The 121,896-nt window shown below is 46.2% G+C and overlaps 4 protein-coding genes across 12 annotated transcripts; 2 read left to right on the plus strand and 2 right to left on the minus strand.

Moving 5' to 3' along the window:
- Positions 1-12,973: 12,973 nt before the first annotated feature.
- CUNH6orf52 (chromosome unknown C6orf52 homolog) lies at positions 12,974-27,877 on the minus strand. Of its 2 annotated transcripts, none has more exons than XM_063259870.1 (4): positions 22,543-27,877; positions 22,002-22,092; positions 18,545-18,602; positions 12,974-13,317 (listed from the first exon to the last, which is right to left on the minus strand). In XM_063259870.1, exons 1-4 carry the CDS (start codon positions 22,611-22,613, stop codon positions 13,175-13,177), a joined length of 363 nt encoding a protein of 120 aa, XP_063115940.1. In that variant the 5' UTR covers positions 22,614-27,877; the 3' UTR covers positions 12,974-13,174. The 2 variants fall into 2 exon arrangements, with proteins under 2 accessions (XP_063115940.1, XP_013006802.2); XM_013151348.3 differs by having other exon boundaries at positions 12,975-13,317; positions 22,002-22,176; positions 22,543-27,875.
- Positions 27,878-28,096: 219 nt separating this feature from the next.
- On the plus strand, positions 28,097-40,384 carry Pak1ip1 (PAK1 interacting protein 1). Of its 3 annotated transcripts, XR_001201032.3 has the most exons (11): positions 28,097-28,265; positions 30,474-30,639; positions 33,480-33,600; positions 33,672-33,746; positions 34,360-34,412; positions 34,739-34,884; positions 34,965-35,062; positions 36,350-36,449; positions 37,255-37,378; positions 37,539-37,890; positions 38,754-40,384. XR_001201032.3 is itself a non-coding variant. In XM_013151349.3 (10 exons), the coding sequence occupies exons 1-10, from the start codon at positions 28,182-28,184 to the stop codon at positions 37,736-37,738; spliced, it is 1,167 nt and encodes a 388-aa protein (XP_013006803.2). In that variant the 5' UTR covers positions 28,097-28,181; the 3' UTR covers positions 37,739-38,239. The 3 variants fall into 3 exon arrangements, 2 of the variants coding, with proteins under 2 accessions (XP_013006803.2, XP_003468779.2); XM_013151349.3 differs by lacking the exon at positions 38,754-40,384 and having other exon boundaries at positions 37,539-38,239; XM_003468731.5 differs by lacking the exon at positions 38,754-40,384 and having other exon boundaries at positions 28,103-28,265; positions 30,477-30,639; positions 37,539-38,239.
- Positions 40,385-42,457: 2,073 nt separating this feature from the next.
- LOC100714477 (transmembrane protein 14C) lies at positions 42,458-48,861 on the plus strand. Its single transcript, XM_003468732.5, has 6 exons — positions 42,458-42,647; positions 43,504-43,567; positions 43,907-43,983; positions 45,256-45,357; positions 47,256-47,343; positions 48,387-48,861. Exons 2-6 carry the CDS (start codon positions 43,545-43,547, stop codon positions 48,439-48,441), a joined length of 345 nt encoding a protein of 114 aa, XP_003468780.1. The 5' UTR covers positions 42,458-42,647; positions 43,504-43,544; the 3' UTR covers positions 48,442-48,861.
- A 13,281-nt stretch (positions 48,862-62,142) lies between these two features.
- On the minus strand, positions 62,143-119,105 carry Mak (male germ cell associated kinase). Of its 6 annotated transcripts, none has more exons than XM_063259872.1 (15): positions 118,995-119,105; positions 108,881-109,186; positions 100,651-100,705; positions 99,880-100,001; positions 98,095-98,174; positions 96,598-96,730; positions 92,765-92,936; positions 91,423-91,590; positions 89,764-90,069; positions 82,291-82,463; positions 80,805-80,953; positions 74,922-75,053; positions 72,951-73,025; positions 70,608-70,730; positions 62,143-63,474 (listed from the first exon to the last, which is right to left on the minus strand). In XM_063259872.1, exons 2-15 carry the CDS (start codon positions 108,979-108,981, stop codon positions 63,320-63,322), a joined length of 1,944 nt encoding a protein of 647 aa, XP_063115942.1. In that variant the 5' UTR covers positions 108,982-109,186; positions 118,995-119,105; the 3' UTR covers positions 62,143-63,319. The 6 variants fall into 6 exon arrangements, with proteins under 6 accessions (XP_063115942.1, XP_063115943.1, XP_003468783.1 ...); XM_063259873.1 differs by having other exon boundaries at positions 72,951-73,022; positions 118,830-119,015; XM_003468735.5 differs by having other exon boundaries at positions 118,830-119,015.
- Positions 119,106-121,896: the final 2,791 nt, after the last annotated feature.

Here is a 121,896-nt window from a genome sequence, read left to right on the forward strand (position 1 = left end):
CTCAGCTGCAGAGACCACAGACTGAGAACACAGCCCACAGGGCAGAGCACGGGAAATGCAGAGGGCTCTCCCGTGCCCGCCGGTGCTCCTGAAAGTCTGGGGAAACCAGAGCAGCCCTGCCATGCAGGTCACTAACGAGTTTCCTCTACCCCTGCTGTACTTTGGGGTGACTCAGGAGCTGAGCAGGGGCCACAGAATTTGATAAATGTCCGGTCTCCAGCAGGTGTGTGTGAGCGAGGGGCAGGCTGGTCTCCCCTGCCATTGTGGCGTCCCCTGCCCTCCGGGCTTCCAGGTCCTGCTCGGCTGCTACTGTAGGAAACAGGCTCAGCGAGAGGCGGGTTGACAAACCTAGATTCAGAGCTGACATGGTGGCCGTGTCTGTTCCACGTTGGCATGTCACAGGTGTGTCACACACCTTCCAGGGCCTCCGTTGTCACATCTGCAAAGCAACAAGGACCAGATGAGTTTAAAAGCATCTTAGAGTTGTCAAACTCACAATCTCTAAAATGAAAGAATTGCTGCAAATCTGCTAATCTGTATTCAAACGTATTCATTTCTTTCTTCCTGTCCTGGGAATTGAACCGAAGGTCCTTGCACTGAGCTTCAGCTCTAGCATTTCTTTTCTTTTCTTTCTTTTTTTTTTTTTTTTTTTTTTTTTGAGACAAGATCTCACTAGGACACCTAGGTTTTCTGAGTTGGGCTTGAACTGCAGTCCTTCTGCCTCATGATCCCAGAATGCTGGGATTATAGGTGTGTACCATCATGTCCAGCTCCAGAGCTGTTTGTTCTTTTTGTTAGTGTTAGGGTTGTTTTGAGACCGGGTCTTGCTCTGTAGTTCAGGCTGACCTCAAACTCACAGCGATTCTCCTGCGCTGCTGGGCCTCCCAAGTGCTGGGATTAGAGATGTGTGCTACCACACCCGACAGAGCTATTCATTCTCCATTGCTTTATACACACAATTGTTCCAGCCAGACGCTGCTGTTCTAAATGCTGTTCTTCCTTCTCGTTATCCCAGTGGCAGAAAGGCTGTTCCAAGGGTGGTGGGGTAGGGAGCCGAGGAGCATTACCATGGCAGCCTTCATGAATATTTTCCTGAGAACCCACCTTGCTTCTCTAAGACTTATAGCTGAGGTTCTTGGCCCATGGATCCAGAGGCACGTCAGAGTTCATACAGAGAAAGACAAAAGTGACTGAAATAAGTCGCCACCAGCTTTGATGTTCCCTGGACCAGGCACAGGCTTCAGGACCTCAGCAAACATACATGCATGTGTGTGTGTGCATGCATGAGCTCGTGTGCATGCATGCATGTACCTGTGTGAGCATGTGTGTGTGCATGCATGCGTGTGCATTCCCTTTGACGACAGCCCTATCATGGCCTCCTGTTCTTTAGAAAGCCAACCCTTCTGAAGAACCAGACACCTGATTGATCCAGCTCCACTCCTTTTTTACTTAACATACTGAAATTTAATGTTTGAAAGATTGACTGACTGATTGATTTTTTGAGACAAGCTCTCACCATTTAGTTCAGGCTGGCCTGGACTTCCATTTGCCCCAGGCTGGCCTCCAACTTGCAGCAATACTCCTGCTTCAGCCTCCCAAGTGCTGGGATTACAGGCATGTACCATCATGTCTACCTAAGATTAAATTTTAAAATTCAGTGTATGACAGTTATCATCCAGAATCCATGCAAGTTGATTCCAGGACACCCCAGATATAAACCATGACTGCTTAAGGCCCTTTTATGAAATCTCAGATGTTTGCATAGAACTCACACAGGATACTAGCAACCTCGTGTATACTATGATTCCCTAGGTGACTTAAGGCACTTAACACCATGCAAATGCTATGGAAATAACTATCACACTACTACTTAGAGAACATGACCGGAAAAATGTCCTTATGCTCAGTCAATGCCATTGTTTTCTCCTGAATACCTTCTATCTGCCTGTCTGCCAAGGTTGAATGTACTATAGGGAAGATACAGATAATGAAGGGCCAACTTATTAGCATCTTACTAGGATTTAATATCTATAATGACCTAAACATACAAACTATCTGAATTGCCATATATAATATATATATATTTATATATATGCTTTTCTCCATCTGAATGGTTCTCTAAGGTCAGTATGCATGAGAGCCACCTGCATGGCTTGGTAAACACAGGCTTCTCACCTGTTCTGCTGGTGTCAAAGGGGAGGAGTTTTCCTACCTCTGACTCTGTCCTCTGACCTTGGAGAAATCGGCTTTACTGGTGCGTTCTGAGATTTGTATCCCTGTCTGTCCCTTCCCATGTGTGCCACTGTTCCATCTTTGCTGATTTGAAGCCTTTCCACATATTTTGTGTTTTAGAATTTCAACTTACTCTCATCTGATCAAAATTAGACCCTCTATTTCTCACTCTCTCATGGCTTTTAGATATTAAAATTTGGAACCAGGAGCAGGGTCATGCTGTGACCATACAAAGCATCTTTTGAACAAATAAGTTTATCTTCAGACTAAAACATAACTTGGGGTGGAGTGCTGGGGATTGAACCTAGGACCTGGTGTATGATGAACATACACTTTTACCCCTCAGCTCCGTCCCCAGCCCCACAGTATGACCATCAATCAGCAGAACAGCCTTCACTGAACATAGGGTACGAGAGAGTCTTCATGAGCCACCTGTACCCCAGGGCTTCCATGCTGGGTTTCCTCAAGTCACATGAGTCCAGGCGTCACTTACAGACAGGTTTACCACACAGATGGGTTTACGGGATTCCTCAGGCCTTAAATCTACTGGATTCCAAAAACTTGGTAAATCTTGTTTTTTGTGGCCCTTGACATCCAGCAGCAAGCTTTTGCTGCAATGTGCTTGTTGAGATGCATTTGTTCACACTTGCCTTGGGCATGTCACAGGGCACATGCATTTCCTAGGTTTGAGAACACCACGCCCCTCTCCCACCAGGGTCCTCCTTTACTGAGATCCACAGAACACAGCAGGCCCTGTACGGTTTTGCTGTTGCTTGGGGAAAGGATTCCATTAGACACATTTCCATCTCACCCCACACACAGTGCCTTCTTCACCTATACAAGCCACACCTTTTGGCTGTAAATCAAGAATCCATTCACAGCCTGCAAAACCTTCCTTCCAGTTCCAGGTCCAGGCAGCCCGATGAGGAGCCATGCCGCCTTAGGGCTGCCTCCCTGTAACCCCTCTCTCCAGCCCAAGGCAGAGCACAGGTTGCCAGGGTGAGTGCTAAGTACCCTTTGCTGCTGGGGTACACACAGCTCACTAATTCTGAGAACTTGATCCCTGTCTGTAACCAGCCAATCTTTGACTCAGTACAGCATTTCAGTTCTAACAGTCTTCAGCAATTAGCAGAAACTGCCAAATACACACAGAAAGGAGGAGAAAGAGCCTAAGATAGGTGGGTGCCCATTTGCATTCCTGGTTTTCTGTGCAGAAACACGGGAAACCCAGTGCTCCTTCCCAAAATGCCCACTCAGCATGCACCCCAGGATGAGAAGCACTGGCCTTCGGTTAGAGGTCACAGGGCAGCAGAAACACTTCATGCACTGCAGGGTGAGGTAGGTACAGCACATGAAGACACAGGTCTACACGGGGACTTTCTGAAGGGCATAAGAAATGGTACCATGAAGCAACAAGAGGAATGATATCACGTAAAAAGCTTCTGTACAACAAAGAGAAAACCAACAGAGCAGAGACAATGCACAGACTGGGGAAGGGACGTGGTCAGCTGTGCCATGGAAAGAGGACTGACATCAACAGTATATTCAAAAGTCCTCCTCAAATAAAAGACCCAATCAAATAATTGGCAATGGAAATGAACAGATGCTTTTCAGAAGCACAGGGTTGGGGATATAGCTCAGTGGCATGGCATCAGCCTGGCAAGGGTGAGGTTGGGGGCTCCATTCCTGGGAACAAAACAAGAAGAATTACAGATGGTCAATAAATATTTGAGAAAAAACAAAGGTCCTATATCACTGGCCATTAGAGACATGCAAAGTAAAACAACGCTGAGATCCCATCTTCACAAGGAACGGCCATCAGATCTAATAATAACAAATGCTGGGGAGGCTTCGGAAAAAGGAACTCTGTACACTCTGGATGGGAGTGTAAACTCCTACAGCCACATCAGTGCGGAGACCCCTCACAACCCTGAACACTCCATTAGACCCAGCTGTTCTCCGCCTAGGATCTTCCTGAAAAAGCTAAAGACACCTTAACACAGTGATACCCCCACACCCGTGTTGATGGCGCTGCAATGCGTAGAGGCTAACTCTTGGAAGCAGCCTCTCTGTCCATCAACAGCTGCACGGCTAAAGAAAACGTGGCATTTACACTCAGTGGGGCACTGCGTCACACAGAGGGGTAAATGTGAGGTGTTCTGAGGTAAATGGGTGACCTTAAGGCCACAATGTTAAGTAAAATACATCAGACACAAAAGCTTACAGGTCATGTGGTTTCTCCTACCTGAGAAATCCACAATATAAATGTAGAGCAAAATAAAAGAGAAATCTGAAGTTCTTTAGATGGGAACGGGATGGAATGGAAAAGAGATTTTAAATAGAAAAGGGGAAGCAAAAATGGAAACATATTTTTACCTGTTGGAAGTCAAACAAGAGTTGGAGGCCAGGGGCAGGGGACAAAGAATTCACTTGTGTGGGAACTCCACACATCACAGGCAATCCTTCTCCACTGCAAACATGTACTGATAAAAATAAACCACTCAAAGAGGAGGAAATCTACAGGACGACACACAAACTGACTTCCAATTTACAGGGTCACTACTGTGGGAGGTGGCCAGAAAGGCGCCCCTACAGGGCCTCGGGCAGCACTGGGAATGTGGTTTCTTGTGCCAGCCATGCAGGTGAAAAGCAGCGTGAAAATCAAATAACGGGTTCAGTTCTGATCTGTCCAGTTTTCCAAATGCCATCTTTTAACAAAAAGCTTAAAAATATCATCGTGTATGCAATACATTTGTGAAATGTATTTACATACATTTGTGAAGTAAAACAGGAAACCACAGAAATGCCAGCCTTCCTTTCCTCCTCTGCACTGGGGTATGCAGGGCCTGCAGGTCCAGCCTGGGCGCCCAGGTTCAGGCGTTCCGGGATCCTGTTTAACGCTTGAATGCTGCCGTCTTCATGTGGGCAACACTCACTCCACTCACTCTCTCTTTTTTCCTTTTTGGTGGTGCTGGGGATCAAACCCAGGGCCATATGCACCCAGGGCAAGACCTCCAGCACTGAGCCACACGCCAGCCCCTCACTAGTTTTGAAACTCTCAGTTCCAGACATCTTCAGGGCAACACCAAGGACCAGGATACGCAATTTATAGCGGGGAAGGGGGACCCCTTGAGCCATCCACAAATCTAGACAGAGCCTCTCGGGTTTGCAGGTTTGTTGGGAGGTTGGTTTTTGAAGACAGTCTCCCTGTGTAGCCCAGGCTGGCCTTGAACTGGTGATCTCCTGCCTCAGCCTCCTCAGTGATGGAATTACGGGCCTGTGCCTCCATGCCAAGGTGGTTTCCTTAACGTCAGAGCATGATACCACCTTGCAACCTCAGCACAGAATCTGCCACCTCTTCACCAGATCATCTGCTCATTCTTAAATTAGCCTCTCTGTCTCTGTGTATCTTCTACTTAGGTCCAAATTTTTCGAAGAACCGTGTTTGGTGGGTGCCCTGTGCTGGGAAGCTGGCATTGGCTTCAGGGCTGAGGTATGGAGTTATTGGTTATTACCCACAGGGCTAAGGCTTTAGTTCTCATAGTCTCTCCCCTGTCCCTCTGTATCCTGCAGATGGAGTAGGATTTCACATTCATTGGTGGCAGAGCTGAGGGATTTGTCTGAGATGAAAAGTTAGAAGAAGTCCTAATTGGAGCCCCAACCCCTGGATGGGGTGCACCCTCTGCAGGCTACTGTGAATCTGAAGACTAATGAGGCAATGGTGCTTCACGTGACCCTCCTTCCTGTCCTTGCCCCCACTGGGACACACAGATGGAAGCTGGCAGGGTCGCAGGCAGGATGCTCCTCACTGCGATGAGCTGTTTTGACCTGGCCTACGTGCCCCTGATGGGGGTAGAAAGAACACTGGTAGTTTTGCTTTGTGTTGTTTTTCCAGGGCATAAAAAGGAGATTCAGGTGATTTAGGAACTGGAGGTGTCCTTTCTGGGGGTCAAGACATCAGCACTTGATGTAGGGTGGCTGCTGGCTGGGTAAAGGAATCTGAGTCTGTCTGCCTCTAAGACTTCTTTCTTTCACTATGTGCTCCAAGATCAAAGCGAAAATACTCAGCCAGTGTGTTGAGATCACCTAGCCCAGTGATGGTGAGCCTGTTAGAGACGAATGTCCAAACTGCAACCCATAACCCATCTAGTTTTTGCATAGTGCCAACCCTGCAGTTAAAACTGAATCCTTAGAGTTTCTTCAGTAACACCTTTTGTCTTCAAAGAAAACACAAGCATGCCATAGGTTCGCCACCACTAACCTAGCTGAAGCTCTCTGTATAGCAGATGACTGAGGCCCAGGGAACTTAAGGGCCATGTCCTAAACACCTAGTGAAGGACAGAGCTAGGACTCAGAAAATGAAGTTACAGCATGGTCGCAAGCCCCCTTACACAGCACAGGGGCTGGAGTTCGACACGTTTATTAAAAGAAAATAAAACTCACATGGCTTGTGTGTTTTAACAGGGCACTATGCTCCTCTTAGGCATACAGATGAAGGGTTTTACAAAGTGAAAGTTGGGAAGTGGAGCTCAGGGGCAGAGCACCTGCCTCAGACACGTGGGGCCCTGGGTTCCAGCTGCAGCTCCGCAAATGAGAAAAATTATGAAGTCAAAACTCACATCCTTAGAACCCCCAGAGATTATCCCTGAGAACTCAAATATCGGCACATCACAGTCATTGCCACAAGACTCGCTATTCTCCACACGTGTCCCAGGTACAGCTTAAAGGATGAAGTGGAATTCAAATGATTCTTTCCAATAAATTCTCAAACACCCCTCCAGCATTCTCTTATGCCTTCAAACCAGTTAATCAAGGACTCAGTCAGTGAAGTCATTTGTTCAGTGTCACACAAACTGTGAAACTAGCTGGGGATGAAAACAGAAGTTTCCTACTGCAGTCTCCACTTTCCTCCACACTGCCCTGCAGAAGCAAACCTCATGCAAAGAAACTGAACTTGATAACTGGGGCCTCTCGAATTAAGCTGCATATGTAAAAGTGCCCAAGAAGAGTGAACCCGGGATAGGAGAACAGGAGAGCATTTGGTAATAAAAAATGCACTGAGCTTTGACTGAATGCAAAATATCTTGGTATCAATTCCATATTCACACACAGGCTGGCTTTATAAACAAAGATGCTGATGGTCTGAAAAGGTGTGCTCAGCATCCCACTGGGTACAAAAATGGGGGGGGGGCAGTGGCCAGCTGGTGAGTATGTGCAGTTCTATTCTAGAGCCAGTGTGTACACACAGCAGTCAGATGATGCACTAGGGAAAGCCAAGCATCTGTAACAGATACACCTTAAAATGCCTATGGCCTGCTATAACAAAAATCTATGTCATGTTCAAGATAAGCAAGCAACAACAAAACAAATCCAACCCTATTGGGTTCATAGTGAGGATATCAATTATATTTTTTAGGGGATGTGGGATGTTCAGTATGGAGGGGAGATGAAAAATATGTACCCCTAGTACACCATCTGGCATAGCCTATCCCATCACCCAATCTCCTACTTAGTCCTGTGCTCCTCCCCTGTTACAGTCTGTGTCCAAATGTCCCTGAAAGCCTCATGCAGGCATGGAGGCAGCTGAATCTAACACTTGTGATTGGTTGTTTGTGTATTGCTGAGATTGTCAGTGTGAGTGCTGCATCCACTCAGGGGCCGAGCTGGAATACAATGTAAGGGATGGAGGGTGGTGTGCTGTTCCCTTTTGCCTTTTGCTCTTGTTGCCTTTGGTACCTCCTGCCAGCATGAATGGCTGCCCCTGTTCCGTGCCACTCTACCTTGGAGCCAGCTAATTATGGACTGAAACCTCCAGGACATGTGAGCTAAAAAAACCTCTTGTTCCTTAATTCTGGGTGTCCGATATTTTGTCCCAGCAATGAGAGAAAAGTAACCAAGACAACACCACTTTCTAAAACAAATACAAAGTTGACCACACGTATTAACCCACGTGCCCATCAGACTTCGGAGGTAGAGACCTTTGTGGAGGTACAATGAACTTCGGATCTGTGGTCCTGGCTGCACATCCCCTTCCCCCTCAGAGATCCTCTTAGTCTTTAAAAACAAATCTCAAGCCGGGGATTTAGCTCAATGGTTTAATCTCTTTCCTGTAAGTTTGAGGTCAGGAGTTCAATCCCTGGTACCAAAAATAAATAAATAAATAAGAACAGATCTTGTCTCAATAATTACAGGACTCCTGCTGGCCTGGGAAATCTGATGCCGAAGCCCAAACTGCTGTTCATTCAGGGGAGCCTAAGGTATGATATTGGATTTCAAATCATTCCAAAATAATCTACGTTTCCCACAGCAGTCCCAGCCCAGGGACCTTAGAATTTTATCCCTGATTTATCACAAGTAAAAGGACCAAATAGTCCTGCTGGCCCCCATGTCCCCAAGTTTATTCAGTCATAAGCAAAAGCCTGCTGACTACCGTCCCAAATTTGCCTCGTCAGCCACTGGGGATCCCATCCTACCTGCTTAATTTTCTCTGTCTTTATACAGCAAGACAGTATCAGCAGCAGAAATCATCACATGTTCCCAGGAAGCACTCAGCAGTCATGAGGTTAGTAAGGCTGCTTTTCTTATCTCTCTGCTGAGGCACCGAAACAATGCCTGTCCTTATGCTTTTTCGGCTCATTCCTGCAGAGGGGCCGGGACAAACAGGATTGTGGCATCTATGGTGGGTAACCTACATCCTCTACTGCTTCACAAGATAAGTCAAATGGGGGTTTATCGAGATCAGTGAGGTGACTCACTTTGAACAGAGAGGCTTAGAGGTCTAAAGGTTTGCTAGGACCCTGACAGTCATGTCTGATAAAGCCATGCTCAGCCAGAGTTTAATAGAGGCCTCACCCCTCCCTGACTACATCCCAGCCCTGATAGTTATAAATAATGTCAACACTAGGTAAGCATCCGAGCTCTTGTTAACCTCTCTCCTTTTTAAAATCACGGAGCATTGGGCACCTTTTCAACTGATTGGCAGGAGGGGTTACTTCTGGTGACTTCTGGTTCTCTTCCCCCACAGTCCATGAACGGTGCTGACTTGTGGGGAAAGGCTGGTGTCTGGCCTGAGAAAGGGTGTGGAGAGGCGAAGTCGGGGGAGGGGGCTACAAAAAGCACCATTCCTACGGGGAAGTTTCACCTATGTACAGACTTGGTGTCTTCCCCACTGGTTACAGCTCCTACTGATTGAGTCATCCTTCTCTTCCTGGTTCAAAGAGGACAGCACACTGATAAGCTGAGATTGCTAAACTAAGAAATCAGTGGGCGAACCCTACTACTCTAGAAGGCTAAGACAGGAGGAGTAAGCTTGAGCCCAGCCTTACTGATTTAGTGAGACCCTGTTTGAAAACAAAACAAAACAAAAAAAATAGGGATGTGCAAAGGTCTTGGATTCAACCCCTAATATCTTCAGGAAAGAAAAAAAATCAAAATTGAGTAGCATTGGTCTAGGGAGCTTAGAATGGGCTTGAGAGACCATCATTAACAAGATCTTGGCCACAGCTGAGCACCTGATTCAGCTGCAGACATGCCCGCCCCATGTGAATCCACCTTTGAATATCATTAATCTCTGCTGACCTTCTCTACAATGGACTCTTTGCCCTGGCTACCAGAGACCAAGACTCCACCTGGTCCCTTTCTTACAAGACAGCTTAACATTTGCCAGCACCCATCACAATTCCTAAGTTACCAATCTCCTTGTGGATCAGAAGGATCCCCCAGTCACCACCTGGTACCACCTAGGAGCACATTTTCAAGATGGTTTCAATCTGTTTCCCCATCTGCAGTCCCACTTACCTCCCCACGAATGTGATTTTCTTTGTTCTTGACTAGATTGATTTTATTTTTGCAATCATTTTGGGGGGATGAAGGGATGGGTTACAGGGAATCAAACTCAGGACCTCATGCTTTCCACATAAGTGCCGTGCCACTGAGCTATATGTCCCCAGCCCAATTTTATTCTTGATAACACAGATGCGAATGCTCCTCACAAAAGGTTTTTGGAGCTTCTCTATCTGTTGTTTAATCAGCTCAAAATAACCCCTATGCAAAAAAAAAAAAAAAAAAAAGGCATAACTTGGAGTGGCATTTTCTGCTCTTCTTGTTCCCAACATAACTTCGCTTCCATCTGTCAGCTGGTGCTGGCTGCCACCTCACCACTGCCCAGCCTCTTGTCCTGGCACTGGGCTGTCATTTTCACATGGTGGCAGGCAAGTTCCAGGAAAGCAAAGCCCATGTGAGTGTGTTGTGGCATCTCAGCGGCCATCACACCTGCTGATGACAGTGGTGACAGCCTGCCTGGTTGTCATGCCCAGCATTAATGCACAGGGATGCACAACAGCAGGGCCACTCAGAGGGCGTTCACACAGAGCCACTATGTACCCAGCCATCCCTTCCTCTGTGGGTAAATAGGGGTATCTCAGTTCGAGAGCTTAGACATCTCACTGTCATAAAAACCCATGTAGAGGAACAGACCATATTAACCATCACCTAAATTTTGGTGCCTTCACTTTGTGTTTCTTTTATATTAAAATATATATCCACCACACCACATTGGTGTTTTGAACTTGAAGAATAAAGGTGTGGGCTGGATACAGTAGCGATGGTCTCTTGCCCCAGTTACTTGAGGCTGAGGCAGGAGGGTTGTCTGAGTCCAGGAATTTGAGACCAAGCCTGGGCAAAATAGTGACACTGTCTCCAAGCAAAGGCACAAAGCCCGTCCTGCCATTTTTCAGCTTCTGCAGAGTTCTTTCTTCAGTTTGTTCCCTCTTAGAGAGGACGCTGGTTAACTAAGATGGGAATCAATCTGCTTTCATCCCGGGGTTCCTCTTCCCCTTTTCTCTGACTGTTCTCACTGTGCAGTGCTGGTCTGGGACAGAAATATTTTGTCACCTGTGCTGCCTAATTTGGCTCTGAAATCTTGAATGTGGCCAGTGCAAAGAGGGAAGCGATTTTTTATTTTAAAGTTAAGTTTACCTTCAGAGGAGGCCTCAGCTACCATACACCGCTGCTCGAGACAGGTCACTGGGTCCTGTTTTGGTGATGCCAGAAATGAACAGGCGAGTGCATTCCCACCAAGCCACAGCTCACCCCTTTTGATTTTGAGATAAGGTCTTGCTAAGTTGGTTTTTTGTTTTGTTTTTGGCACTGGTAATGGAACTCGGGACCTTGTGCTTGCCAGGTAGGCACTTGCGCCACTAAGCTGTATCCTCGGCCCAGGTCTTGCTAAATTGGGCGAACTGGCCTTGAACCTACGATCCTCCTACCTCAGCCTCCCAAACAGCTGAGATTTCAGAAACAGGAGGCATAGGCCTGCTTTGGATTCATGGACATCAACTCTGCCCTTCCCATTACCCATGCAAGTTAGGTTACCAGTGACAGAAATTCAGAGTGGCTTAAAAAGAAAATTCCCTAATTACAATGGTTGGACGAATGATTGCTGGGGTTTACAGTGGGGCAAAAGTGACAAACGGTCAGCTCTTTGGGTCCAAACAAGCTTCCAGAAGACAGGCACCCTCTGGGTCTGAAACGCATCGCCCTGCTCCTGCAGTTCTCAACCGGAGCAATTTTGCCAGCAGGGGACGTTGGGCAGTGTCTGCAGACATTCTGGTTCTCACAGCTGGGTGTGCAAGAGTGCCGTCGGCAGCGGCAGTCAGGACAGTGCCCAGATGGGCCCTGCGGCAGAGCTGCGTCCAGCCGAGATGGCACTAGGCCTGAGGCCGAGAAGCCCTGCCCCACACTTGGGGACACAGGACACTGCCTGATACCACCGCAGCCCACCACGCTTTGCCCAGGGCCTCAGGCTGAGCATAGGCAGTGCGAGGATCCGCACCTGGTCAGCACTTGGTGTCAAGTTCCCTTTATCTGTGGTTTGCTCAGTTTTGTTTCTGAGCGATGCCCTCTGGCCTGTGTTTCAGTGAGACTGGTCCCGGTGGCCCTCAGGTATCTGTCCAAGGTGAAGCCACACAGCAGGGCACAAAGCTCATTCTCCAGACCCTGCCCCCCAACACAGAAAAGACACTTGATGAGGAGCACAGTCAAGGTGCACGCTGAAAATCCCAGCACTCGGGAGGCTGAGGAAGGAGGATCATTGTGAGTTCAAGACCAGCGTGGGTTACAAAGTGAGCTTGAGGCCAGCCTGAACTGCATAGTGAGACCTTGTCTCAAAAACAAGCAAACAAAAAACATGCACACTGAGGTTCCAGAACTGGCTTTTATGTTTATCAAACTCCAATTCCTCTATCTTAGAAAATCAATAGGTCATCTGGGTAAAACAAACTTTTCCCATGCTTAATTAGGAATCTTCCTGTTCAGCTGAGACGGCAGAATCTCCACTGTCACTCACTTTTTTTTTTTTTTTTTTTTAAATCACCGGGCACTGAACCCAGGATCTTTGTGCTGAGCTAAATTCACAGCACTTTTTTGGCTGTGCTCAGGCTGGGCTCAAACTTGGGACCCTCCTGCCTCAGCCTTCCACAAGGCCAAAATTACAGGTATGTAACACTACAGCCTACTCCCTTATAGAGCAACAGATGGTCAACGTCGATAATCAGTATTTTCTAGACAAGCTGCAAGCAATCTGTGAATATGATTAAGGAGAGTCTAATACCCCAGGAAGCCAGCAAAAAATTGTCGCTAATACCACAATCAGCTGCGCTCAAGCCTGAGAGGCTGATCTTGAGTGTCTGACAGCATGGGCTCTACCAGGAGACTCTAGTGAGCTCTTTCTGCACTTTCTCAAAACACCACACTTCTAGGAATGCATGTGCTGGGAAAGTTTATTTATATCTTTCTACCATGCCAATCACATTTAAATCCCAGAAGTTTATATCCACAGCATCCAGTGCCATTTGGGGAGAATTTTTTCTTTTTTCTTTCTCCCTCCTAAACCAAAACAAGAAATGATGACCATGGCAGCTGGGTCGCTGAGTGGACAGCCTGCTCACTCTGAGGCCTGCTGTGAGATGCTGGAGTACACCGTGTCCAGGGGCTGCCAGTGACAATCCATGAGGGCGTCATAGAGCTCTTCACTTTTTGCCATAAACTCCTTGTTTAATTCTTCAATATCCAAAGGACGATTTGGATCTGCAGAAGGCAGTAATGGACACAAAGAAAACAGAGGTTTATAGAACACATACCGGGAGTGACTGAAAGCTAGAGTTTGCAAAACAAAACATCAGCAGGAATATGACAGGCATGGAACTCTAAACTCCTTTCGATAAGCCTTAAAAATATAAACTTAACGATTAAATAAGGGATAGGATCTGACTCTGCAAACACCTAGATGGTGAAAAATGGAGACCCAAGAGGCATTTTAGAGGTGAATGCCACAGAGGGGAGGGGAAGACAGGACACAGTGCCAGACGGGAGCCAGGACCAGGACTCCCAGCAAACAAACAGTGTGCAGTCCATGGCAACCCACATACACAAATGAATCTCCTCTAGCAGCTAACCCCGAAACACAGGCACAGCTGGCCTTCCATCTCTGCAGCCTGGGACCCTGTGACAGGACAGGATGATGTCACTGTGAAGGCTTCAGGACACCCCAAGTTGCCAGGTTTCCAGGATTTTCAAGGTCACTGACTGTCACTGTTGTTAACATGATCCATTCCATTCCCCCTTGTACTGAACGTACCTGAGGCTCCTCTCCTCTGTAATCCCTGCATGCCTGGATGCACAAAGAACCATAATTTGCTACTGGATACTCTCATGGCTTCAGGCTGATCATTTGGAGGCTTACTAGGGACTGAATGCTGGTGCTCGCTCCAAATTCATCCTGAAACCCCAACTCTCAAATAGGATGGCATTTAGAGATGGGGCTCTGGGGAGGTGATCAGTGTTAGGTGAGGTCACCAGGGTGGGACCCCGGTCTGATGGCATCAGTGCCCTTAGATGAAAACATACCAGAGAGCTGGGAAGAGCGCACTTGCCAGAGACCAGATCAGCTGGAACCTGGATCTTGAGCTTCTGGCCTCTAGACCTGCAGTCTAATCCACTGTGCACCTTGGCTACAGCGCTCCCAGTAGAAGCATGCAGGGCCCTTCCGGATCAATCCCTTCAGAACTGAGCACATCACATCATCTTTGGAGGCTGTGTTGTCGGATTCTTTTTTTTTTTTTTTTTTTTTTTTTTTGTCTTTTTCATTTTTATCGGTACCTGGGATCGAACTCATGACCGCCTGCTTGCAAGGCAGGTGCTTATGCCGCTGAGCTAAATCCCCAGCCCCTGTGTTGTCGGATTCTTGGTCTCTGGGCATCAAAACCTTTTGAGCAGTCCTTCTTTTGAGGGCTTCTCATTGTAAAATTACATGTCTCATTCTGACTCTGAACTTACTTGTTTTTTGAAACTCATGCCCAGTCAAGGTGTCTGTGGTGCATGCCTATAATGTCAGCACTCTGGGAGGCTGAAGCAGGAGGAACAGAAGTTTGAACACAGCCTGGGTAACTTGGTGACGTAGTGGGACCTTGTCTCAAAATGAAAAATAAAAATGGCTGGGGTTGTAGCTCAGTGTGAAGGCCTGGGTTCAATTCCAACCAGCACTACCACCACCAAAACAAATGAATGAAATGAATGAATGAATGGTCTGTCCTGCCCCAGCCTCCTTTCCTCTGTGGGAAGCTGTCTGCATGTCCTTTTGGCAGTGCAAGGTGTCAGGAAGTCACACCCTCCTGTGTTAGCTGTGGCTGTGAAGAAGAAACACACAGTGTGGTCAGCTCCAACCCTAGGGCCTGTGACCTACTGGCCACAGCTGTACACAAGGCTAAGAAAGAAACAGGGCCCGTGTTGTTCCTGAAACCCAGGGGCCTCCTGCTGTGAGGGAGTGGAAACTTCCCCCCTCCACCCGAGAGGGTGCTGTTTCAGTCTGACGTAAACATGCAGGAGGCAGATGAGGAGAAAAGGTGTGCCGCATGCCCAGGCAGCAGTGCATGAAAGAGAGTGAGTACGTGAGAATCCAGTGAGCTCCAGAAGCTTCCATCAGCCTTCCTGAGAGGAAACAAGTGCAGGTGGCATCTTGAGAGTGGGTTACTGGTTATTGGAAAGAGCCAGACCATGGATACACACACCTGTATCATCAGCACTCAGGAGGCTGGGATAGGAGGATTGCTGTGAGTTCAAGGCCAGCCTGACCTGCATAGCAAGACCTGCTCTCAAAAACAAAAACAAACCAGGCATGGAGGGTGTACGCTTGTAATCCCCAGCACTTAGGAGGCTGAGGCAGGAGGATCGATGCAAATTTGAGGCCAGGCTGGGTTACGAAGTAAGTTCAAGGCCAGCCTGAACCTCATAGTGAAACCCTGCCACAGAACGATAAAAAAACAAAAATAAAATTTAAAAGTGTCTGCAAAAATGAATGGGCCCCCAAGAGAGCAGAGCCTGATGGGGTGACACAGTTGATCCTTCCTGGTGGGTCAGACTCTGGGGTGGGGTGGATTCAACACAGCTGAGTCTCTGTGGGAGGCTATGGCCCTCGGCAGGGAATGGAAGCTCAGAAAAAGCCTCTCTCGGTTTCCCATTTCCCAAGTGCCCCTAGTGTGAAGCAATCAGCAACCAAGGGATCCAAAGGGAGCTATTTTCCCAGCCCTTAACCACCTGCTCCGAGATATGAGGGTGAATAAGGCCCCACATGTAAAGAGGAGGGCAGTGACCAGGACTGGGAAAGGAGGGGACAAGGACCACCTGTTTCATGGAAGTTTCAGTTTTCTAAGACAAAGCCGTGCAGGAGCGGGATGGTGGCAACATCCTTGTGCCAGAACGAATGTCACCGAGACAGGTGCTTCAACAGCGGGAAGGCAATGACAGCTCGTGTTCTGGGGACTTCACCAGAATAAAAACTGGAACGAGCACTGTGTTTGGAAGACCTGGTATAAACAGGTGAGAGTCTTGCTCATTTTTTATACTGAGTACATGTTGGAACAAGATTTTGTTATTGTCTTGTTTGGTTCAAGCTGTTATCAAAGTGCCACAGCCTGGACAGCTTAGAAACAGCTGTATATCTCACAGTTCAGGAAGTCAGAAGTCCAGGGCGAGGATGCCAGTGTGGTCAAGTTCCTGACAGCACCCTCTTCTCAGGGCCAGGCAGCACAGAGCAGACTCAGAGGGAAGAACCAAGCTCCCTCCTAAACCTGAAGGGCACCAACCCCTTTCTGAGGGCCCCCATCTCCATGGCCTCCTCCGTCCCATTGCTTTTAGGAAGCCACATTTCCTAAAACCATCACCTGGCCTCAGGTTTCAACATAAGAAATGGGCGGTCTTGTTAAAGGTCTTGTCTCTCCACATTCAGTTTGTGATCTACATATTAGGATAAGAATAGGAATTAAATTCATCTCACCTGTCCTTAGTTTTCCTCCTATCTTGGCTCCTGGAGAATTTACCAGGATCCAGATCCAGGAGGATGGAGTTTGTGTTTTGTGTCACATTTCTCCTGGCCCCAGGCTGCTCTAGCTGTGTGGTTAGCTAAGGCTGCACTTAGCTAGGAACACTTAAGATCTCACCAGAGAATCATTTGTCTGGAATGACAGGGCTCTAGGTGAGATTTGAGCCAGAGCTTTTCCTCGGGTGCTTTTCCAGATGGCACAGCTCACACTACAGCCACCTGCACCCCAGCTGAAATAAGCACCTATGCAAATCAGAGTACTGAGAAACTAGAACTGCAGGACAGCACAAGATTTCTTTGAAACACCAATCCCAAGTCAATTAAGCACTCAGCTCCTGCTAGCATGCACGCTCACATGTCCCCGTCCTTCACGGGGAGCAAGGAGGCTGAATGGAGCTCAGGAGGGCAAAGGGACCCAAAAGACAGGTGACAGGAACCAGGCACCCATGTTGTCTGTGTTTCTTCTCTACTTCTTTTCAAGTAAAAGCAAAACATTTTCTTTCCTTCTACAAACAAGACACTTTCAGAACCAGGAGGATTCCCCTGGCAGACGTACTTGGTTCTCTTCAGGACAGAGGGAGAACTACTGGAAGCACTGTCCCCAGAGAGTCGGCCACCAGGCAGGTCCCCAGGAAGCAGCAACCCAGAGCCACACAGGGAAGCCACTTCCACAGCCTCTTGTCCTGCCCCCAGCTCAAAACACAAAAAGTCAGGGGTGTAGTGGCCCACACTTGTAGTTCTAGCAGTCTGGGAGGCTGAGGCAGGAGTATTGAAAGTTTGACTCCAGCCTAGACTACTTAGCAACTTAGTTGAACCTGCTTCAAAATAAAAATTAAAAAGGGCTATGTTGTAACTCAGTGTGAAGGACCTGGGTTTCATCCCCAGTACTAAATAAGGAGTTGAGGTAGGAGGGTCACAAGTTCAAGGCTAAGCTAGGCAACTCAGCAAGCCCCAGTCTTAAATAAAGAGGAGGACATAGTGGTAGAGCACTGGCTGAGTCCCTGTAAACCGGTGGGTTCAATCGCCCATACATTAATCAAGCAATACAAATTAAAAAGAAATTAGGCTGGAGGCTCAACAGAACAGCACATGCATAGCTTGCACAAGGGCTCCTGATCAGTGCCAGCACCCAAAGGAAAGAAAACCTATTAGAGTGTCGGGAATCCTGCCTTAATCTGTTCCGTGCTGAGACTGGGTGATTCATGTATTTGGCACACTTTCTAGAGGCTGGGAGGCCCAAGCTTGAAGGGATCCGTGTGGTGAGGGCCTTCCTGCTGCCTCACCCCACAGCAGGGAGCAGAAAGGAGGGAGGGTAAAGGGTGCAAGGGCTGAGCTCCTCCTCTCATCCAGCACCCACTCCCGCCTCCATATCACCATCTATAATCACTTTCTGATGTCCCAGCTCCCAGCTAGGCCCAGGAGCGCACACCTGGAGACCCAGCACTCCAGAAAGCTGAAGGTGAAAGATGGCAAATTCAAGCTTAGCCTGGGCAACTTAGGCAGGCCCTGCCACAAGAAATAAAAATGGCTGGCCATGTAGTTCCAGGCAAAGGCCTTGGGTTCAACTTCCGGTGTGGGATCCCACCTCTCAACACTGTTACTCAGGGCTCTAAAGAAGAACTTCAGGGCACATGTTCAGACCTTAGCTAATCTTAAACTTAAGGTGGAAATGCATCTTCAAAACCACATAATCTCTTTTACTGTTTGAGAATGTTCCCATCTGCCTTCTTCAGAAAGGCCCTTAGAGTTACCTCAGCTGACACTGACTTCACCAGAACAATTTCATAGAAAACAACAAATGACTGAAGAGAATGGTTTCAACCACCTATACTGGAATGTTCCAGAAGGCCCTCAGTTCCTGGTATGTCGACTGAAGGAGGGAGGAACCTAGATGTGGGCTTTTGTTTCCAACCACTGGGGCGCAACATTTATGGTTACCTTTTAGTGAGTCTTCGTCTTGGCCTTCAGCTGGAAACTTGGTTTTCAGCTTGGTTTCCTACAGAAAAAAAATCAGTACCTTGAGGGGAAAAAAATCACTTTACTAACATTTACTACCAATAAATGCTTGCTTGGAGAAGAAAATCTAGCTCTCTAAAGTGCTAGACTCTCTTTAAAGTAGATTTACCTGAATTCTGATGAGAAGAATATATTATACAGCAACTATGAAGTGAAGAAACTGAGTCCCAAAAAAACAGTGACAAGGGAGGAACAAGCCTGCCACAGGCCAGCGGCCCCCCTGTACCCGGGCTGGAAGTGGACAGGAGCGCCCTGGCACCAAGACTTCCTATAGCAGACGCCCACTCACCACCTGGAGCTCTGCCCCTCCTTCCTGCAGACAACCTGGCAAAGGCTCCCTGAGCATTCACTCCTCCTGGCCCCAAACAATTGGGCTCTGCCAAGGGCGGAGGCCGTAAGTACCGGGAAATGCAGAAGAGCAAAGCAATCCATCTTGCTCTTGCCTAACAAGAGACGCAAATTCCAGAAGCGCCCGACACACATCTTGGTTGGTTAACTCAGACTCTGCCTCAAGAGCACACAGTGTCCAGGCTGCTGCTATCTCTACACCTGCAGGGAAGCTTCCTTTGTAAGTCTGTGCAGCTGTTCTAAGAAGCCACCAAGAATTCGTCTTATTCAGTTGTATTTGCTCTCTGCACCAGTGAACTTAATTAAGTCCCGCTCGCTAATAAGAATGAGATGATATGAAAGCCAAAGACCTTTCCTCTTAGTCAGTCTGGAAGTATGCTTCCCTTTTACTCTGAAATACATCCTGGTTTGGAAAATAAACCATGCAGACCATATATGTTATCACACCATCTATCTCTTTTTTATTTAGAAGTGGCTAAGACCATCAGAATCTGAGTAAAGAAGGTCTTTCTTATGTGTACTATAATATCCAAATAATCTCATACTTCTGCCTTTTTGCTATGAGCTTGGTAACTGGGAATCAATCCTGTGTCCAAAATTGGAGAAGCAGAAAATCTTTAGAAACTGCGTTTTCTCTGGCCAAGAGTCACCAGGCAGAGTCTGCTACAGGCTGTCTTTAAAGACATACATAAAAGACCTTCCTCTGCTACTGGTAGACCAAGGAAGTTGTGCTGATGGGCCCTAAAGACATGAGAATCATTCTAAAGACATCTGCTTCCCCTAAGGCAAGTCACAATGTGAAAGAGTAAAGAAAAGGGATGTTGGGGACCTCACCTTGGGAAGCCAAGGGCATGGAGGCATAGGTAAAGACAGGCATACAACAGTGGGGAACCAAGATATGGCATCTCAGAGAGGACACACTTCACTAAAGAAACCAAAATGAGGACATGGGAGTGAAAGACCCACTAGAGAGCTGCACCCTCCACAGTTTGGGGATCAGAGCACCCGCTGGGGTGGGAGGTGGACGGCACACCCCAGAAGCCACAGCCACAGAATGTATTTGTAATTCTTCAATTAACAGATGCATGTAATGATCTGCCTAGAGTATGGGGGTTAAAAATTCTGGAATATGCCAAGATAAATGGCCAGAAAAATGAGGTAACAGGGAAAAGGGATGTTAATTCTTTTTAACGTCCTCATGAGTGGAAACATTTTTAAAAATTTTGAAAGTTGATAATACACTCATAGCACTACTGCTGTAAGTAACCACTAAGCAAAAAGAGGGAAAAGTGGTGAGAGGAGCGTGCTGAGACCTCAGGCAACGGTTCGCGACCCGGGACCGCACTTTCAGCCCAACCGGGAAAACGCACGCTGAATTAAATGGAAAAAAGAAAAGGCAAGAACTCTAACAAGACTTTACACGCGAGGCAGACCTAAAACAGAGTTTAACAATTGAAAATGAAAGGCTGGGGAAAAACCCATCAGGCAAATGTTAGGCTTCACAAACCCAGGCTCTAAATGCCAAATTCGATCTGGTGTTCTGGGCCCGGTTATCAGAGAGCGGCCCTATGCATAGTAATAAAAAAGATGGCAGAGCAGGTCCCGCCCTTTGGACTGCAAAGCCTGCAAAGAACGGATTTCCGCAACACGTGAGTGCTGATGCAGCCAAGGCAAGGGGAAGCCGTGCAGCTGAAGACAGACACAAGTCAGGCCCGAGCCATGGCTCACACACCCAATGGACGTCCTAAAGGGTGGCCGCCCTTGGGAACAGACCACTGCCTCCCGCTTCCCTATGGGAGACAAGAGAAGCCCATGCAGGCCTTTTGGTAAGTAAATTCTAAGCGTTACATCCTTTAATCTAGCCCCTCCACATCTAGAAATGAATGCTCAGGAAAAAAGCAAAAACAGGACCAGGGATGTAGCTCAGCAGTGCAAGCGCCTTACTGGATAGCCCAAGGTCCTGAGTTCAATTCCAGTACCTCCAAATAAAGAAGAAAAAATAGAGGCTGGGGATATAACTCAGGGGCACAGCACCTGCCTGGCAGGAGTGAGGTCCTGAGTTCAACTCTCAACAACAACAACAACAAAAAACACGTTGAGGCAAACCTGGATAGCCAGACAAAAGGCAATTTATTAAAGCACTAAAACATTTCAAAAGGATTTCATTTCAGATAAAGGATGGGAGAAAATCCACCAGACACCTAAATAAACACTTTTGGATTTTTTCTGAATTACATCCCAGCCCCTAAAGGGGCTGTTGGGTCTTTAAACACAGCTCTCCTTAAAGCTGTAAATGTAAGCGAGCAGAAAACAGGCCAGTACCTGCTGCTGGGCCCATACTTAACAAAGCACCACTGCCTGTCCCTCAGACACAAAGCCCAACCACACAGGGTGTAGCCAAAGTTTCGGGGGAACCTAGGAGGCTTCCACCCACCCCCGAGGCTGGGGTGTGGCCGTTTTCCCTTACTCTGGGACATCTTAACATAGCTCAAAATATGGCTTTAGTAATCTAAGTCTTAAAGTGGCTTTCTAAAGTGTATTCACACTATGACCAAAGCCAGAAGCCGCTTCCTCTCCTAGTTAAATGTTAAAAAAACAAAAATCTAACGTTTAGGAGGCTAAGGATGTCCTCAGGGGCCTGGCACAGGCGAGGCAGACTTGCTGTGTGCCCCGCTGCCCTACCAGATCCACACTGGCTGAGCGCTGTGCCTGTAATCCGATAGGTGGGTGACACTTTGACACAACTGTGACTTTGCTGTGTAAGTTTCCCCCGACAAAAGGGCCTTGGTGGCCACCCACTTTCAGGATCCCTCCTGCCTCCCAGGAGATATTGCTCAAGAAGCCTTCCTATAGGGCACTTGAACTCAACACATCTGATGTCCAGCAGGCTGGGGGTTCTATTTCTCCTCTGCACGGAGCCGAACAGGTCGTGGGGATCTGACTGAGAGGGCACAGGTGTGGGTACAGGGAGGAAAACGCTGCTGGCATTACTGTGCACACATGTGTCAAGATTCACTCCAGCAAGGGTTACCTGGGGCGGCGCTGAAGTTCCAGCTGGGTGTCCAGTGACCTGGTACACAAGTTGAGGTCCATTTCCAGCCACCGCGCAGCTGAAGCCACCTCTGGGTAGAGTGTAAAAGCCCAGAGCCCGCTCATCACAGACGGCACAGTGATAGCCATGTCGGGGTGGGAGCTCGGGCTTCACTCTAAGGGCAAAGGGAAGAAGACAGCAGTGCCAACCACTGCCAGCCAGGGAGCAGTCTCACAGCCGCCCCCTTCTCTTTTTCTAGTTTTGGAGGGTTGCTTGAGACAAGGTCTCCATGTATCCAGGTTGGCCTGGAACTCACAGCCATCCTCCTGCTTCAGCATCCCCAGTGCTGGGATTACAGACTTGGGATTCCTCTCCCTTCCAACTCAACAACCCCCCCATCAGGAAATTTCAAGTAAGGGTGATTTTTACTTCATTTACTTAAAAACACTTGTGTTTTGAGCTGCCAAAAGGACTGTTGCTCAGAACACTGACAGCTTTCATTTTCATTATAGGGGGAATAGAGGGAAAAAAATCCACTCACCTTTGCCAGTAGTAGAAATAGTTATTTTCTTGAGCTACGCCAAAACCTGCGAAGTTCTCCCACCTGGCCATTTATGCAGAAACTTTCCCAAAGAACGCTGGAACTCACAACTTTTATACTTTCCTGCCCAAAACTGGGAGCTGGTGGAGACCCCTTCCCAAGACCTAAGGCAGCTATGGGGGGGGGGGGTGGAGCCAGGTCCTGGAGGCTCCTGCCAGCGAGCTCCCGGCTGGGTTTCCTGACAATGAGGCAAAGGTGTGGGCGGAGGCAGGGATGACCGGGGCCACCTGGGCACCTCTGCAGGGACTCCTCCCTCAAGCCTCGGGGTAGGATAATCCGCGCGCTCCTGTATGGACACGTCGGGGGTCAACTGGGAAGAACCCAAGCATCTCCCCTGCACCCCTGCAAGCACATGGAGACTTTAATAACTAAAGCCTAAGGACAAATGTCACAATCTGATGCTTCTTATTTACTAACAACTACTGGAACCAACACTTAGTGGTTTTCTTTAATCCACTGTAGGTTGAAATCTTTATTCCAATGAGTTGCAAAAGTATGGGGCTCAGAAGTGGTTTTCTCTCTGTTTCTCTCAACACATATGCACCTACATCAGTACATGTACAGGATAACATTTTTAAGAAATATTTCCATAGTTCTGACTTTGGTGTCTTGTTTTTTAATGATAGTAGGGGCTGAATCTAGGACCACTGCCCTACATCCCTACATCCATTGTTTAATTCTTGAAATTTGCCCAGGTGGTGCTTGAATGTGTGACCTCCCACTGTAGACAGCTAAGGTGGCTAGGAATATTCTAGGCAGCCAGGCAGGGCCAACCCCTGGACAGAGTGCAGAAGATGGGAGACATTGCATCTGGGCAAAGAGACCACAAGACAAGATGAAACAAACGCACTCACAGACTTCCTCTATGGATAAACAAGTGAGTGATATTATAAATAGGTATCGCCTTGGGGAAGCCAGGAAGAACCACTGGCCCACTCCTCCAGGAAAAGCTCGTTCTGTTCCATACCCACTACCTGACTAGCTTCCCTATTTGATCCGCATTTAATCAGTATTACCTGAGCAATTACGCTCCTAACTTCATTGGTTGACCATAGTTTTCTCCCACCCCATACCCATCTTGTGATTTCCCATTGGACCAATGTTACCAAAGCGGTAATCCTTGTAGTCTCACTGGTTGATTATAGCTTTCCCCACCTTGGACCTGCCTCACCTCATGGTTTTGCTCTGTAATACTGCCTTGAAATACGGGGTCTTGGACAACTCACTTGGGACCCCTTCTGTCTTAGAAGCTTTGTTCCTCCAATAACTAGATTCTGCTCTTATAACCCATTGTTCTAGAATTCATTCTTCAATTTTATTCTTTTTTGCTACTGGGAATCAAATTTAGGACCTAGCGCTTGCCAGGCAGGCGCTTGTGCTGCTGAGCTGTGTCCCTGGCCCTCATTCTTCAATTTTAGAGAACACAAACTCGTTGTGGACACCTAGCAGGTTGGGAGTTTTCTTTGCCTTGTCACTCCTGTCTCCCACTGCTGGGATAACAGGCGTGTACCACACCGGGCCTTTGTTGTTCAGTATTCTTTTAAAGGAAAATAAAGGTATGCGAAAGCCAGTGGTACTGCCAAACTTCAGTGTTGTAACATGAACACTGAGGTCCAGCCATGCATGGCAGTGCATCCCTTGTAATTCCAGTACTGGGAAACGGAAGCAGGAGGATCGCAAGTTGGGGCCAAGCGTAAGCAATTTAGGAACTTGGTAAGACCCTGTCTCAAAATAAAAAATGAGCTAGGGATGTAACTCAGTGCAAAAACACCCTGGGTTCAATCTCTAGTACTAGAAAAATAAAAACCAAACAGAATTCTGATTTTATTGAGGTAGTAATAGGCTGGATAAAGATTCTATTTCGTAGCTCTTGCTTGCAGCTAGAAGTGGTCAGATGTCCAGCCTGGCTAAAATATAAAAGAAGCCATTTGAAGAAAGCAGTATAGACAAAGGCTTTGCTCAGATGGAGCCCTTTTGCCCGCCCCCTGTTCCCAGGCCTGGAGCAGTGATCTAGGATGTGATGCCCCAGACTAACATCACTGCAGCGGTCATGGCCAGGACGTGAAATCAAGTGGGGAATCACACACAATACCTGTGTCCATGCTTAAAAAACCCAGTGTAGCCCAAAAACTCTGCTGTCAGTTTAGCCAGAACCCCTCATCTGGACATCTGATCATTCATGGTATTTCACACCTCAGTGATGTCTGATCACCCGGGCTTGACTTCAGCAAGAATCCTGCTAGGTTGGTTTAGCCAGAATCCCCCCCAACCCGCTGTTTTCTTGTAGTAATTTTCCATCCACTGACACCTTCCATTCCTGGGCTTTACAGTTTCCAGTTGCCTGTGTTGTTTGGAGATGAGTCTGCTCCACCATGAGACCCAACCACAGTGATCACGGTACCAAGGATATGGGCCTAGGCAAAGTCTTCCTGGTGTGCTCTGACGAGTCTCTCTGAGAGAATGAGCAAATAAAAGTACTCCAAGTAAAAGTCAAAAGACACTCCAGATAAAAGCAGTGATGTCTGGGTTCCTCACAACTGTAGACTTCCTCTGTCACCCTTAATCTGTTCTACTTTCTGGTTTAACTGTTTTATTTAAGTCACTGTTTTTTTTGTTTTTTCTTTTGGAATTCTGAGTTTATGTAGCCCAGGAAGGCCTTGGATTCACACTGACTTTCCTGCCTCAGCCTCTCAAGTGCTGGATTATAACCTGCTGGGATTACAGCTGTGGGCCACATTCCCAGTCCACTGTTATAAGCAGCTCAGACATCATCCAATAAAATGTACTGGTCATGGCCAGGGATATAGCTCAGTGGCACAAGTGCCTTTCTGGCAAGTGTGAAGTCATGAGCTTGATTTCTGGTATCAAAAAAAGTTATTGGTCAAGAATTCTGTTAAAATGTTACTTTTATTATAGGCAGCTAAATTAGAAATTAATGGAGAGAGGACCGGGCCAATGTGGAAATCACCACAAATAAAATAGACATCAGAAAATAGACATCAGAACTGGAGGTGAATCTGAAGACCAGGCCTAACGATAAAGGTGCAAGGACCACGCCAACACACCTTCCTGAGGGATAAGGAACTTGAGATTGCGCTGTGACCAATATCACCCAGCCCAGTGAATTCCACTTTGGCATCCGTGCCTACGTTGGTGACCAGAACCTCTGGACCCAAATACTGCAGCCTTCTCCCATGTACCCCATTACATAACCAGCTTCCCTAATGGAACAATATTAGCTAAGCAGCTGTCTTTGTAATTCTATAGGCTGATTGCAGTTTGATTCCTATGGTGAATTTGCTGTATTAATTACCCAACAAAGGGTTCACACCTGTTTGGCTCCTAAACCCCAAGTGCAAACCTCTAGTATTATTTCACCTGGAGTCCTCCTAGGAAGCAAGCTTCCATCAGGACAAAGTCCGAGTGTCTAAGGGCTGGGAAGCTCTATCCCCCTTTCCTTCAGCTCTGAAATATAAAGGGGAGCAAAGCCATCTGGGACTACAACACAGGAAGCTTAACAGAATTCAAAAGCTGCAAATTTGCATGTTAAAAATCAAGGGTGGGTACAAGAGTATCAGAGTTATGGTCTTTGTAACAGGGCTGATCTTTCTACACATCATCCTACTCCTGCTGCAGGACATTCACCTGACCACCACCAAAAACAGAAAGCTGGCTGTTTCTTCTCTGGCAAACCAAATCCAGGCACTCAGTAAGCATCTGTGGAAGGACTAAATGAATCAATGATGGCACAAGTGCAAAAATCAATCAATAATTTAAAAGCAAAACTAAAATTAAATCCTCTCATGTGCTAGTGATGATTAACTCAACAACTGGCTGTTTCTTGGCAACTGCAATTTTCAGAATGAGAGCAGATGGCTTTCCACATCCTGTGTTTGGAGAAAACAGGTTTTAGAGGAAGCAGGCTCAGTTCCAATCCAGGTGGACAGGTATACAGCCTTGTTTTTATTCAATGAATACTTACAGCCTAAGCAAGTTATGAAATTGCTGCCACGGCCATAAATGAAATGCTGCCTCTTTGTTCTCTGTGAAAAAGGATGCTCAAGCCCAAGGAAATGTAGGGGCAACAGTACTACTTAGCTGTTTGGTTTTGAAAAAGTCACCCCTGTGGACATAGCTTAGCTGTTACATAACCATGAGTTAAGACTGAACTAGGAATTTTACTCTGGATGAAGCATTACTCTCTTTGAGAATTTAATTTTATCAACGCTTTCTTCTAAAAATGTACACCCACAATTTTGCAGATAAATTTCTGGCGATTAAGAACTAGAATTTTTCACGAGTCACTTCTTTTCCCCCATGATTTAACCTGAATGTTAGGTCTTTTTTTTTTTTTTTTTTTTTTGAATGTTAGGTCTTCTAAGCTCTGTGATTGGTTCCACCAATTTCTACTTTTTAGGTAAAAAATCACTTTGAGGCACATACACGGTTCCTACACAATGATTTTCATTCCATAGGTTACAATGACAGCGCATCAAAAGATACAATCGTTTCTCCAAACGCAAACACGAATTAAAACACGCCCCAAATTAAATACCGAAGACGACCCGGAACGCCGGAGAAAAGAGCGCAAGCATGGGAAAGATTTTATTACAGTTCAAAGGAGGCATTTAAGACTTGCCGTGGACGGATGCACCGATCCCTGCTTATCAAGTCGACCTGCGACGGCGTCGACATAACTATTCGAGCTGATACCACCCTATTGAGAGTTTGTAAGGAAGTGTAATTTGTTACACATGCTTCCATCTCTGATCTGATGAAAACCTCGAGTGTAAAAGGCTATTTTGCTTTTTTCAAGCCCCTAAGCCGGGATAGCACGGGGAGAAATCGGGCGAAACGAGAGACTTCCTTCTAGATCGCTCACCACGGTGACCCGCGTCCTCCCTAAATCAGGCAGCTCCTTCCAGCCCTCTGGTGGGAGGACCTCCTTCTGCCCAAGGACGAGTCAGCTCGTGGTCCGATCTGGATCCGACCCGAGGAAGGAGCGGCTGCCGCGCGGGAAGCTCTCGGCCAAGGATCCCGAATTCAATCTCGCAATGCGTGCCGGAGCCTACGAACTCGACACTAACGCGACTCAATCCCACTCCTTTCTCTGTAGCTAAACAAAGGCTCCTTCTACGCCTTCTTGCACAAAAAAGAGAACTTTTAACTCCCTCTCCGAGGGCCCCAGACACCCACTAACCTCACCGCACCGCCAGATGCCCCAGCCTGCTAGGCCGTAAGCTGGCCCCGCCCTCCCTAGGCTTTCCGGAAATGGGGGCCTCGCGCGAAGGATGTCCCGCCCCGCTTCCCCAGACTCGCCGGCTCGGGGCTTCCTAAAATTTGCCTGTTTACACCCATTTTTTTTTCATTGTAATGAGAAACTCCTCTTGTGGAGTTCTTTTTTATTCTCTGCCTGGAAGGTTTACAGCGCTGAAATCGTTTCCTTGTTTACAGGCGGCCCTGCGATGTGACGTACAATTTGGGCGCCGGCACAGCAAGGCCCCCTCCTTCCCTTCGGCTTCCGGTTCTGTCAACCCGGCGCCGTGCCGGATTCCCGGGTGAGGCACGTGTGCTGCTGAATGGAGCTGGTGGCCGGCAGCTACGAGCAGGTCCTTTTTGGGTTCACTATACACCCGGATCGTAAGGCGAACGGCGACCCCGAGGTGAGGTTCGGCGAGCGGAGGGGTTCCCAGAGAGGGGCAGGACGGCCTGTTCTGCATCTGCATGGCCGCGGTGAACGTCTTGGCAGGTGCTGTGTGTTGGGTGATGTCCTGAGTTACTTGATGAACCGTTCTCGGGCTTTGAGTGAAAAAATAGACCGTTTAAACACGGAGTAGGCATTTTGCAAAGTGTCACGCGGTACTGTAGTTAACAATTGGTGTATTCGTCACCCAAAACATTTATCGTGTTTTTGTGTTGGAAACACTCAAAATTCTCTTTACTGGCGATTTTTGTGTGTGTGTGGTCTTTTTGGGACAGGGTCTCGCTATGCAGTTCAGGCTGGCCTTAAACTCACTTTGTAGCCCAGGCTGGCCTCAAACTCACGATAATCCTCCTGCCTCAGCCTCCCGAGTGCTGGGATTGTGGGCATGCTCCACCACACCCCGCTTTACTAATCGTAATTTGAATTGCACGATTAATTGTGGTCCGTCAGTTATCCTGTTACTCCATAAAACTTTGGAAGTCGTTTCTCTTCAGCTGTACACCTGAACCCATGAATCCTCTGCCCATCTCCTTAGCTTTTTAGTTCCCACTGTTAAGCTGTCTACTTTTGGGAAGTCTTTTTTGGTTTCCTCCAAAGGTATTTTCTGTTTTTATAAAATGAGAATAACTAGGAGTTGTGTGTGATGGTGCACACCTGTAATTCCGGCCCTTTGGAGGCTAAGGCAGGAGGATCACCACGAGTTCGAGCTCAGCCTGAGTAGTGAGTCCAAGTCACCAGACAGCCTGTCTCCAAAAGAATAAAGAGAAAAATAACTACATTTGCTTCACAGAAAGAAGGTCGCTGTGAAAACTACTGTTTATGTGGAATATAGTAGTTTTATAATAATGAAGTCACTTTGTAGGAGATGCAGTACCTCTAATTGCTTCAGGAATAAAATAGTCGTGGTCTAGAAGTCAAGAGATCAGAAACCTCGGTATTGTCTTATCTACCACTTCCACTGTGTTGGTAGTGTACTTTTTTATTCTCCCATCTAGGAAAGTACTTACCATGTTCTGTACTTTCTCTCTGTGTCACGTGTGTCACTCATAGCATTACTGTGTTAGGAAAGTCTTTAGAGCCAGATCCACCGCTCTGGGGAGTTTTTGCCCTCCCTGTCTACCTATGTTAAGTTCCCAGTAAATAAATGTGTATTAAGTTCCCAATAGGTAAATATGTATTATTTTCTTTACCTAAGCCAGATTGATGCTGATCATAAGCCCTAGTATTTCGTAAACTACTGGATAAATTTAGTAAAAGAGCAGGCTGATTTTTCATTAGATCTCAAATACCCACACTGGCTGTTGACTTGGATCTAAGTTCATTTTCCCACGTGCATAAGTGCCAGCTTCCTACATACAAGGGGAACATTTTTGTGACTTTGTTTTTGACATGTAATAATTGTACATATTCTTGGAGTACACTATGATATTTCAGTATTTGTATACATCCTATGATTGTCAGAGTAGTTGATTCTCTAGGATTTATACTGATTAATAATGGGAGCACCCGGCATAAGCCTTGCAAGCAGGCAGTCGTGAGTTCGATCCCTGGTACCGATAAAAACGAAAAAAAAAAAAATGGAAGCATCTATATTGTTTTTCTGAATAGGACTTGTCATACCTGTCTCTGTGTAACATCATATTAATTCATTTCATCTCTCCCGTTGGTATGGAAGCTCCATTGGAGTAGGAGCTTCTTGTTCCCTGCTGTGCATCAGCTGCCTAAAGTGGCGCCAACCATGTGGTTGAAGTCATCATGTGTCCCAGACTGGCCTTAGACTTGAAGCAACCCTCCTACCTCAGCCTCCTGAGCACTGGGATTACAAGTGTGTGCCACTGTACTCGACTCTGACACTTTTTCAATGAAAAAGGTTCCAGTGAAAATTTGCACAGCTGAATGAGTGATGTAGAAGTCTCTCACATGAGTAAATAGGTTAGAGCGGGTAGACTTCAGTGCCTGCCGCATCTCCTGGCTCTGGAGTCAGGACACCCAGCCTTGCTTTCCCGCTTCCTTCCTTACTCGCTTTTTGAGTTCTTTGCTTTAATCTGTGCATCACTGCACAGTGCATTTCCCATTTGTGGGGCCCACTGGTAGTTTTTATGGGTAGATGATGTTGCTGGGCATCTGTGGCACGACGGTGGTGTTGATCGGATGCTTTGCTCTTCAGCAGAAATGGACCTCGGTGGCCGACTTCACTCACCACGCCCACACTGCCTCTTTGTCGGCCGTGGCTGTGAACAATCGTTTCGTAGTCACTGGCAGCAAAGATGAAACAATTCATATATATGATATGAAAAAGAAGACAGAACATGGGGCCCTAGTTCATCACAACGGTAAGGACTGGAGGAGTTATTCAGTATTTTGACTTCAGTTGGACTTTTATTATATGTCTACTATATGGCGTGTTTTTTGTTAGGAGATTCAGGCTGTTCACAGACCTGTTGGGGTACAGACAGGGTCTTCTCTGTATTTTAGTGTCATTCACCTCACAACCTGGGCACACCTAAGACCTTAGGTATATAGGACTAATGTCACCAGATGTGAGATGGTCTTGTTGTGGGTGTAGAACCAGACCAAATGGAAGACACAGCACCAGAGGAGCATTGGAAAACATACAACCTTATTACGCTAGCCAGCTGAAGGGAATCTCAGTTCCAAATCATCAACCCTGAGCCAGCTTTGGTTGGTTTATATAGGTTTGCAAGCAGGAAGTATATAAGGCAGATAACATAATATCCTACAGTTGGTTACACATACCGTTATCATTAATTGCTAGGCAGACTGACTTGTACAGAATCAGCGACTACATGAGGTTACTAACACAGGGGAAGAGCACATCGTTGTCTGGGACCAGGCAGAGGCCTTGGGACTCTGCCGGACTTGGAAGTCAGAGAAACATTTCTTCCTGGCTGAGCTGCTCTTACCTTGCAGTTGGCACCCAGAGTGTCAAGGCTCGTTAAGTTTGCAGCTTTCTAACAGTGGGAACAGGCTGTGTCTCCTGGTCTCATCCTTGAACAGTGTTAGAGATATGTTTAGTATTAGAAACACAAGTTTTAGAATCTTTTCTATATTAAAATAGCTCCTACAATCACAGAGTAGCAATTCCCACCCACAGTGGGGTTTCCCACACTGATGGTAAAGTTGCCTAGCAGAATTAAGGGGTAGAAAAACTATCGGTAATTTTCCCCCCTTGGAACTGAAATTTTTATGCTGTTTTCATTGCATTTTCAAGGGACAGATATGAAGGGCTCAATATGTGTTCAAGGGTAAAAAGCAAAGGAGAGGTCACAGCTCGATGTGTCGTAATGCCAGCACTCTGGGCCCTGACTGAGGATGTGTGTCTCAGTGTGAGGGTCCCAGTTCAATCCCCAGGACCACCAAATAGGTGTTTAGTTTTGGGGAACTTCGGGAGGTTGGTGTCCTGAAACGAAAGGTACACTATCTTTTACATATTTCAAAGGTTCTGTAGCAAGCATTGCTTTCTAGCACTAACTTTAGAATGATAAATGTTTGCCTATTATATGGTTGGTAGACACTTCAACAAGTGTTTTGCTCTTCAACAAAAACTGGGCTTTGAGTGATTTCAACATAACAATCCTTTTTCCCTCTTTTCATTAAGAAAGGCTTCTTTGTCTATTAGGCCCTCAAGAAACAAGTTACATGAATCCAGTGTGTTCTAGTTCATTAATATTCAACAAGAAGAGAAGAACCTAGACATTAGATGGGGGATGAATGAAGCCTGCTTCCTGGTTTCCTGCAGTGCTTGTATAAATCTGTTTTTTTAACAGCTGGAAACAGATACGCTCTTTTTCAGGGAGCAGATGGAGTCCGGGGCAGAGGGGACAGAAGGTGTGGGAAGGCAAAACTTGCAGAGATAGGATGTAAGGAAAGAGCAAAACAGCGGCAAAGGCAGTTACTGGCGTCTGCTTTAAGAAGGTGATGCACAAACCCACACACATCTTAGCACCTTTGTTGGCTGCAAAGTGATTCAAGAGCTTTGGCTCTTTCAATAAAAAGTGTAAGAACTGTGTCTTAACTTTGCTTGTTACTGAGACAGAATACCTGATACCCAGAGTTAGAGGGAGAAGATTTATTTAACTCATAGTTTGTAGAGGTTCAGTCCATAGCTGGCTTCAAGGCCGGGTGGCACTGCAGAGGGGCAGCCTTTCATGGCGAAGACAGCAAGAGCAACAAGAAGTGGGTACAAGACTCCCTTTGTCCCTTACATTGTGTGTAGGCTCCTGGCCCTAAGGCAGGTGTAGCCCTCATACCCTTGATTGTAGCCAGAACTGTGCCAAACCAGACAGTGGACTGATTCACTAATGACACACCCATAATCTCAGCATCACACCCTATCTAGCCACCTCTGAAAAAGCCCTGGCCCACATAAGGCTTTGGTGGGATCCAGACACAAACTGTAACAGATTGGGAGGTGCATGGGGAGAGAATATTGACCCAAGGGTTTCATTTGTGTTCTGGAAGGCACCACACGGTAAATAGGCTTTGTGGGCCGTGTGGCCTGCATTACAGTTGCTCAGCTCCATCACTGTTGTGTAAAGTAGCTCTGTATGTTTGGACTGAAAAAACTGGCTGTTTTCCAGTAAACTTATATTTGAAGAAACACAAGCAGCCAGAGCCGGCTCGGCAGGCAGTAGATGGTAGACGGCTGAGCTGTGGGCAGGTACACTGAATGCACAAATTTGACTGATGGCTAATGGTTGTATAGGGACTGCTGTGGGGCTAGAGGGATGGGATGCTGTGTGACCCACAGGGGAGATTTGGGAGCTTCAGTGTAACTGTCCTAGCAAGTTCTCACAACAGTGAGTGAGAAGCGAACAGATGGCCAGTCCCCACAGCTCCGCGCAGACAGCGGCTGGGTTGTGGCTGACAGTCACAAGCCCTGTGCTCCGAAAGCGGCAGTCAAGGCTGTGCACCTGGATCTGTTCCCCAGGTAGACTGATGGAGCCGGTCATCTCGGCAAAGTCCAGCTCAGATACCTGAGCCACCTCGCCTCACTGCTGACAGGGGCGCAAGACAAGCTGCCGAGCTTCAGTCTATGTCTGCTCTGAACGACACCCCGCTGGTGCTTTGCTCCCTGCAGCTGGGGCTTCCCACTGGAGGCGGTGCTGGGTTGAGATCGAATGTAACGCTGCCGCTCTTGGTTTTCCTACAGGCACCATAACTTGCCTGAAGTTCTACGGCAGCAGGCACTTAATCAGCGGAGCCGAAGACGGGCTCATTTGCGTGTGGGACGCGAAGAAGTGGGAGTGCTTAAAGTCCATCAGAGCCCACAAGTGAGTCGGCTCCTTCCCGCCGCCCGCTCCTGCACCGTGCGCGCCGCAACTAACTGTTGGTTTCATTCTAGAGGACACGTGACCTTTCTGTCCATTCACCCGTCTGGCAAGTTGGCCCTGTCCGTGGGCACAGATAAGACACTGAGGTAGGTCGCTCACGCCCGCAGGTGTCTACCAGCTCAAGTCGTTTGCCTGGTTATTAGATACTGTTTCTGTGTTGTTGCACAGTTCTCAGCCACCTGCAGTCCTGATACCAGGGAGAGGCAGAAGGAAAGCTGATGGCCTCTTTCAGGATGGAAGTGCTCACAGTGACCTGTGTTCACACCTGTGCCCACGCTCCTGTCCTAGCTGTGAGCCACAGGAGACAGTGGGCTTCCCAGGAAATGGCTTAGCGGGTGAAAGCTTCTGAAAATACAACAGGCAGGACTTACTAACGGTGTGTGGGAATGAATGACCTTCACATCTGTCAGGTAGCGCTCTGGGAGGCCAAGGAAGGAGGACTGTGGGTTCGAACCTAGCCTGGGGAAGCTACTGAGACCCTGTCTCAAAATTTAAAAAAACAGTGGGCTGCGGCTGTACCTTAGTGCAGAGGCCCTGGGCTCAATCCCCGATATTGACAAGAAGACAGAAAATCAAGATGTTGCTGTTAGAAAACTGGCAGGTTCTTAATAGCCAGGTTGGTAAAACTGTCATTCACTTTGTATATGCTTTTCTTAGTCAATTGATGATCGTGCCAAAAGCAAGCTTCTTGTTTTACAGAACATGGAATCTTGTGGAGGGAAGATCAGCTTTCATCAAAAACATAAAACAAAGTGAGTGTTTTTCTTCAATAAAGTAATGAAACATGACCGCTCACAAACACATGGTGTGTATGTGTACACAGGTTTACTTCCTGTATGCCGGTGCTGCTGCCTGTGAAAGGTGTTTCCAGTTACTTGCTTTTCCCATTTTACAGCAGTTCCCCTCGTGGCTCTGCGTGAGCAGCACTGTGGTTTTCAGTCTTCTGAGTAAACTTGCAGCATGTGTACCGTGAACTTGTGAAGATCAAATAGGAAAGTGGATATGAAAATGCATGGTGTGAATATTTGCTATTATTATTACTCTGTGTATAAAATACATCTTGCTTTTATACCTGCAGGTGCTCACATAGTGGAATGGTCCCCGAGCGGGGAGAAATACGTCGTCGTCATCCTGAATAAGATCGATGTCTACCAGCTGCACACCGCGGCCGTCAGCGGCACCATCACTAATGAAAAGCGGGTTTCCTCCATCGCGTTTCTCTCCGTGAGTTCTCAGACATGTGAGTTTGTGTTGGTCATCAGGCCTGCCACGGATCCTGGGCACCTTCCTGTTCTCACTCCTAGGACTCTGTCCTCGCGGTGGCTGGAGACGAAGAAGTAGTGAGGTGTTTTGACTGTGAATCACTGGCGTGCCTCTGTGAATTTAAAGCGCACGAAAACAGGTATTTACCCGTTTTCTCTGTGTGTATGTGTGGAGAATGCTACACACGTACAGGCAACAGTCTCAGAAAGCAGAGTGCTCTTATAACAGCTGCACAGACCATTAGAAGTGTGTACGCAGCATGTTGCTGTATTCCTGAACTTCATGACACAGAAGTGATGGCTGTGGTTAAGACCGACCACTGGGACTTTTCACTTAAACCTGTCAGACTTGGAGCTTGAAATCAGGCCTATTTGAATAATAAAAAACAACAGGGCTGGGTGTGTTTGCCTGGCAGGGAGGAGGCGCTGGGTATCAGCCCGCTACCACCCGAGACCGAGGCTCTAGAGCATCTCCCTTTGTTTCAGCCTCTCTCCTTCCCTGTGGCCACTTCTTTCTTTCAGTGCCTTTTCTCTCTGCAACATAAGTGAGGTAACGAGCATCTCAACTCTCAGTGCTTCCCGTAGCCTAGGGAGTAGATACTGGATCTCAGCGAAAGTAGTTCAGGATTACTGTGCTCCCAGTGACCGAGTGTCCAAGCCAGCTCCTCAGACTTAAAAGATGGCTTTTTCCACCAGTGGAAAACGTGCTAACATCCAGAGTTAAGCTTCACTGTGTGTTCTTGTTCTTCTTTGTCTCAGATACTCTTATTTTCCAAAGAACTTTCTTTTTACAGTCCCTGGGATTGAACCTCGGCATTCGTCCCATTAGGGCCTGTCCTCATCCCTGTCCCCATCACTTCCTCTGCTGAGTGTTACTGTAAGCAGATTCCTACTTTTGTGGGTTTTAAGCCTAAAGTAACATGATTTGACTTCATTGAAAAGCTGTTAGGGAGCAAAATGGCAGCAGAAAGGCCAGTGGGCGATCTTCATCAGCCAGGGAGGAAAGGTGCTCGGACGCGGTGGTGCCTCGGAGGGGGGCAGGTGGTTGCTGGAAGGGGCCTTCATTCTCGGTTTGTTCTTTGCCCGTGGACCTGTGGATGCCTGCGGCCAGGGGCTTTGGTTTAGCCGTCCTTACTTGCTTTGAGATCACCCAGTTAGTTACAGGTGTCTTCACGTTTCCTCACGACATGGCTGGCAGTCAGTCTTGCTGTGCTTGCCTGCACGTGACTTACCAGCTGACAGGCGCAGGAAGCACAGTTATGTATTACAACACCATCGAGCAGTTGGGAAACGCTTGAAGCATTGAAAAAGCAAAAGACACAGAAGTGAGCGTAGAGGTTTTTGTTTTTGCTTTATGCATAGTTTTATGATGATACTACGTGGTTTGGAACTGATGATGTTTTGTGGCATTACTATTTCTATTCTAGGGTAAAAGATATGTTCAGCTTTGAAATTCCAGACCATCATGTTCTTGTTACAGCATCGAGTGACGGTTTCATCAAAATGTGGAAGCTTAAGCACGATAAGGTCAGTGCCTTGGTGTGGGGTAAGCACACTCGCACCCGGGTTTGCTGCCGGTATTTTTTTGACATAAATCTTTAAGCTTTTTGAAATTTCCAGGCATGATTGATATTAACAGTTTTAAAGTCAGGGTGCCCAGAGAGCCACCTGGGGGATGGCATTCGTGACTGTGAGCTGACAGCAGTCACCCTCCACGCTTGTCAGCAAAGATTTACTTGCCCTTTGGGATTTGGGGGTCACCATGAGATACCAGGTAAAAACCCCACCGTCACCACACAAAATCTACAACGTCCTGAGTGACTGTGGAACTCTTTCATTCCCTGAAGTCTCTGAGAGTCTCAGTTTGTTGTTCCCTATTCTCCAACACAGTCTCTGAATGTTGTTTGTCGATACTGCTTTGCACAAGCTTCTTTGGTTATTTAGGCCCTGGAAATGAGTGAGAAATAGTCCATGGCCTTAGAGTTTGTCACATCTGGACATATCTCAAATTGGCCTGTAAACAGTATCGTCAAACCAGTCATTAATCAAGAGCATAGATGACTTCTGGACCTCATGTCGCTGTTCAGGGAAACAGATGAGCATCACTTCTTGGCAGCGTCATCCCTGAGAACACGGTGGAGGGTGCTCACCCTGACGTGCTGCCTGCAGCTGTGCACTGTAGGCTGTGTACACACGTCTGTCAGTGACTGACACTGCTCTCCCGGGCACGGCTGTAATAAATTTCAAGTGAGGGTAGCTTGGTTATGGAAAAAGAAAAGTACTCCGAATTCCCTTGTTACCTACGTTATGTTTTTCTCCCCTCTGCTTTTAGAGCGTCCCGCCGTCTTTACTGTGTGCAGTCAGCACTCAGGCCAGGCTGACCTGTCTCGGGGTGTGGATAGACAGAGCGGCAAACACAAAAGCGGGCCTGTGTCCTCCAGCGGAGCCCTCTCCCGGTAAATGAGGCCGGTCGGGTGTTACAAGTGGTCACTCCCAACCTTCTTGGTCGATGAAAAGGGAATGCTGTCCAGATAGCGTCACTGCTTTGTCAACCTCTGTGTATTTTCCACAAAAGAGGGGGAAACATCTTTAAATGCACTGTGTCTTGTGTTTTAGTAAGTGAGGAAGAACAGACCAGGACCAGCCAAAAGGAACCTGGTGACGTGGGCCAGGAAGGGGCAGCGTCCAAACCGAAGTCACAGAAACGTGCCTTAGCTGGTGGCAGCGCTAAGCCAGCCACAGGGAGCAGCCCTGGGCCAGAGAAGAGGAAGACAGGGGAAATGCTGGAAAAGAAGAGAAAAAAGAAGAAAATATAATGTACAATGAGCCCCAGATTGCTCCTCCAAAGGACTCATTTAGATGAAATAACTATTTTCAAATACATCTAAATTTTTTACTATTTCTGAGTAAAAGCAAGGAATATTTTCTTTGGAAGAAAATGAGTAGCCTTTAAAGAAACCACTTTTAGGTGAGTTGTTTTTAACTGGTAAAATTACTTTTGACAGATGAAGTAATGGGCTTGGGTTGGTCCTGCACCCGTAGTCTCAGGCAGGCGGGGCAGGGGGACTGAAAATTTGAGCCCAGCCAGGGCAACTGCATGACTTAGAGAGAACCTGTGACAGCAGCAACAAAAAACCAAAACCAAGGGTTGGGGGTGGTGGCCTAGTGTGAAGCCCTAGGTACTTTGCCAGCCCTGCCTCCCCCAGGAGAACGTCACTCATCGCGGCAGTTTATCATTGTAAAGTATAATTTTTGATGTGCAAAGTAAAGGTCTCCCTCCATTCTCAGTGTAACTTAAAACAATAGAAAATCTTAAAGCTTGTTGGTGTGATGCTTTTGGGGCCTTTCATATGGTAGGTAGGTCCTCTTCCGAGCCACCCCTCAGTCCTACAGCTACTTTGTTTTTTTAATCACAGAGGGATGGCAGTTATTTTTCATTCTGCTTCTACTCAGTGGCTGACAAGACAGTTGAAGGGCAGGGAAATAGAGATATTTCCCATTACTTTCTCAGCCCTTTCATCAGAAAAGCTAAAGAGGGCTTAAAATTAGCCTGTGATGTTACCTAGAGAGGGTAAGCATTTTTCTCAATCACTAGACATTCTGCAAAAGTGCAGTAGTACTAGATATGTCCATTTGAATTAGCTTGGAGAATGGCTTTAAGATTAGACAACGAGGTGTCAGCATCTGGGCTCTGGAAACGTCACTTACAAGGAAGTTGCCTGAACCTACTTCTGTGCCAGACTTTTCCCACTACCCTTCACCAGGTGATTTCAGGCCTCTAAACAAAAATTCTCTAAATTCAACTATTTTTTTATTTTGTGGTAACTACAGATTGGCACACAGACGTAAGAAACAGGAATCTGATGTCCCTAAATACGGCACAGTATCACAACACTGATGGAGCAAATGACAATAGGAAGATACAGAACATTGCTTTCATCCTCAGGGATTGCCTGGGAGTGCAGCTTCCGGTTCCTGGGGTGTTTCCTGGTTAGCTCTTTAAGAAGAAACCAGAGTTCTAGAACAGCTGTGTGATTTTACATTTCTACCGGCAATGTGTACGTGATACACTTTCGGCATCTTTCCAGTAGTTTGTGTCACTCTTGGTCATCCTGTTTCCTGGAGAGAGTCGCAGGAAGGCTACTGGGGCGGAGGACCGTGGTACACGCATGTAACTTGGGGTTTAGGGAACATGGCTCCTCCACTAGGCCCGAGCTCTACCTGTGGCTTCTGCTTGCTGTGGTTTTTTCCACTTGCTTCTCCCTGTGGGGTTTAAATGACTTTGTAGCTGCAGTTCCAGCCCGAGCCTTTCTGTCCAGCGGCTCCTGGGGCCGCAGCTCAAGTCAGATCGCACAGTTCACACTCAGAATTTCACTATGAAGCCTGACCCCGAGAGCCAGTGGACACTTTTCCCCGTCCTCTGGCTGTGGTGCAGGTGAGTCGACCTGACCCGCACCGTCCCTCGCACTGTTTGGCTCCGTGCAGTTAGCTCAACAAGTTCAGTACTTCCAGAAGCTGCTTAGTCTCATTTAGCAGCAGAAAGTGGGAGGGGCAGGGTGAACCCCAAGCAGCCTGTGATCTGCAAGATGACTCTGCAGGTCATCTTGCTTCTGTCTGCTGACCCACCCTCATTCCTGACTTCATCTGCTGATCCACTCAGGACACGTTTATTGATAAAGCGTCTCTGTCTGTCTGTCTCTCTGGTGTATTTTGTTTCTTTGAGGCAGGGTCTCACAAATGTAACCCAGGCTGTCGTTGAACTTGCAGAGATGCTTCTGCCTCAGCCTTCCCAGTGCTGAGATTATAGAGTTTATTTTGATTGTGGAGGTGGTAGAGATTGAATCCAAAGCTTCACACATGATAAACAAGCCCTCTCCCATTGAAGCACACTGCCAACCCCTAGGTTGCAGCTGCCAGTGGAAGATCAAGGAAGGCTTACAGGACGTGAGGGAGTGAGCAGAGAAGGTTCCAGGCACCTGAAGGAGCACTTTGGAGGAAGAAGTCCGTGGCAACAAAAACAGGGAAGGGAGCAGGCACTGAGGCTGGGGGTCCATGTGCAGGCTTTGCAAGCCAAAGCTTGAGGGAAAGGCGCCACCAAAGGCTTTTCTGGGCACAGGAAAGAACTGGATTTGAACCTAGGTCTGAGAACAGACTGAAGGATTACAGCACTTGGGAGCTCCCTCTGATCTCCACGTGTGGATCAGGAAACAGTCTTAGTCCTCCTGAGTGGGACTGCTGTAAAGGCTGGATGGATGCTCTTCAGTTTCCAGTATACAGTCGCCCGGCATATGCCTTTGCTAATGCTCTTACAGCTCTGATACAGGAGATGGAGAAGTGCCTGGCAATAGGGAAGGCTGACAAAATGGGGAATTTCTTCATAATCTTACTTAGTAATTCCTTGGGAAAAGGTGTATTGAATGGATGATCTTGGTTTCTAATAAAGCTATAAACTATTAAAAGAAGTGGCTAATTGTTGACACTGCCATACAAGGCATGTGAGAACTTGCTTCAGTGCCAGTGGAGATTAGAACCAAAGCAACAGGCAAAAGCTTTAAGGAAGAGAAAATAGGGAGAGACGTGTGGCGGTGCACGCCTCTAATCCCAGCACTTAGGAGTGAGTTCAAGGCCATCCCGACCTACTATAAGACCCTGTTTCAGAGAACAGGAGGGAAAGAAAGAAAAAACAGAAAAGGGATTTCATCTTTCAAGTCTGGTGGAGAGGATCAGACAGGTCTGTTAAGCAGAGATCAGGACTGGCTTTTATGCTTCCCTGGGATGGACTAGCCGGTAACTTGCCATTGGGTCCTAGTGTGACCTCATTTTTAGGGGACAGATGTCATATTACAGTTCTTTAAGGAAAACACAGAAATGATACCACAAATCGTAAAACAGCTGGTGTGGCTCAACGGCTGTACATGCTTCTTGTACACACCAGCAAGGGGGTACTTGGAGGATTTCCATGTTCAAATCCACCAGACCCCAGCCCCACCACACACCAGAAAGCCAGGCTGAGCCATGTCTTCACACTCCTGCCTGCTTCAGTTCCTCAAACTGAAGCCCTCTTATTTTTTTCTTTCATTAGAAGACCAGCTTTTTTTAAATTTTTTTTTTTTTGATACTTGGAATTGAAACCAAGGCATTGACACTAAGTGACATCTCCAATCTTAAGTCTTTTTTATATTTTATTTTGACTCGGGGCCTTGTCAAATTACCCAGGCTGGGCTCAAATTTGTAATGCTCCTGCCTCAGCCTCCCAGCATAATGGTGATACAGGAAAATGAAACTCCAACCTACTATATGTCCAGTATGAGTTCATGTTCTCTAAAATTGAATAAATTTTAGCAACAACGGAAGTTATCAGTAGGAATATGTATTGAGAGAAGATAAGCTTCTGTCTGAGAGAGAAGGGGTCCTGAATGGGTTGCCAAAGATTCTGTATTTTCTTGGGATTTTTATAAAATAAGATCAGGTAAGGCGGGTCTAAAATTGGCAAAAACGGGGAACTCACAAAGCAGATGGGCATGAAGTGGGACAGAGCTATGGTCAGTAAGATTAATAGCTCAGATAAAATTGATTAAATTGGGAATAAATGGGGAGGCAAGTCACTGTAGAGGGCAGGCATTCTTAGAGAGCAGTGACTTTTCCCTAGGGATTGGAATGGTGTCTCCTGACTTCTCAAAGTGACCCCAGGCTCGATCCCTAAGGATTATAGTTAAGGGTGTGGTGGTTTTGTCTTCTGTCCTGAGATCTGGCCCACAGCAAGAGGTGTGTGTTCCCTCCAAGGCCACCAGACATCTGGTCCTCTGTGCCAGCTCCGCAAGGACCTAGCCCTGTCTGACTGCCTAGAACATTTCTAACAGCTCACCTGCCTGTAACAATGGCATTACAGGCGTGTAGCACCTCTTCTGGCTCTGTCTTGATGTTTGTCCGAGTTGTGTCCCACTCCACTTTGGAGGAGAGGAAGTCGGGGTGCTGTCCATCTTTGGTGTAGAACTGAAAAAATGGTCGTGCAAGAAATGCAGGGGAGAGCGGTCTGTAATTGGAGTAATGTCACTGGCCTTGGGGACCACAGCGGGAGTTGGGAACTGTCTTAAACTACCTTTAAGATGCCTTTCTAGAGCCTCGTTTTCTGCAATGCAAACACCGACGCGAGCTTAGCGTCTCTCCCGTGCCGCCCCATTCCCTGCAAGTCCTGTGTTCACACTCTCCCTACGCGGTCCGCATCTGGCTTGCACCTGAGCACTGCGTCTCCGCTCACGCGACCCCCGCCCGCACCTCCAGCCTTGCCCAGCTTCTCCAGCTCCGACCAACGTCAAACTGGGCATCCGGGTTTCTGGCTGTCGGCCGCCCCTGTTCGGCCCCGCAGCTGCTCCGTCTGCCAGGCGCCAGCCCCAACCCGACCTTAACTTTCAGCCCTAATCCCTGCCCCGGGGACATGGAGCTTGCGCTGAAAGGTCCCCAGCCCCGCCTCCGTAGCCCCGCCCTGTAGATGCTGGGCCTATCCGCGAGTCGTCACCCGAGGCTCCGCCCTAAGACACGCCCATTCCGGGGGCCCTGAGAGCGCCGCGTACTGGACTTCAAGCCCCGCCCCACTTCGCTCGGGACGCAGAGCTTTCACCTCGCGGGTCCTGGCGGTGGTCTGCACATTGGTCCGGGTCCCTGCGGCTGCTCTCCGTCGCCCACGGTGCGCAGGCCTTCTTCTCGGGAGCTCCTCGGGAACCTGAGGTCTGTTGGTTTATTCCGATTTTGATTTTAGGAGTGATTGGAGAGGTCACTGCTTTCTGTCTGTCTCTCTGGGCCGGAAGGGCTGTAGGCCGCGTCGTGCTGCTTGCTTTTCATGTCGCGCATTTTCCTTTAAAATAAGTCGAGAATCCCGCGGAATCCTGAGCTCTGCAAATGCTGCACGGAGCAATCCGGCCCTGGTTCGCTTCCTGGAGCTTTTAGGGCTCTCGAGTTTAGTGCTGGACTGGCTTCAAATTCACGATCCTAAGGCCTTCGCCCCTGTCCTACTAGGGAAACGGAACGGGTGGGCGCCGGGCGAGCTGGGCACCGAATCCTGTTCTGGAAGAGCAGAGATCCTTTTCCAAGAGTGCAGTGTGGTCACAACGCGAGTTTCCGTATATTTTATGCTCTCTTACCCGCAGGCTACCAACAGTTTTAAATCAGATGCAAATTGGTAAAGTTTTGTAAACGCTGAGTACTGAAGTAGTTTGTTTCCCGGGGCAGAAATGAAAGGCACGTGTTCTCCCTCGAGACCTCAAAGATCATTGAATTAGCGGCCCAGAGACTTTGCTTTGTGATAAAGTGATAACCTGGTTAAAAGGTTAATTCGATCCCCTATTTTAGGATTCTTGTTAGAAAAACAGGCTGGGTATCTGTCTACCATTTACTGTGTGCTAAGCACGTTTACTTATTCCTCCAGTGAATGCTGGCCACAGCCCCAGGAGGCTTGTACTTGTTTTAATTTCATCATGGCAGTGAAGGGACCTGAGGCCTTGGGAGGTTGTGCAGCCTAGGAGCTGGAGGTGAAAGCACTGCAGAGCTATGCTAGTAAAGTCCTTTGATCTATACCCCTCTGCAGGTGCAGGCCTGGTGTGATCTGCTGCCTGGACACAGAGAACAATGCGGAAGGAAGCTGGCCCACTGTAAGCACAGTAAATGGACAGGGAATGAGGAGTGGGAGGATCACTGGACACATTGGTCAGAGACCCACATTTGAGTCCCTGCTCTGCCAACTCAGTGCTTGGGTGATTTGGCAAGAAATCCAGCCTAGGGGCTGGGGACTTAGCTCAGTGGCATAAGCGCCTGCCTTGCAAGCAGGCAGTCCTGAGTTCGATCCCCGGGACCAATAAAAAAGAAAAAGACAAAAAAAAAAAAAAAAAAAAAAAAAGAAATCCAGCCTTTCTGGGCCTTTAAAGTCCATCCGGTGATTATCAGGTTTTTAAAATGTCAGTTAGTACTGATTACTCCCTCTTCTGTTTCAGAGTGCCTTTGCATTATTTTGGCTTTGGTTATGCAGCACTGGTTGCTACCGGTGGGATCATTGGCTATGTAAAAGCAGGTAAGGATTTTGATGTGGTCACTTGGACTCATAAAAATTATTCATTAAGCAGGATGTGGTGGCACATGTCTGCAATCCCAGAATTTGGGAGGCTGAGACAGGAGGGTTATTGCAAGTTTGAGACCAGCCTGGGTTACAAAATGAGCTCAAGGCCAGCCTGAACTGTGTAATAAGGTCCTCTCTTAAATACACACACACGCACACGCACACACACACACACACACACACAATCATTGATTATAGCTAGACTAGAAGGTGCCTGTCTATAGTTTGAGCTCTCTGAGAAACTGAGGCTGGATGATGGCAAGTTAGCACTCAGTTTGAAAAACTTAGCAACTTATCAAGACCCTGTCTGGAAATAAAAGAGTTGAGGATGTAGCTCGGTGTCTGAGCCTGGGTTCCTTCCCCAGTAACACACCTGCACATACTCATGCACAAGAATAAAACTTCAAAAATGTATAATTGTTTCAGTGACGGTGGCCTGTGATAACCAGGGTCCCCAGAAGAGTGCTTTTGTCTGAGTCTCATTTGCTTGCGGTGTGAGTTTCCCAGCTCCTCCTGCCCCTCCCTGCCTTCTGGTTATCTGACTGAGCTGGGCCAGGCCGCCTGGTTTGGTGTTTTTGTCTGCACCCAGCCAGGTGTGGTAGAAGATTGTCATTATCCACTGCTGTCCATGAGCCTCTACCCGTAAGGCCCCATCTCTGAGCTTTTGAAAGAAGAAGAAACCTCCAGTCGCCTTTTTCGTTTTCTTTTTTAAATTTGTACTGGGGATGGAACCCAAGGCCTTACGTATCTAGGCATTTATTCTGCAATGGAAGTCTCTTCACTAAGCTAGTAGGGGGGTGTCAGTGCATGTGCTTATTTACTCCTTTCCTGCCTGCACCCCCACCTCAGTGCACATACACACACACCCCACATTTCTTATAGTGCAGACCCACTATTTCTCTCTCCTTTTGTGATTTGCCCGGAGTCCCCATGCACACTTCCAGCCCCTGGTGAGTTCATCAGGACTTGTTAAGGAAAAGCCCTGACCAAAGTTCCCCCTAAGGAGGGAAGGTCTTTTCTCCTTGGAGTGGAAGTACCTGTCCTAGTAGAAAATGCGGTGGTAAGACCCTGACTTACTGGTAAGATCTGCAAACTCCCAAAACATTTTCCTGCTGAAGAGCGCCTCAGTTATGAGCCCTGAGGTTCCCTTTGGAAGGGAATTCTGATGGAGTTGATAAATGAACCAACTGTGGGGCGTAATGCCTGTGTGTTTTTGCTTTCCTTTAGGCAGTGTGCCAAGCCTGGCCGCCGGGCTCCTCTTCGGGAGCTTAGCAGGCCTGGGTGCTTACCAGCTGTCTCAGGACCCCAGGAACGTTTGGGTTTTCCTAGGTACGTGCTTCTCTTCTCTGTAAGGCAGTTCTGGAACTATTATCTGCGCCACCAGGAGGCCCGGTCTGGTGGGGTGTGGCTGACCTGGAACCCCAAGCAATTTTTACTGCCTCTGCCAAGGGGTATTGCACAGTGGGGAACTGGTCTGGTTTCTGTGGATGGTTTATATGTAGGACATGGAAGAGTTTTTGTACCTCGGGAGGTTAGTTTTGACCTGTACCCGGCACGTACGAGTCCGTTGGCCGCTGAGCTTGTGCATTGCAGACGTCTGCCAGTGTGTTACGAAAACAACATGCAGAGATGTGGGCTTTGCATTCGGGGAGCTTTTCAGCAGAACTGAGGAGTCAGACATGATGTAGGACGGGACTGGGGGATTGGGAGAAGTGGACAGGAAGGTTGCCACTTACCAGGGTGGCTTTTGTCACACTGTTGGGCTCCACCCATGCTCACACAGCACCAGGAGTGGGGTTGCCTCCTCGCACCCCCAGGGTGAGGACAGGTACAGCTCTGCCCCTTAGGGGACAGCAGGGAAGACAGATGCCCATGGGAGGAGGGGGGCGGGGAGGAAGAGAGACCAGCAGCGGCTGCAGGAGGCCAGGCTCAGCCCCTGGCTCTGCCTAGCAGCTTCCTCCTTCACCCAGGAAAGACTTGCTGGCCTCACAGGCTTCCCTTCCCTGTGTGCCCTCCCATCCTCTGCTCTCAGCAGATGACCTCATGCTGACCTTCCTGAAAGACCAGCAGCCCTGGGCAGACGGGAACAGGGCCACATTCTTCAGTCCGGTCCTTGTCCGCTCCCTCCTCTCCAGCGGCCACGCCACCTTCTCCGCGCTCTGCACTGTCGAGGGCCCTGTCTTGTATTTGTGCCCTCTCTTGGGGGGACCTTCCCAGTGATGCTTCTGTGTTCATCTCTCCCCGATTTAAAAATGAAAGGACCTACTTCTCCTGAGTTCTTTGCCTTTTCCTTCCATTTCAGAAGCGTCTCTTGAAAACCTAACGCGCTCGCCTCCATCTTCTGCCCCCCCCCCCCCCCCCCGCTCCCTCCACTCTGTCCCGTTTGTCCCCGGGAACGCCACTCCCTGAGACTCCCCATGACCTGTGTGTGTACAGAGCCCCTCCGTGATGTGGTCGGTCGGCTGTTCTCAGCACAGCTGACCAGTCATGCCTGGTTTTCCTTTCTGTCTTCCTCTCTTGCAAGTAAATACTGAACTAAGGACCAGCTCTCTATCTCCTGTACATTCTGTCACTTGGCAGTGTCCTTGGAGGTCATTGCTTAAGTTATCTCCAGTATACAAGTGATTCACAAACGTCCATCTCCTCCAGCATTTCATCTCATGTGTGCAGTTGCCTGGTTTGGGTCTTTCAGTATCTCAGAGCCTCTGCTCAGAGCTGACCCATGAACCCTCACACGTCTAGCCTTTTCTCTATTTGCACCTTGATGTCTGTATCACCCTGACTGTTAGTTCCTTGAATGTGTGCTCTTCTCACCTCAAGGCCTTTGCACAAACTGTTTTCTCCGCTTGGAATATGCTTCTCACCCCCTCTTCAGCTAACTCGTGCATGATCCCCTGAGTAGACACATCACCTACCTGCAGCACAAATTACACATTTGTAAGACTAGGTTTACCTTATTAGACTTGAAACACTGAAAGCTAAAGGCAGTTTTTGGGTATGGTTGTGGTGTATCAGTAGGAGAAGCATGTCGGGAGAAACAGTATTGTCTGTAAGCCGTAAATAGCCAGAGTCTAGGACGTTGACGGCCAGGGAGCCCTCCCTGCATGGGGAAGGGAGAGTAGCGTAGGAAGGGGTCTGGGGCTCGCAAGGGCAGTGGGGCTTTCGCCCGTCTGGTCCCCTTGCATGTCTGTAAGAGGTGGTGATTGTGTCCTTTCTCTTTTTGCCAGTTACATCCGGGACCTTGGCTGGCATTATGGGCATGAGATTCTACCGCTCTGGAAAATTCATGCCTGCAGGCTTAATTGCAGGTGCCAGGTACTCTGGATTCCGTTGCTTCTGTTTACCAGGATAGAGTTTGGTTTCTTTCACAGGATACTCAGTACATTAAAAAATGTGCAGTACTTGTTTCAGTATTCCTGACCCTGGACATCAGCTCAGATTGTTTATACTCATGTCGGAAAGGCCACGAAAACTGGAGTGGATTTGCCAAAGATGACTCGAGCATTTATTCACGGGGAATTGGCTTTGTCTGGTTTTCTCTCTGATGACTCCTCCCTGCTTCCCACTTCAGGGCAAAGCCGTGACCGTGTTTCTTAGTTTTGCAGAACTTTGTTATTCAGAATTTTGCTGGAATGAAATTTTGATTGAATCTTGTTTTCTAATTACTTTTGATTATAAAATCCAAATTGTTTCAAATTTAGTCATCCCGAGGCATAATTCAGGACATCCCAAGGGTAAGGGAATTCTTCAAAATGTTTCAGAAAGGAGCATCTTTGGTCCTAATCATGTTGTTGTTCATCATCTTTTTTACCAAGATCAATAGCAGTCAGCTGGGCTGGGCGTAGGGTACATGCCTGGAACCCTAGATGTGATCAGAAAGCTGATGCAGGAAGATTACAAGTTGGAGCCCAGAATGGAAAATTTAGCAAGACCTTGTCTCAAAAAAATTGGCTGAATATGGTAGCTCAGTGTGAAAGCTCTGGGTTGGGTCCCCAGGACCTTAAACAAACAATAAGTAAAAAGCTGTGGAGTTCTCTCTGTGAGAGTGGTCCTGGGTTCAATCCACAGTACCACCAAATTAAAAATTATGAATTGGAAGGCTAGAGATCTACCTTTACTTAACTTTATGGCCCGAAAGGCTCAGCCTCTCCTTCTCTGGGGTGGGTTAGGAGGCCCATGTGCTGTCCTGTGCCGTCCATGCAGGCTCAGCCTGGGTGCTCCTCGGGAAATTCTGCATTTCTGAGTGCTCTGCCCTGGTGCCTGCCTTCCATGCAGTGGTGGGACCTGCAGAGTCCTTAAAAACAAAGGTCAGTGGCTGTACCTCCTCCTGATGTCTTCTCTTCTGTTTCTTTGAACAGTTTGCTGATGGTTGCTAAAGTTGGATTTACTATGTTGGACAGGCCACGTTCGTAGTGGCCACATCCCAGCTTGGACTTGTGAAGAATTAAAAACCTCCGGGCTTCCACTTTTTAAATGCAGAACATTTCCATACTTCAGCGTTTTACTTAAACTGAATTTGGTGGGGAAAAATATTAATCGCTGGCATCACAGCACTCAGAGGTGGCGAGTGTGTGAGTGAAGAGCTTCTCGATGCCCCCGCAGGGCTGGTTCTTCTGTGGGCTGTTGTCTCTTTTCTCTGTGTCCACAGTTAGAAATCACAAACAGTAAAATGTTAGGGATCAACCCTGGGCCCCCCATGCCCTGCTCAGAAGAACAGTGTGACAAGGTTTGGGGTTGGCAAGATTTGGGGTCTGTGTTCTCATCTTACAGCACAGACCTACTTTGAAATTACGGTAAATGGAATAATGAAAATAAAGTTTACTATGAATAACATGTTCTTTGGTGTCTTCTTTGCCAGGGCTGTATGGAACGTAGAATGAGATGTCGGAGGCAGGACAAATCAGTAATATTAGGGGACATCTTCTGTCAGTGTAGTATTTGGGAGTTATCTATTTCAAATAAGGACAAAAAATTTATTATTTTATTACATGTTTCCTGGCAGCTTATTTTAAAATGATCTGTGAAGGTTTCTAAGGACCGTGTAGGGGGCTTTACTAGTTCATGTCTAAATGCAAAACCAAGCTGAGTGTGTGGTGCGTGCCAGGACCCCAAGTTCAAGTTCAACCCCAACCTGGGCATCTTACAGATTTAGTGAGACCCTGTCTCAAAATGCAAATAAATAAAAAAAGACTAACTGGGTAGGTAGAAGCTGTAGTACTAAAGAAGAATTATTTTTAAATTAAAAACCATGTCCAGGGTTTGAATTACTTTGATCTGGAATACTGGAATCTATCACATTGGCTAGATCCCGGTATACTTTTCTTCGCGTTATTAGCTTCCTGTCGGTGAGCACGGTACCTGACACCCACTTCTTAAAGGAGAAGTTGAATTTGATCAGGATTTCAGTCCATAATCAACTGGCTCCAAGGCAGAGGCATCTTGGCAGAAAGATACGGCACAGCAAATCTGTATAGTTTGTGCGGGCTGGGAAGCAGGACAGGGAGACAGGGAGACAGCAGGAGAGTCAGAGAACCAAGCACAGACCTACAGCCAGGCCACACCTCCATGACCCGCCCAGATACACCTAGATGTGCACTCCACCAGTCCCTGGGATAAATCCCAAAGCCAGTCAGGTCAAAACTCCACCCTCTCGTACCTACACATTCCTCTCATTTTTTTTCTGTGATTGTAAGATGTATTTTTGGTATGAGATAGTTTTCATAAAAGGGCTCTACCATTTGTTGCAGTGGTGCAATTTTGAATTTGCAGCATTGTTTTGGTGACATAGTGGAATACTCCCCTTGGTAATTAAATTCAGTGCAGAAGGCACACATTAGGCTTTCTTGAACACACTGGATGATCCTCTTGGTCCCTACTCCTCCAGAAGTGGTCACTGATTTTTCTTTGTGCTTCCTTTTATTGAGTTCAGAATCAGGATTTTCTTTTACATAGTAAAATTCCTCTCATTTCAATTTCTGTTTCTCTTGTGAGGGTACTCTTTCTACATGGTAGACATTAACCCTTTGAACTGTATTACATTTCCTCCCAGCCGGTTCTTGTCTTTTAACTTCGGTTACAGTGTTACATCCTTGTGTGGTCAGGTGTTAGCCAGTTCTCCAAAATTAGGAAAGTAGTTTAAAAGGTTAAAATTGAGACACAGTACTTATGATAAACGCATACATACAGGACAGAATGGTATGCAATAAAATTCAATCTCCTTGCCACCCAGGACACTCAGTTTGTCAATCTGAGAAGCAACCACTGTCAGCTTTTCTTTCAGTGAGACACAATACCCTGTACCTAGAACTTAACACAGGGAACGTTTAGTTTAGCTTCAGTGTCAAGGAGATTCATACGCAGCTGGGAGGCTCCAAAGCAGAAACCTTATGGAGGAAGAGCAAGGTGGAACAGAGGTGCTCAGTTCATGTCAGCTAGGATGCACAGCAGGGGAACAGTGCCAGAAAGAAAAGGTGAGGGGCGGTATGAGGCACCCCAGGCCCCACCTCCACGACCCACGCAGATACGTCCAGGAGTGGGCTTTACTAATCTGCTAGTCATCTCTTAATCCCATGAAGTTGGCATATCAGGATCAGTGGTCACAGTCCACCCCTTGTCAACTTCATGCCCAAACACGGCTCGTTAAATCATATGTAGATTAATCTCCCAATGAACACAGCAGCCTGAGTTTTAATTCCGCCTAACATACTACGGCAGTCCTGCATATGGATATGCAATAATCCCTGCCCTAGAGTCTCAACAACTCCAGCATTTTTTAGAAATAAAAGAGCCTAAGTCTTACCTGAGACTCAAGGCAAACTCTTAGCTATGAATTCTTGTAAAGCTACATAATCCAAAGGAATAACAGCACAGGGTAAACATTCACATTGCAAAGGAAGCAAAGGGCATAGAAAAGACTCAGAAGCGAGGTTGAAACCTGGAAGGGCAAACATGTAAGTCCTGGCTCCCTATCTAGCATTTGGGGCATACATCCGCCCACCTCTGTGGCCTCTCCCAGGCCTTCCTTTAAATTGGGTGGAAGCCTCTTTGGCTCCATATTGGAACTGGTGAAGCTGAATGCACGTGCAGGGCTGTGGCATGGCCTGGGCAGGACTGAACTGAGACCAAGGAGACCCCTCACGGTGCAAGATAGGTCACAGCTGAGGACACCTGGAGATTTTCTCCTACTCTAGTATTGGACTCCTTAATTAGCACAGTTTGTTACTTGGAAGGGTCCTTGAACCCTTCCCAAGGTCCTGCTCAATTTTTCTGCATTGTCTAAATACTAAATATGGACTGCCCAGAGACATTCCTGTCTCACCAGACTTAAGAACTCTGTAGAAGATTTTGATCCTCCTGGAGCCCTAAAGATCATACCCATCATCTCATTTATTTTTAGCCTTTGCTGTTCACTCGTTTGAGATTGGGGATCTAGGCCAGGTCCCCGATAGTTCTACAACTGTTGCAGTATGCATGTCAGTAAAACCAACATGATGTGAACCCCATCAGGGGCTGTGGTTAGCACAAACAGTAGCCAGCCCCCCCAGACCACGGCTGCAGTGCCTTTGGAGTGCCAGTATGGCTGAACACAGTGAAATGAACCAGGGAAGCAGTCTCCTAGGAGCCCCCTCTCAAGCACTGCAGTGAACACTTCACACTTCTGTACCATTAAGCCTGCAGTGGGAGTCTTGCTGATCCCTAAGATACCCTGAAAGCATCTTCTTATTCCCCTACAACATACTTGGCTTCTTTTTAGTCCTGTTAATGTCTTTAGCAATCACACCTCCCCCAACTTTATAGAGGTTTCCTTCTGGGTCAAAGTTTGTTTTTCAAACTTTTACGTTCTACCTTTTGCCTCTGAGCCTCATAAATCTGGTTAAAAGCAACCAGCAGAACCAATACCACAGCAGTACCAATACCACAGTCTGAATGTTGGGCTGTCTTGAAATTTCCTCTGCTAGATTAATTAGTCCTCTACCCATAGTCTCCTGCAGAGTTTTAGGACATGGATGAGATGTAGAAAATTTTTTCTATCAGAGTAACACACATGCCCCTAATCCAATGCCAATGGAGTTCTTGTTCTCAGCTGAGACCTGAGCCTGGCTTTTACACCTGCTTTCCTGTCATCATTTGGTCAGCTGATTAGGCTCTGCTTTACTGTATTCTGAGGCTTCTCTAAGCTGCATCCCCAGACCTTCCCAGATTCCTCCAGTGAACAAGTTCAAAGGCTTCTAGACCCAGACGTGCAGGTACAATCACAGCGATGACTCCACTCAGGATGTCATGAAGAGGAAAGGGTTTTATGCAAAAGAAAGTTCCGAATCATTTAAACAGCTTCAGAAGAGTGAACTGTATACAAGGTGTTGTACTCAGGGGTTGTACACAGAGAACAATTGGATCAAGACATGGAGTTTATAAAATTATTTTTATAATAGTCACCAGGAGTTAACCCAGGAAAATGCAGGAAATCTATCCACAACACCAAAGACATAGAATATTTAGCCAAGGGCCTAAATCCCACAGCAATGTCCCACATGAGTCCAGATGAAAACCCAGAGCTCATGGCAATGCCTCCCATGAGTCCAACTGGAGGTCTAGAGCCCACAAGAAGGAATCACACCAGCTGTTTTATGGATTCGTGCCAGGAAGGCCCAAAGGTCAGTGATGGAAGCCAGAAAGTCCATGCCAGCAGGATGAAGGAGCTGTGCTGGTGGGATGAGGGTTCTACGCTGGAGCCGAGAAGTCACACTCACAACAAAGACCGGGGCTATCCTGACCACAGCCGTCCTCAGCCACACAGAGGCCCTGAGCTCCTCCTCTTCCAAGCACAGTCGGGGACATGCCAGGAAGCAGCGTGATGAATTCATCCTGGAGACCAAGCAGCACATGTCTTCCCCTCCAGAGCCAGGAAGCAATGCTTGATGTGAGGACCAGAGCTTCTCCAGGAGAACCAATGGCTCACACAGCAACTCATAGAACCCACAATGCCTCCACCCTCAACACCTCCCTGTTTTTTTTTTTTTTTGTCTTTTTCATTTTTATGGGTACCAGGGATCGAACTCACGACTGCCTGCGTGCAAGGTGCTTATGCCGCTAAGCTAAATCCCCAGCTCCAACACTTCCCTTCTTGTCCATCTATTTATCACAACTTTTCTCAGGTGGAATATCTTCGCTCAGTGCCCTGCGCTGATGTAATCCAGCTGGTGGTAAGTTGACCACCAGTTCTTTTTTTTTTTTTTATCGGTACCGGGGATCGAACTCACAACCGCCTGCTTGCAAGGCAGGTTCTTATGCCACTGAGCTAGATCCCCACCAGTTCTTAATCCGTAACACAAGGCATGATTAAAATATAATACAGTGTTTAAATTCTGAAAAATTTATAGTAAAAGTCATCAATATAATGCCCTGATGGCAGCATATCTTAGTGTAACACATTTTTAAAATCTAAACATTCTCATATGCTTTGATCAGAGCTTGTAGATGGTTGTATTATAAAGCAAATACTTTAATTCTTAGCACTGCAACAAATTTTGTGCTAAGTGAATCCAGTTTTGGTGTGTGTAGGAAGTCTAAATTAATAGTCTCAGATGGCTGCCTATATGTTGTTGATAAATTAGTATATTTTTGAGTAATTTGTTTTATTAAAAGTTTCAGAAAGTTATTGGTTGTTGGGATAAATCATTTTGGTTAACTTAGAGAATTTTAAGTACGAATTCTGTGACATACTCTTTGTAACTTTACCCTACAAGTATAAATGTACACATGCTATTTTGTATTAAAATTTTAGATATTTCTCATTAAATCACGTTTGATGTATGATTGGTCACTCAGGAAGTTAAGTATCTGTATGTGAAATATCTGTACATGTATAATTGTACATAGAAAATTACAGTATTAATGTAAATTCCCTTTTCAGGAGGAACAAAAATACCAATGCATACTAAGATGGTAAAATATTTTACTGAAAACGTTCTTTTTGGAAAAAACAATTCACAAAGTCTTTATGTGCTGCTTCTTTCACTCAGACTTTAGAAATTTTAACACATTCTGAGTGCCCAAGACGTGTACCCAGGACATTTTATTATGGAAACGTACAAGTTGGTTTTTGTTTGAACACTGAAAAGAATTTGCTGTTAACATTTTTCTCATTTAAAAATTTTTAAATCTTAAAACTTTTATGTATCAAGACACTCTTTCCCTTTCACTGTAGGATTGTTTATAAAATTCATTCCTTGAGAAATGTGAATCCTTTTTAAACACTAATCACAAGGTTGGTAGTTTTTTTTAATATATTAAAAAACATAAAAGGGGGGAAAAATATACTCGTGTGGTGGATTGACAACAGGTAGTCAATTTATACACCAGCTGAACTGAATTGGCATGGTGCTGGGTGTGGAGGGCCCCCCTGAGGACTGTTACCAGGGCCTCTCCTGGAGGGGCTTGTCCACTTTCTTTCCTGATGTGAACTGGGTGTCCTTATCCTTGGAGGACTGGGGACCTCACTGTCCTGAGGATGCTGCGGGACTCCTCCGGGGTCCTGGGCCTGCCTTTGGGGTCACTTCCTCGCCCCAGCGCAGATCCCTCCGCCTGCCGGCACAGCTCCTTCCCCCTGCTGGCTGGAGGACTTGCAGCTCCCACAGCTGACCTCTGGACCTTCCCGTGCAGATCCACAATCAGGCTTGCTTGCGTTGTTGTCCTGGGCTCTAGGTCTTCAGCTGGACTCCTGCAGGACGTTGCTGTGGGATCCGGGCCTCAGCTGGGTTCTTTGGGGTCTTCCGTGTGTGCACTTTTCGTGTTTGACTCTTTGGGTGACTACTATAAAATAATGCTGTGAATTGTTTTCCTTGCAATCCTGACTACAGCTAGTTAGTTGGAAGGTCTGCGTCCCATTGCATTGGGTTAGGAATAAATCATGGAGGAGAGCGACTGGGAACTCTGAAATCTGTACTGGGGTCTGGCCTTGGGAGGCAGGTGGCGCCCCAGCCGGCCTGGTTGCGGGGGTTGGGGGACCTTCCCGCGAGCGGGGCTGCGGGCCGGGCTGGTCGGGGAGGGAAGGGAGGCCTGTGGGGGAGGGGCGGGAGCAGAGGCTGTTCCTTCCTGACACCGCCTGCGGGGTGCAGCGGTTGAGGGATGAACTTTGGCTGAGTTAAATGTCTCTCTGAGCTCTGCAGCAAGCTGGGACTGGCACTTAAACTTCTCTGAATCGTGGGGCCGTGGAGTCTCCTGTCTGGGTCGCAGGACAGCTTTTCTGCGGGGAAAGAAGCGTTGAGACAGCATCTCTGCACGCTGTTCCAGCTGGCCTCCAACTCGCCGTGAGCTTCCTGGCTCAGCTACCCAGTGGTGGGATCATAGGGGTGCGCCTCCGCACCCAGTTTAGTGAAACATTTTTAAACCCAGCAAATCCAAGATAAGCAAGTAAAAACTTACATTACCAAAAATGAATAGCTTCCTTTCAATATCTCAATCAGTTCTCTCCTTTATCACAACTAATATCCCGATTCTAAACCTTTTGGCTTGGTTCTTTAATCATCTAGTAAACTGGTGTGGTGGTGTTTACCTGTAATCTCAGCACTCTGGGAGGCTGAGGCAGGAGAATCACAAATTCAAGCCCAGCCCGGGCAATTTAGCAAGAGCTTGTTGAAAAGTAAAAAATGCCTGAGACGAAGTTCAGTGTGAGGGTCCTGAGGTCAATCCCCAGTAACCCAAAAACGAAGGAAGGAGGGAGGCAGGAAGAAAAAAGTCTACCCGGGCTCCTTATTTTTATGCTTTGGTCCTGTGCTTCCTCCTGTATACTGCAGTCGGAGGCGTACTGGATTTTAAGAATAAATGGACTAAGAACGATGAAAACCTTGTAGTAGGGCAGGGTTATAGCTCTGTGGCATAAGCGCCTGCCTCGAAGCTGAGGCGGTGAGTTTGAACCCTGGTACCAAACAAACAAAATAAAACCAGGTAGTGGCCTCTCACTACATTATATTCCTCCTCTGGTGTCTTTATAACATCTTGAGTTTTTTTCTTAATAGCACCCATCATAATTTGCAAGCACAACTTTCCTGTGTGTTTAATGTCTGTCTCTAGGATATATTCTGTGGGGACAGGAAAATGACTCCCCCCTTTTTTAACTATTGTATGTACTACAGGCTGACCATCCGAAAATCTTTGCTGGTTTGCTTGCTTGTTTTTTGAGACAGTGTCCTGCTCAGTTGCCAAGCTGGGCTCCGTCCTCCTGCCTCAGCCTTCCAGAGCGCTGGTCCACAGATATGTGCCACCATGCCCAGCTGCCGTTGAATTTTTAAGTGAATAAATGTTATTGCTTTACTCTAGTCTTGTTGCACAATTGAAAGAAAATGTGGCTTCCACATGTCCACATTTGAGAATTTGATACTTTCTTGGTGGCTTAATATAGGGTCACGTATTTACAGATGTTACAGATGTCAAAGAACACTAAGAGCCCTTTTCTTACTGGTTGCTATTCACACTGAGTCCTTTATTTACTGTTATTCAAGTCTTTATATATTTGTTTTATGTGTCTTGATCTATTGTCAGAAATACACTTTGATTATATGTTTTCTTTCTGTATTTATGATAAACTTTTGCTGTATATATGAGGCTTTTAATATTTGCTTTTGTGTGTTATCTTAGAAGCTTTTTTTTTTTGAGGCAGGTTCTCACTATACAGTTCAGGCTGCCATGAGCTCACTTTGCAGCCCAGGCTGGTCTCAAACTCACAGTGATCCCCTTGCCTCAGCCTCCTGAAAGCAGGGATTACAGGTGTGTGCCAGCACACCCAGTGGAAACTTTTGTTCACTTGCAATTTCTTTTATTTTTTGTTTTTTTTTTTTTTTGAGACAGGGTTTTGCTATATAGTTCAGGCTGCCCTTTGTAGCCCAGGCTGGCCTCAATTCCTGGACATCCTCCTGCCTCAGTCTCGTGAGCTCTGGGTTCACAGGTATGAGCCACCACACCTGGCTGAAACTTTTGTATGGACCAAAAACCACAATAACTTTCATGAGCTCCCATATACCTGCATGTGGTTTTCATCAGCTCATCAATTAATAATAGGCACATGTTTTCTGTCTCAGTATTCAGAAGACATGGATGAAAAATGTACAACAAAATGTCAGGAAATCAAATCTCGCAGTGTATACATTGTATACCACAACCAAGTGCAATTTCTGGCAATATGTAAGGTTTTTGTAATATTTGAAATTAAGTTAGTAGAACCTAACACATCAACCAACTAAAGAAAAATCACATCAGTGATTTGCAGAAAAATGATTTGACAGAATTTCACACCTACTTATAACAAAAACACCCAGCAAGCGGGGAATAGACAGACACATTCTCAAATGGATAAAGCCCTTCAGCTAACATCATCTTAAGAGGGCAAGATCAGGTCCTCAGAACATCAGGACCAAGTCAAGGACTCCCGGCCTCACAGTCCTAGTTAACACTGTCCTGGAAGTTCTAGCTGATGGCTCAAGAAATGGAAGCTAGGTGTGGTGGTGTCTGCCTGTAATCCCAGCCACTTGGGAGGCTGAGGCAGAAGTATGCCAAGCTTCAGGCCAGTTTAGGCAACATAACAAAATTTTTAAAAAGTTCTGGGGATACAGCTCAGTGGTAGAGTGCTCGCCAAGCATATACACGGCCCAAGGTCAGTCCCCAGCACTGCAATGAATGGATGAGGGAATGTGTACTGATCAAGGAAAAGATGAAACTGTTTCTGCTTGGAGATAATTTGAACATCTGTAAAAGTACCAAAGAATCAACCAAGAAACTGCTGGAACTAATAGATGATTATAGCAACCATTAAAGTATAAAATGAAGCTGGGCGTGATGGTGTACAGCACTCGGGAGGCTGAGGTGGGAGGAGCGCCTCGAGTTCGAGGCCAGCCTAGGCTACATGGTAAGTTCAAGGCCAGCCTGAACTGCGCGGTGAGATCCTGTCTCAAAAAAGAAACAATGAAAATAATGAACCAGTGAAATTTGAAATTAGAAACACGATACTATTTACATTTGCATCATATCCACAAATCCAATGCTTATATATAAATTTAACAAAATACATAAGAAAACTATAAAACTGGTGAAAACCATAAAGAAGACCTAAATCAATGCAGAGAAATGCCATGTACAGGGATAAGAAGGTCTCCCCGGCCTCATCAAGATTCAGCACCAATCCAGTCAGCACCACAGGGGAGATTATGTTGTAGATATCGACAAGCTGATTTTGTTTTCAGTACTGGGGATGGGATCCGGGGCGCTCTACCACTGAGTTACATTCCTAGTCCTTTTATTTTTTTGATACTGAGTCTTGCCAAGCCGTTAAATTGCCCTGGCTGGGTTTGAATCTATGGTCTCCTGCCTCAGCCTCCCAGGGAGCTGGGTTTACAGGCATGTGCCACCACACCCAGTCTGACAAACTGATTCTGGAGTCTACACGGAGAGGTGAAAAGCCTGTAACAGCCAGTACAGTATTGGGGAAGAGAACAAAGTTGGAGGACTGACACAGGCGACAATAATCCCCACAGTGTGGTATCAGCCAGAGGACAAACAGCTGGACAGAGTGAAGAGTGGAGGACGGAGCTACCTGAGTGCACTCGGCTGACCTCTCCGAGCAGCAAGCCAGCCCGGTGCCGAGGGTCAGTCTCTTCAACACGTGGTGCCAGAGCACTGGACGCTGCCCTGAAAGGTGCAGATGAAGACACGGAACTTACAGCAGTTACAAAAATTGGCTTAAAGTGGACCACAGATCCATTCCTATCAGTGAAAAGCATAAATATAAAAACCTTGCATGGCAGGGCTGGGGATTTAGCTCAGCGGCATAAGTACTTGCCTTGCAAGCAAGCGCGTGGTCATGAGTTCGATCCCTGGTACTGGTAATACAAAAAAAAGAAAAACCTTACATGGCGATCCAGGAAAAGTAACGGGTAACCTTGTTTGGTGAAGATGTTCTACATAGAACCTCAAAAGTCCTGTCCCTGAGAGAACAATACAAAGTTGAAATTCATCCACATTACAACTCCTGCTCCGCCAAACACACCAGGGAATAAAGACAAGACACAGGCCTTACTCAACGGTTGGAAAAGAAATGCCCCAGTTTAAAAATGGGCAAAAGTTTGGAACAGCTGCTTAACCCAAGATGACATGCAGGTGGCCGGTAGGCACCCCAGGGACACCCCGTGTTCTGTCACCAGGGAACCCCAAGTGAGACCAGCAGCCAGGGACCTCACAGGCTTGGGAGATTGGCCCACTCCACCAGGGCCACCGAAGGCTGGAGAGGGTGCTGAGGAGAGCGACCCTCGCTCATCGACCCTCGCTCATCGCTGGGGGAGACAGATGGGCCGGCCACGCCGCAGGACAGGTTGGCAGGTCCTCACAAGACCAAACACTTTCCCATACACCCAGCAGTCGTGCTTAGTAGTTCCCCAAGTATGCTGCCAGCAGGCATCCCCATAAAAACATGCAAATGTTCACAGCAGCTTTATTCAAAGGCCCTAACTTGATGTCCTTCAGTTGATAAGTGGGGGAACCCTGTACGGCGAAATATTATTCAGTGTTGAAAGTAAGTTGCAGGGGCTGGGATTTAGCTCAGTGGCCTAAGTGCCTGCCTGGCAAGCCTGAGGTCGTGAGTTCAATCCCTGGTACCACCAAAAGAAAAGTAAGTTGCAAGCTGAATTCCAATAAAAATACCATTTGCATACCTTATGGATCTAGAGAAATCATCCCTAAAATTCATCTGGAATCAAAAGAGACCTAGAATATCAAAGGCAATGCTGGGTAACAAAGGTAAGGCAAGAGGCATCACAATCCCTGACTTGAAATTATATTATGAAGCTACTGTGAAAAAATCAGCATGGTACTGGAATAAAAACAGACCTGAAGATCAGTGGAATAGGTTAGAAGATACAGCCACAACTACAAACACACTCAGCCACTCATCTTTGATGAGGCCAAAAATTGACACTGGAAGAAGGATAGCCTCTCTATTGTTTTTGTTTTTTGTTTTTTATGGGTACCAGGGATCGAACTCGCAACTGCATGCTTGCAAGGCAGGCATTTATGCTGCTGAGCTAAATCCCCAGCCCTAGGATAGCCTCTCTAATAAGTGGTGCTGGAAAAACTAGCTCTCCATATGCCAAAAACTTAAACTAGACCCATGTCTATCACCGTGTACTAAAATCAAAATGGATCAAAGATCTAAAACACTAAATCTGCTGAAAGACAAAGTAGGCAAAAATGTTGATGACATAAAAGTAGGCAGAGAATTCATGAACAAAAATCAACTGCATGGGAAATACTTCCCAGAATCAACAACTGGAATCTCATCTTATTAAAAAGTTTTTCCATGTCAAAAGAAATCTCCAACAGAGTGAAAAGAAAACCTACAAAGTGGGAAAATACCTTAGCCAACTGTCCCTTAGACAAAGGGCTTCTACCTAGAACATATAAAGAACTAAAAAAAAGAAATCTGGCCCCCCCAATTTAAGGACCCAGTCTAAAAATGGGCATCTGAGATGAATAAACAGTTCTCAGATGAAGAAATGCAAATGGCAAATAAATATATGAAACAATGTTCAACATCAGTGGTCATTCGGGAAATGCAAGTTAAAACCACACTGAGATTCCATCTCACTCCAGAAAGAATGGCCAGGATCAATCAATCAATCAATCAATCAATCAATAATAAATGCTGGAGGGGCTGTGGGGAAAGAGGAACCCTTCTCCACTGTTGGGAGTGTAGACTGGTGCCACCACTGTGGAAATCAGTGTGGAGACTCCAAAAAACTAGGTGTGGAGGTCCCATTCAACCCAGCTATTCCCCTTCTGGGTATCTTCCCAGAAGAATTAAAAACATATCACAGCAATATATGTGCCCATGTTTACAGCAACACAATTTGTAATAGCCAAATCGTGGAAACGACCCAAGTGCCCATCAGGAATGGATAAAAAAGACGTGCTGTTTTTATACAGCGGAGTATTACTCAGTTATAAAAAAAGATTCCATAAGTAAATGGACACAACTTGAGACCACAGTCATAAGTGAAATAAATCAAATTCACATGTGTAAATACCGTATTGTCTCCCTAGTGTAAGAAACCGAAAGAGTATATACGATCCAAAATCTGCAGTACACACTGTGTAAGGGTAAGAAACTGCTCACAGAGGACAAGTGAGTGGGGTGGGGAATAGAGGGAAGGAAGGGGAAAGGGAAAGACATGAATTTGTGTGTTCATAAGATAGCTAAAATGACTATACTACTAACAGTATTAGCTACTGAAAAAGAACAGTTCATACTCACATGATCAGATCAGTTTTGCATGTCTGTATCTGGTAATCTAAGCAGCCCTTTTGGAGGTAAGTATGCAATATTACAACCATTGTCAAAGTCCAATCACTTTGTTTTGTAAACCTGTACTGCTACTGCTTTGGGTTTGTTGTGGTTTGTCTCTTTTGATTTTTTTCTTTTCTGTGTCTTTTTTTCTCTTAAGTAAATTTTTTAAAAAGTGAGCTGCAAGCTGAAAGGGACATGGAGGACCTGTGGGTGCACACCGCGGGGGGAAGGAAGCCCTGTGACAAGATCACACACCGATGATCCCGACCCTCTGAGATTCTGGAAATAGAATAATTATTGGAAACAATCAATAAATCAGTGGTTGCTAGAGGCTGAGAGATTTTGGGGGCAGTAACAGCACCCTACATGATACTGTAATGAGACTGTAACATGTATGGATACTGGCTTCTGGGTGTAACAAATCAATCTGGGAATGCAAGATGTTGGTAGGGAAAATCAGGGTGGGATGAGGGGTTCTCTGTGGAACTCTTTGTACTTTTTTTTTAAGACAGAGTCTCACTTTGAAGCTCAGACTGGCCTTCAATTCACTATGTAGCCGGGGCTGGCCTTGAATTTGTGGCAATCCTCCTGCCTCAGCCTCCCAAGTGCCAAGATGGTCTTTGCTACCACACCAGCTCTCTCTCTCTCTCTCTCTCTCTCTCTCTCTCTCTCTCTCTCTCTCTCCCTTTTGATGAATATTTCCACAAACCCAAAGATGCCACCAAAAAAATAAATCAACTGGTTAAAACACCAAGCTTCAGGGTAAAAAAAAAATAAAGGTAAAGGAAAGATTAATTAGCTATATTTATTTAAATATTCACAGTTTTCCAAGGAAAAATACAAAGAATTATAAGTTTTGAGACATTAAAACTGTACAAATACCCCATTTCTGCAAGGATAAATCAGTCTTAGACTTTAACACGTGAATTCTGAACATCTGACCCCTCTGCACACAGGAATTTTACTGCCTGCCTGTGACAATGCCCACGAGAAGATATGTGTCACCTCAGCCTTTGGTACCAAGTCATAACACACAAAAGCATCACAGTTGGTGACATTACCCTTCCTTCCAAGAATGCACAGTACTCAGGCCCCATCCGTAAAGACAAAGAGTCCTAGGTTCCGAGTCGATTTTAAACACGAACAGAGGAATAAAACTAAGAAAAAGGATGGGATAAATTTATTGAAGAGCGCACCGCTGAGGCGGGCGGGGGCCTGAGCTCCGAGCAGAACTGGGCGTCCCAGCAGGCTGGAGCAGAGGGCTTTGCCTTGGGGTCCAGCTGGCACACTCATCTCTGTGGCTGCTGTGTGGCCGGGGACACTGGGACACGGTATTCCCAAGTTGAGTGAGCCAGGTTTCTTAGCCACTGGTCTGGCAGTCACAGGGAACCCGCTGCTGTGAGGTCCACGGCGTCACTGGGTTCTGCTCGGGTCACACACACGTTTGTTTCTGAGGATGAGTCTGCTCCCGGCCGGAGCTGTCACTGATCTCGCAGTTTCAAAGCAGAAGAATGACGGACAGTGACAGTCCCTCTGGCATCATCTTAGGGGTGCAGAGCCTGGCCCCAGAGGTCACTGCACAGCAGGGAACATCAAACAGGTTAGGCCAGGCTGCAGCAAAGCCACTCTGGACACCCCCTTTGTGGAGGTTTTTAAATAAAGCTGCTTAGGGTACTGACTACCTAGTAAGTGGTCGATCAAATACTTGATACTTTGGCAAATAGTTTATTCAATACTTTGTAAGGTCCGGCCCGTTTATCAGCAGGGTGGGCCGCGATGCTAGGGAAGAGCGTTTCATCTCTAGGGGAGAACAATACAGGAGGTGCTCTGTGCCCTCGGAGGTGCCCGCTGCGCGTCGTTCTTCCAGGACTCGGAGGACTGGACCACTGTGGACGCTGCCCCGGGTCAGGGTCGAGCTCGCCCTCTGCGGGGCCATGGCCGGGGGGCCGGGAGGTCCTGGCCCTAGCGGTGGCCCCCATACTTGGCCGCCCAGTCCGTCCTCGCGGGCACTGAGGGCACCGGCGGGGCGCCCATCACGATGGGGAGGTTCTTGGTGCCCGGGCTGTACGCGGGCCTCGAAAACTGCCCGTGGCCAGGCTTCGTGCTCCAGCTGAATTCTGAAAGAAATCAGAATCACAATGAGAACTGTCCTCGTCTGAGGACCAGAAATAAACTAATCCATCCTCTCACTTAATGAGGGGAATTTATCTTTAAAAGATTAATTCAGTGGTCTTTGAGGTTTTTTTGTTTCTTAATGTTACTGTTTTTGTGGTACTGGTTTGAACTCAGGGTTTTTACACTGAGCTGCATCCCCAGCTCTTTTTAAAATTTTATTTATTTCATTTATTTTTTTTGTTTTGAGACAGGGTCTCAATAAGTAAGTACACTGTCCAGGCGGGGTTCAAATTTACCATCCTGCCTCAGCCTTCCAGTGTTGAGATTATAGGCATGCTACTACGCCTATTGTTGTGTTTGTTTGTGTATAGGATCTCTCTCTCTTTCTAATTCAGGCTGGCCTTGACCTCACTATGTAGCTGCCCAGGCGAGCCTTCAACTTGAAGGGATCTCCCTGCCTCAGCCTCCTGAGTGCTGAGATTACAGGCATGTACCACCCTGACAGGCTTTTTCTTTTAAAGCAAAAATTCTATAGTAGTTATGTTGTCACAAACCAGAATTATCAGCAGTTTATGAGCCCATAAAGTATTTTATTTTATGAAAATACAAAATTCCATTACAATAAGAAAATAACTATTTAATATTCTACCATTATCTTCAAAGTAGTTTCTCAGAATACAAGATACAAATCAAAAACATTCTTACAAAAGAGAAACAGATAGCACAAAACCTTCTCTTCAGTGACCTAAGATGAACTACTATTGTGAAAGAAACAAACTAGCATATATATTAAAATATTTTTGAAATGACAACATGTGTATTTTGAGAAAGTATGTGAACTTTACTTCCTATTATTCTCTCTCTCCTATTTTGTCTTTGTCTTTTCATAAGCTGTATCTCTGTGCAGTATTTAAGCTTGTATGACTGACTTATTTCCATTAATATTATAGCCTCAAGGTGCATCCATTCACCTGCAGATGCCTCCACCTATCCTTCTCTATGGCAGCATAATACTCCACCGGGTCTGACTTTCCCTTACATCTGCTGATGGACATGCACTCTGTTTCTAAGATCTACCACTTAGACATTGTGCTTCTGTGAATACGGGTATGCTTGAATCCCTGTAACAGGATTTTCTCTTCTTTGGGAAGATACCTAGAAAGGGAATAGAAGGGTAGACTAGAATTCTATTTTTAGTTTTTTGAGGAATCTCCACCCTGATTTCCGCAGTGGTCGCACTAGTTTACATTCCCACCGGCTGCCCCTTATCCTTGCCATTATTTGTTATGTTTAGATTTTCTGATGACAGCTCTTCTTTCTGGGATAAAATGGCGTTTCTGTGTAGTTCTCATTTGCATTTCTCTAGTGACTGGTGGTGACGGGCAGTTTTCTTGTATTTATGGGTCACCTGTACTCATCCTGAGAAGTGTCCGTCCATTTCCACTGCCGTGTTTTGACTGAGCTTTTCTGGGGAAGGGTTCTGGTTTTATGACTTCCCTATTCTGGTGTATGCCGTCTGTCTGTGAACAGCTGGCAACACTTTTTCTCCCACCCTGCAGGCTGTTTCTTTTCTCTGTTGGCTGTTTCCTTTGCTCTGTAGAAGCTTTTTAATTTGGTATCATCTGTTGCTTCTCGGTATTATTTCTTACACTACTGACGTTCTGGTCAAAAAGTCCTTGCCTACACCGTGTCCTCCAGACTTGTACCAATTTTACCTTCCGGTAGTTAGGTTTTCTGTTTAACATGTAGATCTTTTATCTATTTTAGTTTAGTACGTGGTGAGAGATACGGGTTAAATTCAATCTGCAGCACTGTTTATTAAAGACGCTACCCCCCAGTGTGTGTTTTTGATCCCTTTGTTGATGATCAAAGAGCTGTATTACCTGGGGTTGTTTCTGTTCTGTTCCATTGATCCTCATACCTGTTTTCTTCCAGTACCATGCTATTTTAGTCACTGTTGCTTTATAATATAACTTGAAGCCTGGGATTATGATGCTACCTGCTTTGTTTTTGCTACCCAGGGTTGCTTTTGCTATACTGGGTCTCTCCTGATTCCATATAAATTTTAGGATTGTTTTCTCTAGCTCTGTGAGAAATGATGTTGGCATTTTTTAAAATTAGGTAACTTGTTTTTTGAGTCAAGGTCTAGCTATTGTAGCTTAGACTGCTTTTAAACTGCCTCATTTTCCCTGGTGCTGGGATTACAGATGTGCCACCATACCCAGTCCTAGTTAACTACTTTATTATTGTCGTGGTTAGTTTTCTCTTTGCTGAGATAAAATACCTAACACATTGGCATTTTCATTGGGACTGCATTAAATCTGTATGTCAGTTTTGAAGGTAGAGCCATTTTGACTATATTCATTTGACCTACCTAGGAACAGAGCGTATCTTTTCATTTTTTTGGTTTTGTTTTGTTGAGACAATCTCACCATGTAGTTCAAAGTGGCCAAGGCTGTCCTCAAGCCTGCTGTGATCCTCCTGCCTCGGCCTCCTGGGTGCTGGGGTTACAGGTGTGTGCCACCACGCCTGGCCCTATCTTTCCATTTTCTGATGTCCTCTTAAATTTCCTTTTTCAGAATGAAGCGATTTTAATGGTAGCAGTCTTTCACTTCCTTAGTTAAGTCAGTGCCTGGTATTTGATTTTTTGATGCTATTGTGAATGGTCCTGTTGTCCTAAGTGCTTTTTCAGTGGGCTCATTCCCAGTGTCTAGGAATGCTGTGGATTTTTGTGCATTTGTTTTGTATCCAGCTACACTGCTGAACTTGGTTATCGATTCTAGGAATCTTTTGGTGGAGTTTTTGGGTCCTGTACATAAAGGATGTGTCATCTGCAGATAATGTTTTGACTCTGTCCTTTCCTATCTGTAGTCCTTTAATTTCTTTCTCTTGTCTCATTGTTCTGGCTAATGTTTCCAGGGCCATGCTGAACCACGTGGTGGCAGTGGACATCCTGATCTTGCTCCTCAGTTTAGGGGCTTAGAGTCCTCTCCATTTAATATGATATTAGCAGGCTGTCAGTCACAAGTGGCTTTTATTATGCTGAGAGAAAGATGTTATCTACTCACCCTTCATGGTGTTTTAGTATCATAAGTGGATGTTGGATTTTGTCAAAGGCCTTTTCCGTGTCTATGGAGATGATCACGTGATTTTTGTCCTTGTTTCCGTTTATATAAATTGCATTTATTATCTGCACGTGTGGGGCCATCCTTGCATCCCAAGGATGAACCCCCTTGGTCATGCTGTATGATCTTTTGGTGATTTTTTGTATTGTTTGCCATTATATTATTGAGGATTTTGCATCTATGTTCATTAAAGATATTGGTCTGTGGTTTTCCTTTTTGGTTGGATCCTTGACTGGTTTTGGGAATCAGGATGACCTTAGCTTCCAAGAATGATTTTCGAAATACTATTTTCCTCTTGGTTTCATTAAAAATTTTGAGGAGTATTGGTGTTAGATGTTCCCTGAAGTTCCTGTAGGATTTGGCTGTGAATCCGCTGGGCCCTGGGCTTTTCTTATTTGGTGGTTTTAAAAATTACTGCTTCAATTTCATTACATGTTATTACATTGTTCAAGATTTTTAGGTCTTTTTGGTTCAGTTTTGGCAATTTCTATGTACCACGGAACCTTCCCACTTCTCCAGTTGTTTAGCAGATATATTGGTGAAGGCCAGCAGCACCATGAAAGAGGACCACATTTGTGTCTGTGGGGGAAGATGGCTACGGCTGTGTCTGTCACCTGATGCAGTTTGCCAACAAAAACAAAACTTTGGCAAATGCTGAGGTACCACTGTAGTCGCTAATGGTTTCCTGGATTTGGGGAGTGTCTGTTGTCATACTGCCTTTTTCATCTCTAGTTGCATTAATTTGTGTCTTTTCTTTGTTTTGATAAGACTAGCTGAGGGTTCCTCTATTTTGTTTATTTTTTCAAAGGACCAGCTCTTTGATTCATTCTTTGTTTTTGTGCCAGGCAGGCACTTACACTGCTGAGCTAAATCTCCGGCCCAATTCTTTGTTTTTTTAATCTCCATTTCATTGATTTTTTGCTCTGATCTCTGTAATTTCCTTCCTTGTACAAGCTCTGAGTTTGGACTGTCCTTGTTTTTCTAAGACCTTGATATGCATCATTAGTTATTTGTGTTCATTCTGTTTTTCCAAAGCGGGCGTTCACAGCTATAAAGTTCCCTCACAGGACGGCTTTCACTGTGTCCCACAGTTGTTGTGTGTAGTGGCATTATCATTTAATTCTAGGAACTCTCTTATTTTTTCCTGATTTTCTTTCTGTGACCCACTGATTATTCAAGAGTGTGCTGTTTAATTTCCGTATGTTTTTGAAGTTTCTTTTGGTATTGATTTCTAGTTTCATTGCACTGTGATCTAATAATAGGGGCTGGAAAATTTTGTTTCTCTTCCTCTACTCAGACATGCTTTATTAGCTAACGTGGTCTGTTGTGGAGAAAGTACCACACGTGGCCAAAAAGGAAGCATATTTTCTTTGCTGTCGTAACACTGTGTCTGTATCCATTAAGTTCATTTGTTCAAAGCTTTGTTTCAATTCTGATGTTTGTTGATTTTTTGGTTTAGTAGTTTTGTCTGTTTGTGATAGAAGGGTACTGAAGTCTCCCACTATAATTGTATTGATGTTTATTTGATCCTTTTAGAGTTTATTTGATCTTCCATTAGAGTTTGCTTAATGAAGGTGGGTGTACCATAGTTGATGCGTGCATGTTTATAATTGTTGTCTTTTCCTGTTAAACACTTCTGCTAACCAACATGTAATGTCCTTCTTTGCCTCTTCGATCAGCTTTGACTTGCAATTCACTTTGAGAATAGGATAGCTACTCTTGCTTGATTTTGGGTTCTTGTTGCATGGAATATTGTTTCCCAGCCTTTGATTTTTAGGCTATGAATTTCTTTCCATGTTAAGTGTGTTTCCTGTGTACAGCATATTGTTGGATGAGCCATTATTTCTGAATTTTAATTCTGATGCTGCTGCTATGACCATTCCTTCACGTGACGGCGGATAATACTTTATGAATGGACCAAGAGAGGTTCTTAGTTCAAAGACAATGAGCAACAGCCACAAGATCAGACTTTAATACCACGTGGGAGGCCACCACGCTGCACCCTCTCGAGAAATAAAGCCCCTTGCCTCAATCTTTCCCTCCCTTGTCCTTCAACCCTATTCACTGAGATATGCAGAGCTGGCTTTATTGAAATACGTATTCACTTAATTAGCCAAGTCTGGCTGAGACGTCATCACTGCAGCATGTGGGTGAGCATTATCATCCCACCCTCTGCTGGTGGTTGGATGGGGGTTCAAGAAAAAAAAAAAAACCTGTGAGAGTCCAGGGATAAACCATGAGATAACATCTCAGCTAAATCCACGGGACTCAGAAAGAATTATACCTTCCTGGCAGTGAAGGTGCCAGCCTCACGTGCCCCGAGCTATCCGTTACACTGCTAACTGGAGGCTTCTGTGCCTGGTACAAAATTGTTCTCTTTCTCTTTCTCTTCCCTAGCGCTCTGCGGTGACCCTCACCACCTCCCTGACTGATACCCATAAAAGCCATGAGCTTTTGGACTCATGGCCTTTTGTTCCACAGAGGACATTGATCATCCCAGAGCTCCTCAACTGCAGAACTCCCTCTCTGTGCTAATTTTGCATATGTGTTCCAAACAGGTGGTTAGACTGACACTCCAGGGGCTTTTGGTTAATACCACACTGTGGTTGTATGTTGGAGCCTGGGCTGTGCAGGGTTAAACTGCTACTCACAGTCAGGATAACCACAGCTGAGGTGGCCAAGGACACGGGCTGCTGACAGCCCCATTCCAGAGCAGTAAAGCTACCAACTTAGAGATAAGACATTTCTCTTCATTAGCAAAAGTTACTACTTGGAGAAGTCTTCAAACTGACTCCCAAGGTCCTGCTCAGTTCCCAGGCTTGCCTCAGTATCCCCTTCCTTTGTTTGAAAACCAAATAGATAAATATAAGCCACCAGGAGAAGTTTTTGATCTCAACCCCCAGGGAATCTCAAATTCTGTTAGAGGGTTTTGAAGCTCTAAAATCATTAACATTTGTCTCATCTTTAAGCCATTTGCCACCCACTTGTTTAGAAGATCGAGGCTTGGCTAAGACTCCAATAGTTATAGCTAAGTAATATTCAAACACAGTATTCACTGTGTAAAATGTATTTAGAATTATGAATCCTCTAAAACTTTTAGCTTTGTGGAGCTACACATATAGAGTTCTAATTTCCTTTGAAAATCGAAGTATTCCCAGCACTCAGGAGGCTGAGACAGGAGGATTGTTGCAAGTTTGAGACCAGCTCACAAAGTGAGCTCGAGTTCAGCCTGAACTGCATAGTGAGACCCTGTCTCAAAAAAAAAAAAAAATACATATATATATATTCTAGAATTAAGAATTTTTTTTCATCAGTGTCTATCCATATTGCCCAGGCTAGAACTTGTGATTTTTCTGCCTCAGCCTTCTCAGTAGCTGGTATTACAGGCATGTGGCACTGTGCTTGGCACAGAACTTCATTTTGTACTAAGATAATTATGGGCGATAACATAGCGCCTCTTAAATGGCAACCTGTTACTGGATCCCAAACTTTTAATCATAAGGCTTATTTTATTCCTATATTTTGCCGCCAAAATGTATAAAAACTTTAAAATTAGTGAAACATTGTTACATGAATAACTAACCAGCTAAAACTGCTTAAACATTTCAAATGTCAAAGAACTAAATCATTTTACAGAGGGCTCTAATGTCCGTGGTCCCTCCCCACCCCTCCCTCCCTCTGGACTCTGAGCCAGCTCTCTCCAGGCCTCCCCCTGGGGACGTGCCTTCCAGCCACTTGGGACTTGCACATCTTTTGGGTACACAGCCGCTGTCATTTCTGGGGTGGCCTCTGTGTGTCACAGACACTGGGTTACAGACAGCAGTTCTCTTATTTACTACTTGCAAGCCAGATTTTTGGAAAAAAGAAAAGGATATTTTGACAGGAACAATTGGCTGTGTTAGTGAAGTGACACTAATTTAAAAGCCTTTAGGCAGCAAAAGCGACCATCTATGTTTAAGTGGGGGAAAAATACCTCCTCTCGGTTCTGAAATCTCAAAACCTGTTCTTACCTGTAGCAGCTGCGGCGCCAAGGGGCGCCAAGTGGATCCTCTGGCCGGCTGACCCAACTTCTTTTTTGAGGAAGGAAGGGATGTATCCTGACTGGCTGTAAGTAGTGTAACCGCCGAGATTTCCTAGTGATGTATCACAAAGTTTCAGAGTCAGCAGGTGAATATCTGTAACAGCGGTAGAATAAACTCGAATCCTAACCTTCTTCTGGGTACTATTTTTTGAGCACCTGCTGCACTCCAGGCCACGCCGTGCTTGGCCACTTGCCTCTCCCATCCCCGGAACAACCCCTCGGGTGCTGGTTATTATCATGCACTCTGTGGCACCACCAGGCAAAGTGGTCTGCCTCTGTTTCCTTGATCACCAAGGGACTGAGCTCAAGGCAGGGTTTGTGTGGTGCGTCCTAGACTCAGCAGCAGGGCTTTGATTATGCTGTTCATCACCCTGGAGGGTTTCCTGCCAGGAACTCCTGATCCTTGAAGCATTTTTTGCGCCTCTGTTCATTTCCTAAACCTTTTCCAAAGGGGCTTCCTCTCCCAGGGTTGGTGCAGGGGCCAAGTGCCGTGCAAGCAGAGCCACTGGCATAGAATTGCGTCAGCGCCACCATCATCCGCCACCATTGTTAGCAGACCGTCTATCTGGTGAACAGAACGGCGAAAGCTAGAGGCAGGAGCAGGAGCCCAGTCAGGAGGTCCCTGCTGGGCGGAGATGACAGAAGGTGTCACGGAGGAGGGAGAGGCAGGGACCGGGTGGGTCGGCAGGGCTGGGGTGTTATGGGAGGCAGGATGTGTGATGCCCCTGCTCTGCAGCTGAGGTGACTTAGGAGAGCAAAATAGATGAGGCAGCAGGATTTAGGGAAAGATGTGGTGCCTTGAGTCACATCAGGGGGATGAGGAGGCTATTAGATGTCATTTTTCAGGGTCTGGGGGTCTGGGGTCTGGCTCGGACGTGCAGAGACCTGGAGAAGACTGCAGAGGTCATCTGTGGAGGGAGGCATCCGGAGAGAGGAGAGGTGCAGAGAGCTGGATGAAGGCGGGGCAGGCTTACAGGATGGAGCTCCAAGAGTTTGCAGCATAAGAACAGAAGGACCGGGCAGAGGTGGCGGAGAGAGCCGAGAGCCTGGCACTGCCCAGGGGGATGCTGGGAGCAATGTCAGCACACACACGCGGCCGGCTGAGGCCAGATCACAAGGACCCGAGGGGCAAAGCCAGAGCAGAATGCCGTGCAGGGAGAGACACACAGCTACGAGGGGTAACGGGGCTCCAAAGGCCCAAAGAACCGGTCCCCGGGCAGTAAAGCCGAGGCGTCCCCTGCCCATACGTCTGGATTCTGGGCTCTGTGCCCTGCTGTGGCACGGGGCTGGGCACAGCAGGTTCTGAACAAGTACTTGCTCTTGAAGCAGCAAACACTGGAGAGCAGTGGTGTGAACGCAGCAGACCCCCAAGGACCCCACCCTGAGGTTCCCGCCGTGCTGAACGCACTTCTCCTTACTGCTCACACTGGCTCTCAATCAGTCACCTGCCTCGTATTTCAAAGAGACTTGTAGGAAGGCAGCCCAGAGTCGGGACTGCATCTAACAGCAGCGCCTACCGCGGGATGAAAATCCTGGGCAGAACCGTATGGTGCTATAAATGGAAATATTCTTCCCTCCAGTTTATGGGGGAGAAACTGGTAAATAACCTGCCCCAGATTCCGAAAGCTAGTGAGGGCCAGAAGAGGGACATGGTCCACGCCACAAGCCACGTGCTCTGCTGCTGCTGCAGGGGGTGGCCAGGCAAAAACGAGCGGGGAATCGAGTCTTCTTAAACTATCTTGGTGTTCTACTGCAGGCCCCGTGAGCTCCGGGTTTCCAGGCTGGAGCTGGTGGCTGGCACTGTGGAAACCGCAGACCTATCCCCTAGGAAATGCCATCGACCTGGCAAGCTTTTTCTTTTAAAAATGACTGTTGTTGCTTAAGAAATGAGTTTCAGAAAAATACGTATTATATATATATATATATGTATATCATCTATATAATATATATATCTTGGAGTTGGAAAATACTTAAAAATTTTTTTTTACTATTATTTTTGTTTTGTTTTGAAAACACTCTTTTCAGTCTTTTCCACGGAATTATTTGCCTGATTTCTGCAGGTTGCCAGCATGAATTTAAGAAGACTCGGGAAGCAGCGCTGTACAAAAAGGCTCAGGAGGACGCGAAAAGCTTCTCCCTGTCCCAGTCTTGATGTGACTTCTAAAAGCAGGTCACTTTGGCCTTGTAGGATGGGTCACAGGGCAGAGGCCGAGCAGAGAACTACACGGGGTCAGGGGACAAGTCGTGCTCACTCGTCACACGCAGAAATTACCTTGTGGATCCTGTACTATTTCAGGAAAGCTTTCATTGCATGATAGCTTTTCAATGGGTTTTATTATGCTTTCTTCTAAAGGGAAGGCGGATGGGAAGAAAGAATGAACAGTAAGGAGAATATTATAGAAAACGCAGAGAAAAACATGAATTAGATGATGAAAGAACTCTTAGGACGAGGTGTCCCTGTGCGCGGCTGCTTTCTGTGGACCCCAAGGTGCAAAGCCGCGGAGCTGTCCCCCGCGCTGGTTTGTGGAACTGCTTGGTTCTGTGAATGCTGTGTTTAAACTTCCTTAGCTCTAGTGAGCCCATAAATTAAGTCCCTAATGAGTGTGAAAAACTTGTAAAAAGTGCATGTGTGTTGCTGTCACATCAGGACACCTCGCCGGGCTGCACATCTGCCAGAACCATGACCATCGAACTTTAAAAACCTAATACCGCCTGGATTTTGGTTTTTGTGGTAAATGAGATTGAACCCAGGGCCTTCCCACTGCGCCCCTTTGTGTTTTTTATTGTGAGACAGGGTCTCACTACACTAAATTGCCCAGGCTATGCTCAACCCTGCAGTCCTCCTGCCTCAGCCTCCTTGGGCTTCTCCACCTACCACTCACATTTTTGAGAGACTGTATCCCTTCATACACTTTTAAATTGATATCCAAAGTTTTTCTTCATAAGTCAACAGTTGCAAATGATGTTATTTTTGGAACAGTGAAATTATAAATAGTTTAACAATAAGACCATTCTATCTCCCTTTAAATATAACCAATGGAATCTAGCACATGATTTTATGCCCACAATACTAGTATAAAAATATATCCATCCACACTGTCTCTCTGACAACTGAACAGCTTTCACAATAAGCTAAACCCCAAGCCCTTGTTATTTTTAATTTGATTCAAGTTCTCACTGACTCTCTAAGTTGTCCAGGCTAGATTTAGACTTGTGATGCTCCTGACTCAGCTTTCCAGTGTGCTAAGGTTACAGGTTAGCACCACCAAGCCTGGCGCAGAAACACATCCCTTAATGAGGAAAAGGAAACTTCTTTCAAGTAGGTTAAGCAAATGAATGTTCTTGGAAACACGTGGGGTTCAGCATCCATCCCTGTCTCTCTGTCTGTCTCTGTCTCTCTGTCTGCATCTCTGTCTCTTTATCTCTGTCTCTCTCTCCTGTAGATGGAACCACTGAGAAATGTTGGTAAGACAGAAGTTTCTAGGTGCTAACAGTGTTGTTTTTTTTTAAACAGCTTTGCTGGTCTATGCACTCTTCAGAGATGCAGACCAAAAATTATACATCGATTTCATAAAAGTGATCTTTAATTCTCTGTCAGCTTGCAACTCCTTTAGGTCTTCCTTCGAATTCCTGAAACCTCCTGCCTTAGAAAAGATTCTCAAGACGCGCTGGCACACACCTGTAATCCCAGCGCTCAGGAGGCTGAGGCAGGAGGATCGCTGTGAGTTTGAGGGCAGTCTGGGCTACAAAGTGTGTTCAAGGCCAACCTGAACTGTATAGCAAAACTCCATCTCAAAACAAAACAAAACGAAACAGCCCCCAAAAAGCAAAGATTTTCTGTGCACTCTTCAAGGATCATTTATTTTTTCAACACTGACTTCCGTGTGACAAACAGTCCCTTCGCCTGGCACCACAGATATTCTTACACTTTGGGGGGAGGCGCATCATCTTAACCCGAGAGAAGCTTTGCTTCGCTTCCTTTGTGCATCAGGAGAACTGAAGGACACCTTGTTATTTAACAAGGCAGCTCCACTTCGGAGAGAACCTGGATGGAAGGGGACGATCTGGCAGACTGTCTGCACTCGTCTCATCTGCAAAGCCTTTGAGCCCCCTCCCAGGCAGGCACGCAAGCCCCTGAGGGAACGTGTGAAAGTAATAAATAATCACTTTTGAATCAGAACAGGCAAAAGTAAACATCCGCAGGCAGCCAGCGCATTGAGGTTTAGGTGTATTCTTGCATTACCTGCATTATTCCTTTGGAAAGCGACTTCTGCTCCCACGGCTCCCAGAGACTTGGGAAACAGCTGATTATTCCAGGCGTAAGAGTTGACGTCCTTCCCGGCGGCTCGGAGAGACACACGCTTGGGATTTACACCTTGGAAGAACAAAGCTGTCATTGCAAAGGTCTGTGTGATCACAGACTGGGAGGAAAAATAGGATCTGTACGAACAAAGTTAGACAGGAAACTAGAGATATATTTAGGTTGGAAGGTAGCAAAAGCCTGGCACGGGGCACATGTTTGTAATCCTAGCACTTGGGAGGCTGAGGCAGGAGGCTCACTGTAAGTTAGAGACCAGCCTGGGCCACAAAGTAAGCTCAAGACCAGCCTGAACTGCATAGTGAGACCCTGTCTCAAAAAGATAACAAATAAATAAATAAGAAAGGCAGAAATACATCCTTTTTGATAAACCCTAACAGGATCCTAAACACATGCACTTTATAAACAAACCACGTTTTCTATAATAACTATAACCATCTGACACTCTTCCTAATTGTCTTGTAAAAATTGGGAAAGCACAAACATTTTTATTCACCGGCAGTGCCTTGTCACTGCTTCCGGTGAACACTCTGAGCCAGACCTTGGGGGACAGCTGGCCCGGCAGGGAAGGCCGATGTGCGATCTGAAGCCCAGGGAAACCCAGAGAGTCCTGAAGCAGGCAGGTGGAGAGCCTGTCGTGGGGGTGCTTATCTGCGCATGACAATGGTCTCCAGCGCCAGGTTTCACGAAAGCCAGCGTTGGGTGCGGGTGATTTGGGGACTAAGATTCCTTCTCACAAGAATGCTCAGGTACATTCACAGTAGGGTCTGCACTCCTATGGGAATCCAGTGCCGTGGTGGATGCAACGGAAAGCCCGGGACCGGAAACACAGGACCGGAAACACAGAAGATGCTTTGCATGCTGTGCTGGCTACCCACCTCTTCCTGTGTGGCTGGGTTCCAAACAGGACCATGGCCCTGGAGCTGGGGACCTCTGGTCCAAGAGACCAAGCAAAACCTGCAGTTCAGCACTTGGGAACTGGAAGGACAGTCTTGGAGATGTATTTCAACAAGAGTTTGAATTATTTCTGGTTTCCTGAAATCTGTGAAGGTCAGCTCAGCATGGGGTCTTGGTACCAGTGGTTGCTTTAACCCTTTGAGACAGATTGGAAGTCTTCTCGACTGAAGTTTTGTCAAGGCTTGGAGCCCCACGCACCCCGTCATCAGCTCCTGTGGACACCATCTCAGAGGATGGCATTAATTCAGGAAGTCAGAACTATTGCAGGCAGAAGGAGCTTTTTGCTTTTTCCAAACTGAATCCCTTACAAAGGTTTCATTCACATGATGAGAAAGACATAGTGACTATTCATGGACAATGAAAGGGTTCCAACCCTCAGGACCAAACTCCCCTGTTAAGGCAAGCCCGCCAGCGCTGATGAGGCAGACAGAGAAATGCACCAGCACTCACCAAGACCCTCTGCAACAGAAATCAGTCTGTCCCTGGGAGGACGGGACTCCTGCCCTGCGGTCCTGCACCTGTCACTGAGATGCCCAGAAATGCAAGCTCGGTGTTTGCTTCAGACCCTCTCCCAGCCCCGAGACCCAAACCCCTCACCCTGACGGCAGGAGTCTTTTCAGCGAAGTAGTGTGTCCTAACTACTCCCTGGTCCTTGGCTGCAGGTAGATTCTTTCCCGAGCATGTGCCCCTCCAAGAAGACTCGGCCATCCTGCACTGCAGCGCATAGTCAGCCCCAGCCCCAGAGCCAGCAAGAGCGAGCTGAGCCTCCAACCCCCATGGCAGTTCCCTAAGGAGGCACTGTGCTGGCTCATCTCCCTCCCCTTCTCTCTCCTTCCTTTCCACTTTTGCTTTATAGTTTTTATTTTGAGATGGGAGGTGTCTTGCTAAATCACCTAGGCTGGCCTTGAACTTGTGATCTCCCCACCTCACTGTCCCAGGCAGCTGGGATTGCAGGTGTACAGGTGTGTGCAAACACTCCTGGATAATTTCTCCCCCTTTTAAGAAATCTCCCTTCCTTCCAAGATGTAGCTCTGTATGGATTTCGGCTTCTAATAAAACACCTACAGGTAGACCTATAGCAGCTGATCATCTGACAAACAGGAAGGTTCAGCTCGTGGCAGCTATGTACATGAAAAAATCTTCAGTCAGAGTGGAAGGGAGAGGAAAAATTACTGCCCAGGCAAAATCCCTAAAGAGTTCGTTTGGATTTTTTTCACCCTAAAGAAAATACATGCACTAATAAGGTTACTGGTTTAAGATAAAGATTTAAGATAAAAATTTCAATTTTTTAGGAATAGTTTTATCACAGAAATTATCAGTATGTAAGTGTTCACTGGATTTGTCAACATAGGGGCAGAAATTAAATGCACGTTAATATCATTTGATATTGTAATGATACACAGCAGTACCTGATAATAATCTTTCACATTACAAGAAATTTTAAAAAGTTATTTAAACCTGACCATGGTGGCATATGCTAGCATTTGGGAGGCTGAGGCAGGAGGATTGCTGTGAGTTCGCGGCCAGCCTGGGCTACATTGTGAATTCAAGGCCAGCCTGAACTGCATAGTGAGACCCTGACTCAAAAAGACAAAAACAAAAAAGTCATTTAACAAACAACTACTGACCCTTCTTGTGTGCCAGGCAGTGTGTGTGGCACTGGAATAAAAGTAGAGATAAATAAGCCAGTGTCTGCACTTGTGGCTCTTTCAATTTAATGAGAGGGAGGCACTTGTAATTAATTAAATGCCTGGCAGGGTGAATCTGTTTTGAAGAAGGTAAGAAGTATGGGCAGCAATGGGGTCCTTAAGGAGAAGGCCACCTGAAGCTGAGCGGCCAAAGGCCACGCGGGGTGGAAGGGGTGCTCCTGGGGGAGGCCAGCTGAGGGCTGAGGACCCTGAGGGACAGAACTCAGGGCCGGATGGACCGGGGCAGCAGGCACAGCGCGGGAGCCTGCAGGCTGCAGAGAGGAGGGGTCAGGTCAGGAGGGCTCTGTGCGCCTCTGTGTGCGCTGTCTTAAGAAACAGGAAATGGACTGGGGTGGTGATTACAGAACGAGCACAGGCCACTCGCTGGGCCGGGGGCGGCGGTAGAGGAGGGAAGTGGCACACGGAAGGCAGAAGGGTGCTCCAGTCCGGAGCCCAAGCCTGCTGCTGTGCCACCTTGAGAAGTCCAGAAGCTTAACTAGGGGACTCGGCAGCTCTGATCCCTGGGGTGTAGAGGACGAGCAGTTGCTGTAGTTGCCGTTGGAGGATGTGTTGTGTCCATTCCAGAAAGTCAGACATGATTCAGCCAGGGGCCAGGGGCCCTAGTTTGTTACCTCTCAGCCTGTGCAGGAGGAGGGCAGGCCGCTGGTGTGAGTGCCACACCAGCCGGGGGAGCAGCCTGCTTACAGCAAAAGAGAAATCAGTCGCCTTCAGCCTGGACATGGGCTGCTGGCTTCTGCCTGGGACTCCAGCCTCTGTCATAGATTCTTCCGCGTTCCATGCAGACCCATCGCCTCCTGAGACAGACGTGGGCGGGACACCACGCTGAGCTCCAGCCCTGTGCTGCCCGCCTCAGCCTCCCGTGTGCAGAGGCCCCTGCAGGCTCCCTCATCCGACTTCCTGGCCCACCACTGCGAGCCAATCCTGTGATTTCTTATACATCCGTTTATCTTGTGTTATTTCTGTTTCTCTAGGAAACCCTGACTGATACATATGCAGGCACCAGTAGCATCAGTAATGTGACACTTACATCTTCTTCCCTGAAGGCCAGCGCCACACATAATGGTCCTTGCGATTTATGGTACATTCTAGAGCCCTTAGCACCCTGAAGGTTGGCATAAGACCTTTTATACTTCACGCTCAGGTAGAAAAAGGAAGTGTCCAATGATATTGCTCTTTCTTTTATTTGAAGATATTCAACTCTAAAAATAGCACTGCACCCTGAACAAGTGCGGAAGATTGCTCCTCATGCGGGCTTCTAACCGCTGCACGGCTGCTGCTTCACACGAGCTGCTCAGTAAAAATCTGTCCAAGTGACTGAACTGAGCCCAGCCCCAGCTTTGAATCGCAGCTAGTTCTGGGGGTCGGGGTGGGGATCTTCCGGGGAAGCATGTCAGCAGGGTGACAGCCAGCCTCGTGTTTAGGTTTCAAGCAATTCTTTGTCATCCTTTCCTTTTGTTTTAATTTTTCAAATTTGTATCAGTCATGTTTGCAGAACCTAATGATCCCATCTGTCTTGGGGAGATGGCGCATGTTGAGGTACTAATTCTCCGTGATAGCCGTACTTTGCTCCCCGGTGACTACAGGATTCCTGAGGTCTCTGAGTTAAAAAGGAAATGAGGGGGCAGGTCTCAGACACCCTGAGATGTGCTCCTGACAGCCGCACCAAGAAGCAGAACCATGAAAAAGTGCCCGTGATTTACAGTAGTCATGTCTACCACCAGGGGGCCCCCTTCTATTATTAGTGAGGCAAGAACTGAGCTGGTAAATTTCAGGCAGTGAAATGGACTAGGCTTTTTTTTTTTTTTAATAGTACAGAGAAGCTGGGGATGTAGCTCAGCCGCACAAGTGCCTGGCTGGCAAACACAAGGTCCTGAGATCTCCCGGTACCAATAAATAAATAAAGAAATAAATAAAATACAGAGGAAAGTAATCCCCATGATTCTGTGTTATGAAAACTGTCACATCCCTGTCTTTGAGGTCAGCTTAGAACTCCAATGGTTTCAATGCCTGAGATTTACAAAGGTAACACTGACGGTGTGAATTCCAACTCCTGTCACCTTCCCAAGGATCTCAGCCCCATCCCCTTTCCTCCCCTGCGCCCTGACCCTTCCCCAGCAGACCCACTCTGCAAGCCCCCTGGCTAAAGCACCCGAATTCCCTTAGGGTGGTTCTATTTCTCAGCAAACCAACTGTCTCATGGCTTTGTAACCTCTCCCACCTGGGTCTCCCCTAACCCATTCCAGGCTGAAAGTACTCAAGATCAGCAGAGATGTCGCCACTGTCCGGTTTAACATTTCTGTCCCTTTCCACCCAGTGCTAGCCGCCAAAGAGCCCTTCCAAGGACACTCTCTCTGCCTCAGGCCTCTGCATACCCCATGCCAGGCTTCTGTCTGTCTCCCCCCCACCACCACCACCAAAGCGCCTGGCTCCTCCTCCCAGCCTCTCCCTGGGTGATCCTGTCCTGTCCTGGGTGGATTTAAAGGCTGTCACATGCTGGTGATTTCCATCTCTGTTATCTTGGGCCCAGGACCCCTCTCGGTGTCCTGGTCTCTCGTCCCGCCACCTGACCTCCATTCCCCTTTTTGGAATGCCAGAGGCAGATCTTCACAAACTCCTCTCTGTCCCTCCAGACCTTTCCTCCTCCCTCTGGGTTCCTACACCCAGTTGCCCATTGGAGAGGTCAGCCCGATGGTCAATGGGCTCCCCCTGATTCTCCACCTCCACAACGCTGTCCTCTTAAAATCTTCTCCACCCCACTGCCCTGTCAGAACCCCGAACCCCAGCCGCTGACATGGTTTCCTTCCCTCCCTCTCTCTCTCCCATTTTCTTCCCATTGGTGGAGACTGGACCCAGGGCCTTTACACTGAGCTTCAGCCCATGTTTTTTTCAGGTAGGGTTTTGCTAAGTCACTAAGTGGTCCAAGGTTGCCTCAAATTTAAAACCTTCCTGGCTTGGCTGCCTAGCGTGCTGGGATTACAGGAATGTGCCACTATCCCCAGCTCTGCATGATTTAAAGTAGTCTAGTGGTAGAGAAGGGGTCCAGGCAGAAGAGCCCCATGATTCTACACTCTGTGGTACTTTGTGCCCATTCTAGAGACCGTAAGGTGCCTGGCCTGACCTGTCCATCTTCTGCTTGGCTCACCTGGGAGGTATCTTGACTGTTTCAAGTAGTACTGCTTAGGTGCTGACACAGCTGCCAGTTCAGAATCGGATTTGAGAGAGACAGCGGCAGGCACGCTCTTGGGGTCCCTGGGCGGGTGGTTGGCGCCCATGAGTCCTGACTCCTGAAGCCTGGGAAGCCGAGAGGAGACCTACCGAGTTAGGAGAAGCAACCTTTCCTGCCCTCCATGCATCCTTTTAACTCTCAGTGTGACTCCCCAAGATGCTTTCTGGTAGAGCCCTTGTGCTGACAGGGCGGGAACAACACCCTGCCCAGACATCAGCAGCATGGGGACCCTTTCTAGTCCCAGATGGGATGTGGGTGACGCTTTCTTTTGGCAGTACTGGGGACTGAACCCAGAGCCTTCAAACTAAGCTACTTCCCCAGTCCTTGCTCATTGTTTGCTTATTTCTTTATTTAGACAGGGTCTCACTGAGTCGCACAGGCTGAACTCAACCTTGTAACCCTCCGGCCTTGGCCTCCCGGAGTGCTGGGATTACAGTGTGTGAGGCCACCCTGGGCTGCAGAACCAACCCACAGGTGCTGCCGAATGGAATGATCCTGTGTTTCCCTGCAGCCGTGTCTGTTTAGGAATGGACAATGTTAAAGGAGATGTTAGAACCCGGGCCCCTATTTTCCTCTCTCTTTACTTCCTGACTGCCATGCAGTGAACCAGCCTCCTCTGTTACATGTTCCTACCGTGTGCTTCAGGCCTGGGGACTGAAACCGTGAGCCAAACAAACCCTTCTTCCCTATGAGGCGATTGCCTCAGTTACGCTGTCACAGTGGCGGAAAGCTCACTACCACAGGGTGAAGTGGACCTTTTCTTAAGTGCGGGTATTTTAGGGCTGAGGCCCGTGGCACAGGTTCTTCAGGGCTTGGGCCCCTCACAGCAAGGCTTCTGCCCTGGGCAATGACAAATGGATGCTAGATAAGCTTCCCCCAGGCAGGACACAACTCTTCTCCTTATCCCTCCTGTCTCAAGGGGTCACCCACATTTAACCCATCCTTATCTCAGCAGTGAACAGTGCATCAAGGATGACTAATTTATGAAAAGAAATGAAACTGCCGAAGGTATTAAACTGCCAGAAGGCTCAGGAAGCGATCAACAAGGTTCACAGGCAAGCTCAGAGTGAACCCTTGACACTGTCTGAGGCTGCCGAGGACCTTGTATATGGTGCTCGGCTTCCTGCAGACAGACACATGGATTTCCGACAGGGTTAACCATGGTCATGACTAACAAGAGCAGCGTACAAACAAGAGCCCTTCCTGCACACACACGCGCACACGCGCACACACGTGGCACTCGTGAATGACTTTAAGAAGAGTCTTACCTTTTTAGAGGTACTCATAAATATTTGAGCTTTGTAGAAGAAACTATTAAGCTGCCTCTTTGTGCTTTAAGATCTATGTTTATTTATGTTTAATAAAATAAGGTTGATGCATCATAAAAATTATAAAGTCTTACCGAAAGGGAGGATCTTTTTTCCTCTTTTCTTTGAAAACACCAATGCTTGGCTTCTTGGAATGGGAGGCTCCGAGATCACCATCCTCAAACTCCTCCCAGCTGTCCCCAGACTTGAAGACAGCCTGACCCCAGCGCCTCCTGGCGGTTTTGTGACCCAGTGTGCCGCTGGGCTTCTGTGGGGGAAGTCGATGGTTACGATCTTTAATCATCTCTGGACGCCTTTCACGCACATCAGACGCGGAGTCCCCATCCTTTATGGAACCTTCCCCAGACAGCCGTGGACGGTCATGGCCACTTCGTCTTCGTCAGGACACACTCTTACAGAGGCATCCAGAGGTGACTGTCACTGTACAAAAATCAGAGCGCACCCTGCGTGGCACAGCCTGCCACGTGCCCAGGCTGAATGTGACAGCAGCGAGCCAGTATCACAGGGCACTGTGCTGAACGCGGTGACCGTCACCAGGGGTTGGCATGTGTGTCTGAGCAGAAACGTGAAGTAGGGGGGTGGGATTGTAGCTCAGCAGCGGAACACGGGCTTAGTATGCAGGAGGGCCTGGATTCAACCCAGCACACACATGCACACATGCACACAAACATTCACGTACGCACAAATAATCAAAGGAAAAGGTACATAAAATCCAGTAGAACAGGTTACCGATGATGCTTCTCAGCATAACCGGAGCCTGCAGGACTTGGAATTGCTGTGGGTGAGTTGGTCACTAAGAGAGTAAACGTGAACGTCCAGGGCACTGCTGATGGTACTGGTAGACTCTATACATAAGACACACTTAGGAATGGGAATGGTAAATTTACACTAAATTTATATAAAAGTGTGTTGTTTTTTTTTTTAAGACAATGTCTTGCTATGTATTTCAGGCCGGGCCAGCCTTAACTCAAAATCCTCCTGTCTTAGTCTCTCAAGTGCTGGGATTATTACTATGCCCAGTAAAAACTACTTCTGTCTTCAAAAATAAACCAACTTAAAAAAAATCAGCTTGGCTTACAGTAACTTTTTCCTTTACAAACTTTAAACACTTTTAAACTATTTTATTTTTAAATTTGTAACCTTTAAACTTGTAATGACAGCTAAAAAACACCAGGACATTCTAGGTGACGGGAATTGTTTTAGCTCCATGACAATCTTAAGGGACCACCACAATAGTGGGGTGCACTGGTGGTGGGAACGTTGTCCGGTGGTACAGGACTGTACTTAAGGAAGTAGTATGCATGCACCATTAAGAGCATTAACTAAATAGGCAGCATGGGCCCCTGGACTGATCGTTGCTCAGAGGGAGGCAAGATCGACACAAATTTGGGATGGAAGGAACGTGAATACTTAGGATCTGACTCTTCTTTAATGTGAAGGGTCTAGGGAATGAGGCATCTTAGTTATTTTCTTTCATTGCTGAGACAAAATATCCAACACCCACAAGTTAAAGGGGGGAAGATTTATTTAGCTCACAGTTTGTGGAGGTTTCAGTCCATAATTTGCTGGCTCCAAGGCAGGGTGGCTCATGGCACAGGGGCAACCGTTTATGGTGGTGGAAGACAGCAAAAGCAGCAAGGGAGAGCGCATGAGCCTCTTTCTGTCCTTTATGCTGCATGCAGGCTGCCAGGACGAGGGTGGCACCCGCCCAGTCAGTGGACTGATCCAGCAGTCACCCACCCTTCATCCTACCACTGATCTATGAATCAATCACATGCTCTAGATTCAACCACCTCTGAAAAAGCTCCATCTGAAACTGCATAAGGCTTTGGGGGGACATCTGGACACAAACCATAACCTGGGGCCTTGGCTGTATCTCTTTGGGCAAGGGACTGAGCTTTTCAAAGCTCTAACACCCTTCTTCACCAGGGATGGCCTTGAGGAGGAGGCACTAAGGCTGGCACATCTGGTGTCTTTCCTGCTCCCTTCTCCAAAACACCTCTGCCATGTGACAGAGTGATCCCAATAGACACAGACAGGGAGAGGGCAGGGGTGACTTTAAAAGTCTGAGTGACAATCTCAGAACACTGGCACCATTCACAGAAGGAAGGAAAGAGGGCGTGGCTCGGGCTGGTTTTATACACATTGACAGAGAACCTTCGGGAGGAACAGGCTCTGCAAAAATCCAAAAGTCAGCTGCAAATCAGGGCACACAGGAATGCTGGGAGCAAAGAGATGTGATGGCACGGAGGTGCTGCGGCAGGAAGCTGAAGGCTCAGGAACGGTGCTGCCAAGCTCCACCCTGCTACTTCCTTTGCCCAGGTGAACAGGCTCTGGATGCAGGAGTCAGTGAAAGCCCACATCTCCCTGGGCCCTGGCTTCCCTTCAGGTGAACTGTACTTGAGGGAACCAAAGCATAAGAGTGCTCAGCAGGCCCAGCAATATCCAAGCGACCCAGCATCTGGGCGGACAAGAGGGGAGCAACCGGAAATGAGCGTCACAGAGTAGGAAGCAGAACTTTGCAAACTCCAGACCAAACTGTCTGATCTAAGGTGAGCGCCAAGATTTTAAGCTCTGTTGTTGGTGAGTCCTAAGGAGAACGACTGTGTCACACAGGCTACTGTTTTTTTCAAGAGCATGCAGTGATACCCTGAGATGTGGGATGTGGACCTCCGTCAAGTCAGTGACACAATTTTTCATGATGTCCTTTTCAGTGAAATGCAGCCAAGAAAGGACAGCAGAGACAGCCTGGTCACACACTCAGTAATTTGACAGAGTGGGGCTTAGTGGGTCGCAGTCCACTTAAAGGGCGGCCCCAGTGCCTTTCTCATCATCATGGACATGCAGGAAGAAAAACCAAAAAATCTAAACAAATCCATAGCTGGCGACAAGGTGGGCTGAATGGTTAAACTGAAAAAATTAAGTGTAAGCAAATGATTAGAAGTGTGGGAGGTAGAAAAGGTCTTGGAGCTATCTGACTTCTAGAGATCAACTACTGAAATAGAAGTACAGAATATGTGGTCAGAAGGAAGTATTACAGAAAACAAATGGGAATTTTAGTTCACAGAATGCTCGGAAGAATCGGCCAAATGGAAATTTAAGGCTAGGTTAACACATGTAGGGGGCCAAGCACAGGGTGGGCACATAATAAAGAGTAACTCCCCTCGCCCAGGGGCAGATTCCTTAAGGGCTACTTTCACATACTGTACTTGATTGGCTGTATTTATTTTAAAGAGGATAAAGTAGAATAAAACCAATCAAAACAAATCAGTGTAAGAGACACAGGCCTAAAAACATTATCAACAATAGTTACCACAATGCTTTTTGATGTCTTCAAAATAGCTGCAGATAACTTTCAACACAGTAAAAATCAAACAGAGCAGAATAGAACAGAAAGAATAAAAACAAGACAACAAATGCAATAAAGGACTTCAAAACAAGCCAGTAGCAAATCCAAAATTGCTATGATAATATATCTTGCTGTCTTTGGAATAGCTGCTCCTGCCATTGGACCTGACATAAACAAAATGAAACAGAATAAAACCCAACCCAACAAAACAATGGAAATGATATAAGACCTCAAAACAAGACCATAAGGAAGACAGAGTAGATCAGGAGATAGGGTCCTTGGGCAGGATCCAATAGCCAGGGACTAAGTTGCCCCCTAAACTGTCCCAAACTGGTTCCACCTGTGCAGCGCACACTAATGTGGGGAAGACCTCCGGTGATTGGCTGGCTCAGAGGGGAGAGGCCAGCCTGCACCCCCGCTGCTTGTACCTCAGTGATCAACAGCAAACTGGAGACGGCAGCAATTCCTAGCCAGCACACTTCAGAGTAATGGTAACCAACACAGAAAGGGCCTGGGTCCTCCACGATTCATCTGTCTGGAAGAAACCAGAAACATGACAAGAGAAAGAAACAGGAAATAAGTCTCCAACCACCAACCCAGGGAATATAGGTCCAGGAGAGGGAAACACAGAAGAGATCAGGGCAACAAACTCATATCCGAAGCAGCATTAGCAGACATAAAGAAATATCTTTGTGACATTATAGAAGAATTCAAAACAGAAATACTAATACAGGTAAAGCAAGATATAAGTAGATTAATAAAAGAAATGCTAAGCACCTCTCAAGAAAACACAGACGGAAGAATGGAGGAACACAGAAAAAAGAGGAAAACCGATGAAGAATATAAAAAAAATTTAGAATAAATGAAACAGATTCAAAGAGATTACCAGGAAATTAAAACTCCATTGAAAGCTGGTAAAATTGCTTAAAAGAAACTCACGATAGACTATCAAAACTTGAAGACAGGTTTGCAGTATGTGATCGTGAAAGGAAAGATCTCTTAAAAATTAAGGAGGAGCCAGGAAGTAACAATATAAAGGCTAGAAGATGATAAGAGGATCTATAACTTAAGAATAAAAAATGTGAGTGAAGAAGCAGAGGTAAACACAATTGAAATACAAAGGCTATTCACAGAAATAATCAAGGAAAACTTCCCAAGCATAGGAAAAGGAAATGATGTTCAGATATATAAAGCATACAGAACTCCAACCACCTGCCACCAAAACAGATCTACACCCAGACATGTAATAATCAAGCTGCCAGAAATTCATCACAAGAACAGAATATTAAAAGCCATCAGAGAAAAGAAACAGATCATCTATAAAAGAAAACCCATCAGAATCAGGACAGACTTCTCAACACAAACCATCAGATCAAGAACAGTTTGGAGTAAAATATTCCGAGCCCTGAAAGAAAATAACCTCCAACCTAGATTAATGTACCCTGAAAAACCATCTCTCAAAATTAATGGAGAAATAAGATGCTTCCATGACAAAGAGGAACTGGGGGGAGGGGGGTTCGTGACCACCAATCCAACCCTACAAATAATACTGAAGGACATTCTAGAGAGGGTGAAAAAAAAGACCACGGCTTCAGGAACAGTGGCAGAGGGGGCTTGCTGAACGGGGCAGACAGTGGAATGAAGGGGAAAAGCAGACAGACAGACAGAAAAATAGCACAGCAGAGATGAGGCAGAGAAGACTGACTATAACACAGATGGCCTTGATACACTAACAAAAAGCACAGGCAGAGTAGATCAGGAGAGAGGGTCCATCAAGATGCTCTATACAAGAAATATAATTAATCTGAAAGAGGGTTTATGGACCGAAAGTCAAATATGAGAAAACAATGCTCTATCTGACAGGGAACCAGAGAGAAATAGGGGCAGCTTGTCCAGCAGCTATAGATAGTTTGGAAAGACAGGACACTTTTGTGCAGTGGAGAACTACTCAGCTATAAGGAAGGAAAATCTTGAGGCTCTTGTAGGTAAAGGAATACAACTTGAGATCAAGCTCATGGGGTAAAAACGTTCAGAACCACTTAGGTCAATAGTAGGTTGCCTCTCTAGAAGCTAAAGGAGTTAGGGGGACCCAAAATGTACAACACACCCTGTGAAAGGGGAGGAATTGTCTAAAAAGGGAAGGCAGAGGGCACTGTTAATAGTGTATCAGGATTTAAAATCCACATTGTTCTCATCGCTCTGTTTAGTTTGATTATATTCTGTTCCAGTCTGTCTACTTATACTAGATTTGAGGGCACAGACAGCTCTTCCAAAAATAACAGTATGTACTATGGCAACCATCCTTAATTTCCTATTAACTTAATCTGAAGCCCTGTATTACCTACACTATCTTATTTAAATCTAGTTTGTTACATCACTGTGTTAACTGATTTTATTCAAATCTGTTATATTTGGTAGTTTCAAGTCTGAGAGTATAGGCAACCACTCTGAAGATAACAAGATACACTAGGATACCCACTCTGGTTTGACTATTACTTGCTTTTGAAGTCCTATAATGTCTCCAATGCTTTTTTAAATTAATATTGTTATGTACTGCTATATTCAATTATACCATGTCTGATGATATAGACAATTCTATAGAAGATAACAAGAGACATCATAGTAACCATTGTAGATCACCTCATATTGTGTTTTTAATCTTGTTCTATGTCCAGCCTTTTGTTTTGAATGACCCCGTTTTTGTTTTCTTTCTCATTTGGTTTTATTCTTTTCAAAATAAAAAATAAAATAAAAGGTACAGACAACCAGATTTCTTGCTCAGGATAAAGATGACCTTTCTAATCCTCAGGACTGTCATGAAGATGACATAGACTCCTGCAGAGTCTGCAGGTCATTTGAAAACAGTGGAAAATCATTCATTCCTTCATCCAAAGACTACTGAGAACGTGCCATGTGGCAGGCACTGTTCTGGGATCTGCAGCTGTGCCAATAAACAGAAAAATATTCCCAGCCTCACAAAGCCTGCATTCTACTAGAAAGGCCCAGATCACTAGTGATAAAATAAGAACGAAATAAATCACAGTATGTTAGAGTGGAGTTGGGTTGTTAGTCTATAAGTCAGTGTGTTTGCACCCTGAAATGCTGTAACACAGAGGCATTCGGGATTGTACACCCGAGAGACCGCGGAAGTAATACAGCTGTTATGGCTTGTGTCTAGATGTCCCCCGAAGCCTCACGCAGCCCCAGGTGGGGCTTTCAGAAGGTGACTAGATCCTGGGTGTGTGATTCTGGATTAGTCCACTCGTTGGTTTAGGTTGTGGACAATGGATTTACCTAAGAGATAGACAAGAACCATGCTGGGTGTGGGTGGCACCAACCACCAGGCTCATAGAAGGGAGGCTCACTGCATCCTGTCTGCCACTCACTGGACCGTTTGTCTTCTGTGCAGCCCTGCCTTGGAGCCAGCCATGATGGACTGAAACCTCTACAAACTGAGCTAAAATAAACCTTTCTTCCTTTAACTTGTGGTTGTTGGGTACTTTGTTCCAGTAACAAGAACATAACTAAGACAAGGACACTTGATGGGCTCCCACACCCAAACACCAGAGGGAAGAGGTAGTTTCAGTCTGAGTCTGATACCTGAAAAATCCATTCTGTTCATCTTCATTAGCAGTTTAAAAGTGTGAAATTACCATTAGGAGCCTTGAGAGTCAGGATCAGTATTCTAGGGGCTCTATTAATTAATTTATTTTGCATGATGCCAGATTGAACCCAGCTGTCACACTGAGCTACTTCCCCAGCCCCTTTAAAAATTTTTTAATTTTGTTCGATTTGGAAAAAGAAATTATAATTCTGAGACTGGGTCTCACTAAGTCACTAAGTTGCCCAGATAAGACATGAACCTTGATTCTCCTGCCTCAGCCTCCCAGAGTTCTGGGAGTACAGGCTTGCACTACCAAGCCCAGTTTTATTTTTTTGAATTCTTTTGCGATAGAAAGTAACTACGAAAGGAAATCTGCAGCATGCCAACTTTTAAACTTTTAATTTGCAAGTTATTCTCTTTTAGACCCTGTTAGAATGTCATGTTGTCTTGCGTCAAGCACCTCCCAGAGGAAGGGGAGGCTTTAACACAGAGCGGCTTTCACATCTTGCCCAACATTACTGAAGATGCCTGGAGGCAGAACCCTGGCTGCCCCAGCCCAGCCATGCCTGCACCGTGTCACTGATGGCTACTTACAGCCGGCACGTTTTTGATGATGCTTGGGAACAGTGGTGCTTTCTGTTGACCCTGTTGCTTTGGGGGTGGCGGGGTTCCCACGTTCTGCAGAAGCTGAATGGACTGCAGAGGCTGGTGGCTGTGCTTTGGCTGGGGCGGTCCGACAGGCTGGTCGCTTACATCCGGCAGAGTCTTAGGTTCCATTTCAGCTGACGTAGGCTTTGAGTCCACCGGCTGCAGCTGCTTATTTGAAGACTGTTTGGATTCCAGATGGTTCAAGGAAGGGCCTAACACTTGGCCAACTTGGAAATAGGGGTGTTTCAGTGCCTGTAAGAGCACGGATATGTCACATTACATTAACATATGGCCAGCCCAAATGGTCCCAGTTTAAGTCATGCGTACCCTTGGGATGTACTGCCTGCCATGAACAATGTAACAGTGGTTTTATTTGTTGATTTTTTTTTTTTTTTTTGTCTTTTTCGTTTTTATCGGTACCGGGGATTGAACTCATGACTGCCTGCTTGCAAGGCAGGCGCTTATGCTGCTGAGCTAAATCCCCAGCCCCTGTTGATTTTTTTTTTTTTTTTTTGAGACAGGGTCTTGCTATACAGTTCAAGCTGGCCTTGAACTCACTGGGTAGCCTACACTGGCTTCAAACTTGCTGCAGTCCTCCTGCCTCAGTCTCCTGGGCGCCAGGATTACAGGCTTACACCCTAAACCCACTTGATTTTTCTTTCCTTTTTTTCCTTTTGGTGCTTGTTACTGAAACCAAGGCCTCTCACACATGCTAATCATGTAGTCTACTACAGGATTAGATTTGCCACCCTTTCGAGGCCAGCTTCCTCTTACACTAATCTCTGCAGCTCATAGGGTGGAGCTCTCTGCCATTTCCTAGGCCACTATGTCCACCCTGTTCCTTTCTGTGACTCCTCAGCTCATTCTCATACCTGCCCGCCCCCTTCCTGAATTACTTATTCTTGTTCCAACGGGCCATGACTATTGTTTCCCATTTGTTCTTTCTGATGGCCTTAGAAGATATTTTCTTAAGGTAAATTTAAAAAACAAGGCGAAATAAGAGTTTGGTAGTTTTCGCTTAGTAGTTATATTTAAATGATGAGAATGTAATAACATTGGTTAATTTTTCAAATGTAAGCCTCTGAGGTACAAAGAAGGCGTGGCATAGGTCAGTCAGGAAAGAACAAGGGGCAGGCATGCAGTGCTGCCCTCTAGAGGAGCCAGAGGCGACCTGTGTCGCTCCTGTCCTAGGCAGGAAGATCCCCAGCGGTGTACAGCAAACAAGAATTCCACCTGCCAAAGGGCAGCGCGGAACCGATGGGAGAGACTGATTTCTGCTACCCAGGCCAAGTGTCTTCCTAACTAGTTTGTCCCATCCTGAATTAAAATTTGATTCTGTCTAAGCCCAGTAAATTTCCTCACTGGAAGCCAAAAAAGAAAAGAAAACCAGGAAACAACATAGCAGCTATCACCGCATTTCTCCCCAGGACCTCGCGTGCCTAGAGGACCTCGCGTGCCTAGAAGCAGATTGATTACATTGCCTGCAAGTCTTGTTTTCTTGGTAAAACCCTGGCTGCGAAAAGATCTGCCTTTGTAACGAGTACGCCCTGCTATTTATCGTAAAACCCCAGCACTGTAAGGGGTTGTTGCAGGGGGCTTGCGCACCTGGCTTGCGGTTGGACGTTTCTTTGGGTCCCAGTTCAGCATCTCGGTCATCAGGTGAATGGCTTCACTGCTGGCGTTGGGAATGAGAGTTTTTAAGTTGATGGGAACACACTGGGGAAATCGGAAATTCATGGAGGAGGCAAGCTGGTATCCTTCTGGCCAGTCGCTCTGTTTAAGCGATATTCCAAGTGCAGGCGGGGAGAGCACAAATAAGATTGTTTTTAGAAATCAATTTTAAGACACAGCAATAATATAAAAATCATTCAGGTGGTGACATTTTTAATCTTTTTCTTTTTGGTCTTTTTGAGATGGGATCTCGCTATGCGGTTCAGGCTGGCCTTGGGCGCACTTGGTAGCTCAGGCTGGTCTCGAATTTGCAACAATCCTCCTGCCTCAGCCTCCCGAGTGCCAGGGTTACAGGTGTGCACCACCATGCCTGGCTCAGAAAATTTTAATTTGTATGAGTAAGTGTAAAAATAAAATACCAGACCTTCTAGATGATTCAGTCTTATAATAAACAACATAGCAAAAGAACATTAAATGGGGAGTTAGGAAAAAACACACCTGGGAGATTGTAATAATTACATTAAAGCTTTCGTGTCTACATTTTGGATGAGAAGGCACACATGGCCTTAATCAGGACGCAACTATACTTAATTAACACTTTTTCAGTACAGCTTATAAGGTACGCTCTACTGAAAACTAACATGAGCTGAAAAGTCCTGCAGTCAGAGTTTAGGAAACCAAGTGTGTATGGCAGAGGAATATAAATCTGGCCAAGAAAGAGTTATAAGGAAACAGGGCCCAGAGCCCCAGGGGTTAATAAGCCCATGAGGATTCACGAGCCAGCAGGGAAGCATTAGAGCAGAGCTGTGTATGTGGGTATCAGCGGGTCACCGAGCCAATGTCACCCAGTAAATAGATTAAAAATGTCCTTGAAGGTTTTTTGTTTTGTTTTTTGTTTTCTTGTCTTTTTCAGGTAGGGTCTCACTATGCAGTTCAGAGTGTCCTCCAACTGATTCTCCTGCCTCAGCCTCCCAAGTGCTGTGACTACAGGCATGCGTCACCACACCTGGCTCCTGTAAGTTTTTAAGGACAGGCAGACACTGCTGTCTGTCGGTCTCAGGGGATTCTGGCTCCTTGTTGTTTTTATCTCACCCCAACCAAAAAATAAAAAGTGTAAGAAAACCATTAAAGTATAAAACTATCTGAAAATGAAAACTCAAATACATAGTAAACATTTTTTTAGGCAAAACAAATCATCAAAAGATACAATTAAAAGAAAAACAGCAGGTTGGAAATAATCAAAAGTCATCACGGTTTAAGGGCCAAGAGTACTCACTTTTTTGGGAGTCCCTAACACTTGGCAGATTTTAAAGATTTCATCAACCTCACTTGTCCCCGGGAAGAGCGGTCTCAACGTGTACAGCTCTGCCATGATGCTTCCCACGGCCCACACGTCGATGGGAGAACTGTACACTGACGATCTCAGCAGAACCTCAGGAGCTCGGTACCTAAACAAGCAGTAAACAGAACAGGGCTGTGGTGAGTGAAACCTCACAGGCGGGTGGGTCACGGCTGAAAACGCTGTTAGGAGCTGGGGCCTGGCTGGAGGTGGTTCCCAGAAGCGTGACCTGGAGGGCCGCGTTCTTTTCTCTGGCTCCTCCCTTCCCTCTCTGCGTCCTGGCTGCCATGAGGCGAGCACCTGTCCTCCTCCCTCCCTCCTACTGCACTGCCAGCACGGACTAGCACCATGAGCTGAATTAAACCTCTCTCCCTTTAAATTGTGGGTATGGAGTATTTTGCTCCAGCAATGGGAAAGCAGCTAAGACAAATCTTCTAAAGAATCTTTTCTGCAAGAGGAGATCCTCCAAAGCTAAATATGCACTAAAAAATCACTATATTATTTGATATAAAGCTACTGTATTATTTGAGCTCCTAACAATTTGTTCGGGAGGATAAATGCCATTGTCTTCCTTTATTCAAGCTTTGTTTTCAAGAACTGCCACGTGCTAGAAGCGTCAAAGACTCTGAAATTTGGTCCTCTGTTTATTAAAGATTCTGAATTAGGACTTCCAAATGAAAAAAATGAAACCAAAATTTGAAGGACTTGTTTACAAGGAAGTGAGTGTCACTCACATCCCCTAAATTGGTTTACCAGGTAATTCTTTAAGGGCGATGACAGGTGGCAAAAGTGTGACCACCCACAGCCATGCTCAAGTTTTGGGCTTATTTTTTGTAGTTAGTACCAGCTTTGTGACAAAAATTGACATTTTGGTCACTTTACTTCTGCAAGTAAACCGTCTGCATTTTGACTGGTAGAATGTGTGGGTGCAAATCCACAACAGATGCACATCCTGACTGATCGAGGTCTCTTTCTGCTTTCTGGGGGCCCTACTTTGGCAACAATACTGTGTCTGCGTGGAATTTGTTGGCTCCATCACTGCAAAACAGGAATTTTCTCTTCCGTGTTGGACCTAACTGAAGTCACAGCAGCACTTGCAGTAATATCAGATGTTTCAGCTCTCACAGAACGAACAACCCGAAGTTTCACCTGGATTCAATGAACTTTAAGTCATTTTTAGGAACAAGAAAACTGATTTTCCCTCTGCAGCATTTGAAGAGATTTTTTAAAGCCGGCATCATGCAGCTGTGAGGTGCTTTCCCCCGGGAAGCAGCTTGTACTCTGACAGCCATTTAGTACCGTTAGTAAGTTGCCTAACAAAACTTGAAGTGAAATGTAAGTGAAATTGACTTAAAAAGAAGCCTCACTGACCTAACCCAGGGCACCTCCTGGAATCCTGTGAGGTTCACCGCAGGTCGCCTGTGGCTGTCTCTGAACAGAAGATAGCGACTAACTTTTCCAGTGGGTTCTGGTCTTCACCAAGCGATGACCGACCATGGCCCTGGTGATGAGTGACAAATTCCAGCACATTTTGTGTCAGTTGTCAGCATTTCTCTCCTCTCTCTCTTGTTCCTTTTCTTTAGCATTTCTCTTAAGGAATAGACAACACCTATTTTTTTTTCCAGTAAATATGCACTGTTGTGTCTTGGAGTTCCCTGTTGATGAAAGATTTCACTGCAAACTAATTCCTTAAGCGAACTTTCCCAAATGTGTTCCATCAAGCTGTAGTAACAAAGCGCTCAACCTGGATGGCTGAAAGCATCAGGAGTTTGTTCTGTCAACAGCTCAGGAGGTGGGACTCTGAGACCAGGATGCTGGTGCGGCTCTGATTCATCCCTGGAGCGTCCAGGGGAAAATCTATTCCAGGCTGTTCCAGCTGCTGGTGTTGCCAGCAGGCTTGGACACTGCCTGGCTTGTGGACCTGGCGCCTTGACCTCCATTCTGCCAGCATGGTGCTGTCACCCTGGGTGTCCTCACACAGCGTCCTGTGTCCCTGACGTCTCTGTGACCTGCTAAGGAGGACGCAGGTCTTACAGGATTAAGGGCCCCCACCCCCACCCCAGTGTGGCTCAGCTTAACTCCTTTACATCTGCAAAGGGCCTGTCTACCACTGAAAGCCACACTCACAGATCTCGGGGCTTTAACATTAGAGGACACAATTCACCTTGTACGACCAAATGGTGACATAGTTATAGATTTATAAAATGTAATAATCACTGGAAAGAATAGTCAGACTACAATATGCCCTACACTGCTGAGTGTTACTTCCCACACCTCTTGTGCACCCCAAGTCCTACCGCTGGACATCTCAAAGGCTATGGCCGAGGCCATGGCCCAGCGGCTGCTGTGCCATCCTGTGGCTGGCCAATGCTTCTCCAGTGACAGCCACACTGACGATCACTCCCTGTCTGAAATATCTTGTTATGATACCTCATGAAAGGAAACAAGCTCTGAGAAATCATGGCCCAAACAACTTGGTTTACTGTCCGTGGGTCTCTGACATCACCCGATCAGACCATGGCGGAAGCAGGAGACATGCAGGAGGCTCCCTCTGACCCAGCCTGGAGTATTTCTGAGAAACTGTTGACAGTGGCACTGGGGGAAACTGTCCCGGCAAACGGCCACACAGCCGCTCTCCCCAGGGTCAGTCCTCAGATCTCTCGCTCCCCTCGGCTCTCATCCAATCCTGGGGTTTCTTTCACTGACCACCCTGGTGAAGTGTGTGTTTCCAGCCCGGTCCCTTCTCCACACTCGGTGACCGCCACAATCAGGCAGGAGACTGGTAGGGCTCTTGCCTAGCATGCACGAGGCCCTGGGTGTGATCCCCAGCATCAATCTATGTAAGCAAACAGAGCAATAAAAAACAGCCAACCTCCTCCTCCCTCCCCATCTCCCAGCTCCAGGTCCTCTGCACACTTTCCTCCAATGTATGTGTGTGTCTATTCTTATTCTTACTGGAGCACAATAAAAGGAAACGCACTTACTGTCACAGGGGCGGGCACACACAGCCCACACTCATGGACCCAGCATCCGGGTCATTCTCCCAGGCCCCCACACAGCAGGTGCTGTGACCCGCCCTCCGGGGAGCCACTGTCAGATTTTACACGGCATTCGTTAGATTCCACTATCTTTGCACTTTGGAGAAATGGAATCACACTTTTTCTATTTGGCTTTTTGATAGAGATTCCCTTTGGGAGGTTCAGACACAGTGCTGTGCATAGCCACCGACTGTCCATCCCCATGGCCGGGTCTGCAGCTGGGACTACTGCATGCCTTTCAGTGAACACGTGTATGCCTTTCTGTTGGTGACTCAGGATACTTTTAGCTTATTCGTGTACTGGCTGTCATTTAAGCAGCACAAGGAAGAGGGTTTTATTTTCTCTCATTTATGGCTGGGTTCCCAGTGTCTAAAATAATGTTTCGCATGTAGTAGGTGTTCCGTGTTGTTTGTTGAATGAATGAATGAATGAATGAATGAAATCTTTTTTTTGGGGGGGGGGGTATTGGAATCAAACTCAGGACCTCATGCTTGCCAGGCAGGTGCCGTGCCACTCAGCTAAATCCTTGGTCCCTGAAATCCTTCTCCTGCTTTTATTTCATTATAGGAATAGTTATAAACCAACTCTTCTCTTTCTGTAAGGAATATAAAATTCACTTCTATATTGTGTTTTAAATACCAAACATGGACCGTCCACAATACAGGTAACAATTCATCATGGGAAATGCCAATATAAATTTAGGCCTCTGGAGCCTTCTCTAAAGCTACTTACCATCTGGTAGACACATAATCAGTGTACGGTGGCTGTGACCTTAATTCTCTTGCAAGTCCAAAATCTGCGATTTTCACAAGGTCTGGCCCCATACAAAGCAAGTTTTCTGGTTTCATGTCCCTGTGAAAAAAGCCTTAGCAAGACAGAAGGGATAATAAATCATCATGATTTAACACAAACCCAATTTATCACCTAAGAAGTGATGAGATATGAACAGCCTGCTTTCAAATGACTGGGCAAGAAAGTTCACTAAGTATGTAAGATAACTACCTGGTCAACTTTATTTTTACTTGTGACTCCGGCAGGTTTGGGTGCAAGGAAAAGTACATTAGGGTCATCTCCATTAATGTACGACCTTTAAGGGGGCTGGAGCCACTGTTACCACCATCCTGTAACAGCTGGGGAGGCTGAGAGGCCCAGAGGAGTAGCCTGAGACTGTTGGCCATTATTTAATTGTACCCACTTGATTGGCAGCCACCCAAGAGACTGGGGGAGCGCACTTCTAGGTGTACCCGGGTAGGCTGTGGATGTGTGGCCTTCAGCCCTATGTCTGGTCTCTCGCCCTTTCCTCTCTGGCACCCTTCACCTGTTCTCCTCAGCCACTGTGGCCTAAGCAGCTTGCTCCGCCATGTCTGTCCGCCATGATGTTCCTGCCTTGGAGCCCCCTGACCATGTTTGGATTCCCTAAAACTGTGAACTAAATTAGTTCTCTCTTTCTTCAAGGTGTAGGTGTTGTGTATTGTGTCCCAGGGAGGGAAAAGCTGACTTATCTCCACCCTAATTAATGTGTGGAAAGTGCTTCCTAGTCAGGCTTACTCTCGGGAGCCATTCTTACTAGGAGTCTGCCACCGTGCAGTTTAATGCAAGATCCCTTGAGTGAAAAGAACGCTGGACAAAAAGGGAAATGTACATATTATAACTGACTTCCTCATTTAAAATCATTTTAACAGCTCAGTTCTTCCTGGTAGCTAAGTCCTTCAGGTAGTTAAGTCTTTGAAACCCTCAATAGTTATAATGCTTATAGTACCCATTCAATATATAAACCGCATGGTTAGATATACGGGCTAATACATGACCCAGAAGAAAATGAAACAGAAAACCTAGGAGAAAGAAAAAAAGGAAAGCCCTTGTAGGATGGGTGGTTGCTAACTTAGCTACAGACTAATGATCAAGCTGCTAAAAAATCCTGCTATAGACGAAGACAGTTATACGTCATAGACATTCTACTGTAAAATAGTATTATACAGTTTTAGACTTTATTTTATTGGTACCGGGGATCAAACTCACAACCACTCACTTGTAAGGCAGGTGCTTATGCCGCTGAGCTAAATCCCCAGCCCCGGGTTTTAGATTTTAAAAAAGCCAATTTAAGTAGACACATACTACAAACCTGTAGTTCTTTAACATAAAGTTATTTAACAGTTGATAAACAATTCATTTGCTTGATCTTGACACTATTCTATAGAGGCAGTGACATAAGGCTTAAAAGAAACCTACCATGCTTATGGATAAATGCCAGCCCTTGCAATATCTGATACATAATGTTTCTGATGACTGACTCTGGGAACAGTTTGTTTCTGGAAGAAATGAATCAACAGTCATGAAATCCTGTCATCCAGCCAGCACAAAGAAGATGGATATTCCCACTCCACTGACGTTGGCACTTCTGTTGGCTTCATGATACTGACAAAAACTATAATTTATAGATTTTTAGTGTTAAGGATTATACACTGCTATTATTAATTATTATTATTATTTTGGTTTTTCTAAGACAGGGTCTCACTATGTAATTCAAGCTGACCTTGAACTCACCATGTAGCCCAGGCTGGCTTTGAACGCAGGAGGATCCTCTTGCCTCAGCCTTCCGAGTATTGGGATTATATACAGGCAAGCACCACCACACCCAGATAAACAGCATCAGTGTCAGATGTGAAAACAGAAGCTTTTGTTTCAATGTATCTTAGAAACTCATATCCAACAGCTAAATCCTAAACTGGCCCAAGAGGAGCAGGGTGAGCTGAAAATGGAATCACTACCAGGAGGAGGCGGGGCAAAGCTGTGTTGTGTGGGCTCGAAGAGTTTTGGTGCATGTGGGCTTCTGTTTTATGCTTCACCATGGTGCAGTCCATGGAATACAGTGAGTCACAAATGAGCGCCGTTCACGTTCTTAATTATTTCAGAATTGATTTTAACAGGCATAAATATATAAAAATCATACATTTTAATGGGTACCCTGTGATTTAGGGGGCAGTGCTAGGAGGACTAAATTCAGGTGTGGAGGGTGCTAGACAAGGGTTTGACCACTGAGCTGCATCCGTAGCCCGGGGATGTTTTAATTCGAGTGTAGACTGTAAAGTTTCAGTGGCCTAAACACAGCTCTCTTCAGACAGTTATCATTTCAGTCTGATGAAAGCATGCAGAATCCTCTAGTCTTCTGAAATCACAGCACATCCTTGTTGGCAGACACCACAGGATGGCGATCAGCACTTCTTATTCAGTCTAAGTTCCCGCTGATCAACCTCTCTTCTTCCTCTCTCGGTTAATTTTAAACAACGTATTTCATTTCAGCCTAACATTTACCAAATAGTATTTCAACATGCAATCAGTATATGGGGGAATTTTCTTTTTTTATACCAAGTTTTGAAAACTTGGTATATAACTGATTTCACATGTACAGCAGCATTCAGTTTAGGCATTTCGGGGACTTGGCAGGCACGGGGGGAGTGGCTGCTGTCAAAGGCAAGGTGGTTTTACACGGAGCACATAAAGTCTCCAGGAGATCCGAACAGGGACGAAAGCAGAGCTGCAAAACACTCGTCTCTGTCAGGCCGCTGGTCACAGTAACTGATGACGCATCTTTGAATTTTAGAGATTTGATCCGCAGATTTAAGCATTCAGGCGAGGGTTTCTTTCACCCGTTCTTTCATGAATGTGTCACAAGGTGATCAGAGGACAGAGATGATAATGTACTCTATTTTGCCTAAGACCAGCTTTACTACTACTGGATTATAGACAGACCTTTGTTTTATTTTAAAAAGTAAAATGGTAGATATGTTTACCTAAAATATTTGTGTCGGCCTTTAAGGAATTATAAGGAAAGTAGTGGCAATGTTATACCTGGGTTTTTCAGTGTTAGATGCTACCATTTAACAAAAATAACAGAACTAATAAAGTCTACCTCTTAAAAGTGATAAAACTATACATCAAATATGATATATTGAAGGGTGCAAGGAACTCATAGAAGCAATATTAGGGGGAAAATATAGTTTTCCTGAGACATACCTGTCTTTCATTAGCTGATAGAGATTTTCTTTCATATACTCAAATATAAAATAAAGATGGTTATTTTCTCTGATAACTTCTTTCAGTTTAATCACGTTGACATGGTTAAGCTTCTTCAGAGACTACAAAATAGCAAAGTGTTAAAATTCTTAAAGCATTTAGAGAAGTTGGCCAAATCATCAAAGCTAGGCATTTAACACTGAAAAACCCAGGTATAACATTGCCACTACTTTCCTTATAATTCCTTAACTTTCAATTTTTTACATTAATGAGTCACATTTTAACAGCTATATAATTTAGAAGCATCTTAGAACACCTATTTACAACAAGTAGTAAATGCTTTACGTAATGAATGTTAAGTATAAACACAAACCCGGCCAGCAGCAGCTAACTAACATTTTAACCTGCCACTTTTATCTCTCAGCCTGTAAAACTGTTCTAATTTTTTTTCTAATTTAACTATGTGAAATTCCATGCAAATGTCTCCAAAAATATATTCAAGTCATACAGCATAAAATATAAGGAAATGGGATAGTCATTTAAAAAGTGGCTTTTCCTTTGATCATATTAGCGTAAAATGCTATTTTAACGCAAAGGTGAAATTCAGATGTGAAGGCACAATTGTTTTTAATTATTGTTAATTCCACTAACCCAGAGCAAGAAGAAATAAGAAATTAGGAAGATAAAGGAAAAACATAAGCACAATTACTGATGGAATGCTTCCCCGGGAGGAGAATGGGGTCCTTGACTCTTCTCCTCTCTAGGACTTACCTTAACTTCTCTCAGGTTCATGCATTCATCCCAAGAGTAGAACTTCCTCTTCATTCTGAAATAAATCATACATAAGGAAGCGTTTAGCACATGGGGCCGAGGACTCCAGCACACAAAGGACAGCACTGGCTACACTGTACTGTTCACTTTGTCATTGCCGAGGCTTAGGGACATTATTTGCTCCCTTTAGGCAAATTATGGTTCTTCTCTTTCTTGCGCCTTGACGTGAAATCCCCTCTGCCTACATCTTCCTTTCTGGGGGAGGCCGTATCATTCTAATCAATTTAATCATGCTGCTTTAAGTGGGCCCCTTCCACGTTCTCTCTCCTTCTGGAACATATAGAGCACACAGGAAACACTACAGTTTGGAGGGGCGTGGGGGAGAATCACAAATTTTGATAGCAAATTTAGTCAACGATTTCCTTGATCTCACACCTTATATATCATTACTTCAGCTTCATTCAGGAGGAGAGCGCGTAACGTTAAATGATTTGCCAACAAAATACCGGAGGTGACCACGCTTTAGAAATATCCACCCTCTCCTCTCCCTTCCCCCTTCCCTCCCAGTATCCCTTCCTTGTTTAGGATGCTGGGACTGAACCCTCAGCCCTTCTTGAATTCTGTTGTCTACTTCTCTCCCACCTCAGTGTTGGTTACCATTAAAGATACACACACCAGAAGGGTATTTAGGGTAATAAAGCAATCCCCTCCCCACACCACAGACAGGGGTCATGTTTTTACATGCAGGGATTTTCAGTCACTCTACGAAATAGGAGACAAGCAAAACACAACAGGATTCATGGGCTAAAAAGGTTCTTCAGGTATGGGATTACAAGGCTGGATTATGAAGAATAAAAGCCAAATATATTCTACTGCTTTCTTGTCGTACTATAATTTCCTACTGAGATGTCCCAGCAGATTCTCAGGAAGCCTAGTGACTTGATTAACTGCAGCGATGCTGCTAACCCAGAGCCTCCCAGGTAACACACGGAAGGGAGGAATTACGCACCCAACGCACAGCATGAAGGTTTAGGTGGGCGGGGGCACTGCATGACCCCCGAAGCAGATCCTTGCTCATGGCTGCATGACATTGGCCAAATTATTCAAGGGCCTCCCTGGGCCTCACAAGCTTTAACCAGAAAGCAGAAACTACTGAGCAAGAGGAGCTATTGTAAACTGCTTAGTTTGGTAATTAGTAAGTACTGGACATTCATTTAAAAAAAAAAAATTATCTACCGTCAACTATCAGACATGAAGGGCATCATTGTTACCACTTCTAAAATATTTCCTCTATAAGCATTCAGGTACCAGAAACTTACAAAGAAACGTGAGGAAACTGGGTTTATCTGACAATGCTTTTCAGTGCTGTGGATTAAAATGTCTTGCTATCATGCAAAAGAGTTCCATTCCCAGTACCAAAAAAGCATACCAATGAATATAAAATAAAAATCAATTCAAATATACCTATAAAAAGTTTAGTAAAATGATCACATCCATCCCAAATTGCACATATAATCTGCTATGATTCATAAAAAGTCATTCAGAATTTTAAAAATCACCAATCTTTTAGAAGCCAAATACAATATATTCAGGTAAGTTTTTGTAATTCAGTAATAACTGAAACTTTGATTCCACTTTTTTGGTTTTTTTTGGTACCAGGGATTGAACTCACAACCTTGTGCTTGCCCAGGCAGGTGCTTATGCTGCTGAGCTAAATCCCCGGCCCTAATTCTACTTTTAAAACCTGTATTCTCTTCATCCATGTTTCCTCATCCATTACTTCTTCTTCCAGAAATGTCTACTCCTCCCTGAGGCAACACATGTATCTATCACCACATAGACGTCGCCTTGCACAATAATTACCCCAAAGACAATCCAGGGTTTTAGAACAGGCAAGACAAAGCATCTCCTTTGGGTCTCCTGCCATCTTTTTTCCATTTATTCATTCATCCAACATCTGCTAAGTACCAGAAAAAGGGACAGATCAGAAATGGTTACTACGCTATTTCCCATCTAACAGAGGCAACAGACTTCAGTTATTGCAAAAAAAAAAAAAAAAAAGAAGGAGTTAGTTTTAAGGGCTATGAGCAGGGACAGAAGTGGGCTCTTTTAATGGCCTGGCCTTTTGATAAGGTAATACTTCAGTGAGACCACAAACACAGAAAAAGAAGTTTCAGGCAGACAGGAATAGCTGGGAAGCGCTGACTGAGTAGAGGAAATAAAAGGCCATTTCGGGTCAATCCTTGGTTCTTTAACTATTTGCATGGCTCTTCCCCAGTGCTCCCAGTGGGAGAATGACAGCACCAGAACATTCCTGCTCTTCTCCACCTCACCCACCCCCTACTTTCTCTGTGGTAGCTCATTAGGCTTCGTTTCTCTCTCCCAGCCCCAGAAATAAGAGGCTAGCGTGAGACTCCCCATTCACCCAGAGGCATATGCAGCATGCAATAGGTGCCCAATAAGTATCTGTTGAATGACTGGATGAATATTGGTGACAAGTGGGCTGACTGAGGCCACCAGCTCCTCCACACAACTTGTGATCTTCCTGCCTCGACCTCCCAGGATGCTGTGAATCAGTCTCCCTTGGTGAGTTTTAGCTTTCATAATCCATGGCAGGGAAACACGGTACTCTTCCAAGTTACCTGAAGCGAGGCTGGTGGCATAGCTCAGTGGTAGAGTGCTTGCCTGGCACGCATAAGCCCTGGTTCAATCCCCAACACCCTCCCAACACCCCAAAAGACACATAAACTCTAAAGCAAACTAACATCCTCACACCTACTATGTCAGGACTTTATATACATTATTCTATCTAGTGCTCAAAATAACTCAGGGCTATAAAATTCCTTCTATTCCCGCAGCAAAGACTGGCTACTTCCAGACTCTTGACCCGCAATGAACAGCCATTCAAGGGTCATTTGTGCTCGGAAGTCAAAATCAACGTTGAAAACAGAATGGAGAGAAATCTGCATGGAGACGAATGAGGTTTGGTCCAATTAATAATCGCACCGAAGTCCCCCAGTGAATGCTAGAGTGATGATCAGAATCCTCTTTAACCATGAAGCCGGTGCTGCAGATATTCCTCTGTGCTTATAAACACTACATGAGCAACTTTCAGCTCCACAAATATATGGCAAGGTACCAACAGAGACAGACTGTTAGAAAACAAACAAAATGAAAGAGAAGAATCACTGGTATTCCCGAAGAACACCCAGGCAGTAGGACAACCAGGAAAGTAATCACAAAGTAACATCAGGAGCTGGGACTGGTGGCCCACATCTACAATTCCCAGATCTGAGAGGCTGAGGCAGAAGAATCCCAAGTTTGAGGCCAGCATGGGCTATGTAACATTTTCCTCAAAGTAAGAACAGATCTTGCATTAATTTCTGCTCCAAAAGATGCAATACAGCTTATTTTCAGGGGGTGTCTTGTTTTTCACATACAACAATCTATATTTACCCACCTACAACAATCTACATTTGTACATGCACAGAGATCTACAGTCATGTCATCTTCTGGGACATCACCACAGCCCTCCAAACCCTGAATTCCAGTTATGTGAGGTTTTTCTTTTTCTTTGTTCTTTCCTCTTTTTGAGACAAGGTCTCACTACGCAGTTTAAGCTGACTTTGAACTCACTCTGTAGCCCAGGCTGGCTTTGAACTTGCAGCAATCCTCCTGCCTCAGCCTCCCAAGTGCTGGGACTATAGGTGTGCACCACCATATCCAGCAAACTCCAAATTCCAACCTGATCTTTTTGCAACTCTCATTTCCTGTAGAATCTTTGTCTTCAATCTCTCACGTCCTGCAGCAGAGCTCTCTAAATGCCTCTTTGTGCATGCAGCTCGCTCACAGCACACTGGTAGCCCAGCTGTCAGTGATTTTTACCCCAGGAATTCTTCATCCACATCACGGCCTCCTGCAGGCTGGGCTTCAACACGTCTCCACGCTGATTTCCCTCCATTCTGTAATGTCGGCACTGATCTCTACACGCACAGGTCCTTGAGCGGCTGTTCACTGCAGTATCCAGAGTCTGGAGTCAGGCACTCACTGCTGCGGAATCTCTATCCATTCTGTCCTTTTCTCTACAAGCAAGTTCTTCTGTCTCTAGTGCGTTGAGTGCTGGCTGATTCCCAGACACGTGGACCTCTTTGGCCACCTGGCCAAACAGGCAGTGGTCAATCAAGCCACTTCCTCATTCCTGCTTGGTGCCAAGGGCCCTTTTGTTTCCAAGAACAGAAAAGCCTGCAACACATTCAGTCTCGTCCTTTTGTGCCCTTAATGATGATTAAAGGTGGGGCTTTCTTCCCAGCCACAGGAAATACAGACAACACATGCACTTCCGTCCCCGTCGGGGGAACTCAGATCACTGTCGCTGGAGATCCCTGGCTCATGGACACTGCGGCTTCACCCCAGGGAATCAGGCTGGCGAGCTGGTATTTAGGGAAGTCCAGGCCAGCCACAAAGGCCTTGAACGCAGGTGCATATTTAACAACTCCAGTGTCTTCCCGCTTGAACAGTGCAGTTGATCTCAGAGACAGATCAACTGGTACCGCTGGAGGAAGCCGCCCAACCAGTGCCAGGAGGCTCTGAAGTCATCTGGGGAGATTTCTAACTGGGGCACTATGGCCAGGGCGAGCCTTGACCATCAGCCCCGTGAACAGCCAGTGCCTTTGCATCCAGTCTACAATCCACCCGCAGAGGACGTCTTCCAGCCCACACTTGCACTTCTCAGTGGCCCCTTGTCTACCTGCTGACCGAGGTTAGTCCTCTGAGAGCCACTTCCCGGCCATCCATAGATTCAAGCTTATCCATAGATTCAAGCTTATCTCTGCAGAAAGCCCGAAGGCTCCAGCTCTGCCAGTCCTCCAGGACACCCCTCTTTTACTCCAAGGTCTCGGCCCTTTCTTTCTGCACCATCGTGTCTCGTGCCTTCAGGGCTGTGGGTCTGGTGGTCATGTCTGGTTCTGGAGGATTCTGAACAGCTCTGGGTACCCCCGCCACCACTTGTGCTCATCTCCTGAAGCACAGTCACTGTCCCTGCTGCCAAGGTGTCAGGCTCGAGGTCCCAGGCTGGCCGGATGGGCCTACGGCTGGTACTGCCTGTGACTTCCTCCCCCAGCCCGAGTCCCTAGCCAGTTTTGGCTGCATTTCTAGGCACAAAAGCTTTTCTTGTTAAGTAGTCATGGGACACTGAACGTGGAGAGGACCTGGGATAACTGTGCCACTGGGGAGTCCATTCCTGTGTGGTCACCTTGGGGTTCACACGCACAGCCCTAGGAGGCAGAGCCTGCTGCACACCTGGGGTGCGTGGTACCTGCTGTCACATGCGTGGTCTGTCATTGACCAAGACGTTATGGGTGCCAGACCGTGCAGACCTCTCTCCTGTGTTCACAGTCTCACATTCTGCTGGCCCCACCCCATCTACCATCTGCCACTGGCCTGGCCACAGCCTTGTTCCTCCTGGGCCATGCTGGGCCAGCACTCAGCCCCCTCCTCTCTCCTCCCCATCATCGCCTTTCTGAGCCGAGCCGTCTCACCCTCCAGCCATGCCCTTCCCGCCCACCCCAGGTACCACACTCCCTGGTCTTCTGCTTAAGGTTTTGGAATGAAAAGCGTTTAAATAACCCACTTCCTTCCAGGGGACGCGTCTACTCCCACCTGGAAGACCAAGGACACAGAGCTCTTCTCCATCAGCTTGGCAGCATGTGTGACAGTCTCAGCCTCAAACTGGCGGCAATCCTCTTGCCTCAGCCTCCTGAGGCTGGGGTTATAGGGGTGCACCACCACACCGGCTTTCAACATGGAATTCATTTGTAATTTTTTTTTTGAGACAGGGTCTTGCTATGCAGTTCAGACTGGCCTTGAGCTCACTTTGTAGCCCAGGCTGGTCTCAAACTCACAACGATCCTCCTGCCTCAGCCTCTGAGTGCTGGGATTACAGGCATGAGCCACCACGCCTGGCTCATTTGTAATTTTTTGCGGAGGAAACGTGTGGATGTATTTGAAGTGTCACACAATGCGCTCTGACTAGAACACTTACGCCCTAAATGGGCCCTGCGGACGTCGCCATACCACCAGGCATTAAGATGCGAGATGAGTGGATAGCGTGAGATGCTGAGTTGTTCTGGTAACAAACAGGGAGCCACTGAAAATGGAAAGTGAGGCCCCGCACACCTGCGTCATTCTCAGGTTGATTCCTGTTTGACCTTGTAGGTGAGTGACATGCAAGGTGTCAGCCCGGGAATGACCCTCCCTCTCACCGAGCGCCTCGAGGTGTTAACGGTCAGAAGAAGGGACATTTCCACGGTTAGTCCTGCCCGCAGCCTGGCTCCACAGCTCAACCCCCAGATGCCCCTTTCTGTCCGAGGCATCCTGGTCCCTCAGAAACACTTTCTTCCTGGCTGCTCTGCACCGCGCCCTTCAGCCTTTAAGGTCTCCGAGACTCTGTAGCCACGATTCTTTCATCTCCTGCTGGCTCTGGGTCAGCTCTGCTGCTGAAACAGTGCTCTCTTCGGCCGCTGGCTATGTCAGAGTTCAAGGCATCTATGGCAGATGATATCATTTGGATACCAAAAGGGCACTTTCAGCCCCTGACCTCAGAGGCCGAGGCATTTGGAAGCTGCAGAAACCTCATCCACTCACATCCGCCCACAGTGCGGCTTCCCTGCACCAGGCCCCGGCACCTCTGCCATGGAGGACGGTGCCAACCTTCCAAACCGGCCACCTTTGTCCAAGCCTGACCTCCTGCTCAAGGGCTGATTCCAAACTCACACTGCATAGAGCACTTCTGCTTAGGTGGCTTTATCACCTTCCGTCCTGAGATGCACAGACTCTGCCCCTGGCTTCAGGACCTCATACGTTAGCCTTTGACCTGCCAGATCCCTGATCTGCAGGCTCTTCCAGGGCTGAATGCAGCACCTTTGCATGAGCTACGTCCACAGCCCTCTTTTATTTTTTATTTTGAGACAGCGTCTCAGTGAGTTGATAAATTGCCCAAATGGGGCTGGAACTTGGGATCCTCCTGCCTCCTCTTTTTAAAAGCAATCTGTCCCCATTCTTGAAGACTCATGTTCCCCAGTGCGTTTTATTTTGAGACAGGGCTAGGGAATATGCAATGCAAGGGCCCTGAGCTCAAACCACAGGACCAAAAAAAAAAAAAAAAAAAAAAAAGTCAGCTATAACACAGACACAGAGAGCCAACAAGGACACATGGAAAATACCACCTGCAAGCCAAGGTCAGATCAGAAGAAACCAACCCAGCTACTTGAACTCAGGCTTCCAGAGCTGTGAGCAAGAGATTCCTGCTGCTTGACCACCCCATCTGTGGTGCTGCCCTAGAAAACCAACATCACGAGCCTCTGGGAGTGGACCCTCCAGCCCGGGCCCAGCCTTGGATGGCCGGTGACTGCTGGCGTCCAGTGCCACCTCCTGAGAGTGCCCAGGCCAACACTGCCCAGTGAGTCACTTCTCAATTCCTGACTCCCAGGCCCTGTGAATTACTAAATGCTTGTTATTTTAAATTGCTAAATTCTGAGGGCTGTTTTGTTACATAGCAACAAATGAGCACAATAGGTTAGAAAGCAACAATTAGCTAACAAGAAAGGAAAGACCAAGAAATACTATGTGCCATTGAGAACTCCATTCTGATGTGATAAATACAATCTTATTTTGGAAGCTTTATTTATTTTCACTATAGTGAGCGCTGAATGCAGGGGCTCCCTGCTGGGCTACATTCCCAGCCATTTTTCACTTTTTGTTTTGAGACAGGGTCTCAGTAAGTTTAGATTTTCCAGCCTGGGCTCAAACTTGGTACCTTCCTGCCTCAGCCTCCCAGAGTGCTAGGATTGTAGGAGTGCACTGCCACACTAGATTCGAGGCCTGCAATTTGAAAGAAATGATAAACTACTCTGTACTCAACTTGCAATTTGCAAAACATTCATGACCTACAGTTTCAGTCTAAATGCATTAAGTATAAAAAGTATAAAAAGAGGTGCTCTTAAAATTTTGGGTTTATTAATGTATCTGGACAAAGCCAAAAAATTAAGAAACAGACATAAAGGTGAGAAGAATATTCCTGCTTGGTACTTTCCTTCCTCCTGTTTGTCAGACTAGCATGGATTATGCACCAGACTCCTCTCTGTGTGCGGGTATATTCTAAGTGTGCGAGGGACACGCTGCGGGGACACCCACGCCAGGGTGGCACGGACTCTCCGCGGTGACGCTCACGCACCTCTTGATGGCCACCAGCTCCCCGGACTCGTTACTCTTGCCCATCAGCACGCTCCCATAGGTGCCATCCCCCAGCTGCCGCATGGTTGTGTAGCGGTTCATCTCGGAAAGCCAGGCAGTGTCACGGGCTGTGGCCGGAATGCCTTCCTCGCGGAGCCGAAACGCAAACACTTCTTTTTCTCTTGCTCTTGTCCTCGCTGTGCTGTGGCTATGCCGGTGACAGGTCTGTCATCATCAAGTAGGGGCTCATGGCATTCAGCAGCCAGAAGTCTGGCAACGAAACACCATTTCCATCCTTACGAACACGCTGTGAGAAGGAAACCACAAACCATGAGCTTTCACGAAGGACTCTCTGAAAAACATTCCCCGGCAAACCAACAGCACAGAGAAAAATGAGATGTAGTATAAATATTCCCGTTCGCCCCTCCTCTAAGCCATGTGGACTGAAGTCACCTGTCACATACTGACGATATTAATGCAATGACGGTTTCACTACTTATCCCATGATTGTCCAATATGACTGATTTGTAGGATCTTTTGGGGGGAGGGGCACAACCTACATTATTCCAAATAAGATCTTGGAAAAATCTGGCAGTTAAACTATCAGATTCTTTAGCTGGGCTTGCTGGTGTACACCTGTCATCCCAGAACTCTGGGAGACTGAGGCAGGAAGATCGTAAGTTTGAGCCCAGCATGGGCAACTTATGAGACCCTGTCTCAAAAACTTAAAAAAACATTTCTTAAAAAGGGCTGGGATGTAGCTCAGTGTGCAGGTCTTAGGTCCAGTCCCCAGTCCCCCATCTCAGACAACTGTATCTATTCCTTAAACAATTTTTCATCACATTTAGCTGAGAGTATTAAATTTAAAAAGGCCAAGTAGTATATAACTATACCAATTAAGTACGGTACATAAGGTAAACTTGTTTTATATGAAGAGAACAGCATTACCAAACAATTTCATACTCTGTTTAAATAACATGCTATTGTATTTGACATTAAACTAAGAAAAAACAACTACTGGTTAGAAGTTAGTATCATACTTGACTATGAATACACAGAAATGAAAAATTTAAAACTGTTGCCACAGATATGTACATATATTTATACCTAGGCCTAATGGAGCATATACAGGGTTACTTTTGAAGGAGTTCAAGAGACAAATTTGAACAATTTGGAAAGGCTGCGTCTCACTGAATCATTCGGTCCAGATTAGGAAAACGAAGCCTAAGGTCTGAATCTTGGTGCAACTTCAAACTCTGCATCACGGGCAAAGCTTTCCATTGTACCTCAAAGTCCATAACGTAAAATGCAGGCAGTGCAGCTCTAAAACCCCAGAAGGCTATGAATATGTCTTCTAGTCAGTGAACCTGTCTCTCTTATTCAGAGCAATTTTGCAATTACTACATTAAGGAAGACAACAAGGGACACAGAAATATACTGTCTTATACTAGAAAGCGAAGCAAAATCACCAGTTACAATGAAATGAAAGTTTAGTAAAACTGCTCTTTTCTTACCAATTCTGAGCTACCCTCAGCCCCAGTGACACACGTATGGGCGGCAGGCACTAAGATGTCAGGGCCAGGTAAATGGCATCGTGACAGGTCCTGCATCTGGCTGGTGGCGGGTCCACTTGGCCATGGATGGGGCTACCCCTTGGGCTCTTTCTTGAGAAGCCATTACACAGCGGACCAAAAGGGAAACCTCAGCGGAAATTCCTGGTGACTTCTGAGCTCAATAAAACCCCAAGAAGCTTATAGGAAGGGAGCCCAAGTATATGCAATGGCGTAGTCTTCCAAGTATTCTGAATCCAAGTCACAGAAACAAAGCTTCTAAGATCCCTGTAAATCATTAAGCTCAAACTCTTTTTTTTTTTTTTTTTTTTTTTTTTTTGTCTTTTCCTTTTTATTGGTACCGGGGATCGAACTCACAACTGCCTGCTTGCAAAGCAGGCACTTTTGCCGCTGAGCTAAATCCCCAGCCCCCAGCTCAAACTCTTTTGATGGCAAATATTTTCCTCTAAATTCTGGCTCACTTTCATTAAAACTGATGAAAATGTGCTTTTAAACAAATAAGGGAACAAATGTAGGGTAGTGCCTGTCTTCAGTTATTTTGCCATTGAGGTGATGTGGGTGGGACACCTGGTAGAGAGGAGGTGTTCACACGGCTCACCCCCTGCTTGCCCATGTGACTTGCTCTGGCCAATGAAACGTGAGCAGATCCCCAGCTAAGCAGACCCTTAAAGAGGTATCCCCAGATTGGCGCTGGCTCCTCTTCCTGCAGCCAGGAGCCTGGCATGTCCCAGAGCAGGCTGTCTTCAGCCTGGGTCCCGGGGATGAAGACATTATGGAGAACAGACATGGCACCGCCACCAACCGCAGCGGAAAGGGCACGGGAGTGAGAAATAAAGCTTTGTGCTAGCCTCATTTCCTATCAGAGCAGTAGTGATTCATAAACATACGGGTCACAGTTGCCCTTTAACTGTAAAAGGATGGTAACATTAATACATGAGCTACTATACCGCTGGCTGTGGGCACGTTCCTTCACAGAGGCCCACATAACTGATTTCCCTCATGATGACAGAGGATACATGCGTGAGAGAGGACAGCGCAGCAATCGTGTAAGAACTTTAAAACGGTGGTGAGTACCTATTATCCTTTACACAGTAGATGAGAAATCCTTTAGGCTCCCTGTAGTTCTGATTTTTCAGTCACCCCATTACATAGTAGGTGATCGTTCTCTGGAATACTCTCTTGTAAATCAGTCAGCAGCTCTGAATTGCAGAGGGCGGTTAATGCTAACTGGCTTGTCCAAAGCCACAGCAGAGGTAGATACAAGAGCCAAGTCAGGCCGGTTTAGCCACAGCTCCTCCCATTAACATGTGCTGCCTGTCTGAATCTAATTCATTTGCTGAAGTCCTGACTCCAGATGGCTATGGGGAGGAGGGTCCGCTAGAAAGCGATCAAGTCGTGATCCTCAAGGATGGAATTACGCAAGACTTTGGTCATTCTGGGAAATGGAAAGCAGAATCTACTGGCACTGGGGTCTTGGGACACCCCAGCCTCCAGAGCTGTGAGAAATACAGTTCTGTGGTTGATGTCACCAATCTACAGTACCCTGTCATGGCAGCCGGCACTGACTAAGACACTGTCAAGGAGTCTGGGCTGACTTAGAATCGGACTCTCACGGGGCAGCAAAAAGTATTGATCAAGGCCAAGACAGACAGAGACACAAAGCCTTCAAGAGAAGATCACATACAACAGTCTAACAGCATCACAGTTACTCTAACGCAGACACAGGTTTCAACAAATACCAGTATTCCACGAACATTTCTGTATTTGTGCTCTGAACTTTGCATTTAGTGGGAATTAATCAAATCGCACAAGTGGAGACACTAATTAATGATTTGTGAGCTAACATCAGCCCTAATAGCAGCAGAGTTTATGCTACATTGTTTGTTGCTTTGAAAACCATTCTTTCCTAATGTTTAGTCCTTTTAACTGAATTTTTAAAAACCTTTTACATGGGGATCATTTCAAGCTTACAGATAAGTTGTAAAAAAAGGACCAGAGAACACATGACCTAGATTTACACATTATGGATGTTTCACCCCATTTTATCATTTGAGTACACTGTACACACACATGCTGTGTGCATGCATACACATACACACGGTGCACACACACATGCACGCATGCCTTTTCTGAAACACTGAGTTTAACATACACATCACAGCTCTTTCCCTCTATTGAAGATGAATACAACACTTCAATGAACTGCTCCTACCTCTGTCTCTGGGTTCACTCATGCCCTTTTTAGTGCTTTCTCCCTCCAGTATAGGACCTGGGTTAGGATCAATTAATTGTGTTTGGTTATCACATAGCTGTGGAGTTTTCAAGCATACAACCAGCTATAAATTTAAAGTGGCACATAAAGCAATGCCACGCTCAATATGGTTGGCACTTACACTTGATTTTTTATGACTAATAAAACTTTACTTTTAAATGTTATTTGACAAGGAAATAAATACAGAAGGTGAATTACCTCAAGTCACAATAAAAATGATTCCCCTTCCAGAAGGATCTGGAAAGTGCACCAGCAAGTAGTTCAGTGGGCAGCGCTCAGCAGATTTAAAGCTGATTACATCCTAGCTTCCTCTCCTGTTTGTATCCTGCCACTGGGGACAGCTATTGCTTACTCAAGCAGGAAAGAATACTGATCATGATACAGGCTGAATATCCCCCATTTGAAAGTCTTGAGACCAGAAGAATTTCAGATTTTTAATGTTTTGAATTTTAGACCATTTGCATATTCATAATGAAATATCTTTGGAAGGAATTTGCATCAAAACATGAAATTCATTTATGATTCATACCCAATAGACCTGAAGATACTTTCATGCTATATATTAATGCATCTGTGTTTTGATCACAACCTGTGGTCAGGTGTGGAATTTTCCTCTTGGGTTAAGTCGCTGCTCACACAGTTTCAGCTTTTGGAGCATTTTGGATTTCAGAGTTTTGGATTAGTGATGCTCAGCCTGTATTTATTAGCAGTCAAAGAACAGTACTGACAAAATCTAGTAGAGATTTAGAAACCTTTATGTGAAACTCTTGTGCCAGATGTGTCTTGGAATCTAGACACTTCCATAGTTTAGAAAACTAATATGTTACGTATGCTACCTGCTACATACCATGCCCAGCAGCATCTTTATGTACCTGCAGAAAAAAGTCTGCTAAATAAAACAGAGCCAGACTATCAATTACCTCACACCAGCCAGATCCTGTTTTGTTGCAAATGACTTTATGCAATTTTTTTTTAAATTTTTTTGGTACCAGGGATTAAACTCACAACCTCATGCTTGCCAGGCAGGCGCTTATTCCACTAAGCTAAACCCCCAGTCCTGCAGTTTTATTTTTAAACATTCATTTTCTTTTCAGAGCTTTCTGGATTTCAAACCTGAGGACATGGGTCTGTATGGCGGGGAAGGCACGGGAAGGCTCAGTTTCAATAGGTCCAGGTGGTACGACCTCTCTAACACAGGTGCGCGGTAGCCTCACATCACGGCCACCAAGTCCAGCGGTTGCCTCCCACTGTTTCAGTTCTGCTTTTCAATGAACTGCTTCTCGGTGCACGTCTCTGCACCTTTCTGTTTTGGTTGAGAAATCTCTCATTTTGTCACAAGGCTTTGTGCTTAATTGCAAATGCTTGGTGGTGAAATGTACAACACCATTGTAAGAAATAGTTTGTTTTTAAAAATGCCTTTTATAATTCAGTTCTTCATTCAAAGATTGTTTTTGTCTCACAGTAGCACTTTCATTTCCACAAAATAAAACCATAGAAATTGCTTCTCTAGTCTACATAGGACTCTAGACCCAATAAAGATGTGTCAAAGTACCCAAAGTTTCCCAAACCAGGCATCCTGGAGAAAGACACACATCTGCAGTGCTGGCCAGCAAAACCGTGCAGTTTCCTGTTTTCAGGAATGTGTCTGCTCACAGGAAACTTCAGAAGAGTCCTATGCAGTCTTCAGACAAGGGGGAGTGTGTGTTAACTTCAGCCTCATTTTATTTCTCACAGATGATCATTCCCTTCAGAGGCACATGAGAAATACGGCTATGATCTTGGAGAAAAGGACCAGAAAACTGCATTTCTATTTTAGGGTTTCTTTATTGTTCTGGGCGTAAGCCTAAACTAAAGGGCTAACAAATACCACCAAATGCTTTCCAGTTTGTTTGTTAAAAAAAAGTAGCTTTGGTATATGATCTGTGTGTTATAAATAGATACTGACTCAAAATACTCAGAAATCACTGTAGAGAAAGGCACTGTCTCCATATATGGTTCCAAACTACATTATAAATTTGTTTTTCTTATTTTTTCCTTTGTCTGTATACGCAAGTATAATTTTGAAAGGTCTTTTGGCTGGGCGTGGCGATAAATGCCTGTCATCCCAGTACTTGGGAGGCTGGGGGGGGGGGGGGATTGCCACCTTGGGCCTCAAACTCTTGGCACCCTATGTCAAAAAAACAGAAAGGAAGGAAGGGAGAAAGAGAGGAAGGGAGGGAAGAAGGAAGCAAGCAAGCAAGAAAGATCTTTTGGGATGTTTGTTTTTGCATGATGTTCTCTGATTTAACAACCCATGGCCTAGTATGTTTCTTATCATTTAGGAGTTTAGTAAGTTAGGATTTTGCAACTTATTGCCTGCTCATTAGATTGCTGCCTGTTCTTCTCCAGCCACTCCAGTTAAGGTTACAGCTACCTGACTCTTGAGGAAATGCGCCCTCTCTAGGTTTCCTGATTCTTTCCAGTTAAGTAACAATATAGAAAGTATGTTGGTGCAAAGGCTCTCACTTTCCTCATGTCAGTGAGATCATAAAATAACACCCCGAAAGGATTAAGTGACCCGCCCACAATCCATCTGCAAGTCAGTGGAAGTATCTGAAGTGAATTAAGTACTTGCTTTAGGCTCAAAGCTGGCTGGCTGGTTAGTGTGGTCTCCGGTTGTAAACAATGCGTTGTTATGATCCGTGGCAGCTTTCAGTCACTAGTGTAGACTCAGATTTCTCTCCCATTCCTCTCCCCAGAACAGCAGCACACTGCCGGCTACCAGGCAGGTGCAGGAGGCATTGCTCTGGCCCCTCAAACCTGGACTGCATCTGCGCCCACCAGATACCAGAAAAGAAAATTCCCAGAAATGAAGGGAAGACATGAGACATTAGGCTTGCAAAGTTAAAGGAGAAGAACTTTATGTGAAGCTCCCTCTTAAAAACATTGCATTCAGAATGACAAGGTTCAGTGATCTGGGCATGGTGGTGCAGGCCTGCACTCCCAGCACGCGGGAGGCTGAGACAGGCCTGTGAGTTTGAGGCTGGCCTGGGCTACATAGTGAATTCAAGGCCAGCTTAGAATACACAGTGAGACCTTGTCTAAAACTAAATAAATAAATGAAGTGATTCAGTAACATCATCACCTCTTTTCTCCCAACTAAATTATTTTCATGGTAACTTCTAACCAAAGAAGATAAGATGGGAGGATTAAGAGAGGCACAAAGAAAGGCAGACCCAAACTGCAGCGGGAGCTGCCCTCTGGGACACAGCTGGATGGAAATGAGGGTCACCCAGGAGTGGGGGACAGAAAAGCAGAAGAGGGTGCAGACTCCGTAGGCAAAATCCACAGAATGCATTGCCTTTCTCTCCCCCACTGCTGAACCCACCTGAAGGTCCCCACCATCACTGCACCTCCACACGGGAGGGTGACCCGGCATCCACAGCAGTTCTGTGCGCACAGCAAGTCGTTCTGGTCTTGGTAACTCTCTGCACTGCCCTGGAAGCCCAACCAGGTCTGGGGAGGCTGCCGTGGAAAACTCACGTGAGGCCTAACTAAGCAACTCCAAATAACACTGGAAACACAAATTTTATTTCCACCAAGGATAATTACAGAATAGGGTGTAACTGTATTGGATTTAGGGAAGAAGGAACAAAGACCACAACCATTTCCCAGCTTGTTTCTGTACGAGGGGTGGAGTGGTGAATGTCAAGGATTTGACACTGATTTTTTTTTTTTTTTGTCTTTTTTATTTTTATCGGTACTGGGGATCGAACTCACGACTGCCTGCTTGCAAGGCAGGTGCTTATGCCGCTGAGCTAAATTCCCAGTCCCGACCCTGATTTTTAAGAAGGTCAAGTTTGTGGCTCTGTGAGAATCTGTCCAGTTGACCTAAACTTTCTGTGAAATAAATTTTTATACTACCCTGTCAAACATTTTAGCTGGGCATGGTGGCGTGTGACTGTAATCCCAGCACTTGGGAGGCTGAAGCAAGCAGACCGCTGTGAGTTTGAGGTCATTCCATGAGTTACAACAGTGAAACCCTGTCTCAAACAACAACAAAATCAAACACTTTCTAAAGGCTTCTTTTGAGTCATGTTAATTATAAAATAAGACTTCAGGGTGAGAAGTTGATTATTCTGTCCCTTTAAATCTATCCAGCCTTTAAAAACATAGGGACAACCGTTTAACATGGAAAGGCTTGGGTAGGAGGCAGTTTCTCTTTTAATCAGTATTTCCATGTGCCTTTTCACAGGCTGCACATAAACTGCCTTTATCTGTGATGTTCAGCAAGGTCCTAAGCTGATTACTACTCACAAATCAGCACAAGTAACTTAAAAAATAGAGCCTGCCAATGAGTCTCCCTCACACACAGAAACCCTTCTCTATTGGTTACATCTATTAGTTCATCTTTGATGACATATGGAAAATTAACTCTGCAAAACAGAGATGCATCAGGGTGCCTTCTTACGTACATGAATATGTGATATCCACGCATCAAAAACCCAAGTAAATGTAACATAACTGTGCTCCTTAATTAACATAACAGAACTGCTGGGAACTCAAAATTACCTACAATCAAGCTACAGCGTTTACTGACTTTCCTTTGGGTTGAACGAATGTTTTATGCCAATTTGAAAGACTTTAGAGTATCAATTATAGAACTTCACTAAATAAATCCCCTTTATAACATCTCATTCTAGTTTATTTTTATCTAAGAGTACAGTTACTGTGGAAATGCGTAATTACGGTAAATTTGGGCTATCTTCACAGCAGCTTTGACCAGCTAATAAGGGATTTGGCTGAGATTACAGGAGATTAGTCTGGAGGGCATCTGGAGGGTCGAATTTGTGTCAGCCAATCCCAGAATGGATAAGGGTTGGATGGTTTCAACTTCTTAGAACATTCTAGGATGATATGGCTCCAAAGCTAGCGTGGATGTTTATAAAACAGAACTATAATCAATGTTTTAAAAACTACTATATTGGTTAAAAAGCAAAACAGAAAACAGATTTCCAACTAAACACGAGGGTATTTCCAGAAATATGAACAGGTGTTATTATAACAGGAAAAGAACTATTCTGCCTTAAATAAAAACACGGTGCTCTGTGCTAACATTTATGAAGTAGTTAGAACAAAATTAAAGAACGCTGGGAGACTGAGGCAGGAGGATCTCGAGTTCAAGTCCAGCCTGGGCAACTTCACAACCTAGCCAGACCTTGTCTCAAAACAAAAAATTAAAAAAGGGCTTGAGATGCAGCTCAGTGCAAAGGCCTGGTGTTCAATTCTCATTGTAGGGGAAGGGGTGTGGGGAAACTCATTTAAAGAAATGCATCCATCAAAGGAAAATGCAGGCTTTCACCCAGGGCCCACCCTGCCTAGGCAGTAGGTGGCCGTTTGCAGAATAGTTTATTCCCACCTCATCACTGCCCCAAGTTCCCTCAAAGTAATTCGGCTCCGCAACGCTTTGGACCCCATGGATTGTTTTTCTGATTAAAATGACTACAACTTTCAGTTTCCTCTTCGTTACCATTAGAACTGTACGTGCATTTTAAAAGATTAAGCACGATCTTAAAAGCATCAGAACGTGTCTGGTTGTTCCGCAGGACCAACCCTGGACCTGTCCCTGGATTACAGAGCCCGTCAGCAGTACATGAACAGCTCCTGCCACGCGCACTCCGATCCTTCTCTGCAAACCAGGCCCCTCTGGGGCCGAAGTCACGCAGGTTTCCAGGCACGGGGCAGCCCGGAGCCCTGCGTGACTGGCCGCCGCGGGTGGGCCATCCCAGGACCCCCGGACCTCCTGGGACAGGATTCCACTTTCACCAGCGCGCCATCTGGGGTGCACTAACGAGGTCCAGATTTGGACCCGGATTCTTCTCGCTCCTTCTAAATTTTCTAGTAGTTCTGAACTCAGTTCCGCTTCCTCCCAGTCCCAGTCCCGCCCCTCACTCGCTACACGAGACCCCCACTTCCCAGGGCTGCAGGGGCCACGGAGGAGTAGGGAGAGGGGAGTCCTCGGGGCAGAGGTCGGGGTGCGCCCCGCCGATGAGCCCCCCACACTCCGGGCCGGGGAGCGGCGGAAGTGGTCTCGGGGCCCGGACCCTCCCGGCCCATGCGTCCCCTACCGGCGTCCAGGTTCCGTCTCTCTGCGGACAGCGGTCCCGGAAGGACCGGGCGCCCCGGGGACATGCCGGCTGGCCTCGCAGGACGGGCTCGCCGTGGTCCGGCCGAGGGTGGCGGCCCGCAGCCCGCTTGCTCGCTCGGGATCACCGGCCCCGCGGGCAGCTTACCTCGCCAGCTCTCCGGCGAAGCTCGGCGTCTTGTGTGTTTCGTCTCCTAGGAAACGGCGAGGCGCCACCGCCCACTGAAGCCCCGCCCACAGGGGCGTGGCCTCGCGTGCTAGGTCCGTGGAGGAGGCGGGACCTCCCGTGTAGCTGTGGGCGTGGCCGAATCCTGCAGTCCCTGTCCTCAGCTCTTAACCAGAAGCTGGGGTCCTCGCTCTTGGTTTTGTTATGGTTTATTTTTGTGCCGATTCACTCTATGAAATCTTTATTAATTAAATCTAGTCTCGACCAGACTTGCGCTTTCTTGCATACAGCCTGGAGAAACCCTGCCCTGGTATTGCAATTCTTTATGGGTCAATCCCTTAAGTAAATATGAACTCCTGGGGTGCGCTGCTAAATTTGGTTTACCATTCACTCCGCGGACCTGCCGAGGTGCAGTCACCGAGTGAAGAAGTGGGAATCTCACGAGGAGTGAGGTGTGAGTAAATAGTTACCAACCTAAGCGTTCTGAGAGGAGGCGCCCTTGCGTTGCTGAGGAAAAGTTACGATTGATGGTCAAAAAAGAACCCCAGCCTCATAAACTCTAGGGGTGGGGCTATGACGTAGCCATTTAGTGGGGATCAGTGAAGTTTTAGGCCGAGGTAGGAAAGACAGACAGTCTCCTGGCCTCTCACAGCTAACAGTACAGTATGCAGGTAAAGGAAAGGCACCCATCAGATCAGAGAGGTCCTGTATCAGCCCAAGGATGCAGCCTAAGCCTCATGCCTGGCGGGGCGTCAGAAGAATTTCGCTCAGAAAGTGACAGCCTCAGGTTTGCATTTTAGAAAGATGCCTTCTGAAAGATTGCAGCAGTGGGTAGGGTGATGGGAGCAGGAAGTCTAGAGACAAAGCCGCTGAAATTCAGGAAATGGTGAGGATCCCACTGTGGCTGTGATGGTAGAAACAGGATGGTGAGGGACGGATTCAGGGGTGTGTAGGGCTGAAAGTTAACAGGACTATTTGGCCTAGTGAGAGGTGGATAGAGCTGTCCACAACCGAGGGGGGGGGCGGGACTCTGGACTTTGAGAATAGAGCAAATCCAAAGGGACAGAGTAGAGCACTCAGACATGTCAAATACATGTAGTCGGGCTGGGGGTTTAGCTCAGCGGCATAAGCACCTGCCTTGTAAGCAGGCAGTCGTAAGTTCGATCCCCGGTACGGATAAAAAAGAAAAAGACAAAAAAAACCCACAAATACTTGTAGTCTAGCCTGGCATGGAAGGGCATTAGATATTTCATAGGTGGTGTTGCAGTCCACTAGAGAAAGACTACTGAAAAACAATCCACGTGGCAAATGTGCCCTTTACTATAGCTCACAGATGCTTCCATGAGCCAAATTCAAAATAATAAGATAAAAAGAATAATAAATTATAGCACATTTGAAAGTTCAGAAAGTTTTAATTGATAAGGAAAAGTTGCATGTATTTATGTTGCTTAACATGGTATTTCCATGTATTTACACGTGAATGGGCTAAATCAGTTTCTTATCATGTGCATCACCCCTCACGCTTTTTAATAGTCTATATACTGATCAATATATAATAATACACTATGATAATGAATATTCTGATTGCATGTAAAATCTTAAGTACCAAAAGAAAGGGACAGCTAACTCAAAGTTTTAAAAAATGTGTTTCAAGGATGAATAATCCTTGAAAATAATCCTCTAGATTGACAAAAGTGTTAACAAGGTTGAAATGACTAGGACCTTTTTCAGCGCTGGTGAGTATAAACTGATGCAGCAGCGTCTTTTTGGTACGAAGAACCAAATCAGTGCTTTAAACATGGAAGGCAAATGTACTGAGTTACATCCCTTCTGGTAAGCATTGCTAACTTCAGAGTTGAATATTCAGTTACCATTTGACTCAGCAAGTCTGCTCCTCAGAAAATCTTAAAAATATTATGCTCAAGCAATACTTCAGGACTAACTAAATCAGAATTTCTGAAAATGGGAGCCTGGCATCGGTGCTGTTTAAGTACTCCCATGTGATTTCAAAAGGTAACGAAGTTGAGAATCATTCCTATAGAGAAAAATCTTAGATGTGTGTACCAGGAAACATGTACAAAGTATTGGGCCGGGGTGTAACTCAGTGGTACAACACCTGCCTGGCAAGCACAAGGCCCTGAGTTTGATTCCTGGTACCAAAAAAAGAAAATAGGAAAAAAAAAGAAAGAAACAAAGAAAACAAGCAAGCCAGAGATATAATTCAGGGACATAGGGCCTGCCTGACAAGCATGAGGTCCTCAGTTCAATTCCTGGTACAGAAAAAAAAAAAAAAAAAAAAAAAAACAGAAAAAAGAAAAAAAAGGTTGAAGTGTTTACATGTACAATATTGGTAGGAACCAAACCTGAAAGCGGCCCAAATGTCATCAGCAAGAGAAGAGGTAAAGCAATCGTAATGTAGCTGCCCAAGAGAATACGACAGTCATGAAAATTAATACCATTCATTAATCTTAGGCATGTCATATTGAGGGAAACACAAAAGTTGCACAGAGATATATGTAGTCTGCCTAACATTTTATAAGGTTTATCTACAAAGAAGACTAAGCAATGCAGTCTGGCGGTCTGGTGGTCACAAAGCCAAATTCAGAGCCTTGCCAGAAGGACTCTCAGTCATACTGAGTGCTAAGATGTAGAGAGAAGACAGAGAGGCGAGGCAGGGGTATTTGCAGTTCCACAATTAGAATGACAGTGGACGGGAGTGGACAGTAGCAGAGAGAGAGAGAGAGGCCAGTGTTGTGGTGTTATATTGCAAATCGATCCTTAGATAAACTCACCTGGTGTATACGGAAGTTAGACATGCAAGCCTTTGCTCAGGACTTCCTTCGCAGAACCTCCTACCTCTTACAGTCCCAATTCAGGATGATTC

This window comes from Cavia porcellus, unplaced genomic scaffold (assembly GCF_034190915.1).
Source record: "Cavia porcellus strain 051 isolate PalLab524CR breed Dunkin Hartley unplaced genomic scaffold, mCavPor4.1 scaffold_13, whole genome shotgun sequence".
Taxonomy (NCBI): Eukaryota; Metazoa; Chordata; class Mammalia; order Rodentia; family Caviidae; genus Cavia; species Cavia porcellus.

What these genes read in the sequence shown, in the direction of transcription:
- Pak1ip1 (XM_013151349.3), top strand. Translation starts at nt 28,182, where the DNA reads ATGGAGCTGGTGGCCGGCAGCTACGAGCAGGTCCTTTTTGGGTTCACT. An exon ending in AGGCGAACGGCGACCCCGAG is followed by an intron (nt 28,266 to 30,473) that starts GTGAGGTTCGGC and finishes TTTGCTCTTCAG; the next exon opens with CAGAAATGGACCTCGGTGGC. An exon ending in CCTCCATCGCGTTTCTCTCC is followed by an intron (nt 34,885 to 34,964) that starts GTGAGTTCTCAG and finishes TCTCACTCCTAG; the next exon opens with GACTCTGTCCTCGCGGTGGC.
- Mak (XM_063259872.1), bottom strand. Translation starts at nt 108,981, where the DNA reads ATGAACCGCTACACAACCATGCGGCAGCTGGGGGATGGCACCTATGGG. An exon ending in ACAGTCAAGATACCTCCCAG is followed by an intron (nt 75,054 to 80,804) that starts GTGAGCCAAGCA and finishes TGTTCTTCCAAG; the next exon opens with GTGTAAATCCCAAGCGTGTG. An exon ending in TGGCGCCGCAGCTGCTACAG is followed by an intron (nt 63,475 to 70,607) that starts GTAAGAACAGGT and finishes GATTTCTTTCAG; the next exon opens with AATTCAGCTGGAGCACGAAG.
- CUNH6orf52 (XM_013151348.3), bottom strand. Translation starts at nt 22,613, where the DNA reads ATGGCCAGGTGGGAGAACTTCGCAGGTTTTGGCGTAGCTCAAGAAAAT. An exon ending in GAACTTCAGCGCCGCCCCAG is followed by an intron (nt 18,603 to 22,001) that starts GTAACCCTTGCT and finishes TTTTTTCTGTAG; the next exon opens with GAAACCAAGCTGAAAACCAA. An exon ending in AGACGAAGACTCACTAAAAG is followed by an intron (nt 13,318 to 18,544) that starts GTAACCATAAAT and finishes TGCCTTCTGCAG; the next exon opens with ATCCAAATCGTCCTTTGGAT.
- LOC100714477 (XM_003468732.5), top strand. Translation starts at nt 43,545, where the DNA reads ATGCGGAAGGAAGCTGGCCCACT. An exon ending in CGGAAGGAAGCTGGCCCACT is followed by an intron (nt 43,568 to 43,906) that starts GTAAGCACAGTA and finishes CTTCTGTTTCAG; the next exon opens with AGTGCCTTTGCATTATTTTG. An exon ending in CATTGGCTATGTAAAAGCAG is followed by an intron (nt 43,984 to 45,255) that starts GTAAGGATTTTG and finishes GCTTTCCTTTAG; the next exon opens with GCAGTGTGCCAAGCCTGGCC.